General features: G+C 39.3%; 3 protein-coding genes and 1 long non-coding RNA gene across 23 annotated transcripts; 3 read left to right on the top strand and 1 right to left on the bottom strand.

Moving 5' to 3' along the window:
• The first annotated feature begins 706 nt into the window (after positions 1–706).
• Positions 707–31,497, top strand: add1 (adducin 1). 19 transcript variants are annotated; one of them, XR_002874313.1, is made up of 19 exons: positions 707–839; positions 9,932–10,140; positions 10,284–10,446; positions 10,651–10,802; positions 12,266–12,346; positions 12,454–12,603; positions 12,683–12,826; positions 12,904–13,002; positions 13,149–13,322; positions 14,578–14,919; positions 18,175–18,270; positions 18,393–18,485; positions 21,826–21,912; positions 23,436–23,592; positions 23,914–24,216; positions 25,266–25,349; positions 27,448–27,481; positions 29,467–29,520; positions 29,747–29,833. XR_002874313.1 is itself a non-coding variant. In XM_023960939.1 (19 exons), the coding sequence occupies exons 2-18, from the start codon at positions 9,946–9,948 to the stop codon at positions 29,516–29,518; spliced, it is 2,388 nt and encodes a 795-aa protein (XP_023816707.1). In that variant the 5' UTR covers positions 707–839; positions 9,932–9,945; the 3' UTR covers positions 29,519–29,520; positions 29,747–29,851. The 19 variants fall into 19 exon arrangements, 18 of the variants coding, with proteins under 18 accessions (XP_023816707.1, XP_023816710.1, XP_023816715.1 ...); XM_023960939.1 differs by lacking the exon at positions 27,448–27,481 and adding an exon at positions 27,909–27,924 and having other exon boundaries at positions 29,747–29,851; XM_023960942.1 differs by lacking the exon at positions 29,467–29,520 and adding an exon at positions 27,909–27,924 and having other exon boundaries at positions 29,747–29,846.
• A 431-nt stretch (positions 31,498–31,928) lies between these two features.
• On the top strand, positions 31,929–41,670 carry nop14 (NOP14 nucleolar protein). Its single transcript, XM_004074584.3, has 19 exons — positions 31,929–32,105; positions 34,581–34,763; positions 35,401–35,535; positions 35,647–35,788; positions 36,120–36,274; positions 36,347–36,484; positions 36,565–36,687; positions 36,764–36,895; positions 36,971–37,277; positions 37,421–37,551; positions 37,650–37,735; positions 37,804–37,939; positions 38,167–38,268; positions 38,869–39,022; positions 39,232–39,391; positions 40,752–40,899; positions 40,979–41,097; positions 41,177–41,332; positions 41,415–41,670. Exons 2-19 carry the CDS (start codon positions 34,581–34,583, stop codon positions 41,509–41,511), a joined length of 2,604 nt encoding a protein of 867 aa, XP_004074632.1. The 5' UTR covers positions 31,929–32,105; the 3' UTR covers positions 41,512–41,670.
• Positions 41,671–45,548: 3,878 nt separating this feature from the next.
• On the bottom strand, positions 45,549–58,115 carry snca (synuclein, alpha (non A4 component of amyloid precursor)). Of its 2 annotated transcripts, XM_004074583.4 has the most exons (6): positions 57,898–58,115; positions 57,420–57,576; positions 57,287–57,316; positions 55,981–56,123; positions 49,009–49,080; positions 45,549–48,468 (listed from the first exon to the last, which is right to left on the bottom strand). In XM_004074583.4, exons 2-6 carry the CDS (start codon positions 57,538–57,540, stop codon positions 48,451–48,453), a joined length of 384 nt encoding a protein of 127 aa, XP_004074631.1. In that variant the 5' UTR covers positions 57,541–57,576; positions 57,898–58,115; the 3' UTR covers positions 45,549–48,450. The 2 variants fall into 2 exon arrangements, with proteins under 2 accessions (XP_004074631.1, NP_001292336.1); NM_001305407.1 differs by lacking the exon at positions 57,898–58,115 and having other exon boundaries at positions 48,451–48,468; positions 57,420–57,540.
• On the top strand, positions 57,898–70,088 carry LOC110016053. The gene is made up of 3 exons (XR_002291315.1): positions 57,898–58,068; positions 62,779–62,822; positions 69,670–70,088. It is a non-coding gene; the product is annotated as an uncharacterized LOC110016053 (long non-coding RNA).
• The last annotated feature ends 49,004 nt before the right edge of the window (positions 70,089–119,092 follow it).

The following is a 119,092-nucleotide window of genomic DNA, read 5'->3' as shown; positions in this document are numbered from 1 at the left end:
CCATGGGAGACCCTTTCAGGGGCCTAAACCCCAGACAGCTTAGCTCCTGGGATCACTCGAGCTCTTAAACATAAAATAAACACATAATATTTCCAGCAATAAAACAATTTTTTTTAAATCAATTAAAAACAGCACAGCAGTATAATATCTCAAAGTTTGTTTAAAGCAGAATTATTGACTTAGTCACAATCATGAACAAGGCAGAAATAGACATTATAGTAAAACTGAAATATACAAAAGTTCATTTAAAGAATTAGGAATGGAAATATGGAATAAATATTACTTTAAGCAAATATTTATATTTTAAAAGGGTATAGGAATGTTAAGTGACCATTAAAAGGGTGTAACTGCAGGAGAACACTTAATCTATTTTACAACCACCAGTCTAGAACAATGCAATGACATATTTTGCAACAGAATTTGGCAAATAATATCAAGCGACGCTACTATGGGCAAACATGTATCAAAAATGTAAATTTATTGCATTAAATACATTGTAAATAGATTAGAGAGTATTGACGTGTAACTACAGTTTACTTATCAAGTGTTTTTGTATTTTTGTTTGGTATGAAAAAAAAATACTCCCCCAACTATGGCGATGGTTGGTTCATTGTCCAATCACCTGATCCGCAGATGTCACGTGTCATTTTTTTAGCCAATGGGGAGCCGCAGATTAGCCCTTGCCGCACCCAAGTGGGATGATGGTAAATGGGTGGGGGGGAAGGACAAGCGCAGAGAGATAAAGCTCTGAAATCAGCAGGGCAGCGGATAAAAACAGTTCAAACCACAGGCTACCCGTCGACTTGCTTTGCTTTCGTTCCACCACAGCTATAAAGAGGGTAAGCTTTTAGTAAACTTACATACATTGCAGCTGTGCAACACTATTAAAATGTAACGGAGTTCCTATATGTTTGTCCTGGTTTTTTTTGCGTGTTTTTGTCGTAGCTGTGTCGTTCAGTGGGAAACTGTTAGGCTAACACGGACTGACGGAGAGCGGGGGAGTATCATGAACGCAGACGCCTTCCCTTCCACTAAAACAATTGTTTGAGGGTTGTGTTTTAACGAAAAACAACGCGGCTTCAGAGCCTAAAGCCCCTTAAGACGAGCAGCGCCGCTGCACACTTTCACTGGCGTTAGCCTGCTACCTGAGCAGGCCTGTTGTGGTTTTACTTTCCCATCAACCCCCAGTCTCTGTAGTTGTTTAATGTGGACTCTAGGCGGTTCAACTCGGGTGTGTTTAGGGGGATTCTGGCGTTAGAGCACGAGCCGAATTATCCAGAAATTGCGAGCAAACATGGACTAAATGTGGTGCTCAAACACAAAGTCATGCAGTTGCTAAAATAACACCACCATGACTCAGTAAATTGTATTAATTTAATTTAAACACGTTCATCTAATGTGCTGTTTGGGACCACAAACACGTGTCTACTTTGAGTTTCTGATTGGACGTCACAATTAGTCCATTTTTTTGTTAAAAATATAATATACACATTGATTTTAGTTGCTGACTTTGACCTTTTTTTTTCTCATTAGGGTCACTAAATTACCTCCATCCAATTTGTTGTCCTGAACCCAATAAAAAAAATATTTTTGTTTAACAATGGAAATTCCCTAAAATGAGTAAATCTGAGTAATGATCAGTGCAGATGGAGCTCAGATCTGGCAATCTAAGCCCCTCTTGGCATCCTTGAATACACTGTATAATATGCTACAGCACGCAGGCACTGTTCATACACAAAGCTCTGTGTTTGTTTGCCGCCCACTCCTCGGTACTCCCACACCCTCAACTGCAGGACAGTTTATAATAATGTGTTCCTCTTTTCGATTTCCTCTTTACCCTCTCACGTTTTCTTTTCATCTTCTGGATGTTTCATCATTTTGAAAGTAGTAGGTTGATCCTTTGAGGAAGGTCAGAGATGGGGCAGAAGTCATGAGGGACTGGTTCAATACCAAATGAGTCCCTCCACAACACTTCTGTAGTTATGTTTGGTCAGAAACCTCGCAGATCTGTACATGATGGCACTGACTTAAGTCTGAGACTGCACATGGGGAAAATGTGTTTGTTTCGGCCAGGAATCCAAACACCATCTGATGTGACATGTGACAGGGAAATGAACCAGTCTGCACTGGCACAATAACATTCCAGCTGGCTGGAGAAAGAAGTTTAATACAAAATGCTCCTTTTCCCTTTTAAATCGGTTGATTTATTCAAATCTGAAACTGAAAACGGCTGAATTGTTGTATTAATTTGAGAAATAGAACAACACGCATAGACCTACAGCCAGGACTTTTACTAACATATTTAAAGTCTAGTGATTGTGTTCCTTTCAATATAATATTTCAGTTTTCTTCAGCTTTTACTTTAGTGGATCTTTTTGCTGTAGTTGTGACTGAACAACCAGAACTAACACAACAGAGTAGCTTAATGTAGTGTAAATATTTTGAATTATTTAGCAGGTTTCCATTGACGGGAGCGGTTTGTGCATTTTAACTTCTATATGGAAGCAAATGTGTCGTGTTTAAATGTATATGAAATATAATGAAAAGGTTGCTTACAATGTCTGCAAGGCGTTTTTATTTTTAACAGAAGAAATTAAACCTTTTTTCATGGTTTTTATGGAATTTCTTTTTCCTTATATATTTTGTAATGATAAAAAAGGTATAATTTGCTTATCATTTTTGTTAACTATAGTAAAAGGAGGATGCAGACTCATGAGAGGCTCTCACTGATGCTTCAGTCTCAGTAATGCCAGTCATCCAGCTCTTTTATATGAAGGCTGTGGTGTCACTCTGAATGATGATCTCTTCATTGGCAATCGGTTGAACAGCTTGATTTTTGAATGAATAGAATATGTTGAAATTTGGCTTTAATGAAAACATTTCCATATTATTAATCTTCTGTTTCTTGCTGTAGAATCCATTGCTTAATCCACATAGATTCTTGAAGTCATTTGGGGTTTACGACTAAAATGGAGTTTCCGGTTCTAAATAAGGTTTTAATTTACAATAAAACTTTGTCATTAACACGAGGTTATAAAGGAGAATAGTGTTTGTGTGGACAATTGTTGACTTGTTTGTTTTTTTAGGTCTTGCGCATTGCTTTAACTTGATATTCATCTTTTTTTTTTTTTTTATAATTGTTGGCAGTTAAGAAAATAAATGTGGATTTTGTTTTGAAAAATTTTGGCCATCTATTTATTTGGCAAAAAATTCATTTTAATAAAACAAATGATCTAGGAAATTATATATATTTTTGTTCCAAGTATTTTGGATCTGCAGGATGAGACATATTTACGTTTTTCTTTTCAAAAAACTTCACAGGAGTTTTTAAGAGTTTTTTTAGGATTTCCATTTTAATACATTTGAATGTTCATCCAGATTAGGGATGTACAATGCTGGATTTTTGACATTTCTGACATTCAGTATGTAACCTTTTTGCTTTCATTTATATAAAAAAATCCTAACTTGTCTTTGAGATTTACCAAAAGCCAATCAACTCTAAGCAAAATAAAAAGTTAAAATATTGAGTATTAGTCCCTCTGAAAGCTCTAAGTGGAGGTCTGTTTAGTTTAGAATAAGACAGATCATTGAGGACATTTAACCAAAAACCTTTTTTTTGGATCTCAACATTTAAATCTCTGGAAAGCTGGTTGAATCCAATCTGTGCAATTCCTGCATGGTGTTGTTAGCAATCAGCTATGCAGCAAAGAAATAGCTATTGTTGTGGAGAGGAGCTGGAGGAAGTGTCAGAGGACCCGGTCCTGGATGAGCAGAAGAAAATGGATGGATGGATGTTGAACATCCTTCATCCAGTTGTCTTAGTCAGTTTGTTAGACAGGAAGTGTCGGAGTTGTCTGGTAAATCTACACCACATTTGGGTGCTTTAAATTTGTGTTTTACATGAGCGCTCTGCATTCCCAGAGGTTTTAAAGGTGCATAATGATCCTATGAGTGCCCATTTGCCCTCTTTTATTATTTAAAAGACATAATGTGATGAATTGCCGTGTAGGTTTGGAGATGGTAGATCTTCTAAGCCCATCTTGGCATGTTTCCATGCTTCCCCAAATCTAACTGGCTTAAGGTTTTCACCAAAAATGGACTTGATAGCAGCGTCCGATGGATCTTGTACAATATAGTGAAAACTTACGATGTGCATTATTGGGGGATTAATATTGTGATGAGATATGACTTGCAATACATAAATAAAAAGCAGAACAAACAAAAAAACTTTTCCATTTCACTGCAACATTTTTATTTAAATAAAAGCTAAAATGACCCAAATTATACTCCAAATGACCCACGTCTACATAGGAGGCGAGTATCTAACATTGAAGGGCTCCATCTGACTGAATGCCATGGAGGGGTCCATTCAGTTGGTCAGATGCAAATGACCCACGTCTACATAGGAGGCGAGTATCTAACATTGAAGGGCTCCATCTGACTGAATGCCATGGAGGGGTCCATTCAGTTGGTCAGATGCTTTAAGCTGCCATGAGATTGTCTTAGCATGTGTGTAAACATGTATGAGAACCTTTTTATGGCCGTTTATGACGTATTTTGCTGTTGTCGCGATGATGAAACATTTTTAAATTAATGTGCAGGCCTGTGATTCCAGTTGGGGTTTGAAATCGGAGAAAATCTGTTAATCTTTAGCAACATCCTGTCCATAAAACTGCAGCTCTGCCTCTTTGGGTCATGGCAAAGGATTTATCTTTACGTTTGTTTCGTCTGTAATGCAACTGCAAAATGGATCAACACAAGGCTATGAGTAAATAGTTTGCATTATAAAACAACTTGCATCAATCAGGGGATTCGCAAGCTGAAGCTTCATTAAAGCGTCTTTTATTTTTTTGTGAAATACAGGAGTTTTTAAAAAATTCTTTTTAATGGTTTTAGCTGGAGGGAGGCTGCTTTGTGTCAATGACGGACTGGCAGTGTGATGTCAGCCTGCAGCTGTTCTTACATAACAGTTCGTGAAGGTTTTCATATGTTCCTATGGTAACGTATCTCGTTTCCATAGCAACTGCAGTCCACTAGCGTGAAGACCTGACGGGTCTGGTGAAATTTGTAACACGGAGAAGAGATATTAATGATGGTTTTTCAGAGAAGAGACGGTGTTAACTCTGCTGGCTCAGCTGTTTTAGGGTGTTTCTCTGCTGTGGAGTTCTTATTGATGTTTTCTCCTGCAGCTGGACGGAATCCGTAAACACTAGTGCAAATGACAACCTTTTAAAAGATGTGTTTGTTTAGCCAAAGAAGTGCAAAGGTGTGTTTTTGGGACGTTTTGCCATGCCATGTGACCATGGAAACGCCCTCTAGTCTGGTCAGGTTCAAACACCAGCTGTACATGAGTGCAGCTGCTGATGGTGCTGATTCAGCATTCTGATGGATGTCAGAATGAATACGCTCTCCTGTCCAAACAGAAAAGGTCAACAGGAAGGGCTCTTTCAAAAAAAAAAAATTTTTTTTGGGTCACTTGAGACTTTATTATTGTTGGACTCTGTTTCACCTTATCTCCACAAAAAGGGGAAAACACATTCAACTTCAAATGTGACTACTCATCAATTTTTGTGTGAAATAAACAGAATGTTAGGGGCAATCTGAAAGGATTACGACCCTCCTGTACACCAGAGTGCAACAGCAATGTCTGCAACAGCAGACATTGTAGAGTTGGCTAAATTTCTTGTCTGTTGGCGTAACTCATAACCAAATGTTTGATTGTTAGAGAAGATATTCTTCAAGTAGCTTTTGGGTTTCTAAATTTATTGTATATGCATTTATCGCTATTTTCCTTTTGGGGTAACTAGGATTCTAAGAAGATGCTGTGTGCTGTTTTTAGGGTTTTCCTGAGTTACATTTTAGTCCCTTTCTTTTCCCCCCTGACTTACCTTTGTATCCATTTTATTTTTGCCTTCAGATACAAAGCAGTAAATGTGACTTTCCTTTTGATCTCTCCCAAGGCTCCAGTGGATTCCGTGTGTTTATGACGTGCTTCTATTTTACAAATCCTTACACTGGCAGCATGCCTGCAGAAAAAGTGTGCAGGAACATTTTCTCTCTCTACAGACTCGCTGAGCGGTCTACAACCTTGATATTTTGCACAGACCACCGTACAAGTTTGCCCATTTTTCCCCCTTATCCACCCATAAGGGCAGTTGTGACCAAGGCCATAACAATTGAAAAGAGGAAGTTTGCTTGACAACAAAAAGAATGCGGAAATTTATATAAGTACTTCAGTAACCAGGTTACCGTCGTCTCTCTAGTTATCTGCTTTTTTTCATGCTATGTAAACCAAAACTATGATTTCTGTCATCAGATTAGGAGACTAATAATCTGTGTTAGGGCTGCACAACATGAGTAAAATTCACGATTTGCGATTTTTGTGATCAATATAACGATGATGATATAACTTGCGATACATCAACAGCAAAACAACCAAAAACATTATTTCCATTTCACTGCAACAGTTTAATTTAAATAAGAATCAACATAACTTCAATTTTTCTCCAAATGAACCTTGTCTATATAGGAGGCAAGCATCTAACATAAAAGAAGTCCATCCGATTGGTCAAATGCATAAAGGGATTTATTTGACTAAATACTTCAATACTTCAAGTTTATTTTAGCACATTTAAGGTATCAATTTATTGCAATTTTCACTGACTTTTGAGATGCGTGGATTGCTCAGCTTGAGATGGCGACAACGATAAATTTGCGATTTATTGTGTGTTTCCATGCTTTTATGTGCACAGCTGTAACCAGGCTCCCACACCTCCTCTTCCTCACAGGAACACCAGCAGACTTTAGTCCAGCTGCTTCTCTTCTTTGAAAGTCTTAATAATGCCCTTTGATGTGGAAATGTCCTCTAAGAGAAACCACATTAAGGGAGACATTTTTCCTCTCCAATCTGGTTTTTGGTTCTAAGATTTAGCATTTTACTTCAACATTGACAGTAACCGGATAACTTAACTGTGGGTCAACCTAGCTATTAATTATTATAATCTCCTTCTGAGATTCTCCAGTTTCTCCAGAGTGGAGCCTGGAGAATAATCTTCCCTATAACCCAAATTCTCTCATCTAGCTTCACCAAGTTTTTCTTTGCTGTGCCTCAAACTTCGTTTGATGAAGCCGTCCGTGGTGAACATCGGTGTCACATGAGGTTCTCTGGGTGTTTATTTCTGCGGTTTATCAGCCATCCGCTCCCTGGAAAAATCACTGGGGCAGTGTGGGTTGTTCCGGATCATCACATGGATGTGAACGTCAAATGTGGCCTGGAGAAGGCTGGTGTTTAAAGCAAAGCTGTCTGTCCGTGTCAGCTGCTGCCTGATGCTGATGAAGGCAGACTCTTTGTGTTAAAGGCTGTCTTTTTGGCTGCAAGTGCAATCACAAAAAACATTTATTTCTCCTTAATTTGTCGCTTGATGTTACTGAAGTGGAGCAACCCAAAGACCATTCAGATAAAGACAATATTTTCCATGTTGCTTAGTTGTTGTGGAGACTCTGAGCATGAATAAAAGCTGACGGGACCTGTGCGGGTCAGCTCGCTGGGGAACGGGATGCCCAGAGTTCAGGCTGCAGTTGTCATGGAGGCTTTGGCTGAACGTTTGTATCGATGTGAACTAATGGGCCGCATTCTTCCGCCAGTGCTCAACCTGCATTCCTGCATGTGCATTCATCAGCTGAGGTTCAGAGTCAGAGGCCGGCTTTGTTTCTGTGAAACAAAGATTTTTGATTTGATCAAACACTGAACCATTACATGGAGAAAGAGCTCTGTAGATATGAATATATATAAAAAGGATTTGGCTACTTTACATCATTTTATTATTATTGCATAAAGGATGTGTAAATGAAAAACTTTTGTTTTGGATTTTGCTCCATTCTTTTGCAAAGCTTCAACAGTCGAGCTGATTTGTGATCCCAGAAAATGAACTAAGGATTGATTAGCTGAGAGGTGCTGCCACATGACTGTCAGGAAGGAGAGCCTTAACTGCTTTTCTTGTTTAATCGGTGGGTATTTAAAAACCCAGTCCGATGAAGATTGTGTTTTGGGTGCTTTTAACACGCTCTTGTGGAATTTTTCTGATCATGGAAGACATATTTTGAGTATTTTTTTTATGTAAATGTCAGAAAAAGTATTGTACACTGGGACACCAGCTCCATTCTGATGCATGCACTTGTAGATGACTGCAGTTCCACGTACGTCTTAGATTTTTATTGTCCGAGCTGGTATCTGTCTTAATGCTGTACAGTTGGATAGCTCCCATTTAGTTTGCTGTTTCTGTTGTACTGGTAATTTTAATTTTGGGTGAGGGGCTGTAAGCTTGTGGGAGAGCACAGAAACAGATGGATGATGGGAAGTTTGGTCTAGCTTCCTCGCCAAAAGTCCCACCCACAACTTGGGGTAAACTTCTAATGAACTCCTGCTGCTCTGCAGGAACTATGTCCTAGAAAACAACGCAGTTTAAAAAAAAACATTTTTGTCTAAAAACATCATAGGCATAATTAAGATTGCTGCTTTTACAGCAGATCCAAAGATGTTCGGAGTAGGACTCCAATTATTTGAAAATAAAAGTGAAAACTCCATCATTTAATCTCTTGAGTCTTATGGAAATTTACAAACCGCTCACTTTAGCTGCGTTTACATGGATTAAAGTAGTCGGAAAGAACGCCTGATCGCAAGTAAAATGTGTCATGTAAACACGCCGTTCGGAATACTCTGCCCCGATCCGACTCGTTTGGATCAACATTTCTTTCCGATTGAGATAGGTGGGTTATGTCGATTGTTGTGCACATATGTAAACGGTTCATTCCGTACTGCTCTGGTTTAACGTCACGCATAGACGGTGTTTTATTCGAGAGAAGGCTTTGGAGCTCAAAACGGACCGACCGGCTCCTCTGCGGAGGCCCGGTGTGAAGTGCCGCCCCGCCCTCGCCCCGCTGGCTTTTCGCCTCTCCCCTCTCTTGCACCCCTCACGGGGGGGTGCGGGGCAGGAGTGCTTCATGCCCTGTGACGTCTGGACCCTGCACGGTCCGGGCTCGGGTGCCGTTGGACCAAGCGAACTGTGTCTCTGAGCCGAGCAGCCGGATTTATAACTTTGTGTTTCAGGGGAGGGAGGATGCTTTGTTATGTGTGCGTTTTGTTGTTTTGTTATGTGTGGGAGACTTCGGACTGCGATCCGTCTCGCCGCTCTGGGTAAGCGGCTGCCGGACTCAGGAGAACCGTGTTTCTGAGCAGAGCTCGGACCGTCAGCTCACACAGCGGCTTTGGGGCGGTGTGTGAGCTTTTCAAAGCAGAAATGCCGCTCATTCCTCAGAAACCGTTCAAACAATCACGTGGATTTATGTTTCCAGTCGTGTCCCGACAAAATAAAGGCTGATGTTATTCCCACATATTTACGTGCAGCCAAGATGCAGATTGCTGCATTTCCCGCATGCATTTTGTGTTCATCAAACAAGGCTAATGTTGTTAGCGCGTGTTAGCCTCTCCTAACCCTGGCTTCTTCGGGCTCCGTTCTTCCACAAAAAGAAAAGCACTGACCACACGAATTAAAAATAAAATGATGAGCGAACAGGCGCTTCATAATATTCATAACATTAATAAAGACACGTTTGGAAGATCATCTCATATATTACCGAGCTGCTGCATAAATGTATATGGCAACTCAGTTTGTTTACAGTGGGACTCATTTCCTCTTCCGATATTTTCAACACTACTGCGCATGCCCAAATGATTTCCGACCAAAAGTGTGACCATGTGAACGTTTGTTCTAATCGGAAAAAGTTTTTCTGGGGCCATGTGCACGGTTAGATTTTGATCCGACCATTTTTCCGATCAAGACATTTTGCACATGTACCGTGGCTATTGATTGTCTTCTGGCTTCATTTTTTTTGTCGTTTCCATGTGGATCAATAAAGGTTTGTTGTATTGTAGGAGGTCGGCCCAGGATGAACGGAGAGTCAGGTCCCGGGGTGGTGACGGCTCCCCCTCCCACCACAGCCCCGCACAAGGAGCGGTACTTTGACCGGGTGGATGAGAGCAGTCCGGAGTACCAGAGGGAGAGAAACATGGCGCCTGACCTGCGGCAGGACTTCAACATGATGGAGCAGAAGAAGAGAGTCTCCATGATCCTTCAGAGTCCGGTTTGTGGACTTCTTCTTTCGGAGCTGTTGCTGATCCAGTCTGTTAAAAATACGAATGTCTGGTGTGATCCTGATGAAACTGATTACCCACTGAATGCCCAGCTTTATGTCCCGCCCTTAAATGACCTTCGGCATCTTTGCAGGCCTTTTGTGAAGAGCTGGAGACGATGATCCAGGACCAGCTCAAGAAGGGGAAGACCCCAACAAGCTTGCTGGCTCTGCAGCAGATCGCAGACTTCATGACCACCAGCATGCCTTCCATGTACCCCGCTGCCCCACAAGGAGGCATGGCAGCGTTAAACATGAGTAAGCACATATAAGAATGACTGTGCAACTTTTGGACCCAAGATCCTCTGTGTTTGTGTTGCTGTGAGTCAATCCACTGTGAACTTCTGGATACAAAACCTTCTTTCTTTAAAAAAATAGATTTTTTTTCCCCTCCTCTGAATACTCCAGCCTCTGCCCTGTGATGACCTCCGCTAACCTTTATGACCCCGTGTGTCCCCTCAGGTTTGGGGATGGTGACCCCGGTCAACGACCTTCGTGGCTCAGACTCTATTTCTTGTGAAAAAGGCGAAAAGCTGCTGCGGTGCAAGCTGGCCGCCTTTTATCGGCTCGCCGACCTGTTTGGTTGGTCCGAGCTCATCTACAACCACCTCACCGTAAGATCGCAATTTCTGACTCTTTTGAACATTTCTGGCAGCTTTTACCTTTAATTAATTTAATTAAAAAAATAGTTTTAACTTAAGTGAAGCTGTTTAGATATTTTTAATTTAAAGTACTTATAGCTGATGGTCATCAAAACAAATTATGTTTCCAAATAAGAGGGCAAAAGAAGTTTTTTAGATATTTATAACTCACTTCATCGTCAGTGCAACAGTCAAGACTTCTGGGAGAGTATTTGAGTCCACAAATTTTCTAATAAAAAAAATAAGAGGCTATAACCCAAATTTGGGTTTCGTCAACATCTATAAACTGATAAAGAAATGCTTTTTAGGTTAAGTTTTTATACATTTTTTGGGGGAAAATTAGGTAGTTTAAAATATTAGGTAGGTTAAACCTCAAAACAATGTTTCATTTATCACAATGGCTAGAATGGGACCTGTTTTTTTCCTCAATTATTTCAAAGTAGCTGAAATTTTGTGTAAGCTTTTAGGATGCCGGCTGCCCTCAGTTCTGTCTGTGACTGCGATCACATCAGAACTGCACTGTTGCATTTCAAATGCACTGCTGCGGTGTGTTAGCCGAACGGGTTACCATGAACTTAACGTATGGTGTCAAATCCAGCGCCTAATGTATTGCGCATCAAAACCGTGGAATTAAAATCCCAAATCTACAAATCAAAACGCATAAATTGAGAACCAAAATCCATATTTTGCAACCAAAAGACATAACCCAAAGCACAATCATATTTCTCAGGTGTTGATTTTTCTCGCCATTCTGAAATTTTCTTTTTGAGTTGCGCTTTTATTTTTTGCGGTTGCGATTTTAAAACATGCACACGTAAAATCAGCGAGACGTCAATCAAGCGGAGGGAAGGCGGGACATCCCTGACATCCAGTAGCTCGTTTTACGGTTTTGATGCGCAACACATTAGGCGCTGATTTGACACCATACAAACTAAGCAGACAGGAAGAGGAACTGCAGGTCCCCTCAGGTAAACTCTTAGAGCTCATGGACATTCTTCAAAAAATAATCGGTGATATGTAATGTCCTTAAAGTAGGATTATAGATGTTTTAAGGCAGTAAAACCCTTTACTGCACACTTCCTACACGTTTCTTAGACAGACGCGAACATTTTCTGACTTTTCTCTTTTGCTTAAACTCTCAAAGTCCAGTATTATAAAATAAAACAAAGATCAGCTCCCAAATGATGATTTATATAACTAGCAAACTAACCAAGAGACACAGCTCAGAGGAGATTGATTGACTAAGTTTACAGCCAATTAGGATGCAGAAAACGATGAACTAGGAAAAAAAGTAAGCAAAATTGCTTTGAAAAAACTCAGTGAGACCGAATGGTAAACTGTAATATAGCGAGAGAACACACTGTAGATATATTCTTGGTCCACAGCCTTTTGTTAAAGGTCAGCTTAATTTTAAAATGCTGTGTGTGGCGTTTCAGGTCCGAGTGAACTCTGATCAGGAGCGCTTCCTCATTGCCCCCTTTGGGCTCCTGTACAGTGAAGTCACTGCTTCCAGCCTGGTAAGGTGTTTGCTTCGTTTTTTTAAAAAAAGTTTTTATGGATGTTGAAGCAAAAAAAAGGGTTATATTCTTTGTTTTTTTTTTTTTTTTTTTGCCTCGTCCTCCAGGTGAAGATCAACCTCCAAGGAGAGATAGTGGACCGGGGGAGCACCAACCTCGGGGTGAACCAGGCTGGCTTTACTCTTCACTCTGCCATTTACGCGGCCCGGCCTGATGTGAAGTGTATTGTTCACATACACACAGCAGCAGGCGCTGCGGTAAAGAAGCAAAAGAAACCGTTTCACCAAAGACAACTGCAGCCTTTTTTGTTGCGTAATCTTTCGTCTTTTGGTTTAGGTTTCGGCCATGAAGTGTGGACTCCTGCCCATCTCACCTGAAGCACTGTCCCTCGGTGAGGTGGCCTACCACGACTACCACGGCATACTGGTGGATGACGAAGAAACGACTCTCATCCAGAAGAACATTGGACCTAAGAGCAAGGTAGAAGCTCTGAATTATTGCATAAAAAGAATCTATACAAGTTGAGACTCCAGATAAGTGTTTTGGTGTTGTTTCAGGTGCTCATCCTGAGGAATCATGGTTTAGTGTCAGTTGGAGAAACGGTGGAAGAAGCTTTCCATTACATCCACAACCTGGTCACAGCCTGCGAGATCCAGGTAGAACCCTCTTTGTGCTTTAGATTACCTATCCCCTCTGAAATCTGTGGTTTGGAATGGAATCTAGCTCAATCTAACCCTTTTTAGTGTCAGACGTTTGAAATGGTTTCCTCCATCTTAACACCGACTCATCCAATTGGTTCCAGGTGCGAACACTGGCCAGCGCTGGAGGGCCAGACAATCTGGTGATGCTGGACCCTGCCAAGTATAAGTTGCGCCCAAATGTCCCTGAGCCGGCAAGCGATGGGTCCTCAACGCATCCCAAGTGGCTAATTGGGGAGCAAGAGTTTGAGGCCCTCATGAGAATGCTCGATAACTTGGTAAGCAAAAAGAAGGAAGGATTGTTTCTTCTTAAGATGGGTTCACACCGGGCTCTAAAACATGCTTTTTAGCATATGGTGTTCACCCTGGACTGTCCGTACCGGATCACACACACATGTGGAAGAGGCTTGGTGGAAAATGTCGAGCGGTGCAAATCTCGTGGCTTTTCTCTTTCACAGCTCTATTCCGACACATGAAAGACTTGGTGTATAATTCCGGCCTGGCACTATGTATATACATAGACTTTTCATCGAAATTGTCACTGAACATGGACTTGGACTCTCTACACTTCGGTTTCACTTTTCACTTTTTCGGTCGGTTAAATCGGTTTCTCTTTGAACACATTCACTCTGGGAGGTTTGATCTGCACCGGGGTTTGTCTGCTTACATTGTCGCATCTGAAAACCTCCTGTAACTTTGGTGCAGGTCAAACAAGTGAACCCTGGGGGGCCTCGTTCACCTGTAAACAGTGTTTCACCTGTTGGATACAGAGAAACCTTCTGCGGACCACAGAGCAGAGGGCAAAGAACGTCAGCGTTGTGCATCACGAGTAACAAAGTTAAAACATCTGACATTGCAAATCTGAATCTGAAGTATGAGTCATAAAAAGTTGGAGATTCTTTAATTGTGGGGAAAGAAACACATTATAAACAGTTGAGTATTTTTGTAGATCTGTGAACAGTTTAAAAGCCTTCTTATTCCCTTAACATTTAAAATGTTTCTTATAAAACAAGAACCAAGTTAGTTCTTCAGTTCATGTGTTTCCTTGATTGTCACATTGAATGGATTTGCACATTATGGGTCATGCTCTCCAGAGATTTAATGGATTTATTTAGTAGAACATGAAAAGAGGAACTGATGGGACATTTCACACATTACTACATAGAGCTATATTTGGTCAAAGGTGGGCTCCAAATGCATGGAAGTGGATGCAGGCTTTGGCAGAACACCGAGGCATTAGCTCCAGTGTTTACGTTCTTTGAATGATCTTAACATTTCTACCATTTATGCTATTATCATAATTCCAACGGATGAGAAAAGCAGCTTTGCGCTGATATGCAACACTTTACGGCAGCTTCTTTTCTACGCTTCAGAATGTATTGAATTTTGGGTAATTGCGTAAACTGTTGTAATGTTACAGTAGCTGGAAGAACGTGTGTCATTTCCTGTCACTGGTGACATACCCAGTATAAAAAGGTTGAAGCTCTTTCCACAAGAAACCCACATTCATTCAGCCATCCTCTGTTGTTTCAGGGCTACAGGACGGGCTATCCTTACCGCTGCCCAGCTCTGAGGGACAAAGGTAAAAAGTACAGTGACGGGGAGCTGGCCCACGGGGGCTACTCATACGGTGAGGACAGTGACTCAGGTGCACGCTCCCCACTGAAACACAGCTTCCAGCGCGGCCAGCGCGACAAGACTCGCTGGCTCAATGCCGGCGGCCGCCCAGATGAGCCCTACGAGGATGGGCCCGACGGCTGCAGCCCCAAGTCGAAGCCTAAGGTGTGGACGAACATAACACATGATCACGTCAAACCCTTGCTGCAGTCTCTCTCGTCCGGTGTCTGCGTGCCAAGCTGTATAACCAACTGCTTGGTCTGTGCCTACCTTATTGTTCATAGTATAGATTTTACTTGTTGATGTGAGCAGGTGGTCTGCACTCAGAGGGTCAGGAGACGGTTAGAACCACAAATCTGTCCATCACTGCCTGAAACGACAACCAACAAGGTCCAACTTTTCATTTTGGTCAAATAGTTCCCATCTGGCTGATTGGTCGGCCTGCACTCTTGGTCTCCTGAGACTCGGTAGTGCCGGGCCAGCTGCTCTGAGCATGCTCACTGCATGTGGAGTGGTGAAATGCTTTGTTGGTGTTAATGTTTTTCCCAGAGGAGCGAGCGGCAGGGGTGTGGCAAGAGTCCTCTAATAGGCAGGTGAATGTGGCAAGAACAGGTGACACCACTGTTGCTGACCACACTGCCCCTCCCCCACGCACACAATGCTTTTAACATGTTTCTGTGCTTCCAGACGGAGGTCATTTTATTTGAGCTTTTACCAGGAGTTCCCTCACAATGCTTTGTAGATTTGTCTGCATTGACTTTAAAGGAGAGAGAAATGAGAGCTTTAATATAGAAAACAAAATGTTATTGAAGTCTCACTCCAAAGGGCTCCCAGTGGCCTTTTAATTAAGATTATGCTGTTTTCAGCCAAAATTCAGAAACCTGTGTCGTTTTCTTTGCGCAAAGCAACCCCGCCCCAACTTCCTGTCATCTATACCTGAGAGCTCTCTGTTTACAAGCTCCCCCGCTAGCTTACAGCCATTACCGGTGCAACAAAAATCACGAGTAATATCGGGAGCTATCCAGCCGTACAGTTTTTGAGTCAAATGACAGTTTAGACGAGGAAAACACAAAGACGCACATGGATTTGTTTGTCTGCGAGTGGATTCATCAGAAAGGAGCGCAGCAGGGAGCTTGTGACCCGCCCAGTTGGTTTACGCCAACAGATGCGCCCTTTTTCCAACTACATTTTTTCATCTGCTCCTGATTCACAATTTAAATAAAGAAATACTCAGGAATGAAATTTTGCTCTGAATTTTCCTAATATACGTCCGTCGCCATGAGAGAAATGCAACAAGAACATGTTAAAAACACGGTCTTCATCAGAGTGGGACTTTAAAGATGGAAGCTAAATGTAAATGCTAAGATGTTGTTAATTTTTTTAATTTTATTTTGAAAAGCAGTCAGAATTGTATGTGTGGTCTTGTTTAACAAAGAAAAGCAAAAAAAAAGCAGGAAAAACAAAACGTGGATATTTTTTAATGAACTATCTCCTGTTGGGAAAGTAGGAAATGTTGTGTTGTGAGACTCTCTCTCAGTGAGTATATTGTGTTCACACCTTCATCTCATCCTCGACTAAACCACTTTCCATGCAGTTTTCCTTCCCTCATCCGGCCTTTGGTTTAGCAGCTAATGACCCGAGCTGGGAGCCAACACATGAGCAAAGCCATGAGCTTCTTCACTGTGATGCTAACTTTCAAAAAAACAATAGAAATGAATGCATGAAGTATTCTCGTCACCTGCTGCTTCTTTCACTTTGGAGCATTATACGGATGCAGAGTTTGATTTATTCTCTCTCCATCATGCTGAGCATTACCAGGTTTAAAAGTTTAGAGTTATAAGGAGAAAAAATCTTTTATTTTATTATTATTTTTTTTTGCGTTTGTTCTATTCTGGGTGAGTGTTGTCGGGGTGTTTTCTCTCTTATCTCTGTTGTTGTTGTATCAGCCTGGAAAATGACTTTGGTGATGCCAGCTCACCCCTCACTGCCACCCTCCGCTTCGTAAGCCAGCCTCATCGCTCCTGTCGGCCATTTGTCACTCCTCCCCTCCACACATCCCCCCTTACCCCCCTTTGAATTTAATTTAAATTTAATTTCTCCTCTGAAACTGTTCCAGGTTGCGATATTTTCAATGTTTTTAGTTCAAATCTGAATCATAATTATTAATTAAGTCCAAAACTTGTACATGTATTATAACTATTATAACATTTTGTATAACAGACTAGTGTCAAAAATAATCAGTTCAATATTTGTGGGTCTTTTTTGTTTTGCTGCTGATTGACACAATTTATTTTAACCCTGGAGAACCCACAAAATCTAATTTGTCTGTTATTTTTATAACACACAAATTAATATAATTTTTTTGTCAGACTTTTTGTACTTTTTCACTCCACTTTTATATTTTTATTTCATTTGGTTCATTTTAGTTCTTCTTTATTTCTTTGGCTGTTATTAATTCCTGCTACCCAAAATAAACAAACAAATTAAAAAAAATGTCAAATTAACTTTAAAATCCCTGAAGATTGGGTTTTCCAGGGTTTGTCAGGGTTAAAAAAAGAAAAAGTAACCTGAAAACTGGGTGCATCACAAACTAAGACAGAAAGTAAGATAAGCCTTGTGGTTTTTAAAAATCTGGTTCACAGATCTGTTTCTTTAAAACATTTATTTAGCTTTAAATTAAATGAGAAATGTACAGCAATAGGAGAAGTGAATATAAGAAATCTCATTAAAAAAGTAAATATATGGAGGGTAAAAAACTGAAAGAAATCAATCTGTTTTACTTTTTTTTAATACAAAACATTTTATGACAAAAAAATGAAGTTTTAATTGAATATGTTTATATAGAAATATATTTGGGACAAGTTTCACATTTTGTGTTTTAATATTTTAAGGCTTGTTATTCTTTATTATTTTAAGATTTGAATATAAATAGAAGGGAAACTGTCTTTTTTTGTCGGTTTTTATGCAAAATTTAACCAAGTTTGTTAGTGGAAATATCTTCATTTATTTCCAAAATAGGTAAAAAAAAAAAGTAATAGAAATTTATTTAAAAAAAATTAATCTACTTTTACATTTTGTGTAATTTTCTTTAGAAAATATCTTACTAGTTTAAGACCCCCAAAGTGGGTCTGGAAAGTTTTAACAAGTGATTTTAATGTTGTGGTTGTATTCCTGCAGTGAAGTCACAGTCATACCAAAACCTCCAAAACCTTTAGTAGTTTTTTATATTTATATATAAATATATATATGACTTTCAGCTGGATAATGAGATCATACGCCACTTTATAAAATCACATATTTCTTTACATTTTTCCTGAATGTGTCTCTTCATGGTTTTGTTCATTTTCACATCAGTCATTTTCATTTCTGCATGACTGTTGTCAAGCCTGCTCTGTTTTTTTTTTTTTATTGTTTTTTGTGCTTGTTTTTGTCATACTGACTCTTCAGTTAATTTTTAGTTTCTTTTCCTTCTGTTTGTAAATTTGTATCTAAATGTGGAACTTGGTGTTACAGTGGTCAAAGGAAGATGGACTCCGCCAGGCTGCCGTAGCAAATCAGTTCATCCCTATGAACACCAACCCAAAGGAAGTCCTGGAAATGAGGAATAAGGTACGGCTGCTTCTCATTGGCTGTTTGAGCCGTGGATGAACTCCGTCACTGCTCAGACAGATTCATGGTTTCTGTCATCAGGATGTTTATAACCCTTTCATGGAATGCTGTGCTGTTTCTAGATCCGGGAGCAGAACCTGCAGGACATAAAGACGGCTGGTCCCCAGAGTCAGGTTCTGTGTGCTAGCAGTGTGGGGGAGCGGACCTTCAACCAGGTCAGTCTGTGGGCTGGATGCATTCCCCACTGAGGCAGCTTCCCTGACCTGGACTTGACGGCGTGAATCACAAACATTGTCTCCAAATCTAGATTAATCTCAGTTTTTGTTCAGTCCAGGTCAGGAGTTGGCCCCAAAACGCCGCATGAACTTTTAAAAAAAAAAACATTTTACATTCGGCTGTTATTCACAGCAACATCAATGAAGTCTGTGTCCATAGCAACCAAACAGAATCCCTTATTCTGTTTACCTGCAGTGCATGTGCTTCTTTATTCCTTTCACATCATGTCAGAGTAAAACAAAATCTGAAAAGCTGCCTCTAATTTCATTTTAGTTCAATTTTAGTTGCAACTAACTTAGTCTTTATGTGCCTGATAAGGCGTAGCGCCCCCTGGTGTGGATGGCTTGCTTTTGCAGTGCATGCTGATGGCGGCAAACCAGGATGAGCTAAAAGGGAATGAAAACCTAAATTGTAAATACATAAATAAAAAACATTGTGACATAGAAAAATATTTTTAAGTTTGAAAACCGTTTTAAACTAAAAATTGCATGTTGTATATTTGAAAGAAACATTGAATTTTTTTTAATTGTAAATCTGAAAAATATATTTTTAAGTTCAGACACTGAAACTGAATTAAAAAAAAACCTGACAAACCTAAAACTGTTACCAAACAAAAAGAAACATTTATTTTTAACAGCTGCTGTTTTTGTATTGGTGCACTATACTGGGTTTGGCCAGCCTTTACTGGGATGTCTGAATCTACAATTCTAAAATGCAGCGCCCTAGAAATTTCTCACAAGGCTTTGCAGAAAACTAGTCAGCATCGGATCTCAGTGTTTTGCGTTTGAATAAGTCTGTTTATATATATATATATTATAAATCATCAGAACACAGTGGATAAAATGATAAAAATGTTCATAATTACTAGGTTTTGCTGTGAAAAAATATTTGTCATATTTCCTATATTAAAAAAATAATTGAAAAAAAGGACTGATCGTGTATGGAAATGTATTAAAATCCAGGTCACTAGTCTTTTGGGAGTTGGGGAGTCGTGTGAGAATTTGGACGTAGCCTTTGGCTGTTCTGGAGCGGAAGTGACATCACCATCATCACTGTCGCCTGATGTCAATCATGTCCTGAAAGCCAATAGGCTAAATATAAACGATAAATGTAGGACTCGAAATGAAGAGGAACGAAAAAAACAGAAGCTGAAAACAGTAGCTGCTTCCAAAAAAAGTTTGTTTTAAATGCAGATTTTCAGTATTTCTGTAAATTGAAAATGTACATTTTCAATATTTCTTACAAGTTTACAATTTTTACTTTTAAGATTAAAACTTTTTTATTTATTTTACATTCTGGTTTTTCATCAATTTTAGGCTGATCCTGATTGAACCCCATCCATGCTTTTCAACAGTTTCTGTGTGCATGCACCTGTGTGTTTGGGAGTGAGAGCACAGAGGAGGAAAGTCTACACCAGGGGTGTCAAACTCATTTTCACGAGGGCCACATCAGCATAGTGGCTGTCCTCGAAGGGTCAGATATAATGTATACATGTAACTAAATGCATTGAAAAATAAATGTAACTACCCCTTAATGTTAAATTACTCAATATTTATTTATTATAACTTTTTAAAGTGTCAATTACAGTTGCATAGAAAACACAGCTTGTTACTCTTAACATAAATCCTTTTAAATTTTCTCAGCTTATTAAAACCCTCATTACTCCATAAGTGAAGGATCAAACTGTTCAAGTGAATGAAGAAAAATAACATAGAACTGAGTTGCAAAGAACATGTATTACAAGTGTAACATTTTACAAAAAAAGGCTGCACCCAGCCTTGCATCCAACTGATGGTTTGATGACAACAATTTGTCTGCATACACACATAAGACCTGCAAACATTGAATAATTACAACAGTAACTACACATAAATAATATCTTATCAACAAAAAAAAGTATTTTAAGAAATGAAAAAATTTTATGCTCTCGTGGGCCACATAAAATGACATGGCGGGGCCACATTTGGCCCGCCTTGAGTTTGACACGTGGTCTACACGTTTAGATATTCCATCCAATGACTGATATTGCTAGAGACGCTGCGCTAGCCTGTTACCATTGTCCAGTATAGGTAAAGTGTGGCGCCATATTGCAAAGGTCTGTAAACAATAAGACATGGCTTAGCAGCGACATTAAAATCACAACAAAATGCTTAATTTTGGTTCAATTTTAAAAAGAAAAAAAAACCAGGACCCAGGTCATGGTATTAATGTTTTTGTACAAGATGCAACATATGAACGACATCCCTTTTCTATAACGAAATACGTGATTATTTAGGAAACGCAATGTATACCTGATGAATGGTTGTGATTTTATTAAAATCTACACACAGACTAAGATTTACACCAACTGTTAGACTCCTCGGTCTGTTTCTAAACAGATCGTTGGGTGGCCATTGCATTTATTTATGGGCCGGTCTGCGCCCGGGGCGACGAGACGCTGTCTGAGCAGGCTGAGAACAGTGCAACCCAGTGGACAGTCCAGGACAGCCCCGCGGACAAAAAAGAGGGGCGCAGTGAGCACTACGGTGAGGTCTGGGCGGCGTTAGCTATAAAGCACGCCAGGGCTTGACCAGCTGGAGCCGGTCGCAATGGACCGCTGTGGGGGATATGAGCCAGTGGTCTTCACTAGCCACTACCAAGGAAATTCTGTCAGTTTCTTGTCCTCCGCTTAGCAATAAGGTTCAATTAAAGGGGTCATTCTCCAAAAAAAACAAAAAATTGGTGGTCCAACCAGAAAATGTGGAAATAGTGCAAACTCTAAAGCTACTATTGACTTTGAAAAAAACCACAAGATCAGCCTAAACGTTCACTATTGAGAGTAAACTCACCCAGGTCTTCCTAAAACGTATTCTAAAAGTTCTCCTTTAGTAGCCGACAGTAATAATTCACTTGTGGGAAGTCGCATCCTTGTTTCTCCAGCTCCGTTTGTGCAATAGTAGTAGTTAGCCGGCATCTCGACCTTTCCAAAATGGCGCCCAACTTTGCATAGGCAGCAAGCTAGCGTAGCACCTCTAGCCTATATAACTCATTGATTCCAACTATGGGATTTGTTTTAAAGTCACTAACACTTAAAAAAAGACAATAATTTACACCACAGCCGACAGCTTCATATTTAGATTGTTTTTGTGCAGATTAAAAAAAGTTCCCTCCGTTTGACTTTCCCCCTTTGTGTGGTATGAGCGTTTGTTGGTGAATGGGAGTCGGCATTCACGGTTGCCTGGCGCTAACTTGACTGCTCGGTTGTGCCCCCTCCCGCCTTCACTGGGTTTACTATTGCAGGATGCCCCTCTGTCTGACTGTACAGACACTATTGATGGCCTCCATGAGTCCGGGGGGTCCTATAATCCTGCTAAATCATTTAGAAAGGTACTTCCTGCTGTAGTCACAAATACTTTGCATCTGTAGTAGTGGGGAAAAAAGACTTAACCACCTGTAGAAAAAAAAAAAGACCGAAATACAAATGTTCAAACTTAGAAATGGATAAATCAAAGCACATTTGACTTTTTTATCTTCTGTTTCATCCTTTTGTTCTTTACTTGCTTTATTTTGAAAGGCTTTTTTTTTTGCTACAATTCAAGCCCCCCAAAAAACAGACATAAAAAAGTAGAAATAAGTCAACCTTAGCACGTGGAAGTGCAGAAAAAGAAAATGTGTCACTTCATTTTGAAACGACAAAGGATTTTTTATCTTAAACGCACCTTTTGGTTCATTTTAGTGCTACTCTTTGTGTGCGACGTCCACTCCTTGTTCTATTATACAATCTTTCCATTTCATTAACCTGCTGTATCCCTTTCGGGGTCATGGGGTCACTGGAGCCTGACCTGGCTACTGTTGGGTTGAAGGCAGTTACACTCTGGACAGGTCTGTTGCAGGACCACACAATCACACCTAGGGACACTTCAGAGTAACCAATCAACCTGTGAAGCATGTTTATGGACTGTGGGAGGAAGCCGGAGAAAACCCACGCTTGGACGGGGAGAACATCCGAAAGGTCCCAGTCGGGATTCAAACCAAGGCCGTCTCACTGTGTGGAGAGAGTGCTAACCACTTTCTCCACAGTGCAGTGCCTCTATTATATAACACATAGCTACATCAAGATGCTAATCTTCAAAGTTTTGAGCGGCATCTTAAATAAATCCTCACCTTAAGCCTCCAGTCTGGTTTGTTTTTCCAGAATCCACAGCCCTGCTGCTGGATGATAACGCTCTAAAGAAACATGGGCTGTTGTTTTCTAGTTTTCTTTTCTGATTACATGATTACTAAACTATTTGGTTCTTGTCGTGTTTGGAAATAAAATCCCTCTTTAGGTTTGTTAAATCTCAGCTTTATTTAAATGTTGTTCTCAGACTTTCTTATTCTGCTATTTTTATCCCAGATGAGTTGAAATTCCAGTTCTGTTTGGATCAAGGCAGACATATAATTATTTCACGGGTCGTCATACTTTTCTTGATATCTATTTTAGATTCTATGCTTTCAGTTAGGGCTGCACTATATGAGGAAAACCCGCGATTTTTGTGATCAATATTACGATGATGATATAACTTTAACCAGTTATTAGTGTTTCTTAAGTAATGATGCCAATATTTAGAACCTCAAATAACTTCATGAAAGAGTACAAAAATGGTTAAATGTTCATTTATTTACAGAATAATCCCTGAGGATAAAGAAATTATTTCTCATCATTTTTATTACATTCTTTGTCGTTTTACCACCTTTTCTTGTATCTCTGTAAGATCAGGAGCATCTTTTATCTGTGCTGTAATGTCACTGTCCTTGGATTTTTCACGTTTTCTAATAAAAACCCAAAGTTTTTCCCTGCTGCTGCAGCTACGCTCGCTCCAGTTTAACAGAAGCTCCTCATGCCTCCTCTTCCTCTGTGTGTCGTGCAGGGCGAGCTGGTGACTGCATCCAAGGCCATCATCGAGAAGGAGTACCAACCCAAGGTGATCATCAGCAAACAGGGTCCAAACCCCTTCACCAAACTCACCGACCAGGAGCTGGAGGAGTACCGCCGGGAGGTGGAGCAGAAACATAAAGGAGGTGAAGGTAAATGGATACAAATCGGCTGCACCAAATACTCATTAATGTTAAGATTCTTCAAGGTTTCTGAGTAAATGCAGCAAATGGGGGGGAAACACAACTTTATTTAGTGTTAATTAAGTTTGCTCAGGAATTGTTTTAAATACAACTTTTTTTAAATTGGCAATATCCCCCTAAAATCTAACGGGGATCATCTTCTGTGTCATTTTAAATGCCTTAATTGATGTTTCCAGCTCTAAAATTGGATGTGTCACCTCTTGGCTCCACGCAGACTGGTCAAATTGTCATGTTATCTCTCCACATACAAACACTGGCTCGGCCTCGCAGCGCGGCGCCAGCAGGATTGTAGGGAGGGCTCAGCCTGTCCAGAGCCGCAGCTTTCAACCCAGTCCCCCAGCTTAGAAAAAGCTCGGCCTCCAGCCCCCACGCCGGCCTCCCAGCAGAGCTCCCCCTCTGAGGGTGTCTCTGGAGGGCCCCCTTTAGCAGACTCTGCAGGGACAGTAGCGGATGATGTTTTCTCCACCGCTGACGAAGCTCCGCCGGCTCCAGAGTCCCCGCATAAGGAGTTCTACAGTGCGGTGGTGCGGGCCCTCAGCATGGACTCGTCGGTGGTAAAAGCGGGGGAGGCAGGTCAGATGAACCGGAGTCTCGCCTAAGCTGTGGCCTTCCCTGGTTCCCTGCTCCGCCCCGGCCCGGCCCGGCCCGTCGTACCTCCCGCTGCTGCACCGGGGGTTTGGGAACCCCTCCCTGCTGTCTTTTCCTTTCAGGTCTGGAGCCTGCTGCCATGATTTAAACGTGTGCAAGCACGCTCCTCACCTGCTCAGCCCGGGAGGCTTTTGCTTGATTGTTTTTCCCCTCGTCTCCGATGTTAACTTAAAGACCCACTCCGATCATCTTTTGATAAATTGTTCCCAGAGGTCTTTTGATTACGATTATGCTGTTTTTAGGCTAAATCAAAATACCTGTGTTGTTTTCTAGGACATAGTTTCTGCAGAGCGGAGGGGTTCATTAGAAATTCGCCTCTGAGTTGTGGGTGGGACCGTTGGCACAGATGAACCCCGCCCCCTTTCCCCTCCCTGTTGCTTAGGGCTGTATGTCTCGGACGACATGTCACAATCTTTTTCAGTGACCTTTTTTCCTTTTATCTGCTCCAGATTCTCAAAGTAAGAGTGAAAAGGCAATTTTGAGTTTAACCATCTTGATACATGTCCTCCATCTTAAGTAAAATGCTAAACACATTTTCCATCGAAGTGGGTCTTTAAGGCATCAGAGCTTTGGCAGACTCTGGAAGCTTACTGATCATCACTGTTGTGATTGGAGAGCTGAGGAGAGCCACCGGCTCTTTAAAGCTTCACACTTGAGTTAAATAAAGCTTTTTCTTAGCGAAGTGAAGCTGCGTCAGACATCCGATCAGACCATCACTCATGTGGGAAAACGGATCGTGGCCTTCCTTCACTAAACCTGTGCGGGTTTATGTTTCTGTTGGTGTCTTCTCCCCCCTTCTTACCTCCACTTCAGCCAGCTGTTTGGGAGTTTTTAACAGATTTGAACCAGTTTGCCGCCTTTTCCTGATCAAAGCTTTTCCTGGTTTGGGTTTTGATTTTCTTCCCCTTTTTGTTATAGTAAAAAATGTTTTATCAACGTTTCTATTTTGATAGAATTTGTTGATTTTCTTTCAGATCCAGAACAAGTAGAATGCGAGGAGGAGAAGGGCTCGAAGCCCACATCCACCCCGCCCAGCACCCCCATCAGAGCGGAGGAAGGTAAGTCGGCCTGACGCCTGGCTCTCAGCTGCCTGGTTGAGCATGACTTTGTGGTTTCAGGGTGACTCTGATTCTCTACTTCTATCCGCTCGTCTTTTGTGGTCTTTAAAACTACTGCAACTGTTGTGCTGTGTTTCTGTAATAACAGGCCAAAAGGATTTTTTAATTTCCTGTTTTTACCCCTAAACCTGTTGAAATTCACATTTAGAAATCAAAATCCTATTAAAAGGCACAAATGGTGCTTGTTTTTTCCTTTACTTTTAATGTTGTCTAATGTCAATATGTCTGTAGAACGGCACTGATTTTTTTCTTTCCCCCCTTTTTAACTCCAAAGAGTTGATATTGTTTTAAATAAATTCCTGTCGATCCTCTAAGAATTTACAGTTATAGTAAAAGGTTATGTAGTTTTGGACACAAAAGTTGTATATTTGTATAAACCCCTTTTGTACTTGAGGCTAAACTTTATATTTATTCAAAAGAAGAATTTCATTGTTAGGCTCCGCCCCCGCTGAGGCAAAGTCTCTTCTAACTGCTCAACCTTTTTAGGGTTTTTTCCACGTTGCAACTACCTTTTTAGTTTTCTTACATTTAGAAGAAAAGATTCCGACTGTCTGTGTACAGTAACACAGGTGTGCAGGTGGAGATTTGTAACCATCAATTAATGTTTACATTTTTGACAAAGCAATTGAACTCTAGAGTTGTCATTTGTCTTCAGTCTAAAGGTATTTGTTGACTAAAATTAAAAAATTACGAAAAAATTATACTTGAACTGTTAAAAACGTGTATCAAACATCGGCCTTCGTTTTTTCAGCAGACTTCTGGCCAAATGAAACCTACCGATTTCGCCCTAGAACACTTTCGCTATAAAAAACGACACCATCACTTTTGCCGGGTTAGTTTTAGCCGATATAGAATAAACCGAACAAAGATTACATTTTTAATAAAAAATAAATCGAAACATGACATGATAAATTTAAGTAGTTTTCTTTTATTTTCAACTGGTATGTATAACAAAATGAAAAAGAAAAACATAGGAAGTTCCTAAAAACTTTAAAAAATTACTGAAAGATTAGAAATTTAAGAACAAAAAATTCCTAAAAGAAATAATAAAATGATAATAGAAACTTGGTCCTTGGTCCACCCATTCCTGGAACATGTGAGACTTCCCTGGTGAAGGCACAGACTCCTTGACACACGAAAAATTGAAATTCGTGTAAATAGTTTTGCACGGGTGAAAACCACCCGGCAATAGTGCTCTAGGATTAAAAAGAAACTTTGAAGAAAATCCATCACAAACTTTTATTTTTTTTATCTGTCCTCTATAAAGTAGCATGAAGAAAGCAAAAGTTTCACTGTGGTACATGAAAAATAAACTGCATCCACTGCTTTCTTGTTTAAAAATCCATTAATATCTATTAAGAACAAAAACACATGCCATATTATGTAGATTCAGAAAGTGTAGTTTTACTCTTTATTATAAATAAAATAATTTTACAAATAAAATTGTGTTGGTTAGTGGTAATATTTTCCATCCTATCCTGTGTAGTGTTATACTGCCCCATGCAGGTTTAACACAAAAACTATAATAAAACATTACATTTCATAATGATAAAAAAATGTTTTTATAGCAAGGATAGATCACAAAGCAGACATTTCCTTTTTATTTTTGTCCCTCTTGGTCTTTATTACAATTGGATTACACCGATATGGGTGGGGTAAAAATGGGTGTTCCTTTTCTTTCTGTATATATTGTTTGTTTTCTTTAAAAGCTACCTTGGAAGTATAAAGGGGATTGGAGGTTTCAGGTGTAATCTAAAAGCAAAAAAAGTATTTTATAACCTGTATCTTTGTTCAATGTGTCCTCTCCACTCTCGCTTACATCCTCCATAGTTTTTCTTTTTATTTTGGGTTGAAGATGGGAAATGTATCAAGGATGGTTCACAACCATTCTGTTATTTTCAATCTTCTAACTTTTTCCCACCATTTTGAATTTTTTTTTGTTTGTTTGTTTTAACTCAGTGCCTGTGGTTTGACCTGCATAGACATTTGTTTCTACTTGTGCTTTTTTTTTCTTCTTTGTGGCTGCGATTTCAATCAGGAGATGGAAATGCAAAAGAGTACCTGTTACCATAGTAAGTATGCACTGCTCCACCTCCTCGCCATCCTTTTTGATTACCCATCAGCCTCCACGCTCGTGTCTGCATGGCTTCAGTAGCAGAGCTGTCGTGTGACCTGAACTAACTCCTTCCTCTGTTTGAGTCTTCACTTCAAACTCGGGCGCAGTGGGGGTTATTTCAGAACAGACTCTTCAAAATAAAAGTCCCTGTTTCTGCACAAATCCTTCACCGTCAGATTCCATTCACTTCCATTGAAATAAAACCAGAAGAAGTCCTGAAGTAGACCTCACTGCTCACTCTTTGGTTAACCTCTCCTTTCTGTATTCTTTCTTTGTAAAAAGCTCCACACCCTTTTTTCTGACTGTTTATATAACTGTTTGTACCTTTTTTTTGTGTCTGGGTGACGACGGTTTGAGAAAATGTGGAAATGTTTGTCTTGCAGACGGGTCCTTTAGCAGGTACATCAATCATTTGTTGGCCTGTGGCTTTCTAACCAAACTGGCTGCTGTTGGTTGAGCTTGAAGGCGTGGGTGAAGCCTGGCTGGCTGTGTGCTCCTCGGTCTCCTTTAACTTCAGTGTCTGGAGTTGGGCTTCACTGCTGTTGTGGCGTGAAACCAGGAGGCTGCAGTGTGTTTTCTCCGGGTTTGTTGCTGCTCCTCTGTGGACTGTGGCAGCTTGCAGCTCTGTTTGGATGTTTTTTCTGTCTTGGATTGAAGCCTGCTGTCTGGATGTGTGACAACTTCAGGGAGTCATTTTAAAAAAAATATATTTTTGCAGATTGTTCCAATAGTGTTCTAGTCGTTGTGTTGTCGCAAAATTTTTCCTTTAAAAAACCAAAACTTTAACATTTGAACTTGTTGCAGAAAAACTAATTTATGATTAAATGTATCAAACTAACATTAAACTAGGGATGTCCCAATCCGATCGCGTAGTTTCAGACTATCAAAATTCGATGCTGTCTCCTGATCAGAGATTAGATGTCTATTTTATTCTTATTATAAAGATCAGCACTTTATATTTCAAGCTTGTTTTTTTGTCAGGATATCATGAGCAAATCACAACACTTTATTACCGTAAAATGCAGCAGGAGGCGTACAAATCAGTTTGGTAAAGTTAGCATAATATTGGAAGATTTGGACCTCTGGACCCAATAAGGTCTTTTGGAAAATGTTTAAAACTGACATCAAGTGTCTCTATTTGTTTGTCTTAACTCTAATAATGACCTTTTAAAGGCAAAAGGTTTGTTGATTTTATTTTTAGCGAGAGTCAAACCGAGAAACGGCAGTAAGACGGCTGCTAAGGGACCGTCTCTGCAAGGTTCAAGTTCTAGAAAAACTGATCTAAAAAAAGAATCCCATAATGTCTCAAAATCAACCCACACTTATAAATGTTACATTAATGATTAACATCATCTTATTTGTGCTACTACAACGATGTGAAATGAAAGTCATCATTAATTGTTACATTTATTATGGAAATGTGGATCGTGATTAATCAAAAACTTTCAATATTTCTAAGGATCCTAAAGCTACAGTCCCCAAACTTTGTCACATTGATATTTAGCATCTATTTTTACTAGTTCATTTAGTTAATGTCTTATTTCTGGCTTATAGTTAAACTATTTAAAGCTGATTGTTCAAGCTACTCTAGAGAAGTGCTCTGTTTGAACATTGAATGACGAAAGAGGTTAATATATTATTATCATTATTGTTTTTAATGTGTCACAGAAGTCAGGACTTGATATCTATCTGCCGGTACTTAAAATCAAATGACTTGGATTCAGTTTGAGGCCAATGTGATGGGGACATCTCTAAAGAAAAAGTACCCGCTGGGTTTTTGCTTCCAGAATCCAGAGTAAAACTCTGTTTAAGCTGCTGGACGAGTGTGAGCTCAGAACTTACTGCTTTATGAGAGCTGCTCCAGTTGACACTTTTTGGGGGGGGGGGGGGTGTTTGGTTTTTTATGCTGTGTCTTTTTCATTGTACTGTTTTTGCACACAGGGTTCAAATGAGCAAAGGAACTGCTCTGGTTAAGCTTTTCCTGTATAAATGAAGGTAAAAGCAGCATGGAGTCCAGAGAATGACGCCGTGTTTTCAGAAGACTAGATTTGATGTGCATCTTCGGTTTCAGACTAAACTGTCAGATTTTAAGCTTTGAAACGGTTTTTAAAAAATAAAGTTGTGCAGTGACCGCTTTTACTGAGCAAAGAGTTGCAGTTTCAAGTTTTCTCAGTCCGTTTGTCCTCCCGGGTCTAAAACCTGTCTCTCCCCCCCCCATCAGAATCCCTGCCAGAACAAACCTTTAAGGATGAGGAGAGTGATGCAGCCACCCTGAGACAGACCCTGCCAGACCTCACGCCAGACGACCCCTCCGACGCCCCAGCGCTTCCCGCCGAAGACCCTGCCGCCGCACCTGCCGCGACCGCCGCAGACGCAGCCGAGGGGGAGGGGCCCGCTGAGGCCGAGGACCAGGAGGGGGAGGAGTCTCCCAGCAAATCCCCCTCCAAAAAGAAGAAAAAGTTCCGCACTCCCTCCTTCTTAAAGAAAAACAAGAAAAAGACAGAACCCTAGATCGGAATAAGCTGAATCAGACCCAGAAAGCTCACATTTTTTTTCTCCTCTTTTATAATCGCACCCTTTAACCTCCAGTCATGCTTTGTGTTGTTTTGATATCATTTGCTGCCAGCTTATTAACTGTTTTCCTTGTTAGTTTGTGCCAATTTTGAATTTTGAATACAATGTGAAAATGAGTGCATAAAGGTTTTTAATGCATAGATGCTTTTAATTGTTAAGGATGCAGGTTATTTTCTCTTTTTTTTTTTGTCCACTCCTCCTGGCCTTTGATGCATGTTCCATGCTGGCTCGCACTCTTTTCTTTAGGAATTTAATCATTGTAACCACTAGAATGTATTGGGATTGTATCAAATATGTAAAGTGTCTTCTTAAAAAATGAAAAAGAAATTTAAAAAAAAGCAAATGTTATAGTAAATTCTGATAACTATGAAGTGCTACTCGTATCTGCAGAAGTGGGTGCTTGTCTACATGCATGTGAGCTGAGCAGGACGGCCACATTTGGGCTTTTATTTTGAAAAGGCTCACTATACATTGACCTATTAAAATCCACTTCCTTGTCCATATAACAATTAAGGAATCCTTTGGTCTTTGTGGGATGTCTGGTCAATTATCACAGTTTTTCTTTCCCTTTTAAATTCATAAAAATATAATTTGTATTTGTGCAGTTTCTGTCGGATTCTTATGATAATTGGACAACAGCGCACCAGTTGAGGTTTATGCTGTTGGTCCTAATTATAAAAGGAATGTTGACTGTTTTTTTGTATTTTATTTTCTTTTTTTCATGTGGAAAATCATAAAACAATAGCAACACTACTTATTGTATGATGGACTTTTCACCTGTTTTTTAATTAACATCTCAGAGTGAGGAATCACTGTCACCTCCCCTCTCCTTTAATTTCTTACTTGGTTTAAGAAACACTATTTGTAAGAACAGCATTGCAATCAAACGTGGCTCCCTTTTTAACTTCAGTCATCTTTTTTTTTTAACTCCATGGGATTCAGAGCAGTTCATCTTAGGTTTGCAGGGCATTAATACCAGACCATCTGCTGTGCTGTACTTCAGTTAGGATAAGCCTTCTTTTCTAAATGGTAGTCTTTCTAAAGGCTGTGATGAACAAAATTAATTTGGAAGTGTTAAAAAAGAAGCATTGCATGAAAGTAAAGAATTCCTAAATGACTGCAGTAAACAGCTTAGTGTCTTAATTAAATGGCAACACCAAGTCGTTTTTTTATTATTTTATTTTCTGCTGACTACTTCTTTATTTTTTCTTTATTTTATTCTTTATTTTACTTTTTATGTTTTTGTTTTGAAGTTCAAATGTTACAGAATTCATCTATGTTCACTTCAAATGTCTCAGTATTCCTTTTCCGGACTTAATACTCGATATATTTTTTTGTTTGGTTTTGTCATTGTTCTGCCATAATTACAACCATGAATAAACACAACCTTGAAAAGTACGATTGTGTTGATTCTTGTGTAACTGGGACGTCTGGTGTTGCATAATAAGTTTTTTTGTTTTATCAGTTCATTGATCACCTCTAATTTGCAATATGGATTTTGTGGGATTATTAGCATGGGGGTTTAGATCTTTATCAGAAAATGTAGTGTGATATTCAAAGACACTTTTTCTTTTATTTTTGTAGAAAGTCTGGGTTTAAATAAATAGTGACATTCAATCATTGATTAGTGTTTTTCAAGCAATTTACATCAGAAATAACAGTAATACAAAAAATAGTTAATACTGAAAATAAATAAAAGTTTACTGTTTATCTTGACATTGTAATTACCTCTAATCATACATTTCACAAGCATTTATTAAACGTAGTCGTTGTATTCATTTTATAATCTGTTCTTGGGTTGAACGCTAGGGGCGCTGTTCAGGGTCCCAACCGGAAGTAGGTCTGTCTTGAACTTTGGTGCTTCCGGAGAAAGATGGAAACCCCGGCGAACAAACGTGGATATTAAAAAACACCAACATTTTTATTAAAGTCAAGATGTTTAAATATTAGCTTGCATCTATTTTTTTAGTTAAAGTTGACCATTTGTCTTCACTGCAAACTAAACGGTAAGTTATTTATTTACGAAGTTACAGGCGGTTAGCAGCTCTTATAGCTAGCTTGTTGTTAGAAGCTTGATTTGTTCCCTCTCCTCTTCTTAGACCTTATAATTTTTGTTTTACAAGTCAACAATTTCATTTTTACGTTTTTTTAGTAAATATCCGATTATTTACATTATTACAGCCTCCTTCGTTTTCGTTGCACAAAATGGTAAAAAAAAGAAAAATCCACTTCAGAAAATCTGCAGACATGAGTGAAATTCGTGGGTAAAATCCAGTCCAGGGGCCTCATTTATAAACGTTGCGTACGCACAAAAGAAGGCATACGCCAGTCTTTACGCAATAATTGAGATTTATAAAAAGCAAACTTGACGGGAAAATGTGCGGTCCTTCACGCAAGGTCTGACCCAGGCGTACGCACAAAAACGGATGAAATGAGAAACGGCGACACCGTCGGCAGATGGAAGAAACACGTGAAAGTGAAAATGAGAATACTGCCTCTCATAAATAACATGAAGACTTCACAAAGCTAGTCTTACAATTAACAGCCTACACGAACACCTTTTTGATCGATCAGCAGTGAAACAAACAAAAAAATTAAACGGAAAATACAACAGAAATTCAAATGAACACTTATTTGCAAAAAGAAAACCCGGTACATCTGGCGTGTCGGCGTTCCCCCTGCGCCTCAGTCACCACACTCCACTTAAAAAGGATTCCCCAATTATTGCCGCCAGTGTCCCCCCACCCGTGGCAGACACACTCTGGGGATGCAGCGCTAGACGTTTTTTTGCCTCGACTTTGATGTCCGACCATTTCTTTTTTATTTCGGCCACGGTCCAAGTAGGGTTGGGCGATGTCCCCTAATTTGGCCGTTGACGATGTTTGCTGTCAACCATCGGGATGGACGATGACATCCTGGGGGGGGTGGGGGGGGGGTATTTTTACATTTTTCGTTCTTATATAACTGCTATTCGTTATTTTGCTTTTTTCATTTTATTTCCCAACTAATGGTTAATCCGCGATGATCCAGTATAAACTGAGGGGAGTGACTTTAACAGAAAAAGTAACAAACAAGATAGAAAAGAAGTGTAGTCGCTCCCGCACTTAATTAGTGAAGTGGACCGGCGGAGCGCGGACTTAAAGCTTTGTGTTTGATGGGAAGGGGGGGGGGGGGGTACATGAGCGGTATGTGTGGGAGATTTAAGACTGCGATCCGTCCCGCAGCTCTAGGGGTACAAGCAACCGAACTCAGAACCGGGTCTAAACGTGTGTCTGAGCACAGCTCGGATCGTCAGCACACACAGCGATTTGAGCATCAAAGCAGAAATGTCGCTCAGTCCTTAGAAAACATTCAAACAACCACGTGGATTTGTGTTTCCAGTCGTGTCCCGACTAAATAAAGGCTGATGTTATTCTTACACGTTTACGTGCAGCGCCACCCAAAGCTAATGTTGTTAGCCCGTGTTAGCATACTGCTAATCCTGGCTCCGTTCAGAAAAAGCACTGACCACACGGATTAAAATTCAAATGATGAGCGAACAGGTGTTTCATAATAACCGTAACATTATTAAAAGCACGTTTAGAAGATCGTCTCGTATTTTACCGAGCTGACATGTCAATATATATAGCCGCTCGGTGCTGTTATCGTTTTGTATTGAATTGTTGCATTCAATAAAGTTTGGAAAAAAAGCCGCTCGGCGGAAGTTGTATCCCCTTCCTGTTTTCAAACTGCGCATGTGCGAATACTGCGCATGTGCGAATGATTTATTCCGACCGAAATTGTGACCTTAGTGAACGTTTTTATATTCTGAAAACATTTTTCTGGGCCCATCTACACGGTTGGATTCTAATACGACCATTGATCCCATCAAGATATTTTGTACATGTAACCGCGGCTTATGGTGTCGACGCGCAACGTGGCGGGGGCGTGGCATCACGATGGTGGTCTCTCCATCGGGATGTCAGTCACCCATCACGATGGACGATGATATCGTCCATAGGCACAACCCTAGGTCCAAGGTTGTGAGGCTACAGCATTAACGGCGTCTGCCACCGTTTGCCACTCACGTGCCTTTTTGGCATTAGTTATGCCAACACTGTGCCCTCCAAAGAACACTTTTCTCCTCTTTTACACCTCGGCAACGATAAATTCTACTTCACATTGAGTGAAGTAACGTTTTTTCATTTCCTCTCTGTGTTTGCCATGGTTTAGCAATCAATGAATATTCATTAGTGGGCGTTTCACGGACTATGTATGGGCAACTATGGGCGTGTCACGAAGCAGCAAAAGCTGCGCTGCATTTATAATTGGTTGTGATTTATTAAGGGAAAGATGCATAGGATGTGCGTGCGCACGGTTTTATAAATCCGAATATTTCTGTGCGTACGCACGTCCTATGTTTCATCCGTACGCCAATTCTGACGCAAATTCTACGCAAAGTTTTATAAATGAGGCCCCAGATCATCCACTTTTTGTCGCAGATGGGGAAGGCGCCGAAGAAGAGGAGCCTTGCTGATAAAGTCCGCAAAACCAAGACCAATGCAGCCATCAAAAACAACCCGTTTGAGGTGAAAATCAACCGCAAGAAGTTTGAAGTTCTGGGAAGAAAAACCAAACACGACGTTGGTCTGCCAGGAGTCTCTCGATCCAAGGCCATCAACAAGGTAACAGATGACAGAACCTCCAGAGATTTATCTCTGAACTGATGGGTTTTGAAATCAAAAGTTCGTTCATCTTTGGGTAGAATAAAAAAATCAGTTTAATTTTCAAATTTTGATTCTGTTTGTTTTCAGATGATCAGACTGAACAATCATCTCTTCTTGCATAAATAAATATCAGAGAATGTAAATTTTCCCTGAAAATACATTTTTAAAAAAGTTATAAAAAATGTAGTTCTTAAATTTAAAAAATGTATTTATTTCAAAGAAATCAATTGGAATAATTGATCTTTTCAAACTTATTTAAATCTTTTAAAACAGGTTAGCAAACCATTTGTCTTTCCTCATAATTAAAACAAAAAATGCCTAAACATTAAAGAATGGAGTTTTATTTAAGCTGCTTTTAAAAAAACTCCTAAAAATCCTAAAAGCTTCGTATTCAACGTTAAATGAGATATAAGGAAAACTAAAGTCACCGAATCTGACAGCCGACTCTTTGAGAAACCATCTTCTGTGCTGTCTATCAGGGAGAGCTCAACAGTCCAGTTTTCATTCTAGCTGCCTGAAAGGTTTTTATCTGTCTGAAGGTATAGCAAGCATAAACTTCAAGCAGATCTTGAGTTTAGTTTGTTTTGTTTTGCAGAGAAAGGAGACCCTGTTAAAGGAGTACAAGCAGAAGAACAAGGCCAGCAAATTTGTAGACAGACGACTTGGAGAGTATGACGCCAAGATCGCCCCAGAAGACAAAATCCTCCAGAGGTTTGCCCTGGAAAGACAGGTCAGTCGCATGATCACCATAAATCTTTTGCTTTTACTGTGGAATTGGATTATGTGGTAAAAGAAAAACAACTAATTTTTGTTTAAGTTTTATTTTTCTCTTTCATTTCAGCGCATCCATGAAAAAAAGGACATGTACAACCTGAATGAGGAAGAGGAGCTGACTCACTATGGGCAGTCACTGGCTGAAATGGAGAAATTCAATGACATGGTGAACAGTGACGATGAGTCAGAGGAGAAAGGCCTTTTATCAGGTGAGTTTGAAGCAGATGCTCATAAATGATGCTCTCCTGGCCCAAAGCCTTTATCTTTTTCACATTAGAGCTGTCTTTTTTCTCCATTTTTCTCCAGGATTTGTAATAGAATATTGCAATTGAAGTGGGTTTCTTATGAGCTCCTTTACGCTTTCAAAAAAACATGTTTTTCTCCGTAGAAAACTATCACACCTGAAGTTTACGAGGACTGTTGTCAAATTTTCCGTTTTCTTTCTCCTCGCTTGTGTTTTTGCCTGCAGCATGAAAGCTCTGTTTCACATTTGTGATTTTATATATATATATATATATTTTTTTTTTTCTTTTTAATTAGCTGAGCTGACTGCCTCCCACTTTGGAGGGGGAGGCGGAGGAGGCCTCCTCAGGAAAAAAACCTCAGGCGAGCAGCAGCAGGAGGACGGAAACCAGCGGGCCAAGTCCAGACAGGAGCTCATCGAAGAGCTCATCCACAAGTCCAAGCAGGAGAAGGTGTTTTGCTGTTTTCCTTTTTCAAAGTGCTGAGGCTCCGGAGCTTTCTCCCTGACTGGTGTTTGTCCTCAGAGGGAGCGGCAGGTGCAGAAGGAGGAGGCGCAGGAGCTGACGGAGAAGCTGGATCAGGAGTGGAAGAGCATCCAGGCTCTGATGGTGAAGAAAACGGCCAAAGCCGAACACACCGACAAACCAGAGGAGAAACCCAAAGTACGCAAACGCCGCCCTGTCGCTAAGCTCTTACCTGCGTACGACGACGCTCGCCATTCATCTCTGCTTCCTGGTTGCAGCTCGATGAATACGACATGATGGTGCGGGAGCTCGGCTTCGAGATGAAGGCCCAGCCGTCGGAGAAGATGAAGACTCCAGAGGAGCTGGCCAAGGAGGAGAAGGAGAAGTTGCAGAAGCTAGAAGTGACGGAGCTTTTGATCTTTACTTTTTCCACGGAAATCTGTTCCTTGTATTTCATTTGCTCTGATCTCTTCCCAGGCCGACCGTCTGAGGAGGATGATTGGAGAGGAAGAGGAGACCAAAGCGCAGAGTCAAACCTGCATGTCTGCCGATGACCTGAACGACGGCTTCATCCTGGATAAACACGACAGGAAAACTCTGGCTTATCAGGTCTGCGTTTGAAACCTCTTCTGTCTGATTCCAACCGCTGCGCTCGTCTGATTCCACTGTTTGATTCCCACCAAGGACGGAAAATGGAACATTGAGGAGGAGGAGCGGGAGGCAGTGGAAGACGAGGAAGGAGAAACAGGAGAGAGTGGAGAGGAGCAGGAGTCTGATAAAGAGGAGGGTGAAGAAGAAGAAGAGGAGGAGGAGGAGGAGGCCAGCAGTGAAGAAGAAGAAGATGGGCAGTCAGATTTGGAGTCGGAGCAGGAAAGTGAGGCTGAGGAGAAAAACCTGAGGGATGAAGGGAAACCGAAGAAGACTCTTAGCAAAGAAGAGATGAAGGCTCATCAGCAGGCGGCCAAAGCGGAGCTGCCGTACACGTTTGCCGGTAAATTCACTGCTTACTTTGACGTTAAAGCAAAACGCCTCTGCATGGAATCTTTTCCTCTCCCCCTTTAATTTTCTGTCTGATGCGTTTCTTCCATTGGCTGGGTTTTTATTTTATAATTTCATCAATTTTTTTTTAATTAGCCCCTGAGAGTTACGAGGATTTGAAAGATTTGTTGTGCGGTCACACCCCGGAAAACCAGCGCCTCATAGTGGCCAGAACCCAGAAGTGCAACCACCCAAGTTTGGCTGTAGGCAATAAGCTCAAACTTCAGGTATGATTCAAATTCAACTATCAATTTAAGAATAAAGTTTTTATTTGTTTTTGTATGATGTTGCAGAAAGTGTTAAGCGTTCCCGCCTTTGTCCCCAGAAACTCTTTGGATTTCTGTTGGAGTACATCGGAGAACTGGCCCTCAGAACCTCTCCAGAACTCACCGCTGTCGATAAACTCCTCCCGTGAGTTTTAAGAAACGGCCTCACAAACATCCGGCCGGATGATTTCCTCATGTTTTTTGTGTTTGTAGGGAGTTGTACGCTCTGTGCCAGATGTTTCCTGAAGCAGCCGCTGCGGCCGTGCAGCTCGTCCTCGCCGACGCGGCTCACAGCATGGAAGAGCAGATTGAAGTCAGAGGCCACGCCCCTTTCCCCACCTTAGACTCGGTGCGCCTTTTTGTGTGCTTACTGAGGAACTTAGAGGAAAAGTTTTTGTTTTAATGATATTTGTGGTGTTCTTGTTTTATTTCTAGTCATTATTTTTAGATTCATAATTAAAGATGTTGGTGTTTGTCTCCTCAAATCCATCATTTCAGCTGATGTTTACTCCTTTTTGAAATGTTTGTGACAGATTCATTAACTAACATTTATTTACACAAATTTTGTCTTTGAAGCTCATTTACTTGAAGCTGACGGCGCTGCTGTTCCCCACCTCAGACTTCAGACATCCCGTCACAACGCCGGCGCTGCTGTACATCAGCCTGGCGCTCACAAAGGTAAAATCCAAACATCTGTGCAGCTGCTTACTGTCTACCTTTTTTTGAAGTTCTTTACATTTCTTTGATAAACTTTCTCTGAAACCTCCAGTGTCGGGAAGTGGATAATAGTAATAATAATCGAATTTCTCTTGAAAAACATCAAAAAGTTTGAGAGAAAAAGACAACATTTAGTTGTGAAATAAAGATAGTAGAAGGTTAAAAAAAAAACCTCTGTTCCTGTGTGAAAAGGTTCATGGGTAAATCAAAAAAGCTTTTTCCACAAACTGAATCTAAAAAATGAACAAATTCTTCCATCAAAAGAAATTCAATTATGCAAGGTCCATTATTAAAAATTTAGAAAAGCATGAACTACTGCATACCAGAGGTCAAGGGTCAGCAAACCTTAATGCTAAGTGAGCAGTTTCTTAATGACCAAAACCCAGCATCAAACCGTTTTTTGTGACCATTCATTCATTCATTCATTCATAAAATATTGCTTTGACATATTTACAGTAATTGAATTATAGCGTTGTTAGCTGCCTTGTTAATCATATCTAATAGATTGTAATGATTTTTTCGTTGGAGAATTTCTCCAGAACGTGAGCTGTGCTCCTTCAGTGTCCCGTCAGGTCCCTTCAGGACGCCACGGCGGGATTACTCCTGTGTTGCCTGGCGGTCGAGTACGTCTCCTTCTCCAAGCGCTTCCTGCCCGAGCTCATCAACTTCCTGACTGGATCGCTGCACCTGGCCGTGCGGGACAAAACCTCTCTGGGTTCGTTGAAGGCGTTTCCGTCTGGAACAGCCGTAACTCGTTGACCGTTTACGCCAATTCTAATGAATTCTGAAGCAGAGAAAAGCAGCTTTTCGCTGCTTTTCGCTGCTTTTCTCTACTTCAGAATTCATGGTAATACAAATTTGGTAACACAAATTTGCTAGCGCTCCCGTGTTAAACGCTGCATCGTTGGATAAACTTGGTTGCAGGTTACACCGTGGTGCCGCCCTTCAGGCCAGCGGGGAAGTGCAGCGACCTGCTGGTGCTGTCGGACCCGGAGTCGTGCCGCAGCTGGAGAAAGAAACCTCTGCCGCTGTCTGCTACCAGATGTTTGGAGCTCAAGAGCGACCTGGACAGAGATCATCACAGGTTTGGCATTCTTCTTCTGCTGCTTGGGGCTGTCTAGAGATGGATTTTACCCCCAGATGTGGTCAATTTACAAAAAATATTGATCTATTTAGTGTTTTTACTCACTATTGTGGGTTTGTCTTTTAAATAACTGAGGCTTTGGGGCTTTTCAGTTTCAACAAAGATGCAAAAATTGTTCATGAAAGTGTTAAGAGTGTTAAGTGTCAGTGGAAATGTTGTAGCAGATGTGCCGATATCAAACCAGAGAAGCATGGAGACCTGATGAGGAGGAGGAGGAGGAGGAGGAGGAGTCTTCCTCACAGCAGGCAGACCATCATACTGTTTATACCTGTGTGGTCTGAGGCGCCGGCAGGGATTCACACAGCAGCCGGTGTGTGGGCTCAGAGAGAAGCATGCATGGACTCTACAGTTTATCCAAAAATTTACTGCAACTCGACTTCAAATCTGTTCCTGTAGAAAAAAACAATATGTTATTTATTAAAGAAATAAGATTCTTAGCTGTAAATAAATGAAACATTAGTTTGTTTGATGTTATATTTAAAAATAATTAATATTTTTTAAACCATTGTGTGAGACTGTCCAAAAGGTCACTTTTATTTGGACTCTAAAGTAAAATAAAAAAAACAGAAGTTCCACTTAAATATGGAAATCTGTTTTTCATGGTCTCCCTGTTTCACTTTTTTTTGTTTTTTTGGTGTGTCCTGATTGGCTGTGGACCTTGTCAATCAATCTCCTCTGTGCCTTGTCGTCTGTACAGAAAACCTCAGTTTGCCAAACAGATCTTTGGTTTCATTTTTATAAAACTGAACTTATTTTTCTCAAAAGGCTTGAATTTTAACAGTTTAAAGTTCCACATAGTTTCTCCCCCCTTACCCTCTTTGTTGCTGGGCGCTCTTTTTTTCGCCCCCTCTCTCTAGCTTACAGCCCCTCACAACCTCAACCTGACATTAGCGGTGCAACAAAAATGTTAAGAAATATCAGAGCCATCCAGCCGTACAGTTCAGATCCAGATGTCAGCTCAGGCGAGGAAAACAAAGACGTACATGGATCCATTTGTCTGCAAGCGGATGCATCGGAATGGAGCGGAGTGTATTTTCTATGTCACAAATAAGCTCTTTTTTTCAAACTGCATTTTTTTTCATTTGCTCCTGATTACGATTGAAATGAAGAAATACTCAGAGATGCAATTTTAGGTCCTCCATCATCAGAAAAATATTAAAGCTTGAAAGTGTTAATGTAGAGGGGAGTCTTACAGCACTAAAGCATCTGGAATGATTGTAAAGATGAAGATGACTGCTTTGACTGCTATTGTGAGTTACTTTTAGAGCGCATCGGGAGATAAATAATGGGAACTCTGCAGGTTGACGTGTTTGTCAGTGTGTCTGGATTTGGTGAAGAGGTGCTGCCTGCTCTACAACGACCTCCCGTCCTTCAGCCATGTCTTCCAGCCCGTTGGCTCTCTTCTCTCCAAGCATCTCTCCATCCAGACGCTCCCAGAAGCTTTGCAAGTGAGCGTCAGGCTGTGGTTGAAAGCTTCCCTCCACGGTCGTCTTCTATCAGCTAGTTAGGAGTGTTTGTTTGCTGCAGGAGCTCCACCGTGAGATCATGGATGCCATCAGCAGCGCTCCGACCACTCACCGCCATCTGGTTTTCAACAAGAAGAAGCCCATTCCTCTGAAGCTGCTGACACCCAAGATTGTGGAAGTGTAAGTTTTTAAAGAAGGGACTTTAGATTAGAGTGTTCAAAAGGCTGACGGTGTCTTTACTTTCTGGGTGTTTGATCAGCTTGGACTACGGAAAGAAGCGTGGTTGCACCAGGGAGGAGCGGGAGAAGGAGCGGCTGAAGCACAAGTATAAGAAGGAGTTCAAGGGCGCTCTAAGGGAGATCAGAAAAGACTCGCGCTTCCTGGCCAGAGAGAAGCTGAATGAGGTCATGAACAGGTATAGCAGAAACCAATCATCAAAACCTCTGCTGCCTTCCAGAAAAAAAAACATCAATCCTTTGTGTCTTTCTGTGTTTCAGAGATGCAGAGAGGAAGAGGAAGGTGAAGGAACTGTTTGGCAGTTTGGCCACTCAGGAGGGAGAGTGGAAGGCGCTGAAGAAGAGGAAGAGGAAGTGAAATTCCAAATCTTTTACGTGTTTATTTTTGGACTCCTAAAATTAACATTTGTGCTCATTTCAGGTAGTTTTGATGGTTTTGTACAGATGTGTTTGAAGGCTTCATAACTACATCAACATATCAGATGATATGAATAAAATGTGCATGAATTTGAACTAAGGTCATGATTTTTCTTTGGTTTCTATGAGATTTATGTCAGGTTCATGTTTAGTTTGAAGCCCAAAGGAATCATAGGAATTTGTCTTTTGTAGACATTTAGTAAAAACACTGCAAAAAAGAGTTTTTTAAAAAATCAATTACATTACAATTACCATATTTTTGGATTATAAACTATGATTTTGTTGCATAGTTTGTCCTGGGGGTGCGACTTTGTATTTTTTTTTTTCTTTTAATAAATGGGCTGATTGGTTCATAAAAGTTTAACTATCGACCACCAGAGGGCGCTGTGGGGCGCGTGTATCAGTATCTGCTTCTGACAGCAGCGCAGAAGAAGAAGCAATAGTCCAATTCTTCCAAAGTAACTGAAGAATTCAAGGGTTTTGGTGGTTTTGAAGTGATTTGAAGAGTTTAGTTGACTTGTTAGCATATTCTTTACAGTAATCTTAATATTTTTTCTTGTTAATGTTAATATACTAGATTCCTCCTATGTTTAATGAAGCTAAATATGGTTATGGTGGTAAAGCATTTATTTAATCCATTGTAATCTATTCCGTTACAATTTGCCTTTCAAGATGAAATATTAGTTCTTGTTCCCGTATTTTAAATACATTTCTCCTAAAAGTGCAACTTATACTCCAGTGTGACTTATAAATGATTTCTTTTTTCTTCTTTATTATGCAATTTGTGGTTGCTACGATTTTTTTAAATCCAGACCGATTTATAGTCTAAAAAAATACGATACGTGCAGCAAAACAAAACTATATGTAGAAGTTTTCAGACTTCTGAAAGGATAGTTTTTTGTGCTAATATACCCAAAAACAAAAGTTTTTCCATTAATATAAAAAAAAATCCATGTACACGCATACAAGGAATCCATAATCTCTGACATCATCCGTATTCTTCAACAACATGTTGGAAAATGTCTGTGTTGGTGGGACAAAGTAAAAGGGAGAAATATTGATAAAAAATAGAGGTACATTGTTGAGTTGGGTGGAGTAAAAATCAGTCGATATTTACCTCAGGTTGAATTTTTTTAAAGTAGAGAATTCTATGTATTACATCAGAGATTATTGATCCAGATAATATAAATGTTTTTGAATGATTTCTAGAAAGTGTTACTTTTTTTTTGCTTTATTCCGATTCCGTTCAAAAGTTTGATTAGTTCATCAGTTTTTTTTTTTTACTGCACATTCTGTATTCCTCATGTTTTGACACCAATTCCGTTTCCTTTAATGAATGTAGAGGTGAGTTAAAATACACACCACAGTGCTGAGGGACTGAATGAGCTTTATATAAGCACAGTGAGGCCAAAATTAGGCTTCTGAGGACAGACCTTCATTAAACAGCTCAGCCCAGCGGCTGCTTTCATAAAAAAGATCGTAATCAGATCTGCTGCTTCAGGCTCAACTTCAGTGCATTTTTGATCCACCTCTACATAAATGTTTCTCCACACCAGAAACAGCAGAAGTCGTAAACATTCTGAAGTCCACCAACAGCACACGCTCGTGTCCTCTGTCTGCAAGAATCACAAATAGATGACACAAGGCCGCTTTCACGCCCGCCCACACAAACACATTCACACACACACTGCTGCTGTCAGGGGGAATGACTCACTGTTTTTATCCCACTTTCTCAGCGGATCGTGATGAGTGTGAAGATGCTTTGACTTCCAGCTCAGCTGTTTACATTGTTTTCAGTTGCAGTCATTTTGCTTAACTAATGGTCATTTAGATAAATAATTACAAAAAGAAATTGATAAAAACACAAATAACACATATAATATTGAGTTAATTTTTAAAATAAAGCTTATGGTTAGTTATTGACCACCTTAACGTCCTAACAGGATAAAGAATAAATATTACGAGTGATAAAAATCTAATGGAGAACATGTAAAAAAGATTATGTAATAGAGAAAGAAACACTACAATCTTTGTTCATTATATCTGCAGAACATAAAAGGAGACAAAATGTCCTTATTTAACACCTCCAACACATTTTCTGCTATGAATCAGTGGGTGGCATGTCACGTTTTAGTGAGATTATTGAAAGAACGTATAACACAGACAAAAAAGAAAAATACAAATGAAATAAATTTACTTAAATTCATCATACCATCCGTGGAATTTAATACAAGACACTATTTTCATTTTTTGTATTTGTCCCAGTATTTGTGTTTTAGCATTAATTTGAAGCTCCTTTTATTACTCACACTTAATGAATGTTTTTTTTTTTTTTACATTTTATGCTCATTATGTTAAGATTTTGTTCAAAAATGCAAATGCTTACTTTAAAAAAAATCTGGGGTGGGGTTAAGTGCCTTGCTCAAGGACACAGTGGTATGTGGGGAAGCTAACCTCTTGCCATCATGTCAAACATTTTAAGGAAAAAATATATATATTTGAGTTGATTAATTTAGGGCAACCATGTAAAAAAATAAGAATAAAGTCAACCTTCACATTTAAAACAAAACAGAAATTCTTCAACTAACTATTTTATTTATGGCAATTTTTGTGTATTTTTCAGGCAAAAAACAGCATTTTTTTTGTAGTTTTTAATGTAAAAATTATATTGTTTACAAATAAACTTTCAAATCTTTTTACAGCCAAGCAAAATTTGCTTCTAGAAAGAGAAATTTAAAAAATGAATCAAATTGTGTTCAGTCAAAATCAATTTCATAGCTTGGAGTATAAATCAATAAGCATCTTAACATCTCTTAAATTTTGGCTTTTCTTTTTGTTTTGTTTTTTCCTTTTTTCGGGTTTGGTGTGTATGTTTTTATTTACTGGTTCCCCCTAGGTGATACTAATCCCATGTTGGTGCCACTTGGCAGCTCATGACGGTAATATGCTTTGTGGGGACATGTGTCAAACTTGGTGCTCTTTGCTGCACTGATGCAGATTTATAGTGACGAACACAACTGACCGGACAAAACTTTTTCTTTTTTGGTTTAGGTCCATATATGGCATCTATGTTGTCTAAAGTGTTGACTTTTCTTTTGCTGTTTCTTTGCGCTAAAAGAGATGAAAACCTGCGATCCCAACATTTCTATTAAAAAATTTTTTACCCATAAAAGCAAAGCTAAGGAAGTTTATTAAAGCATTTAACAACCTTCAAATTCCATTAGCGTCTGGCTAATAGGTATTTGTGAATTGCAGTGGTCCCTAAGCTACATTGCAGTTCACCTTTCCCTGGTATCAGGATTTTCTTTTACAGTGCGTTGTGTTCTGTATCCTGATTGGCTGTAGACCTTGTCAATCAATCTCCTCTGTCCCACATATCCTTTACAGAATGCATTAGTTTATCAAATCTACATAAATCTTCGATCGCTAACTGATCTTTGGTTTCATTCTATAATACTGGACTTATTTTTCTACATCATGGATTTGCTCTAGTTTTTTTAGAGATGGCAACAAGATGCTACTATCATTTACACACAAATAACCAAAACATTTTTAAATAAAACGTTGAGATGATCAAACACTTGGTTCCTCGTTAGCCTCTATAAAATTAAATTTAAACTTTTAACATTTGGATTTTCTATAGTCACTAGTTTTCTTTAGTGAGCCTCAAGTGGCCATCCAAGGTAGTGCAACCAAATTAAACAGATCTTTCTCCTGTGAACTTAAGATTGTATCTGTTTTTGAAATATTTTTTTTAATTTGATAATATGTGTTTATTTAGCTTAAAAAACAAAATAATCAATACTCGCCATGTATTCTTTAGTAAATAAGTTTAGTCTTTTTTGTGGCAGATTCAAGTTTCTATACTAGACCACAGAAATCTATAGAAATGTGAGTAAAATGCCCAAATTTACAAAAATAAAAATAGAAAATAGTGGAAAAAACACATGAACAGGAAAAATAAGAATTTTACGCGACTCACACTTGTATAATTTATTCAACATTTAAGTCCAAATAAATTCATGAATAAAATATTACATGCTAGAAAATACAATAGGAATTCACAGATAGCTTAGCACATCATAGTCCATCGCATAAAAGAAGAGACATTGTGCAGAAAGAACAGAGAACATCAGTGTCCAAAAAAATTAAAAACCATGTAACTCTTTACTTATATAGAGACACTTAGGTGTTTGTAGATTGTGGTGTTTTTTCATGATTAGGTTACTGTTATAGCCACGTAGCTGACAAAAGACACAAACACACGCACACACACACACACACACACACATGTTGTTTCATCATCTTTGAGGGGAAATTCCCTGAAACCTTCTTTCACTTAAGACCAAACACTGTTTCTCTTTGTAAATCTTTTAATTCGAGTGTTTTCTGCAATACTAAACATGTTCTTTTGTGTGCTTCTTTATACTTGTTGCAAAGCATTTATTATGTTTTTACTCCGCTCATAGAGACACACTTTCCAAATGGAAATCATCCACGACATGAATGAAGTAGGTGTTGAGTTTAGGTTTTGTCTGCATATGTTTTCGACAATTTAACCAAAAATCCAAAAGTCCTTCTGCTAAGTTCATACCAGGCTCTGAAACGCGTCTTCCAGCGACCACTTTCACAAAATCGTCTATGCCAACGCACATTTTTTCATGTTTCGCGCTTCCGCTACTTAGATTTTGAAGTACGGTCACGGGCTCTACATACAAATCGGGCATTCAATGAATTTGCGCTAGTAGTTGAACTAGTTAAACTTTTGACTGCTAAATTGCGCAAACGCTGAACTTTGACCAATCAGGGACTCAGATTTGGACATGATGTGTGGGTGGCGTCCTATTCCAAACACCAAAGTACCAACTGTTGTAAACATGATCACGAAGGAGAAATGAATTATTGTGGTTTGTGACGGAATTATACGACGGCAAGTCGTTTATGTATCGGAATAGAAAGGAAAAGTCTAGAGCAAGATTTGGGATATATGGGCACCCCTGAGGTTTCTTCGTTTTTTCCGGAATCCGTTTTCTTTTAGGAGTTTTTCCTTACAGCGTCTAAGGGCAGGGATGTCCAGTTTGGCTTAGTCAGTTTATTAGTTCAATTTAGTATTTTCCTATTGAATTCTATGTATTCATGATCCTTTTGATTTTATGTTTAACTTTTTCAATGACCTATACGAAAGCCCATTGAGACGACTGTTGTTGTGAATTTGGGCTAAACAAATAAAATTGAATTAAATTGAATTGAATTGAATGCACTGCTTTGACATTTCACACCAAGCCTCTTCCAACTGTGCTAGCATCGGGTAACGACACCGTATGTTAAAATTGCATTTAAGAATGTCTCGTTAAGCGTATTCATGTCATAATATTCAGTTGCATACAAAACAGAAGGCAAGTTCTTAAAGATGGTACAGTTTGGTTCTAGGTTCTGGAAGGCTAACTTAATCCCCTTTTTCTCTATATAATAAAAAACTGACATAGCATTCGTCAATATTTAAACTATATTACTTTGTCAACTCTATCAAAAATGTTAAAGTAGCAATAGGACTTTTTGGTGTAGCTAGAACCCCATGTAAACACTGCCAGCATAAACATTGGAATGGTCCCGGTACATCCACAGTTTATTGTAATTTCTTGACTCAAACTTTACCTGTGAAGTTTATCATCTCTTCTGCTTAGCATACGGAATGAATTTAGATTCAAAATCCACCTGGAACCACAAAGTCAGGAAGAATTTAACTGACGATCAAACGTTTGACACTAGCTTCATCGCAGCTGAAGCAGAGATAAATGCTTCGTCACATGTTCAGCTTCCCTTGTGCATATGCAAACAAAATGTTGGCACGGCTGTAACCCTGTACATCACTTCCTTTAAATTTGAACTGCTGGTGTGCTGTTTCAAATCCTTTCATAGCCAAGAGACACGAGGCACAGAAGGCAAGATGGAGGAAAGAGCTGATACTGGGTGTGTGTGTGTGTGTGAATTCCCTGAAGTAACGCAACTTTGTGTTTTGTTTTATTTATTTTTTTTGCCACTGTTCCTGCCACTTCCTGACAGTGCAGCTTGGTCTGCTTTGCAACACAGACGGGTACATTTTGGGCGCTCTTCTGCTCGCTCCAGGGCTGCTTCTGATCGATTTTTAACAACTTTTTTTCATAAACTATGAATTACTCCTGAATCAAACCCAACTAAAACCTGAAAATGCATTTTTTAAAATCTTTTTGTGTATGATTATAGCACATTTTTGCATCACGCCCCCTGCTGTTTGGCATAAGAAAATGCTTTTCTTTCCAGAGAATAGCTATCAGTTGTTCCATTTTATTGAAAAAATTAAAAATTACCAGGATTTTGTCAGAACTTCCTATATTAGATAATTTGTATAACTTCCAATGAAACTGCCAAATAAGTGACTTTGGTTGTTATAAAACTTTTATATCTTCAATATATAATCTTTTTCTGTTAATCTAAACAGGAATCAAAGATGCAGTCATTTACCTGGATTATATTGATAAATGGAGCATTTGAGGGAATTTTAACTGAAATCAATCATTAAAACAAATTAAAATAACATATTTGATTCAGAACTGCTAAGCTAAATCCCACTTCCCCATCGGATTTTCTCACTTTTAGGGACAAAGGACTCACATACAGAGACAAACGGACACACACACCTCCACCCACCCACACACAGAAGCACCGTCTCCCAGTCTCTACAACAGCTAGAACCAACAGACAAACAGAACGATACCAGCAGCAACACAGAGACTTCACGCACAGACTCCATGACAGACCCAAAGCGAGGCACGACGGGACTTGGCAGTGCGACATGGAATGTTTCGGTCTTCGGTTTTTGATTGAGACGCTCTGGAGCCAATCAGTCATCGCTGTCTTCCTGAGAAGGAGAGGAACAGGGGGAGGCGTGCTGAGAATGTAACACCGGCCATCACTCCACCCGTTACAATCATTTATTAATGGGCTTTGGCTGCAAACAGCGTACTCACTATTCACCTCTAACACACTTCTTAGACCTTCATTTCTTTTTCTTACTTCTGCAATTATTGAACAGATTCACAAAACAATTCTGCCTAGGAGACATTATTAAAATAAAAATTTCTCCTTCACTTTCATATTTTGGCAGTTTAGAAAAGCAAAAAAAAGGTTTTTAATCCCTTATTTTATCATCTTTAGTGCTTACAAATGCACATTGTAAAATACAAAACAGGTGTTTTTATTTAAAATTAAAACAAAATAAGGTTGGTTTAGGTAAAGTCACATTTTATCGTTTTAGTTCGGTGTGACGAGAGAAACTGCATCCACTGTATAGAGGTGAGCTTGACCTTCAGCGGGTGGATGACAGACAATGGAGTTTGACAGCAGGAGGGGTGTTTGTTTGTGTGTGTGTGTGTGCGTCCATGTATGTGTGTGCGTTTACCTCTGTAGCCTCAGCAGGATCAGTATCAACAGGTGACTCTAGTGCATTCTGTACCGCTGAGGCGTCGTCACTCTGAAAAACAAAGATAAAATCCGTCTTTTGTTGTATTTTATAATCCACCATATTTCTTATCTGCAGGGAAAAAGAGATGTTATTGTATTTTTTTATTTACCCTCAAATTCAGGCTGTTTCTGTGTTTGTAGAAGTCTTTGGAAGAAGGGATTCTTCATATAAACACAGCTAAATACATCATTTTTTGAAATTCCTCTGGATTTTGGTTTGCATTTAGTGAAATTGTTTGTTCTTCACATGAATAAAATGACTGTTGGAATATCTGCTGAGGGAAAAGATCAAGGTCTTATGATGGATCAATAAATCATAATTCCCTCCCATTAATCAGATGTTTTGATTCAGCTCTTACTTAATGACATTTTTGTTATCTACGTATCTTTAAAATGGCTACCAAGAACAGTAGCGGTTCATCATTCTAATAGGGTTTAATGAGTTCTTTGAAAATTGTAAAATATTTATGGTTTTCATGACATGAATGTTGTTTTTATTTCCTATTTTCCTACCTTTAATCTTCAGTCATTTTAACCCTGAAAGGGATTGAAACACTCGTAAAGAAGAAACAAACGTTGATTTAAATGTTGATTTTTTTTTTTTTTTGTGTTGGAGTCGGTCAAAAACACAACTTCTTCCTCCAGAAATCACATTTATAGTTACAAGAAGTCTTTGTGCAGTTAAAATAAAGTAAGCAAACGTTACAATCTTTTTTTTTGCATACATTAAAAAAATGTTGTTAAGAGTGCAGAGACTATTGAGTGTTAAAAACTGAGAGAATCAACAATCCGACTTTTACAGGACTGGAACTTAAAATAAGCAGCTTTGTTTGTGTTTTTCTTTACAGAAAGCATTTCTACAGCGAGTTGATAAAAGGTCTCCATTTATCTTAGAACTTAATAAGGTCAAACTGGACTTCTTGTAGAATTCAGAAAGTTTAGTTCCTTCTTCAGTCTAAATTAAAGTTGGTAGTAAGAGCAGATGTGGAGTCTCAGGTGGCTCCATTTCATTAATTTATCATTGGATCCCCAGGGTGACTTGCCCGTCCACAGCGTTCTAAATAAGACCTAGATTTTGTCTTGAATTCACCATTTCTGTTCACAAAGAGCTTCTCAGATTAAGCACGAATTCATTCATTCATTACCGTCTTTCTCACACAAGCTGTCTTCTTTGTCACATTTTGACCTCGAATGAGCGTATTTTGTCCTTGAAATGACTATAATCTGCTGGCTCGAGTCCTGAGGTGTCGCTTCTCATGTGTTGGTTTCAGTGCCTGGACTGTCCTCTTGTGCTTTGGAATGTGGTCCTTAACGTGGCCTGGTTTTTCTTCAGTGTGCGAGTAGGGTTTAAAATAAACATGTATGTGGACGAAGAAGTCCAGTTGACACAATTAAGATTTACTCTCTCAATGAACTGCAGGTTGTCTTTTCCAGACATTATAAACCCCTAAAACTGCTGACATTTGAAAAATCGGAAATACAGTACATGCAAAATATCTCTGACAGCAAACACTAATATTTTTTATGCTGATTTCTATGCATATTTGATCCTATTTGACCAAAAATCTGTTTAATTTCCCATTAGATCATTTCAAGAATCCCTGGTTTCATAGCAGTCCTTCTGATCAGCTGTCAGAGAGCAGCAGCTGCTCAAAAGAGGGAAGACACGAAGCGCTAATGAAAAGCACGAGTGACGTCTCAGCTGTCTCGCCTTGATCACACTGTGGCATTGAACCGACCTTCTTCCTTTGGAGGATGGGAGGTGTTCGCAGACAAACTGTGGAACTTTAAGCCTGTTCTTTCTGAAAATAACCCTTCAAAGCGTCATCACCTCACCGGGCGGAAAAGTCTGTGCCCCATTGAAAAATCATTTTCTTCTATCTTCTATTTTTCCAAATATTTAAGCAAAACACAGCCCAAAAAGGAGATGACAGCAGTGCCTCGCATCGTTTTAGAGACAATTCTTGGCACAAACAGTTTCTTTTTTATTACCAGCCTCTGCAATAATTTGAGCAATAAGACCTGTAATCTAATTTTTATTCTTTCAACTCCCTCACCTCCAATTCCGCCTGATTTCTCTATCTGACAGTTGTTTTCCCGTACTTCTCCCTTTCCGACCTTGCCGCCGTTTCCGGCAGCGGATGAAACGGTGAAAATGAGAAGATTAATCAAGGTGAAGCATCTCGCCGGGCCGTCTGTTTGCTCCACGGCGTTTGGGGACAGTCACTCAAGGACTTTCTCAATATTTCAATATTTTTAAATCAACATTTGTGAGGAGGCTGGCACGGAGCTGCCTGAAAACGAGGTTTACTCATTAGTTCAGGTGTTTTAAATGATTGTTTTTGTCTCCAAGCATGCATCAGTGTGTGCTCATGCTCTCATATGGTTGAATGATTTACCATCACCGTGACACGATAGCCAGATTTCCACATCTATAGACCAACAAATGAAAATCTTATGGATTTCGTTGGCACTGCTTTACTAATTTAATTTCATTAATGAATCATTGTGTCATTGAAATGGGTGCACGTGAATAAATGCACTCTACACAAAAGCTTTCCTGCATTCCTTTGTGCTAATTTGGTGAAGGGTCGACTCGGCACTACAAACATTTTTACTGTGCTGCAGTTTAAAATGAGCTGGTTGGCTCCGTTGCTTACGAGAATTCGGAGGCTAATTACAGACGAGTTTAGGTCCCCCTAAGAATTAGCTGTTCATCAATTCAGAAACCTTAATTAATCCAGGTACATAAACAGTGGATGCTCAATGATGAGGGGGAAAAAAATAATTGAGATGTTTTCCTCTGTAAGATTTTACTGGTTCCGTTGCTGTTTTGCAGTCTCGCAGATTTTATTTTGTGCAATTGTGCATGCTTCTTTATCAGTGCATTGAGTTCTGCATGCTGATTGGCTGTAAACTACTGTCAATCAGTCCCTTCCATGCCACGCCTCCTGTACAGAAAGCGTCCAGCTTTCCAAATCTTCGATCGTTAACAGATCTTTGGTTTTATTCTGTAAAAATGAACTAATTTTTCAACAAAGATTTGAACTTTGACACCAGAGCTGCGGCTCCAGTGACGACATTCTTTGGACTACCGTAACTCTTCAACCGTTTATGCAATTAATGGAGTTCCAGCAAATATTGTTGCGGAGAAAAACAGCTTTGTGCTGATATGCAACATTTTACAATAATGAAGAGCTGCGGCTTTGCAAAGCCGATATGAAGAGCGCCACTTTTCTCCGCATCAGAATCAGCTGATGTACCTTGATCGCTAAACCAGGGGCGTCAAAATCCAGGTCTCAAGGGCCGGCCTGCTGCTTGTTTTCCAGAAATCCTCCCTTATCTGATGCTGATTACCTGGAACAGGTGTGTTTGCCCAATAGGTAGCTTCACTGACAGGTTGGTTGGAAAACATGTTGGACATCGGCCCTCAAGAACTGGATTCTGACACCCCTGGCGTAAAGGGATAAAGATTTATGGTATGTCAAGGAGCGTGTGTAATGTAGGAGTCGCCAACGACATCTCCGATGTTTAAAGATTAAACAAGAGGGAAAAGTGTGAAAATGTTCCTTTTTGACTGGAAAAAGCGTCTAAAGTGTGTAGTAAGGGCTTTTACAGCCTTAAAACATCTACAATAATTGTTAAATTAAAATTAAACATGAGTACTCGGCGGATTTCACCTCTCGCTGTGTGTTTTTAGAACGACACTCCAGCAATAAAGGGAACACCCTATTTCAGTTGCTGTTACTGTAAAATATTTTCAGTTTTCCTCGAACATCATAGTGTTTTTTGTGAAGTCGAAAAAAGTAAATGTGACCAATTTTAATACATTTGAGGTGGAATCTACAACTTTGCCACTAGATGTCAGTGCATTCTAAAAAAAATAAAACAATGAGATTATAATTAATAGTATATAACTAAAATAAGTACACTTATGTGTTGTGTGTGCTCTGGCCCCGATTACTCCAAACCCACGAGAAAGAAAAGCAAAAAGAAAAGCTCTTTTGGGCGGACAAACAGGTTGTCATTTTTCATGTTTCACTCAGCCCTAAATTGTTCTTCCATAAATTGTGTTCTACAGTAGACTGCCTTTGCCTCCCCCTTGTCCTTTGACAAACGAAGGCCAGACTGACTGATGAAGAACACTAGAAAGCTAACACCACGTAACAGCTTTCATTTTACTGAAGGAACACAAAGTGATTCCAGAAGTGATGACAAATGGTTCAAGGTTGGAAGGTTATTTTGACATGGTACAGTTAGCTCGGAGCTTCTTCATTAAAGGATGTGCAGAGCTGAAGTATATCACAATCTGTGGCTTTATAATTTCAACAAATCTCACTGTGGTGCTTTATGGACAAATTCTAATGCAAGTTAATAAAAAAAAGGTAAGACGTATGGAACTGTGTGCATGCAAACATTGCTTGATGCGTAAAGGGAAAAAAGACTCTTGATGCTTTTACCTCCATTGCTGATTTAAAGAAAAACATGAAAATGTATAAAACAAAATGTTAAATTGCAGTAATATAAAAACAAATTTCATACAGCTGTTTTCTATATCACTACTCTTCCACTTTTAAACTTAATTTGAGGTGTTTGCATTGAAATGCAGTCTTTGTTTATGTCAGATTATTGTTCTCCATTCTCATAAATCGTTGGGTTCTGTTTGCGCTTCTTCAGACCCTCAAGCCATGCTCTACTTCTCTTATATAAATGGGATTCATTCAATAGCCTTTTCTTTGGAGCTGTTATTTCTTCACTCATAACTCCAACAAAGACCAACCAAGTGACGTGTTTCCTAAACCATGTTGGATGTACGGTGACGATCCCCCCTCCCACAGGGCGTCTAGGGGTCCACCAAACGTCTGTGTAAAGGGTTACTGTAGGCGGAGTTTATGCTGACGTTATCAGGCGTCACAGTGCCACTCCTGGAGGGAAGTGAGAGGCGCCAAACACATTCATACAGTAGTTATGCTAGTAGAAGCCTGTGTGAATGTCTTGAGAATTCTTGAGATTCCGAATTCTTCCCCTACCCCTACGGCTTCTTCCTACCTCTACATTTAGACCTCCAAACGGAGAGTTATGGAAAAATTGTGTCTTCGAATTTGGACGTCTCTCCCACTCGATGACATCATCAATAGTCGGTGAGCTAAGGTAGCACGGAGCTGCTAGTGCTTGGAAATATATAACAGCATCGGTTTTACAAGGTCATGCTAAAACAACACGTTATTACTTACATCTAAATGTAAATTCCTGTACTTCAGAGCACACCCACGTGAAGAAAAGCGCTTCTCCTGTGCCGTGGAATGCCCTCCACCGCAAGGGTTAGCTCTTGAAAAAACAATTTCGGACAACACTACCCCTACAAATGGTCCTTCAATTGGAGGGGTAGGAATAAGCTGTAGGGGTAGGGGAAGAATTTGGCTTTTTTTTGTCTTAGTCCACACCATTGACTGTAAATGAGAACTGGATCGAGCGAGAGTCATGTCATGGCTAACTTCCGGGTACAACAAAATGTAGTCAATTCAGCTGCCATATTTTGCGCCATGTTGGAGCCAGAGGACTTAGTCAGTAAGTGGTTGATTGGAGTCAGTGTGAATCAATGTTTCCGTGGCAACCACTTTCACCAATCAGGAAGGAGCTTGTTAGAAGTCCACACCCCTACCATTGACAACAGGCTGGGGAGAATCTCTCAATCAAACGTTTCGAACCCCTTACTTACTTTCTACGGAGGCATCTGATTGGTCAGTTTAGAACTAGAATAAACTGTGCTATGTAAAGAATTACATAGCACACTTTACATAAACAAAATTAGAACATGAAAAAAAAGTAAAAAAAAAGGAAAGAACAACTCACTCAATCTTAACAATAAAAACATTGAAAACAACAAACTGACCCTGCCAACTGACGATTTACAGTGGTCTTTACAGTCCACTGTAATTATTAAGCTCTTTTACTAGTTGTTATTATCCCTACTGTACCCCCCCCCCCCCCCCCCCCCCCCCCCCCCGAAATACTGACTCTGGAGTATGAATAATTTACATAAAACATGAGGCCATTCATGAACTAAAGCCTCTGCAGTAAATTAATGAAGGCTGGTTAAATCATGTTAACATGATGTTAAGGATTGAAATGGTTAAATCTCTTCAATAATGACCACAAAGCCGAAAATGAAAGAGTTTAAACTTTATAATGTAATATAACAAAATACCAGATAGTCAGTTGATAAATGATTGGCCTTATGGTGAACATTAGGGGGGAAATTTGAAAGTATTTGTTGTTTTTTTGTCTTTTTGAACACTTGCTTTGACTGTAAATTGACAGGAGTTCTAAACCCTTTCAGAGCTGAATCCTTTGGTTCTCTCACATCACTGCAGCTTAATTTACACACTTGACTTCTTCAGATCAGCAAACAGCTAAAACGTCTGATTAAAGAAGCAGCATCCAGACTCGCAACCTATCAAACCACGAAGGACGTTTGATTAGCAACAGATGACAGCGAGTCACGCGCCTTCGTCCGGTGGCAGCCGTGATGGCGGACCTGCCTTTCCTTGCACGGCTTCTGCGCTTCGGCTCAGCTTTTGTTTAAGAAAAGTGATGCAGTGATTTGTCATGACAAGCTCCTCTGATGTGGTTTTAATCTGATTTAGGGGTCTGGTCAATACAGATTACCTCGCTCTAAGAAAAAAGGTCAAACTAAATAATCGAATTGAAAGCCAAAATGGGGAACAGGAGGCCATCTCGGCATGTCTGGTTGGAACATGAGGAACACATTTTAGCTGGTACTGGTCCAGTCAGCCAGATAAATGATACATAAACTCTTTTAAAGCAGTTTCCTAGACCGGACCAGAGACCAGACCAGAAACCGGACCTTCACTGGAAGAATTTATTCCATCAAAAGTCTCTTTCTTACTTGTTTTGCCGGATCCCTCTTGACCAATCCAGTGGCGGCAGCAATGTTACCGGCACCCTCCACAGTTTTCTGGGCCACGGCGGTTACCCCGGTGACCATAGCTCCGCCTACATGAGAGACTCCAGACACAGTTTTACCTGCAACTGTAGGGACGAACGCAGGACGGAGAACAGAAAAGAATTGAGAACAATTAAAGAGGCTTCATCTCTGCGGAGCCTCAACTCCTGTGAGGATAGCAGACACTAACACGCCACAGATCCCGCCATGCCGGATACCAAACCCTCCAGGCCAATTTAGAAATGTGGTGATCCTCTTTAAGGACTAATTTCCAGGATGTTCCTTCTTACATAGCTTTTTGCTGCTGATGTGTCCTGAAGCAACAAAATTTGTTTATCCGTTTTTTGTTGCTGTTTTTTGCCCATAGGGTTATAAAACCGGACATTAAAATATCTGGAGGAACTTCCAACTTTCTTCCACCAACTGTTTTTGTAATTAGTGTGTTGTTAATTTTTAAATTGCAGAAACTTTTACTGTCTGATCCGAGTTTTAGATTGAAGCATCGAGGTTACATTTACATATTTTTCCCCTTTTAAGTTGGTGCAAGCAACTCCGCCCCTCTTCCTGTCACCCATAACTGAGCTATCTGTTTACACGCTCTCCTGCTAGCTTACAGCCCCTCACACCCCCAACCTAACATTACCGGTGCAATAAAAATGGCGAGCAAATAAGCTGTCTGCTCCTGATTCACATAATAAAGAAATACTCTGAAATGCAATTCAGAGTTTCTGAGATTAAATATTTGGTCTCCATGGTCAGAAAATGCCACAAGAACATGTTAAAAACACCAAAAAACATAATTTTCTTTAGAGTGGGTCTTTCAGACTAGCCTGCTAGACACGCAACCTCTTTATTCATCATTATTTGTTGAGCGGATCACACTGGCATTAAAGCAGAGGGAGCTGATCAGGCAAACTCTTAAGAAGGGGGCCTCACTCGAGCTGATTATCAGATCATCAACCTCAGTCCGCTGACAGGACATTACCACACATTTGATCTGCTAATCGCCCAGCAATCCAATTTTCATAAGCACTTTGTTTACGTGCAGGTGGCATATAGGAAACCATACAGTCATCTCCCTGGATGATTACTATAGCATCCAGCTCCCTGCGGCTTCTCTGCAGCTTGACTTGGTTCTTTACCTGCAGAGTCGTTTATATATATTTTTAAAAAGCTGTTGAGAAATTATTTTTTTACTCTTTGGGATGTCAAAATAAACACAAAAATGAGAATGGGAATGTGCTGTTACCTGTGGAAACACCATCTTTTGTTTTAGTGCCTGAAAAAAATACAAGAAAGCTCAGTTAGGATTCAGATTTCGAGGTGGGGGGGGGGGGGGGGGGGCAGCACTGACAGTTCTGGAGCAGTCATTGAGAACCCACCGACATACATGACCCCATCCTTTGTCATCTCGGCCGCTCCAGTCACTCCCTGCTTGGTTTTCTCCGCCGCTGCCACGACTCCGTCCTTGGCTTTGGAGAAACCCTTCATTAACGCGTCCATGGCGGCGTGGATGGCTCGGGATCGGCGCACGCGCGGCTGCAAGGGGCGCAAAACGATGGTTTGGGGCAGATGGGGTAAATGATTAGCATCGGTATTACCACACCATGCCACCACCCCTCTCCCCCTCCCTTTCCCAGGTTTCAACCAAGAAATGTTGGTGGGAATATTCCCTGGAGCAGCTCCGCTCTCCTCTAAATCCCACCTGTAGGAATGGCTACAACTAGGATGATGGGGGAAAAAATTATGAATGCCTTTAAGCTTAAAAATAATTCATACGGGGAGGGGAAAACCTAGAATTTAATTATAATGCGTGTTTTTTTTACAGAGCAAAACTGTTATGTTTCAGAATTCACGCACCTGTTTGATCCAACTTCCTCCTCAGACGAGAACGCACAGAACCTTCCAGCGACCAAATCCCCGGCTGAAGCCCGCGGATCGTCTCCAAACTTCGGCTGCTCTGAAGGCGATGAGCGTAGTGTCCTCCACACGGACCGACGGAGCCGGAGAGGACGTACTGACGCTCCGCAGGTTTGACAGACGCCTCCCACGCCACTGACGGAGATGATGGAGAAGGAGCGCGCGCGCGCGGATTACGTAGCCGCTGAGCGTGCTCCCGGAGTCCTCCTTAAAAGCAAGCCACCAATTAAGGCTGATGGCTCTGTAATTACTGCGGGAAACTTACAAAAGCTAGGATGCTTTCTTTTCTTTTACATTTAAGGTAACTAGAAGTCTTAGTATAGTAAAAAAAACAACCTTGTAGGTTTCCATGGTTACAAACGGGAGTGTATCAGTGACACTTATTTATCACTTCTGTCCTAAAGGAGCCACTAAAAAGAAAATTGGTGTTTTTAACATGTTCTGTGGCTTTTTTCTGATGGTGGAGACATAAAGAAAATAAACTTAAAATAGCATTTCTGAGTTTTTCTTTATTCAAATTTTTGTGAATCAGGAGCAGACAGCTTATTTGTGACATAAAAAATATGCTGGGCGGCAACAAGCTCCCTGCTCTACAATGTGGATGGGAAGGGGGGCGGGGTTTCTCTCACCTAAAGTCCCGCCCACAATTTAGAGATGAATTCCTAATGAATTTCTGCTGCACTGCAGAAACTATGTTGTAGAAAATGACAAAGATTCTTTGATTTGGAAGACCGCTTGGAACACTTTTAACTTATAACTCGAAAGATAATCAGAGTTAGACTTTAAAAACAACATAAAAGGTCCCTGAGGTCATGAGATCAGGATCTGCTGGTTGTTAAGAGAACCCGGTTAAAGACTAAAGCAGCACTGGCTCCATCAATCAATCAATTGCTGTTTTCCTAATTCTTACCTGGACTGATCCATTCTGTCACTTATTACCTGTCACTTAGCAGGCCTTATTTTCACAAAGCTGAATCCTGTGAGTGACAGCAATTCCTCTACAGATGACTATGAATGTGAAAGTTGCTGCTAAGAGTGAATTATTTTTGCTTTTCAACTTGACAATTTCCTTTTAGATGTTTACATTTAAAGGATTTAACATTTCTATTTAAAAATAATATCTTTTAATCCTTCTTTAAGTCACATCTTAACTACGAAAAAACCCTCATAAAATGAATTAACCCATCGGAAAGATCAGCATATCGCTTTATAGCGCCGAATCTTGACTGCAGCAGTGGTGCGTCGAGACGCCGACTATTTGTTACGTAACAAATAGTTAGCTTTTTGTGAGAAAAGCGATCCAAAATTGAAAAAACAAAACAAAAATTAAGGACTAAAAACTGGTTACTATTTATTTCTTTTGGAAGTGACCATGGTATAAGCAAGTTAATGGCCTTCGAAGTGTGCATTATCACTTTTTAACCCACTTCGCGGAGCAACCGTCTGACGCGAAGGCTTCCACGGCGTGCGTTATAAAGTGATAATGCATACGTTGTCGGCCATTAACCCTTACATAATTGTGTTGTATTTCTCACATTCTTTTCCTGAAATTTTAGTTCAACCTCAAGTACCAAAAGCTGGAGTTACAAATATGGCCACTAGATAATCGGAGGGAGTCATTTCTCCATGACTACTGCCTATAAATTTACACAAAAAACAAACTTGCAGTCTGTTTATTAAAAAAAAAAAAAAAAAAAAAAAAAAACGGAATTGGTAAACGTGTCATTTTCACTGTTTATTCACCCATTAGTGTCACTCAAAATGTTATTGAACCCCTTTGGCCCCCTTTCTGGAGATTTCTCCAGTTTGGTCTAGTTTAAAAACAAGAAGAGATTTCGTGTGAACTCCATCTAAAACATTTATTAGTAGAGCCAATGTATTCGTCTCAGAGCCGTGTTTTTGCAACCCGCTGCTCATTTACCAGCGAGTGTTAATAAGTAGCCGACTTCACTGATGTAGACCTAAAACGCAGGTTTCATTTTAACCTATTATTAATCATTTGTGTGTTATCAAAACCTGATACACAAATATTTTAGGCAAAGTTACAGATAAACATTAGGACAGCTGTACTCGTGTCCTTCATGGTTTTCTTGTAACTGTAATAAAATAAATGTCTATACCTTTTATGGTAACTTGTCAATGTTTACTTCCTTTTTTGGAAAACGTTTTTAAAAATGCTAGTTTCATGAGACATTAGCGAAGATAGGTGATGCTTGGGTGGATACAAGGAAAAAAAAAACCTTAAGTCACCTCATTGGCTATTTTTTTTAGTAACGGGTTTGCTCAACAGGTAAACTCAAGAACCAGCCAGTCGTTGTTTTGCAAGGTTATGACAAAACACAAAAGTTTAAAGCAAAAAAAGTATATAATTGTCCCAACACAATAAAAAAAAAAGCCAAAAAAACAGGGATCCATACGACCCAAAAGAGGCAGGCACACAGTAATCAATCAGCCACAAAATATGGAAAAAATGTACAGTTGTAAACAATTACAAAAAAAATGGGAAAAAATTGAATAAATTATGACCTTAAAGTTTTATAATACCTTATTCCTAATTACTGCACCACTTTATTCATTTATTTTTTTAAGGTCTACTTCATGGCATACCTAAACTGCTCTACGTAACTCAAACCATAGCATGAGATTAGAAACAGGTTTATTTCCTGCTTTTCATTCTCCTCTTTCTGCTAAATATTAATACTGTAAACTTTGACTCTAACATATTTAATCCTGGATTTGAACACATTTCTTTGAGTTTTTGATTGTTGCACCATTTAGTGCAGAAGTTGTATGTCGTTTTTAGATCGTAAGTGAAACCTAAAACAGAGTCTTCCTGGTTGTGTTTTTACGGTATTTTTGTCCAAATTGGCTGTGGGTCAGAGTGTGAGCATTCATTGTGTGGCCACAAACTGATCACAGCCCTGTCATGGTTTGTGAATGCTGAACTTGCCCCCTCTGTGTTTAGGGGGGAGGGAGGGTGGTGGTGGGGAAGCAGGCTCCGAACCATCTGTGGCTCTGAACAGAATAAAGGAAGGATGGATTTGAAGTACGTTGCCATGGAAACGTTAAAAGCCTGAAATCCTACGTCAGATTGGATTTAATCTTTTCTTTTCTGTCCCTTAGCAGGCCAAACTTAAAGATTCTGCAGGACAAATGTTGGGTTGTTTATGTTCAACAGAAAGCGGAGACGTTCTGTTTATGGTGTTGCCATGAAGGCAGCTAGGCCTTGTATTTGAACACTCACGACTGTCATGACTCCTCTGTGTGTATTAATCACAATATCATCATACAGTTATGAACATATGTTATTTCAGCATGAATCTTTACTTTCCTCACGGACAGCCATACTTGTTTTTTAAAACAAAATCCTCACAGCTTCACATTTATAACCAGGATTTATAGGCTTCATATGTTTGTATTGATTCAACCACAAAGTACATTATCTCTGCAGAAAGAGGGAAAAAACCCACACTCTTTGTGTATTTAACGACATTTTTAAATTGATAATCATAAATAACAGGAATTTAGCCGTTTATTACACAACAGTCCCATGGAAATGTTTGAGCTGGGTTCATAGAACATCCCAGTTCTGCTGTGGTGTCAGTCAGATGCTGCAGAGCAGAGCCATTACACCTCCGTGTCATCTATCAGCGACTATGAGGGACAAGCAGACTCATTACTGAGCGTGCTGCTGAGCTGCTGTGGCAGCAAGAGCTCTGGTAAATGAAGCTGACTGACTCCTTCATGAGAGCCATGTGACAATAACTTTTGACTCATGGTTCATCTGATATGTATCTTTCCTTAAAGGACTTTTGATTAACCTTTAATGTAATGTAAACCTTTAATGTTCATGCGAGTGCCTCCGTGAAGCAAAGATGTGATTAAAAAAAAAGGTGTTGCAGTTCCTCAAAAGGAGGAGGCTGGTTGTAAAAGGGAACAATGTTATCATGTGAAAAAGTCAGATTTTACACCAAAAACTAACTTATTTTCAATCTAGTTTCAATATTTATTTCAATCTATGTTGCTTTATTTCTCATTTCCCATTCTGTGTAAGTGTGGATTTTTTTGCATTAGGTTGTTTCAGTTTGATCAGATCTCAAATTGAACCAACACATAATCTCTGCTGTCACATTATCCCCTGGATTCAGCACTGCTAAAATGAAGCCTGAATTGGTGGAAGGACAAACTGACCAGAATTTGCTTCCCAACTCAACAATTTTCCAAAAACGTCATTTGGCCCTGAAAAAGTAACATTTATTGATTCCACACACCTGCCACTCAAGAAAGAAAAAACACTCCTTCAAGAAAATTTGAGTTTTACTAAAATGAAAACTGATTCTGTGATACATTCCTACACTCCACAGGTGTCATAAGTAGGAAATCTATATTATAGATTAACATACTTTAAAGGATCTTTGAAACAAGACTATAAATGTGTTTGTTTTTGGCGTAAAATTAAGTCCCACTCCGATCATCTTCTGATCTTTTCTAAGAGCGTTCCCAGTGGTCTTTAACTTATGGTTCTGTAATTTTTAGCCAAAATCCAAAAACATGTGTTGTTTTGTTGGACTTAGTTTCTGCAGAGCTTCTGTTGTGCAAAGTAAGCCCACCCCATTTCATCATCCATCTGGTTACGTAGTCTGTCACTACCTGATCTGTAACGGGTTGTAACATATTCCCCCGCGAGCTTACAGCCCCTAATTACCCCAGAGTGGAGCAGAAAGTTGTTTCTAGAGTCAATCTTTGGCATTTTTTGTGGGTCAGGCTGGTGTAAACAGAACATCCACCTGTCAATGGTTAATAACAGAATTACTTTTCCAGATATGGCGCCATCTGCTGGACGACAAACAAGCAGGCAAAGCCAGGTGAGGACATTCATGGATCTGTTTTTTATTTTAAATTTTCTTGTGGCACCAAACCCGAGAGCTTTTGACACAATGATGTTTTTTAACCTTTGTGCTATCCTATGGGGTCAAGATGACCATTGACGTGTTCTCCTTACCATGACAAAGGTGGGTAAATGTGAAGAGGATTTCATGTAATCCATGGACACCAGTGAAGATCACAAATCATCACAAATCTAGTGGGTCTAGATGACCCAACTCCCAATGTCAAAGTGCCTATGATAGCACAAGGGTTAATCTGAAATCCATATTTTAAATCTCATTATTTGGAATTCTAAAGGAATAATCTGCAGAGGATCTATGATGTGATCAAATTCTGCAGTGACTGTAAACTAAAATAATGTATTTCATATTATTAAGAAAAGTGCACATTTTTAGCAATCAGATATTTTTATTTTGAAATGTTAAAATAAAAATTACTAAGGTAATTATGTTTCAAGACTCACAAGGTTTTTCTCCTCAGTGTATCTATTGGAGCTGATGCTCTGATCTCCCTTTACATTCAGTTTATAAACGTACATTTTTTTCAAAAAAAAAAAGGTATTTTCATTGATATTTGTGACATCGTGGCGAACTAAATGATCAAAATACGACATAAAAGTGGCTTTATTAAGTTCTGTCACATAAATATAAAAAAAGGGATTTAAACTTAAAATAGCAACATTAAAGCACTAAAAATATATTAAATATTTACTTTTTTCTTAGCGGCCATTGTATAAGTGGGACAATGCCCTTTTAGGTGTGCAGATAATAATAGAATTTGCTTATTTCCTACATTGATTTCTGATAATGGACAGTTGATCAGGCATTGTTCCTTACATAATAGATAACGGTTATAGTTTAAAAATAAGAATAATATAATTTAGAAAAGTGGTTGTTGGTCTGTAATTGATTCGTAACTATCAAGCAATATGACACATCTAACAATGACAAATATTTTTAAAAAATTAAAAACTTCATAGATGTTTTAAAACATATTAACAATGAATAAGGTCGTTTTAGCTAGGAGGCAAATATCAACAACAAAAAATTAATGCAACAATTATTTATGGTGGAAAACCACAGATGAATTCATTTCCTGTTACACAGTGCCCCCTACTGCAGCGCATGCGCTAAAGCAGTTTGAACCCACTGACCTGCACAAGAAAAGATGAGAAGCCAGCTCACCTCATTCTGCCTCAAAGTTTTTTTGAGTACTGCAAGAATTCTGTTCCCACATGGATGAATTAGAATTAGTTATAATAGATCTGCACCAAACTTTTCTTGTGTAGGTTTCTTAAAATTCAGAAAAAAATGTTGTATTCCTTTAGGGATTTATTTAAGAGTAATTGACCACACCAAAAGTAATTAAGTTCCATTGAAGGTAATACAATTCTATTAAAATTTATCAAATACTGTGATAGTAATTAAATTGCTGTCAAAGTAATCACATTACATGAAAACTAATTAGATTACATTGTTAGTTTTCCATTTTTCTGTGACATACCTTAACTCCAAGGGTCTGGGGGGGGGGGGGTACTATTGAAGCTGTTGTGTACAGATGACTGTAAAAATCATGTTTACATTTAAAGACGACATTTCTTTTTGAGAAGGTGCTCCTTGTCACACGTCTTACTGTCACGCTGGGGGATGTGGCGGTTTGCTACATTAAGATAGATTTAGAACATTTGAGGATTTCTGATGGCACCCTTGACCGTCTGTCCATGTAAGATTCCTCTTAAACAGACATCTTATCAGGTACTTTTCCAATGATCAGAATTTGAACCGTTCGTCTTTAAAATATTTTTCCTTTTGATGACACATCGGCCACGTCAAACCTCCCTCTCCCTGCGTTTTCTGGACCTTGCCTGTTTGCTGAATCATCAGACACTTGGCAGACTGTGGAGGAGTGCCGACTTTAGCTGAGTCACTCACTGCTCAGGCATTGATTGATGTGAAAGTGGGTGCAGCTGAAAAAGGTCAAGGGGTGACAGGTATTGCTCTTCTTTATATTGATGAACATGAAGATCGGTCATTTGAAAGAATCATGAAGGATTCCTTGCTATAGAACTAATTTACCCACAATTCCATTGAAGATGTCACAAATCTTTTGTTGAACTTTATTTTTTGCTCTTATCAGAGCCCAAAAAATGTTCTCCTTTTCTGCCTGAGCTATGTTCAAGAAAAACTTTAACTATAACTCACATTTTGTACATAACACAAGCTCTAAACCCATTTTTGAAAGGTTTTAACGCAGTTTTTCCACCCAAATGTCTTCAATACACAAACAAGGTTAGGCTGGTTAACCTTTGCAACAGTGATTTGTTAGATTCCACGAACTGATCTGGAGGAATCCAAGTGATGATGACTAAGGGAGTTAATGATGGGCTGAACAGATGAAAGTAATTTTGTGCAACCTCTCTTTAAAAGCTGCCAGTTTTGGTCTGCACACCCTGCAGCCCAACGACAGTTTCATTCAAGCTTCACAAAATCTCACAAACCTGTTCTCTGTTGTCACACACTGCAGCGCCTGAGACGTTTGGTTGCTGCAACACCTTCAAATTAATCCAATGATTATTTCTGCTCTAATCAACTCTCTAGGAATTTGGTGGAAGAAAAACTCTTAAAACAAGAAGGTCATGTTGAATTGAAAATCTCCAAATTGAGTTTTGTACATGACTCTTTCCAAAAGATATACCAATAGATGTTTACTTTTTTTAAAATATACTGTAAGTGAGTATAAGTACGCTACCGCCCATGTGCATGTAGGATACGAAGTATACGGAATACTTCTTCAGACTAAAGTGGAACATTAAAAATTGTATTTATAGTAGATTCAAATTAAACTATAATTATGCTGCCTCATTTTTAGCATGAACTATTTGTAGTACACTTAAATAAACTACTTTTTGCTTTAAGCCTCAGTCTTTTGTTCCACAATATGATATGTTAAAATATATTTTTATTCACTTAAAACATAAAATATGAGTCCATGCTTTTATTTTAGGACAATCTTGTCTCTTGCTGCATTTTCAAGTGAAATATTTTCCTGTAAATAATTTCAAAGTGTTGTTTTAAGTGCAATAAAAGACCTAATTTTCCACAATTATAACTTTGACACTATTTTCTTTCCCCCCTGTGTTCTCAGGAAAAAAAAATCAGTTGTTTCAATTGTTTGGGATTCCCCAAGTCTTTGCGTTGATTCATTCATCTTTCTAAACATGTTTTGTACGTTTCTGAGCCTATCCCGACATCCTGGACAGGTCGCCAGTCTGTCGCAGGGCCACAAATCACACACCAGTGCACGCTCACGTTCACACCTAGGGACAATTTAGAGTAGCCATTTAACCTATGAAGCATGTTTCTGGACGCAGGGAGGAAGCTGGAGAAAACCAACGCATGCACGGGGAGAAAAATTTTATAAATCTAAAAACTGTACGGGTCATGGCTGTAATTAGTTTTTCATTTTGGGAAAGACGAGTAGAACATTTTACTGCTCATACTTTTCATGATCACAATTGGTATTGTTCACAAACACTAGATGTCGCCACTTGCTCCCAAAATATCCTACAGGGCTGCATTCCTGGCAGGAGTTCCCTTCGATTGAACTGATCTTCACGTTTGCAGTTATGGCCAAGTCATTTCTCTAACACTGGTAATCTTAACACTTATGGCATTTAAAAGATCATCGAATGAGCCACAAAAACATGTATAAGACCTTAGTTGTTGTCGTCAAACGTTTTGTTTTTTAACTAATGTTTTATTCTTTTAATTGTATTTAATTGTTTTGTTTCTGTTAGGCGACCTTTGGTGTCTAGAAAGGCGCCATATAAATACAATTCATTATTATTATTATCAAGTGGAAATATAATGAAGTATGGATCTGAATTTGTTGTTGTGCTTCTGCAGCAACAGATTGTTGTCCTCCATCTCCCCGGGACTGTTCGCAGTCTGAGCAGGAGGCACGTTTGCAGTTTGCTGCAGAAGCACAACAACAAATGGCAGCTTGGGGATCCTGACCTGCACTTTGGGGACCATAGAAAGCAAAAAGCCTTTTTGAAATATTTGAGTTGTGATGCAGCTAAATAATTCCACACTTCAATTTTTGTGTAGCATGAAAAAACAACTACATTTGAACATAACATTGCCCAAACAATTTAAAGCTGTTGATTTCTTCCCCTTAAAATCTTAAAAACACAAAAAATTCTTCCCTGATGACTCAGATTATCACTTCAAATCTTTAAAACAAAAGTATGTCATGAAACCGCATTAAGTAAATATATAAAAACATCCTAAATCCATCTTATGATCTTATCAGATCTGTGCCACATCTACCAAAATCTAGAAGGGAAACTCTAGGAATGTGCAGAAACTCTGGGTGACTCATCGGAAAACCCACCTGTGAAAACAGGGAGTGCTCAGAGTCAGATTGTGTGATAACTTCAACATAACATGTTTGAGTTTTCTCTGTCACTATGGACAAGCAGTCTGTCATCAGATGAGCCAAACACTACAGGCTGCAACAGTACATTCAAATACAAGCCAGTATTTTTTCTGTTTGCGTGGGAAAAGCTCTTTTTTTTTTTTTTGCTCCAAACAATCTGCAGATTGTAAGTGTAGGTACAATAACGCCTTTTTGAATTTTGCTCACAATTTTACTTTGCATTATTGGGTTTTGGAGATTTAGCTGGATGCTCTAAAAGAGGAAGTTTTCATCCTCATCTAAAGAAACGGCATGAAGTAAAGGTCCTCATCCGATTTTCCTAATAAATTATATCTGTCCTCAAAAGGGAAAAAAGAGATAAAGAGATGTTTCCCCACGAAGGGTGAAAAATAGTATTTTCATTTGGGCCGAGGAAGACTAAAACAAAGATAAAAGTAGAAGGAATTTGTGCAAAAACACTTGAATAACACCCTCAAAGTCCAAAAACCGTACAAATTTCCCTGATTTTGATGAATCACAAAAAGATCAAAAGCCTTAAATTCTTTCCACACTTACAGTACAATAAAAACTATTTCCTATGACAAAGTGAGAATTTGAGCTGTGGGGAAACGGAAATTGAATTTTCACCTTTGTGTGTACATCTTTGATGTAACCCATAAACCCACAAGAAAATAAATAAATAAATCCATCCTTAAAATGACAGATTCCTAAACTGCTCACTACGAGGTGCATGTTTACAAAAATAGATCAATAATTCTCTATTTCCCTTGGCGACACTGTTTTCCAAAACCTCCACTACTCTACAGTAACCCTTGTGCTATCTTACATGACCCCACCCTTACTTTGACGTGTTCTCCCTACCATGACAAAGGTGGATAAAGGTGGAAAGATTTCATGTAATCCATGGACACCAGTGAGGTTCACAAATCATTGAAGAAAAAAGGTTCAGCGCACTGTCTAGTGGGTCTAGATGACCCAACTTCCAATGTTAAAGTGCCTAGGATAGCACAAGGGGTATTCTGCCATAACTTCATGAATTCATCAGAATAATTTCCAAACTAGCAGTTTGATTTTATGGTAATTATGTTACAAAAAAACAAAGCTGTTTACTAAACTTGGTAGTGTTTTTTTTTTACCAGACAGGAATTTGCTGAAAAAACAGGTTAAATTGTTGGGAACTATCAGTCATTTTTGTTCTCTTTACCTCTCCCATAGAAACAGCTGCTTTTCCTTATTTTGTGAAAAGCACTCATTTAAAGGGACATCGTGAAAATGGAACGTACCATTGTCGTGTGTGATGTATTCGTACACACATTTATGATGGATGGGGGATGCTGTGATAAGGCGCCTTAAGTTATTAGTGAGGTGTGTACTGACCGTGCACAAATGCTGCATGAACAGGGTGTCCACGTGATACATAAGTGTCCGTAGGACTCTTGTAGGACGTCCACACAAACTACACTCTGATTGAACGAATGAAGCTTTATTTATGCAGCACTTTATAACTCCTTGAGGGAATCAAAGTGCTATACCACAAAAAGAAAGTTTAACAAGAGACAAATTAAAGGGAAAAAAGGGAAGAACAGCATAAAATAAAAGAGGGCACAATGAAATACATAAAAACAGATAGGAATGAAAAACAATGAATAAAAGAAAACAAAATGCCACTGACTACTGAGTAATGACAAGCCATTCTGAAAAGGCTCTGATTGTCTGATTTCCTAATGTCTGTCATTCGGTCTGCACGTCAGGAGGGCACTCTTTCGTTCTTCACCCATGCGGAGTGCATAGGTATTTGCTACGACCTGATACTTGCAGCAAGCCCGTAGCAAAATGTGCGCGAACATTTGAATTCTACAGGCACACCAACCTTGATATTCACGAGGGCCACCTGTTTTGCCCATTTTTCACCCACAGAGAGCTGGCACCCGTAAGTGTAGTTGTGACTAAGACGTAAGATGACGCTTCATCTGTACAAATCTCCCACCTCTCCTGAGTGTTTCTATGGTCGCTGGGGGCGGGGCATCCCCCAGAAGCAGTCAGAAAGAGATTGGGGAAGAGTGAACCAATGAGAGCAGCTTACCTTCTAAATGACTGTTTTAAACAGACTCAAGGCTGAATGCTGGAGTCAAAAGCTTTAAACAAATGAAAATAGATAAAGCAGCTTTGACAAAAAGAAAAAAATGTTGTATTGCCTCAAAACTATCAGGTGAAAGTTCGCTTCTACTCAACAGCTGTTCTGTGCTTTCAAACTCTTAAGAAATCTGCACAAACTAACAATACACGTGCGTGTATCAACTGTCTGCATGGCTGATAGCGGCTCTTGAGCAGAATTTACTTGCACTGCGAGACTTTTAAAAATGTTTTTCTTTCTCTGTCTACAAGGATAAGTTCAAAGGGACCTGGTGGAGTTTGAGAGGGAAGGGGACAGTTTGATGGATGTTTCATCGTACAGTATATACAGCTGGAGAGCCGCAGCTGGTTTCTGTTTGAGACGGATCAAGAGGACAACCGTAGGAACCGAAGCAGCAGAGGATGTCGTCCTCAAAACATTTCAATTAAGTTCTAGGAAACAAAAGAGCGGACCAACAGCCATCCATCTCCAGGTTAACACCCCATTTAACAATGTTGCTGAGAGGCCAAAGACACTTGTTTACAGTTGCATTTGGAGTTTGACTGAAATCTTTTTACACCCCGAGGCATGTTGGGATTGCAGTGGAGTACATATTTTCCTGTGTTTTGTGAGATAAAGCCATATATCTGTGGTTTCCAATACAACTTAGCGTGCTGCTGCACAACACCAACAGTATGTCTCACTTGTTTTCTTAACTTTGAACTTATATGTCAAAACCTGAATAAGAGTATAGTTAATGTTCAGTTTTTTTTTGCCACAAATCCCTGTAGGTCGTCACAGAACATCTGCCATGGCTCCAGACCGCATGCATTAACCTCAAAACATGAGGTGCTACAGCCACCTATTACATGATATCATTTGAAGTGCACATGCTAGTGTGTGTGTGCATTTGTGTGTTGTCGTTGGAGGCAATCCAGGATTGCAGATGGCCCTGGTTAGTGTTCGAACGGCTGCAAGCCTCCCGCATCCCCAGTGACCATGACAAACCCTCTGCACACACTTTCTGATAAATGTGAGACGAGCTCCACGAGGGTTACATCCAATCTGTAAATCATCACTTCACAGTGACCTGAGGTGACCCTCCGGAGAACGCCGATGATTGATGGTGCAACATGTCAGGCTGCATGGTTTAGGCAGGGGAGGTCCTCGTCATCACTCTGAGCCGTGACGTCTTTCAGGTGTGTCCCTCGCAGTGGTTCCGCCTTCTGTGGAGTAAATGAATCAGAACAGGCAGGACGTAGGTGCACCCGCTTTCACCTGAGCCACTGGCACTATAGCAACAACAACACAGCAGGAAAAGCTTTCCCACTTCCTGGGAGATCCTCTGGTATGCAGGCTCAATGTTTGTCGACTCAGGAATGTTGCTGGGGCGACCGGAGGCCGTGCAGAGGGAAGCCCCTTATCTGCTGACTGTAAAACGGACACGGTTTGTTGCGGTTCAAAGGCCGCCGGGGTAGAGATGGAAAAAAAAAGATACACACACCTTGAAGGTTGGTCTATATACAGTAGGTGTTGCCATGGCGATACTGTTTGGGTGGAGCTCCACATGGCATGAATGGCTGAAGGGGCTGGGACAGTGAAAAGAGTACAAGGGCGTTGCTTGGCTCACAGTCAAAACTTGTAGACTTGCACTTTCAAGCAGGAACTCCAAAGTAGTGGATTCATGAATGAACTACAAACCGTGGGCTTGTTTGTGTTTGTTAAAGGCAGGGAGGGCCGGATTTGAAAGTTTTACTCCGGGGTGTGCTTGCGAAAGTCTTCTGCTGTTTTGTAAGCGTCGATTAATGCTTTGTGAATCTCACAATGACTTTAGGTCTGGTTTTTAAACTGGCTCCTGGTGGGTGATGCACGTTCAAAGGCCACTTAAGTTTTTAGCTTTTACCCAGCTGCACGTCAGCACAAGATTATCCTGACTGCTTAAAACGGTCATAAAGATGCTCTGTAGGCGGCTGTGCATTATGAAATAAAGTGGGTCATTTATTAAAAAGATTCCTATAGTCTGAAATGCATAGGCTGAAGGGGGGATTTCTATGAATGTCTAATAGATCTGTCTCGTCTAATTATGAGGAAAAAATGTCTCTTTAATATTATTTTTTTTAAATCTATTTACAAAAATCAATTTTTCTAACCAGCTAAATCAGTGCTTCTCAAATCCCCCCCCTGCGATGCCAGTAGTGGTTTTAGGCACAGGTAATATGGGCCATTGCCCGGGGGCGCAAATTTAGCGGGGGGCAGTGGTGCTTGGAAAATAATCTGCGCCAATGTTGGTTTCCTATTATCTGTTATATGACAGAGTTTGTAACAGCCTGAAACTGTGAACTACACACGAGAAGGAAAGGGGAGGGGTAGTGGACTCAGGCTGTAAAGTGGGCACACGGAGAGCTGCAAGCGCTGGCGTGATTGTGCAACACCAAGATCCCCGCTGCCTTTAGATTCCTAAGCTCATTCTAATAATGTCATTCTTTATTACCTATTGTAGACATTTTGATGACCTGTCTTTATTTTCCATCAATGTATTCTTTGTCAGCCTGTGGTTTAGTTGGTGTCAGTATTTGACAGAAAGACAGCAGGTAATGCAGGAAAACAGCTGCCCTTTATGAGATCATGGATAAACAATCCATCATTTAGAAAAAATAATCAGCACATTGTTTTTACCTATTTCTTCAGACTAAAAACTTTAAATATATTGATGCTGCTGTGTTAATGTTTCAGATCCATTTACATTTAATAATTTTTATTGATTGAATTATGTTTCTCAGTATCAAATGGTTCAGTTGGTCAAAATGTTTCTAGTTTAAATAAGGAATGACAGATTTTTCTTATTTCAGGCACTTTAAGCTTCTTTTCTGTTTTAGACTATATCAGGGTTTCTGTGGCAAAATAAAGTTAATATGTGTTGAAAGTGGATTTATTTTTGCTTTTTTCTTTTGTTAATGTTAACCAACCAAACCAAATGGGTTGGGAACATGGATGGATGGATGGTGCAGAAGTGTGTCAACAGTCACAATGTACAAATAGTTAATGCACAGGGCTAAAGGTGCTGACACAATTGAACAGCACGGCCTAAAACTAAAATACATGCACATGTGTGTATTTTAGCAACTCAAAGTGCTTCTGTCTTCATGCGCTCCACTTTGCTCACACATCCAAATGTTGAGGTTTTGCTTTCCCTTCTTGTAACAGTGGAACCGTCTTGATAATCTACTGGGAATTGTGTAAAATATTCCTGCTCACATTCCCGCACATTCTCTCTCATCTGTCATTCATGACAGGAATTTCTTAACCATCCGTGCCACGTTTAGCTGATATTTTCAGATGGATTTCATAAAGTTTTGGCTGTAGCAAAATAAAAATAAAAAATTAACTCCCTTAATTGTCTCAGATTTTCTCAGAAAAGACATATGAAGTCCCGATTGCACTGGTAATATTAAAAGGAATCTGTTCTTTATATTCAACTTGGGGGAAAAAAGAACAAACTATATTTTGCTATGTAACTCCATCTTCTCTTTTCTTTTGCACCAAATCCTCATATGGCCTCCATTAATAACTGCAGAAAACTTCATCCTTCACCAGATTGACGATTTAAAGCAGCATTCGCCATCTGATTTCTATAAACTGGACTGATTCGAATGGAGTCCCTTCAGCCCTCCTTAGATAAAGATGGTGAATAAAAAGAGGTAAACCACTTACTAACAAGTCTGTCGTGTCTTTTTTTTTTAGATATCCCACAATAGCTTGGTTAGTTTGGTGCGTAAACCCTAAAACCCTGCAGGAAACCGACTCAAACCACACGAGCAGTGGATTAGCACAACTGCAGGGGTGAGACATTTCGCACCAGATGAATGAGTCACGCTTGCACACAGAGATTTTTACAGTTTCATTCAAACGGAAACTTTGATTTGCAAACAGCAAAATGGATCTTTCCCTATTCATTTGTTGCTCTTTTTATTTTTCCGACATTAGGGTTTTTTTCTTAGCCGCTCTCCTGAGGGGATACACAAACATTTACTGGAAGCATTGATCAATATTACACCATGTCTTCCCACGGAGTCCTCAGGAAGGTACCCTGTTGGACAGCCAAAAACATCAAGTGACCTTTCCTTTGATAAATAACATTTAAGAGGATGCCATGGCACAGAATCAATTTGGATAATGTCAATGGATGCATTGAAATATTGATAGGGATGAGCTGCCTCCTGTGAGCTGAGGCTCGTTAAAAAACTTAATCCTATGAGCATCCAGCCAGCAGAAAAAGATCAGATGGGGCTGTTTATGCCGAGGTTGACCTGCTGAATTAAAGATCAACAAAAGTCTAATGTAGCCTAAAATTTGCATCAACGATTCACAGGTTGGATATGAGAAAATAATCGTTGTTGTCTGTGTTTTCTGTCAATCTATTTCAAATATTTAACACAGTGGCGGAGTTAGAAAATTTTATTTGGGGGCACAGGAAGAAGACTTTGGAAGGGTGACAAATGGGAACAGCAGTATGAAGGCAAGAGAAAGGGATAAAAATAGTTTTAATATTGTTATTATTATTTTAAAGATAGCAGTTCTTTTAGTGCCATTACCAAAGTAGCAGCAAAAACAAATAGTGTAAAAATTCTTGACAGATAAATCTTCACTTTTAAAATGGAATTCAAGCACAATAAGAGATCAATTTGAATTCTCACAGCGAGATCAAAAATAATCAAATCAAACTTTATAAAAAAGCGCTTCTCGTTGCGCAGCTAAGCGCTTTAACATTAAAAACAAACTGTGAAAATCAACGCTGTGTCTCCTGATGACATCCATCAAGAGGCAACATATATAAATTAAAAAGTATTGGACCTAAAATCGTCCCTTGGGGAACCCCACAACTTATTTCATGGATTCTTGAAGAGCATGTATCCATGCTTACATAAAAGTGTTGATCTGTAAGGTAAGAGTAAAACCACTTAAGAAAATTTCCAGAGAGGCCCACTAGACTACTAAGTCTGTCTAATAGAATCTGGTGAACTACTGTATCAAAAGCGGCACTAAGATCCAGCAGCACCAAAACAGAAAGTTTCTGTGAGTCGTAGTTTATTCTAAGATCATTAACGATCTTTTAAAGAGCCGTCTCTGTACTATGGTTTGTCCTAAAACCAGACTGATATTTTTCTAAAATTTTTGGGGAATTTCAAAACTCATGTAGTTGAGTAGTGACTCTTTTCTCTATAATTTTACTTAAAAATGGTAAGTTGGATACGGGTCTGTCGTTATCCAGAGTTTTCGGGTCTAAATGACTCTTCTTCAGAAGGGGCCTCACCACTGCCGTCTTACAGGCAGAGGGGAAGACACCCGTCTAAAGAGAGCAGTTTACTATATGTATGCGCTGACTCAAAGAATCCATAAAATATTTTGAAAAGTGAAGTGGGAATGGGATCTAATAGGCAGGTGGTAATGTTTACTTGGGATACAACTTAACCAAGCATCTCCGCATCAATCAGGACAAAACTCCCCAGTGTTTCTTCTGGTAAAAACAATACTGGTGATCTGTTAAACCCAGTGTATGGCATAGATGAAATGTTTGATCTTTTTGCATTGATTTTATCCATGAAGCGGTCTGCAAAGTCCTCACATGCAGCATTAGATGATGCCATGGAAGACTTGTTAAGGTCTTTGTTTATTAAAATATCAATTGTTTTAAAAAGAACTTTTGGGTTGTTTTTATTTTTGAAATGATTTTTGAAAAATTTGAAGTTCTGGCCCGTTTAACTGAGTTATTGTAGATTTTGAGTTTTTTTTTTTTTAACTGTCTTGATCAATTATAAATTTCGTCTTCCTGTATCTTCTCTCTGCCCTATGGCAGTAAATAATATTTTTGGCTAAAGCCAAGGTGCGGACAGCCAAAAAGTTATGTAACCCTGGTATTATCCTAGGCACTTTAACATTGGGAGTTGGGTCATCTAGACCCACTAGACACTCAGCTGAACCTTTTTTCTTCAATGATTTGTGATCTTCACTGGTGTCCATGGGTTACATGAAATCTTTCCACCTTTATCCACCTTTATCATGGTAGGGAGAACACATCAATGCAAGGTTGGGGTCATCTAAGATAGCACAAGGGTTAAAAATATTGTTTTTGTTTATTTTGAAATGCCTAAAGAAACTTGTATTGATGATTTTATTCATCTTTGTCAAAAATATACTAATAGTGAACCAAATAGTGGAGGCAGCTGCCCCCCCCTTGCCCCCTGTAGCTCTGCCCCTGATCTTTTTTTTTTTTTGTCCAGTTAAACAGATTTTCAGCTCATTATAAGGTATAAAAGACGGAATAAAAAGAGCAATAAATTAAAAATTCTCTTTTGTGAATTGATTTGAAGCAGAAAGTCAACACAGACTTCCTGAACATTGTTTTGGGTGATTATTTAGCTCAAGTTGGTGAATGCGCCGCACAACGTTTGCATCGTTAGATATTCATTATGTTCCAATTTTTTACGAGGCAGATTGTCTTCAAACTGGTCCAGCTGGTTCCCTCAAAGCAGCGGTGAACAATGTGACCTGGGAAATGGCAGGATCCACGCCCTCGTGCACCACCGTTGTCTCTGTGAAACCCTCGCCGAAAAGAAAGACGTGAACTATTTGGCGTCCACAAGCGCGCAGCAACACTTTCCATGATGACAGAGACGGAATCCTGCGGTGCAGCTGACGGTGATTATTCTACAAGTGCGTTTTATTAAAAAAAGAGTAGAGGTGGTTCTGAGACAGCTTTGATCAGTGGATGAATGAGTTTGTGACACACTGACTTGAACTCCAGCTTCACACACCTTGACCCAACTCTGCCCCCTTTCAGTGACGCAACTCTCCTTCAGTTCGGGTAGAGTTACGGCTCTGATCTAACACCACTCTGGGCTCGGGTCACAGATGGCTGACAATTACAGCTCCCATTGTGCTTCACGCACCCTCTCACACAGTATCGCCCCCACTGGCCTTTTTCATCCTAGCTTCCCAGCCGCCCTCTGCCCCCCGAATCAAAGCAGAATAAGATTTAGAGAGGAGGTAAACATTCTGGTTTTATGATTGGGCCCCTTCTTACAGCGTGGACTGCATAATTGAAAAGTGACTATTTTCGGATCCTAGTGGGAACACACTCCCATGTGTGTGCAGCCACTGGGAACCGTGCTCTCGCCTTTCTCTTGTGCTCCCTGATCGCTCCGCAAGTGCTCGCTCTTCGGCCCTTTCCTCCTCTGGGATGAGAAAATAGTGTGGAAGGCACCAAACATCAATCATATGTCTTTTTCTGTCTTCTGAGCTGCCATCTCTCATTTCTTTTCATTTCTTCTCACAATGGCGGGCAGAGAGGAAGCTGCACCGTCACAACCCGGCTCTGTGTTTTCCTGCAGGTTTTTACACAGACCATCTGTTCTTCACACCGCTCTGCAATCCCCGACCACCAACATCCCACAAACCCAAATTAACGCTGTTTCACTGCGAGTAAAAAGTTTAAACAAACAGAAATATCAGCAGTCAGCGTCTCCTGGCCATGAGAGAGTCTTTGTTTAGCTGGAATTATAAACTCTTATTTTGGAGCTTGCTTGCATGTGTCAAACGGTGCATGTGCGTCATGATGATGAATGTTTGGACTCAAGGCTTTGAACCAAATTTCTCTGTAAAGACATTAAAAAAGCCATAGTGGATGGTTAGAAATGTTAACAAAACACAATAAGATTACATTCTTTCAATAAAAAAAAATCTAGCAGATGTTTATAATTCCAAATTTCCCCTTTATATATTTAACTACAAGTCAGCTTTTTGACTATTTGTTCCAATTGTTCCCAACTGAAAAAATGCATCGTTAACCCTTTTATTCCTGCCTTTATTTTCCATTAAATGAAAAAAAAACTTCATTGTTTTTTTTAAGTGATGCTACATTGGATTTAATGGTATGTTGCAATTTAGCAACATACAGCATGAAATGGTTTAACTTAGCAACTTTGACATCTTTTTCCAGCGTTCTTGCAGGATTCGTCATGTGAAATCAAGTTGCATTGAAAGCTTCTGAGCTAAATGGTGCTAATCTCACGCTTGTCGTGCTCGCATTGCCCACACTGCCACCTACTGGAGACGTTGGTTTGTGTTGGGTCAACTCTACGAGCCAGTTTTTTCACTTTGTAGTGAGCCCCATCGTTGCCACCAAATTCTGAAAATGCATAATATTTCACCGTGAAAGATAATGGAACTTTAATTAAGACCATTCCAGAGAAGAGGCTTTGACAAATACACCAATCAATCAATCAATCAATAAAAAAAGCACCTTTATTTTTGTGCAAGATTTTAATCTTGACTATAAAGTATTAATCCTTCAAAGCTCTGTTGTTTACATTCTTTCCACTACTAAAACTCTCCAACCGTTAATTCATGTAACTCCAGCAGATTTTGTTGCAGATAAAATTCCAGCCGGGCACAAACCAAAATTATTCATTTCTCCTTCACGTGCGTTCAGTGTGATTTCTGCAACTGACTTAAAAACGTGCAAAGTGACACATAACCGCAAGAGTTTTAAACACGTAAGCCCAAAACATGCTTTTGTTGAAAGTGGTCACTCGAACGTAGCATTATAGGGTTAAGGAGCTTTGTCTTCATGAAAACAAGTTTTGGTGTCAAATGTTTATGTGAGTTTCTTTCAAATACAAACATTTGACACAGAAGAAAATGAGGCCTGTATGAAAAGCCACCTAGTGGTCACCTAGTAAACTGACTTAGCTCCAGTTAGTTTCTGCCTGTCGTCACAATAAGCTCTGTTAGGCTAAAGTCCAATGGTTCTTTGGGTCTTTACATAGTTTTGGTTGGTGACATTACATGTACAGCTTAATTTAAACAAAAGTAAGTGAAGATTTTCTGGTAGCAATAAAGGAAAGAAAATAGACAAATAATAGACATTTTAAGTGATATTTATGATAAAAGTAATTTTTCGTTGGTAAAGCAGTACTACTGGTACTACTGGTTCTATTTAACAATTAAGATACAATTTGGGCAGACAGAAACAAAAAGAAAAACGTGTTTTCTCTTTAAAATTAACCATCAAATAAAATAGATTCTATAGGATTTGTGGTAAAAGGATATTTAGACACACACAGAACGACAGCCTCATAAAGCTATTTCAATGACAGGAAAGCATGAACCCTCAACTCCAACAAATAAAATTCATCACCACATAAAAGGCAGAGTCTGTTCTCATGTCTTCCACCATCATAGTTCAAAATGCTGTCAGTGTTTCTATATGGAGAGTTCCTCTTTAGGCAGAGTCTTTTATCTGTGTTTTAATGAAAACCTTTGTCTTTGCTGTTAATGACTGGGGGGAAAATTTAGAACTATAAATACTCCATCCTATAATGTTTTTTTTTTACATTTGTTCACCAGCTCAGATTCTTGTCAGTTTTCCTATCTTAACACTAAAAAAAAAAAGAAAGAGAAAATGTGTTTGAATTGGAAAATAAACCTTCTTCTAATCAGGAAGGATGCTGCTATGGTTACCACTCACTCATCATGTAATTAAGACTAAATTCAGATCAAATTCAGAGTTTGTGTCCTTGGATAGTTTGGTTCGTTTCGCAGCTGTCAAAGTTTAGTCGAACTTTCAGGAACTTTCATGGTCAGAAGATATTTTTGTTTAGAGTTTTTCTTTTTCTTTTGGCCTTTTTGTTTTTGGGACTTAAATGCGAGTCTTAAACTTTGCTGTGAGTCTTACATGACTTCTAACTTTCTTTATGGATGTTCTGCAACAAAACTGATGGAAAACAAAACTGTAGGGTGAGATGTGGTGTAAGAAAGCCAACTGTGTTCAAAAATAATCTTTTATTCATTTTCCTCATAACTTGGACATTATTTTGTAACACATTGTTATCGATGTGGTACGTTCCATAAATAAACCGCGATAGGTGACAAAGTAGGATTACTGATGTTTAAAGGCTGTGAAACTCCTCACTACACGCTTGGTGCACTTTTCTCACACAGATGGGAACATTTTCATACTTTTCCCTTTTGTTTAAACTGTCAAAGTTCAAACGTTTAAAGAAAAATGAATCCAGTACAGACTGAAGACAAAAATGTGCTCACAGTTGAAGATGTATGTAAATGTCGCGGCGTTGTCAGTCAGGAGACTGACTGAGGAGGTCTACAAGGAGACAGAACACGACGCACTGTTAGAAAATACAAAAAATCCGCTAAACAGCGAGACGTCGAAAGGCGAACTGCCATGTAGCGAGGGACCACTGTAGTATAAACATGGACGTTGCTATGGATAATAAAAAAAGGAATTATTTTCAGTCACTGAGTATTCTTGACTACGGTTGAGCCAGAAACCGATTTTTATTAAACCTTGTTATTTTAGTCACCTGAAAACCTTTTTAAAGAAACTAGTTTGAAGGGTTTTCAAAGACCTGTTAAGGGCATAAATCATCACTCCAGTTTTTTTAATGCCTTAACCACAGCATAAGTTGACCTTGTTACCAGATTGTTCATCATGACTGCATTGCCTTCAGACCCATTTTTCTGAAAAACACACTCATAGCACTGACTTTCAGATAAGAAATTAGAAGCTAACTTCAGTGGAAGTGTTAGTGAACCTTTTTACTGCAGCAAAGAAAGAAAGCAAACCAATAAAAACAACAAAAGCCTGGTGTGTTATGTTTTCTTAGACAAAAACTGGCTGAGCGAGAATCTTGATGAATCTTGATGAATGTGATAAATGCTAAACATGCTAATCCCCATGAGAGTCTGAGGAATTATTCAAAGGGAATTACCCATTTCTCTTTATTTCTTTCATTCTGGTTAGATCTTGTTTTGGGGATTACTGCTGCCAAATCTGCAGTTGTAACGGCTGCTTGTGTTTACTTAAAAAGAGACCTTTTCCAACCACCCTATAAAAATTGTAGTTAGAAAGCAGAATAAACCAATGACATGTAATCGTTTTTCTTACCCAAATCTTCAGGATAAGTCACCGCTATTTCAATCCAATAAAGATAAGAATGGTACAACCCATTAAAAAGAAAAATTTAAATATGTAATTTTTTTTTTTAATATTTCTATATAGTTTGGATTTTGAAGTCCCACTTTGGGTCATTTTAAATCTATTTTGAAAGTGTTCTCAGTTGATTATGCAGTTTTTAGCCATGACAAAAAAAAAACAGGACATAGTTTCTGCAGAGCAGCAGGAGTCAATGCTTTTCATCTGCTCCTGATTCACAGTGATATGAATAAAGAAATGCTCAGAAATGCAATTTTGAGCTTAATTTTCTTTAAATACGTCCTCCACCATCAGAAAACTGCCACAAAAACATGTTAAAAACACCAAAAACATGATTTTCGTCGATGTGGGTCTTCAAAAGAACACTGAACAGCAGCTAGAATGTGCCAGTGAGAGCTTTGCAGAGAGGCTATGCAGAAAAATTCAGCGGTTGTGTTTGCAGTCAAAGTTAGCCACAATCATTACATTTGACTCCAGAAAAAGATCAAAGAGGGCTGAGGGGAAGCCGCACGCTGCACATGCGAGGAAAAGCTGCTCACCAGAGCTCTGTGAAAATAGATGTTATTACATTTCAACCATTCTAGAGGTCCAGGTCAGATTTCCTTCAGTGGATCTCTCATAGCAATTTCCATGCAGCAAGGGATGCAGTCTGAAAAATGCTGGGCCGCAGTTGTGGCATGCTGCACATGACAAACAAAGTTAAAGAATGACTTGTTTTATGGGGATCTGCTGTGGCAGCAACCAGCATCGCCACACTGTCTCTGCCCTGCAAAACAAAGTGGGAGTGAGTTATAGCAAAGGATCTGGTCTCAGCCATTGTTATAAACAGAAAAGAGGAAAAAAAAGTCAAATAAATGTTAATGTAGCTACAACTCACCTTAACAGTTTCCTCTGAGCTGAGTCAATAATTTTTCCTCCTCATATTTTATATCTGTAATTTTAAAAGAAAATGAGAATTTTACTGCTGCTGTGTGCTTTTAACTTCGTTCTTTTATTTAAAGGTCCAACGCTTTACGACAGTAACAAGCTTTTTGTGGGAAATCTTTAAAAAGTCCCGTTCTTTTTTCTTTTTGCCAAGTTGAAAGAAAATTGTCGGACTTGAACTCCCGCTATCAGGTTCAGGTGTGATGCTGATGAAAATGCAAGTTCACATTTATTTACATCTATTCTTGTTAGGTTTCTTTTCTTTCAATTTTTCTCAGCTGGGAGATATTCTTGCACATTGAATCTGCACACGCTGGTTTTTGTTAGGCAAATTCGAAAAGCCGTCAGATAAGGATTTAAGAGCTGAAACACCTCATTACTTCTGACTTCGGACAAAATTTTTCATTTTTAATCTCTTTTGCTTGATATTTCTGCAGCTTTAAGGACACAAATGTGTGCAGAAACTGCAGCAGGGAAAGTCTTTACTCCCATCTCTTCATTATAGTTAACTTCAATTAACAGCCACTTCAATAACAATAAAGCAGCAGTGTAGGCAAGCTCATGAAACGGAGCTGTTCCAGTGTGCAAACCTGACCCAAACTTCACTCGCACCCACCATCACTCTTTCCCCTCACATCAGCAAACAACAGATCTGCAAAACGCCGTTTTATTATTCATAAAACAAGATAATATAAACTGTCACTGCAGACAATGTTGGGGATTTTTTTTTAAACTGCACATTATGTACTCATAAAATCCCCACTTTTTATTCAATACAGCATGTCTAGACTATATTTTTATTATTTTTACTGCCAGTAGCTAATTAGGATTTTATTGTGCAAGTCAATTTGGGTTTTGGTCTGCCTTTGTTTTTCTAAGTTTTTGTCATTCCATGTGTCTCTGGGGGGAATGCCAGTCGACCAGTTTGTCAGCCACCCACTCGGGTTCACATCTGATGAAGGAACCACATGGAACCAGGAACCCGTCTGCATGTCTCCCCCGACCGAGACACCGAAAAGATCTGCGTAGGCATGCGAGACGGCTCTCTGAAAACACATAGGCTGGTTATCAAACATTAAAAAAAGAGAGAATCATATTTAAAGCATCTTTGTGTATGATTGTCAGGATTCATCAGACACGTTGCAGGGTTTTTGTTAAAGACATTTCAGCTCACAAAAAAGTAGGACAGCAGTCTTTACACATGTGGTGCCTTCAAGTACCAACAAAGATTTGCATTAAAAAAAGCTCCATTAATTGGGAAAAACTCCCATACTTGATATTCTACATTTCCTTTTTATCGTTAAAAGTTAGAGCTCTTAAATTAAGTATCATCTTATTAAGCTGTGTTAAAAAAAAATCGATAAGCAAGAATAAATTTGTCACATGTTTAGTTTCAATGGTAAAAAAAAAGATATATTTTTGTGATGTACAGGATTTCGATGAAATCATTAATGAGTAACTTGTGGCTAACCCTCTATACAATGTATCTCTTAGCATTTACTGTGCTTGATAAAATTTTGACTTTGCAAACATGGAAAAAAAAGGGAAATGTTTAGATAATGTGCCAGTAGAATATGACTTAGTATACTTAAATTCTTCCGTGTTTCCCTTTCTATTTAATCTGAAAATCCCATGTAAACATGCATAAATGCATGTTTCGGACTTTAAAATGCTCACTTTCACGCTTATCTATGCAAGTTTCTACAACATTTTTCGGCCTCTACATACAAAACGAGCTGCCTTTGAACGCGTGTTGAAAGTAAAACCATGTGGAACTTTTACCAATCAAGGACTCAGATTTTGTAGTGACGCATGAATGACATCCGTTTTAATTCACCGAAGTACCAACCGTTTAAAAGATTACGGAGGAGAAATGAATAATTATTGCCTGGCTGGAATTCCATAACACCAAGTCTTTCATGTATTGGAATAGAGCGGTGAAAGAAAAAGCCTGGAGCGGGATTTCGCACCAAATGAGAACACCAAATGAGAACACCATGGGCTAGAAGCGTCACATGCCCGGTGTGATTGTGGCTTAACAGACAAATCCTTAAACACTGGTGATGTCATCCGGACGCCGTACACGGCTGAGGCAGTAATTTTGCTTTGTTTGTGCATTTGGAGTGTTTTCTTTTGTTGTCTGCTGCAGTGGGAAGTTCTGTCTTTCTTTTTTTTTTTTTCCTCCCATCTTTGATTGCAGGTTGGTGCCCAAATCATCCGGAGCACCTGATTGAATGAGGATGTCCAGCTCCGAGTTTAAATACTGCCACATCATCTGTTGGAACCCCCCCCCCAACAGAGCTTAATTTGTTTGACTGCTAAAGGCTTTCGTCCTTGTGTATTTGTTGTTTTTGTCTAGTAACACACGGTCTTTGACATACTGTTGCTCTTTGATGTTTACATGGTTAATGTGAATCAGTTGATTGTGACGCAGAGAAAAGTGGTTTTTCATATCGACTTTGCACATAGCTGCAGCAGAATCAGCTGATTTACTTTGATAATGTAACACTTCACCACTGTAAAAGCTTGCATATCAACGTATTGATATCTGTCACATAAGAAACTTTAAAAGTGCAAATAAACACATCAGTTAATTCATTGTTTGTTGGTTTTTTGTGTATAAATATACTTGCAGGGTTCACAAAGGGGGAATAGCTTCCCCTTAACTAAAGTGACAAATGCATGAAACCTCCTTCATAATACAGTTTTGACATCAGCTCTATTCTTTATCCCAAATTAATTGCAGCTAACTGTTTATATATATATATATAACTAACTATATATAAACAGTAACTGTATATATATATATATATATATATATATGTAAATTAATATAGGACAGAAGCGATGCCGGTAAAGCTACCTAATAATAGAAGTGGTTTTTGGTGTCAGTTTCCTCTCTCTTTGAACTCCCTCCTTGCTCTTTTAATCTTTTTTTTTTTTAAACTTCACATTTACTACGTGTCTACTCCTCATTATGTCAGTGCTTCCACTCTGCAGCTGTTGGTAGAAGGTGTCTAACAGATGAAAACCTCTTAAAAGGGATTCTAGCTTGCACACGCTGCCTTGGTTTTTTGAATGTCACGGTCTCATTTAGGCAATTTGTGTCCCGATGATAGAGAGGTAAACAACAGATGTTATATATATGATGCCCGCGGGGGGATAACCTAAGACGGGATTACTTAAAATAGCAAAGAGTGTATTGAATGACACAACAAGAAACTTAAAGTATTATTTGACGAGCATCGCTAACCCTTTAGCGCACAGTCAGGCTGCTGATCAGTTCTTTCATCTGGACATTTTTCTCTTCTGGTTTTATATGCATTATTAAAGTTTTCTGTTGTTTTTAACTTTTAGTCCATCATAGCCTCTAACAAATAAAAAAATAATAAATTAAAAAACTCATATTTAATATCTGAAATTGACTTTTTTCCAGACAGACAAAATCATCCAACTCATTCTTCCCAAAATATTGATCATTTTCTTACAGTGACATTTTCTGCAGGAAAACTTTATGCCCAGGCAAGATTGAAGAAATAGTACCAACAGCCCCTCCATGTTTGGAACATTCTGGATCAATTCAGGACAAGTATCCCAGTTACAGACACATATTGACTTTAAATAGCGTCCAAAAATACATTTGTAGTGAAGCAGAAAATCCTTTATTATCACATGAAAAACAACAAAAGATTACTTGTTTTTGTTTTTTTTTTTATTCTGAAGGCAATATTTCATTTTGAGAGAACTAATTTGAGCCTTGATATTAAATACGTGATTGTGACTGTTTGATTTTCAGATATTTAGTTTCACTTTTGGAGATTGGAAAATGAAAAAAGAATTTCACAAAAATGGACAGCGGGAAACATTCTTAAACATAGATGTAAGGAATGATGCCCAAGGAGGTTTCCATCATCATCTCTGCTTTGATTTGGACGGTTGCTTTCACAGTCCATTCATATCTGATAATGGACACTTGGTTTGGCATTACTGTGCTCATACCATGGCCCCTATTGAAAAGGGAAAAAAACCCAAAATATTAGCCCTTTAATCTGGCTATTTATAACATTTAAATCATTTTTCACAAAAAGCAGAGTATTTGACACTTGGTGCAACGTGTTGTCATAGTGACGGATACACAGCCTGCATCAACCTCGCTATGCAGCAGCAGAGGAATTTCTAAACATCACGATAAGCTAAATAAAGCATCATTTTAGAAGGAAATATCACATCTTACAGCTTCTTTTGGCCCAGATGATGAAGCAAAAGTTTGTTTCAAGGAAAAAAAAGTCTAAATTGTTCAATTCCTCTGGTGTCACATCTCTTCCTTCTTTTATCGTTATCTCACTCTTTCTTCTGCTGCATCCTTTGAGTACAAAATGATCAAATTCACCAAACAGGTTAAAGGAAACTTTAAAATAAGCTAATTAAAGCATCATTTCAGAAGGAAAGATCCCCTTTTACAGCATTAAAGCCATCATGTCTTTTTTACTATCTTGCTGTTGAGAGAAACTGTGGAATAAGGTTATAGAACATTCAAGCTGTGACTGGAGCTTCTTTTTTTAGGTGTCCATTACCACTGTGTTGTTATACTTGTTTCAGAGATCCTGGTTTCAAATCCCAATTCATGTTATATCCCTGTCTAGAGGCTAGTAAAAGATGTGACAATTAAATACTCCAACAACTCAAAAACTGTCTTAAAGACCCAGGCTGAAAGTAAGATGGGATTATTTTACAGAAAAAAAAACTATTTACACAAAAATAACCAAAAGACAACCTGTATGGATGAAGGACAAAATAAAGATCTGTTGCCAGCAGCTGGGTGGAGGGGGTTTCCAACAGATTAGGCTCAGTTTTTAAATGTTGCCCAAGAGGTCCTCATCCAATCAGCTGCTTTGGGCAATTAGGCACTAATCTGCAAAGATACCAAAAGAAAAGAAAGTAAGAAAACCTCCCACTCCAGAATAATAATAGATGAAAACAGAGATAGAAAGACAATCCAAAAGTACCTGAGCCATGACAATGCATAACTACTTTTTACTGCACACCCTGCAGCCAATCAGAATTGAGTATTCAACCAGACCATGTTATAATATGAACAGTAAAAGTTTTATTAATGTTTTATGTCTCCAACTGAAAGGCATTTTCTCCTGTTGAATGGACAGCCTGAAGGTGGTGTGGTGGACAGAGAACTGGGAGTGAAGCACGCTTGGCTGTCATGCACCGGAGGAGGAGGAGGAGGAGGAGGAATTGGTCGAAATAAAGAGAAAAAAAATTATATCTCTACATTCTTTGCAAATGTAAACACAAACCTCTTGCCAGCTGATAGCCCAATACTCTCCTCCCTCCTAATATAATTTAGAAAAGCATGGCTTGATTTTAATTATTTATGAATTTTGGTATGCTGGAGGACAGACATGGACTTTGACACAGCGTTTACATGGATATAGAACATATGGAGGCAGAGAAAACTCTGTAACCAGATGCTGGAGTTAAGTGGAAACAGGGTTTGGTCAGTACTCCTCTTTCTGTGCACTTTTTGCTGGAATGAACCTCGACAGCTGAGCGGGGGCTTGCTGAGCAAACGTTTTATCCTCCCAAAAAAAGCTGAACCCGAGCAGACATTTTCACGAGCAGAGAAATGATCTCTGCTCTTCTTTTGTGGCACTGTCTCTTGTCTTATTCCCCATGCACACATGGCATGCCCCTGCAAGAAATAATGTGTTGCGCCCACATGGTTTGACTCATATCCCTGCTGTTAGCTGCTGATGTTAAACAGGTGCTACCTGACCTTCATTCCAACGCCGTGCTGCCTCCATTCGGCCCGCTTTACTTCCCTTTGCCCTATTCTTTTCACAATAAATTACAGTAATAATGAGGCTCTTACTTTGCCAATATTCTAATCAGAAGCCAATTATGTCTTGAATAAACTCGTTGTCCTCCAGACTACCATGTGGTGCCGTCAGTCATTACTCCGTTTCTCTAAACCGGTCTTCTTTCCACTGTGGTTACCGGCATCGTTTCGCACCTATCAAAGCGTGCGTAGTGTTGATCAAAACGTTGCTTTTCTACCCTTAAGTGGCTTTTTTAAGAGGAGCGTGTGCCCAATTTCCCTAATGACCCATGCTCCGTTGATTGTTTGTCTTTCTCTCCGGTGGGGAAACGATTGATTGGGCAAATGTTATTCCTGGCAACGCACCTGATTGAAATGAAAAGATGTCAGATTGCCCGTGTCTTTGAGGTTTCTTCATTCCGTACCAATCAACGTGCAGCTACCCCTTATCTACCCTACCCAGATATGACCCAACGCGGCTGTGCAATAACAAAAGGCTGCTCGTTTGGCGAGGTTTTTGCAGGAAAGCAGATCTGGCGCTTCTATGCTGGTGCTATGGGAAGTTTTTAATTATGCCAAAAATTTATGCTCTGAGAAAGTTCCAGGCATGGGGTGAACATTCTTGCACAACTTTCCCCATCTCGTGTGAAAAAAAAAAGGTCCAGCCTTTTTTTGTAAAGTAAATGTAGCTCAACGATCACAGGTTTTTGGGTGTCTTTCCTTTAAAGACACACTCCAATGAAAATTGTGTTTTTGGTGTCTTTAGAATGTTTTTGTGGCATTTTTCTTATGACAAAGCACATATATTTAAAAAAAAAATTTGCCTGAATTTGCATTTCGGAATATTTATTTCTCAAAATTGTTGTAAATCAGGAGCAAACAAAAACAATTCTGTTGGAAAAAGTCTGTAAATACTCCATTCTGTTGAATCCAATTGCAGACAAATAGAGCCATGTGCGTAACATCGCACTCATAAATACAAAAATTCTACTACACCCCTTTGACTGTTGCAACGTCTTTTTTTCCTCGTCCAAGCTAGTGTCTGGCTCATAAATGTATGTCTGGATGGCTCCAATATTTATTGCTTTTTCTGTTGCTCTGGTAATGTAAGGTTGGGGTTGTGAGGGGCTGTTAGCTGGCTGGAGAGGGTGTAAACAGATGGAAGTTTGGAAATGGGGCGGGCTTACTTCACACCAACAGTTCTATTGAACTCCTGCTGCTCTCCAGAGACTATGTCCTAGAAAGTGAAACAGGTTTTTTGATTTTGCTTCTATCGGCATAATCATAAATAAGATGACTGTTAGAATAGATCAAAAGGTAATTGGAGAAGGACTTTAAATTCATAAATGATTCTGCATATTATATTAGGCCAGACTGACGTTGGTGAGCCATTAGTCCTGCCTCGGGCACTATAATGATATATCTTTCTCCCTGCTGAATGCAGAGATGCACAAAGAGGGAAGAGGAAGGCGGTAACCTGAGCTTCGGGCTGGTGTGACTTGCTAGCGTGTATTCTGTGAGAGGCCAGGATTGCATCCTGTGTTTCCCGTAGCACAGAGAAAAGAGTAAACTCTCCTTGGTGGTGTTGAATATCCCAGGATTCACTCTGCGCTCTGGTTACAAGTGGCTCCCAGAGGAATCGCTCATTTTTAAAAGCAAATGTAAAGAAACATGGTGTCGTAAAAAATCCAGCATTGTTCAACACGGTCTGTATATGGGGAGAGTTTGGCCCTTACCATCGAGGAGACTGAGCAAAAACTAAAACAAAGAGGCAGGTGTGAGAAGAAGTTGCTCAGAATAATTTGACCAAGCTCTGATATTCCCAAGGTAACAATCAGTAGCTTGGATTTCCAACCGTCTCCTTTACCCATGTGGGCCAACATTGCATCTGAAAGGTAAGTGGGGGATACATAATTCAAGGATCAGGATGTGCTATATGTATTATATGTATGGTGATAAAAGATTTTTATTTTAAAATAGTCAAAATATTGCACATTTAGTACTGGCATGCTTCAAAAAAGTCCTGGGTTGGGTAATCTGCTAGCGTAACGCAATAAATCTAAATTTCTTCTAATCGACATCTCCTTTAAAGTGTAGCTACTCCTTGTCAAATTCCCATCGACCGTCTCTCTTTTGACATGTGTCAAATTCGCTGCTGGACATGTCCAAAAATGTGTTCACAAACCTGCTGCTCTGGCTGGGTGTGGGAGGAGCTACTGTTTTTTAACTTCATCCCTAATGGAAGCATTGACTGTTGATCTTTTATCTCGTTTACAATGCGTGGATGACACAGATGATGTTGAGAGATTAGATTGATTCTACACTGCCCAAAAATATAAACGCAACACTTTTGTTATTGCTCCCATTTTTTATGGTATGAACTCAAAGATGTGAAACATTTTCCATATACACAAAATAACCAGTTCTCTGAAATATTGTTCACAAATCTGTCTAAATCTGTGATAGTGAGCACTTCTCCTTTGCCAAGACAATCCATCCCACTTCACAGGTGTGCCATTTCAAGATGCTGATTAGACAGCATGATTATTGCACTGGCCACAAGAAAAGGCCACCCAGTCTAAGGCACACCTGTGCAATAATCATGCTGTCTAATCAGCATCTTGATAGGGCACACCTGCGAGGTGGGATGGATTGTCTTGGCAAAGGAGAAGTGCTCACTATCACAGATTTAGACAGATTTGTGAACAATATTTCAGAGAAATGGTTATTTTGTGTATGTGGAAAATGTTTCACATCTTTGAGTTCATATCATAAAAAATTGGAGCAATAACAACAGTATTGCGTTTATATTTTTGGGCAGTGTACAAAAGCATTGTCAACCATGTGTCCATGCCTGGGTTCATGAGGTCATTCGGAGACTCTCCCAGCACCGTGAGCTTTACCATCTACTGCAGGATCTGCGTCGGAATGACGTCCGCTTTTAGCAGTACGTCCGTCTCTCTGTGAGATTATGTTTGGAGGTAATTTTTGTCAATATATTGTTCAATGGTGTTTCAAGGAGTTTAGTGTGTTGTGCTGTCAGAATAAGTTTCAGCATAACTCCTGTTGGATCCTTTTAAATTGAAAAACAAAATACACTTACTTATAAATGACAAACTAAAGTTATTTTAAAAAATACATTTTTCAATCTTTTTTTCTTTTCAAATTAAAAAAAGCAACCTTATGTCGCGGTAAAAAGTAGACTCAGTCTCTTCAGATTCAGTCTCTTCTTTCTCAACATTTAATCCAGACAAAGCACAGAGCAGATAAAGCGCTAACATGCAAAGGCATGTGCACTGGTAATCTCACAGTCATTATTTAGCTTATATTTCACTTAATATAGCTCCTTTCAGTGGCACTTTAAAGTAGCAGCTTGTGGTTTGAGGAGACGTATGTTCACAAGGCTTTGAAGAGGAGAGATTTTCCCTCTGATGTGTTTTTTTTAGCTGTTTGGTTCAGCTCGTACCCCCTCTGGCCTATAATTAGCCTCCAAGAAATCTAGAACATCCTCACAACAGAACGTGGGTTGCTTGTTTTTGCTGTGAGAACACTTTTTGCTCAGACGTTTTATCTGTTTGAAGAAGTGGTTGAAATAGAAAACACTCTAAATACATGGATTTTAACCCCCCCAAAAAGTTTGATCGAACTTTTTTCTTTTGTTCATCTTAGTCCATGCTGGGAGAGAAGACAAATGTGCTTACTTTGTCTGAATTCCTCTTGAAATGTTTTGCTGCCAAATCAAGAGCCTGCTTTGTTCCAAAGACTTTTTGTAAGACTAACATGCTAATGTAGTTGCTGCAATAGTGTCTTTATTTGTGCCTGAGTTCATATTTATTATGCATGTAGTTATAAATCATTTCATATGTACCAAAAAACTAAAACTTAAACAGGACCCTGACACCACCTGAGTGGAGGAAAAACACCCAAATGAGCGTCAGAGTGAGGCAATCGCTAGTCAGAGAGTTTGGAACCAAAAACTCACAAACATCTGTTGCTTGGTGATGCAATATCATCAGGATTGCAGCTCAAGGAAGCAACTTTATGGTTTTCTGAAATGAAGAAAGCTATTACATTTGGGCTGCAGATGAATTTCAGGTATGGACAGGCTGCACGCAAACTTGAAAGGGGTATGATACCGTACAAAAATGTACACATGAATCATCTACAAGACAGAGCCGTGTTCACTTTACACACCCTTGTAATGAGTGCCGCCCTTTCTGTGTTCCTATTGATATAAAAGATGCTGCTACGCATTCACACGCAGGAAACAAGTTCAATGCCGTTGTCACATGGCGCGGTGCCCAGTTATTCCAGATCTGCGCTCCCGCTGCAGAGCCAAAAACGAAGCCACGCCACGCCTGGATCTGCTCTGAGTCAGCAGAGCAGGGAGGGCGCCCTGCAGAGTTACTTCATGTTTGTGTGAACGCGGCAGATCAGACATGGTGAAGGGGCTGGAGACTTAATTTCATACACAAGAAAGGCAACAGGCTGAGCTATATTTAACCAATCTTAATGATATAGTCAGGGAGACGGAGGGAAACAGAGTTAAGAGCTAAGTAGATAATCATAGAAAAGTATTGCTTTCAATCTTATTGTAATGCAGAACAATGAAAAGGCGTTAACATGCGTCTGTATGATAAAAAATGAAACAAATCTGGTTTGACTGGGGAGCATTTCAAAGAAATAATCTGTCTGAGATCAATTACACATAAAAAATGATCAGTGAAAGTGGTTTGGAATTTTAAAACTGGAAATGAGCTACTTATATTAAATTGGATATTTGAAAATAAAATCAAGTTTCCATAAATATTTATAATCTAATTTACTATTAACTCAATTCACCCTTACTAGTCCCTCTGGAATGAAGTATCACTGATTGCTAGCAATTATTCAACCTAATCGATTAATCCTTACAGTTTTAAAACCAAAAAAGAAAAGGATTTGGAGAATGGATGATCTGAAATGTTTACACGTGATTATGTGGCAACCCGGTCTGTGTGTGCTGGATTATGTCAATCCCATCAAATTGCATCAGCAGCCTTCTCAAGCTGCCTTGCCCAACAGAAAAAAACGTTGGTTCTTGTCAGAAAAAAGGTGAAGTAGATCTATGTTGTGAAAAATTCTCCTGCTTCTTGGCAAAAATGGCTTTTCTCTTCAAACCATGTTTTAAAAGTTTACAGTAAAAAGAATTTCATTAGACCTCTACAAAAAAGGGCATATGTGGCTTTGAGATACCATTGATAAATCCCACTGCTGCCGCCAGTGTGACTCTGCTTTTCATTTACACCATATTATCAAAACAGTTATTGGAGCAAAAAGGTTGTAGAAAGGAGAAACCGGTTCAAGATACATCTGAAAGATCCACTCCAACCAATGAAAATTGGGTTGTTGGTGCTTTTAACGTTTTCTTGAGGCATTTTTCTCATGATGGAGGACATGTGTGAAAGGATTTAAGTTTAAAAAGGTATTTCTGTGCATTTCTTCATTCAAGTTGTTATGAATGAGGAGCAGATAAAAACCGGTTTGAAAAAGGTCTAAGTTATGACGCAGCAACTAAAATGGGAGGGCCAAAGTCTCCCTCCTCTGCTCCATTCCGATAAATCCTCTTGCAGATAAATAGATCCATGTATGTCTTTTTTTTTTTTTTTTTTCCTAGTTCGAGCTGCCATCTGGCTCAAAAGTGTACAACTGGATAGTTCCAATATTGTTAGGTAATCTTGAGTTGGAGTTGTAAGGGGTTTTAGCTAGCGGGAGAAAGTGTCAACAAAGGGATGTTGGGATATCAGCGGAGGGATAACTCTGTGCCATGATGAACTGATGAACTTCTGATGAACTACTGCCGCTCTGCAGAAACATGTCTTACAAAAAAACAACACATTGATTTTGGCAGAAAATGGCATAAATCACAATTAAAAGAACACTGTGAACGCTTTTACAATGAAAGTAGAGTTGTAGTGGGACTTTAACCCTTGTGTTATCCTAGGCACTTTAACATTGGGAGTTGGGTCATCTAGACCCACTAGACAGTGCGCTGAACCTTTTTTCTTCAATGATTTGTGATCTTCACTGGTGTCCATGGATTACATGAAATCTTTCCACCTTTATCCATCTTTGTCATGGTAGGGAGAACACGTCAAAGTAAGGGTGGGGTCATCTAAGATAGCACAAGGGTTATGCGGGTGAGTCTCGGAGTTCCCTTAAGGTTTGTTGAAAATGGAACATAATATGTCTTGTGTGCGATAAGTGTATCGTGAAATATTTGTAAGGCTAATGCAAGTTGATCACACCTGTGACATGTGAGTTACATTATCAAAGGGCGCTCTTTTCCCACACGTTAGTAAAGCATTAGTCACAACTGCCCTAATGGGCTGTATGCAGGCAAAATAACATTCAATTCAATTCAATTTTATTTGTATAGCCCAAAATCACAACAACAGTCGTCTCGATGGGCTTCGAAGTAAAACATGAACTCAAAAGGATCACAAATACAAAGAGTTCAATAGGAAAATACTAAAATGAACTAACAAACTGACTAAGCTATACTGGCATCCCTGCCCTTAGACCCCTGTCACGTTAACACCAAATACAATTCAAGCTTAAACTATGCATCTGGGTTCATAAGACTATTCTGAGATTCTACAGTGAGGTTCGCTGTGGAGTCTCTTATTAGTTTTATCTTTGCCAAAGTTCGGATTTTTTAACTCTTGATGCGCCACACGACGCACAAACAGCGCCACAGGACCTCTTACTGCGTACTGTACTTTGACTTTACATTAAAACTAGACAGCCCTAAAACACGGATCATGTTTGGTGTGAACGCAGCTTATCAGCACATACGTACTCCACAAGATTTGGGGGCGGGGTTTAAAAAACAAAATCCGTACAACACACCTACGTCTCACCTATCCTTATTTGTTGTTAATGTGTTCGCCACAATCAGTTGCCTGGGGTATTCTAGGCTTATCAGGCCTAGAATAAAATATGCATGAACTCCATGGCTCTATGGGCTCAACAAACGGTCTGCGATCTTGATATTTCATGCGGGCCGCGCCCATTTTTCAACTGCAACTGCAACAAAACTTTCTTTTCTCCCTTTCCCCACTACTGTCAGTATCTGTACTCACAGGCAGCAGTACAACATCCACTGCCAGACTACAGAAACTGGGGCAAAAAGTCGGGTTAGGGTCTAGGCTTTTTCCATAAACCATCAACAGTGACATCTTCTGACTGGAACCTGGAACAAATTAAAAGACAGCATGTTGAAGAATTGGAAGCATCGGCTGAAATGTTGCATTGTAACTTAATACAGGAATACTTGTGTGTAAACGAGTACATTGAAATAACCTGATTCAGTGATAATGCCTTCGTGTTATCAATCCTTAAAGTGACTCTATGAGCTTTTGAATAATTTGGTGTGTGTACGTTTCTGCCGCCTGCTTCTTGACAGAATGATTTATTCATTTATACTTTTGTATATGAAGAAAATGCTTTTCCTGTGGCGTAAGTTTCTGCACCTCACGTAAACTTTTCTTCCAGCCTTCGGCTTGGAAACACTGACATTTCTATAATTTTATGACAGCATTTACTGCACCCTCTGAGACGGGCGTTCTATGTCACCGGTGTTTCAGGGGTGCAATGTCACTCAGCTGGTTTTAAACATCTGTGCTGCTCCTGACAGCCATTATGATGTTGATGTAGTCCACCAGATATTTAAAACAGTGCTTGGAGATGTGACATTTTAGATCCTTCATATTCTGGAACTGCTCGTGGAAGAGACTCGTTATTCCCAAAGGAATCTGCGTGATGAAACACATTCATGTTTTGTGACAGATTTCATATGGTGGAGTTGGAAAGTTAATCAATGCAGTTTTTAGGTAAAACATTTAAACAAAAATATGTTACAAGTAGCATAGAGTTTTTTTTTGACAAAAACTGAAAGGATACCATGGGAAGGAACTAAACAAAGCCAAACATAGATGTGCTACAGCGTAGTTTCCTGAAACATTTACAGCTGACTCTTTGATTAGCATCAAATAAAAGCGAAGGGACAAAATCATTTTTAATTTTTGTAAAATTTGTTTTTTTATATTTTAATGGGATACTGTTTAAAAAATAAATATATATTAATTAAAACTATATATGTTAGTTGGAGTTAAAAAATCTGAACTCTGACGATGTTGTCACCTCAACCAATCAGGGACTCAACTTTAGTCATGTGACGTTTTCAGTGACAGTGGCTAGAAAACACATCGCACATAGTGAATCGATCCATATTTACCCTAAAACACATTCCATTCAATTTCTTAACCCGCTGTATTCCTTTTGGGAAAACAGGGATTCTGTACCCCATCCTGGCTACTGCAGAACGAAGGCAGGTACACCCATGACAGTCTGTCACAGGAGCCATGGAGATGGAGCGATAAGGCTGAAAACAGTAGCTGGTAGCTCCTCCCACACCTGGCCGCGGTCTCAAGCTAAGGAAGGTAAAACCAGAAGTGAACGCAGCTTTAACCCTTTTGCTATCATAGGCACTTTAACATTGGGAGTTGGGTCATCTAGACCCACTAGACACTCAGCTGAACCTTTTTTCTTCAAGGATTTGTGATCTTCAATGGTGTCCATGGATTACATGAAATCTTTCCACCTTTATCCACCTTTGTCATGGTAGGGAGAACACGTCAATGGAAGGGTGGGGTCATCTAAGATAGCACAAGGGTTAAAAGTTCAGTGGTCCATCATACTATACATACTGTATATATTACAATATATTGACTGATTCATTAAATACTTTTGAAATAATGCAATGAATAACATTTAAAGTTTGAAAAAGTTTGAATTTGAGTATCTGTTATATTTGAAACAAATATTAAAGCATTTTGTAGTTTTTTGTATTATCTCTGGTTTAAAAATGAGTTTACTTGCCACAGTCATACAAGAGTCTTATGTTTATGCCTATATATAAAAAAAGGTAGATGCAGTGTTTTAAAATGTCCATTTTTCCAATTCTAATCAAAGAATGTTCTTTTAAAAAAAAAGAAATTACACTTTTTAAAAGACATATTATAATTTATAATAATTCTAACTACATAAGACAGGAATAACTTACTTACTTTTATTAACAAATGCTGATTACACACTAAGAATTCATGAATTGGTTTCCTCAAAATAAATTGAACCGAGGTAGTTTTTACTCTAACAAGCAGATCTAAAACTATGTCAGTGACTGACAACAACATAAAAGACATATAAACTAGTCAGAAAGTAGAATGGATACGAATGATGAACACAATATATGGATTCAACATTTGTTTGCTTTTTTTATAAGCATGAATACCAAAAATTAACAAAAAAGAATCAAGCGCAAACATATTTTACAGGTTGCTGCTTTGAATGAGGTTAATTTCTACATGTTACAAATTTTCAACATAAATAAATATTTAAGATTATATTACTACAAAAAAACCCTGAAATCCTGTTTTTCTAAATTTCAAACACATTTTAAAGGCTTAAAAGTGATCTGATAATATGTGAAAGATTGAAGATCATCACGTCGCCGACCTGTTTTGTCCCTGAACAACATTTTTCTGGTTTTGTATCATGCTGCTGCAGTAATATATCCATCTGGCTGAGGTCAGCTCTGTTTGTTTGAGAGATAGAGATATGGAGAACTGGAGGAAGGAGAGAAACAGATGCTCTCTCAGGAGGAGGGTTGAGCTGCCCACCTCCTCTCCTCTGCTTCTTCCTCACGTTTCCTTCAGAGAGCATATGGACGATAAAGAAAGACCACAGGAAAAGCTGGAGACGGTAAACAAAGAGGAGAATGGGAAGACAGGGGGAGAGATACTCAAAGATAAAGAAATGTCAGAGAGACGTTTTACATAAACATGCTTTTTTTCTCCTGAAATTAGAGTTGGAATCGAGCTATGAGTTATGGAAAATAGCAAGCATAGCTTCACCCATGAGGCAGCGGGCGGCTCGCCTGCTGAGGCAGGGTGCGGTGAAGATATCCTTGACTTAGTTTGGACCCTTCTTTGGCCCAAATCTTACAGATACGAAGCTACAGGACGTCTGTAAACCTCTTGCTTTGTTTGGTAAACTCATCAATGCTTCCTTTTGGAATCCACAAGATTCAATCTGTAGATTGGATAATTACATACAGACAGATGACTGGGATTGAACTGTTTCAAGCCAAATAAATGACAAATTCAGACCTTTTGACTCCAAATGATTTTTTCTTTCAAAAGTTTGGAAAAAAAATTGGAAATAATAAAATTTCCTGATATTAATTTGATAGAATATTCCCAAATGAGCCAAATGTTTATTACCATGTGCATTTTACTTTACTGAAAAACCATAAGAAAGACTAAGAATGTTCCTGGTAAACATATTGAGCGTCACAACTGACATTGCATCCAATTTCAGAAAGATAAAGTGATATGAAACTATAAAACTATAAGGTTGGCGTACTTGCATGCCACATTATAACCTTTTGGTTAAATACTGTATACAGTTCTTGAGCCATTTGTGTGATTGAAAAAAGGATGCTGAGGTTGGAACTACAAGGAAAGAACTAGAGAGTGTTATATGTGTATGTATATATATATACACACACACATATATATATATATATATATATATATATATATATATATATATATATATATATATATATATATATATGTATGTATATATATATATATATATATATATAAAGTATACAATTATTCTGAATTAAAATGGTAAATTTAGAAGAAAATACAAGATTACAACAGGATAAAAAGCTCTCTGTCAGTTGTTTGTAGTTTTCACGTCAACATCTTTTTGAGTGACTGATCGTGGGCCAGTCGAGAAAATGATTGACGTGTTGGGGACCTCTTGTGTCCGTTTCCACCTTAGTATGAATCAAAACATTATGCAAAACAAACATTATCTTTACCTAGCTTTTTATGATAATCCGTTAGTGCTGTTCATCATTATACTGCATTTCAGCTCTGGTTTGTCACTAAAATTACAGAATGTAAATGTAGGTTGACTGAAGGTGTAGTTTAAAAGCATCCCCCAGCACTGCCACTTTTGCTTGATTTTTACAATTTTTTAAGAGCTCCGTGATATGACTGTTAAATCCTAAAGTCTTGTGATCCAAAGTGTGGCAGATCAACTAATACCAGCTTTTGTAGAAAACTCCACCACTTTCCTCAGTTTCATCCCTTCATCCCATGTCTTCTCTGATTCAGATGTTGGAGTTGCTCACTAAACCCCAGTGGTTGCCTCATGTGGTTCTTATGATCTCAGTTCTCTGGCCAAATGACAGATCAAGCCCTTATTTTTTTCCCCAACTGCAACAGAAATCAAGAATCTGGAGTGAGTGCCTCAGGTCACTGAAAGTATTGTTTGCCTGATGAGGCTTTTTAACCTTTGACCTTGGCAGGAATGCTAAAAAACGCAACATACATCGACTCCAGAAGAAATACGGCTCCTCTGAGCAGCCTCAAGGTGACGCATGGATCCAAGAATGTGCTGATTTCAGATGTGGTGAATGGCAGCCATGATGATCGGCGGATTGTTGCAGTGTTGTTATTGAAAACACGTTCCCCTCTGCGGGAGAGACTCGATCTGTGTCGATGAAATTTGGTGAACCGCAGCAAATGTAAAAATGAATAATTAGCAGATCTGAGGGTCGAATTTAAAAGCTGGAGTTGCATCAGATCACCACTCGGATCAGGCGACCAATCACACGATGGGATGACTGATTCCTGTGATTACTGGCTGCTCAGCTCCAGCTCTTCAGATAAATCAGCCCCAAAGTGATTGTTTTAATACATTAAGTAACAACAAGCCCCGCTGGGACTTTACATTGGCCTACAGTTGTGTTTTGTATTTAAGCGGGATTAAAAGCAGGAGTTTGTCGAATTCCTGTGGCTGGAAACCTCCGAGAGAACGATTGTTTGCCAGCGTTAATTAATTTTGCAGGAGACACAACGTCTAATACGGAACAACCAGTTCTGGAATTTCTAAAGCATATTACAAATTAGGAATGCTTCCTTGAGCGGTTATAAATAATCCCTTTCTTCCAAATTTATTGGACAACTACTTTTCTAAAAGCCACAATGAATCTGCGTTATATCCTCTCTGTTGCGGAGTTTCAAAGGCCTCCTGAGGGAAATGTTCTGACAAGCCGCCATCAATCTTTTAGTGCCGAAGAAGAAAAAAATGGAGGTAGTTATCACTGACATCAGTAAAGTCAGCATAATTTCAGTTATGGACACTATATGCATGGGAAATGTGTTGTTTTTATAAAAAAGAAAGTAAACATATTTTTGAAATATGCTCGATTTGTATTTTTACTTGTAAAACTAACAGTTTAACCTATTAGAAAAAATATTTAAATGGAATCCTTCATGCATGTGTATTTTTGAGTTTGTGCAGTCTGTAATTCCTTTGAATGAGGCAGACTAATCTAATGCCCTGACATTACTGTGAGCCTCTGCAATCACTACCTGAAATATGTGTTTACCAAAACGTCCAACTGCTTTTCTTCTGCGGCCCCAAATGGATCTAATTGTCTTTGATTTAGCACCATTCTGGGTTTCTTCAAGAGAAAAGGGCCAAACACAAATTCTCAGAAAAAACTGGCAGAGAAAGCATCGCCTGTGTTTTTGTTTCAGCTGTATTTACTGGCAAACAGGCCTGACACTGTGATGTGTCTTTTAAAGTAAACATACTGTGTTTTCCTTCAGCTAAACCAGGCAAAAGCTCCTATATTCATTTTCGAAAAGTGCTATTCAGACGCCTTCGGCTCACATCAAGCTTATTTTTTTAAATCTTTAAGTTTCAGGTCAAAATCGAGTTTTTTTTTGTACAAAAATTCTTATTACATCAAATATATAAAAAGATTTCAGAGGGGCTTCATCGTGTGAAGGTCCTGGTTCGAATCCCCGCCTGGTCCGTTCTGTGTGGAGTTTACATGGTTCTCCAGCTTCCCCCCTCAGTCCAGAAAGATGATTCATAGAATGAATTGGTTACTCTAATTGGTTTCTAGGTGTGAATGTGAGTTTGTGTAAGATTGTGTGGCCCTGCAGTGGACTGGCGACCTTTCCAGGGTGTACCACGCCTTCACCCAACAGTTGCTGGGATAGGCTCCAGCAACCCTGTGACCCTGAAAGGGACTCTGGAGATCTCTGAGTTGAACAACAAAACAAATGTGTTCTATTTTGAATTTTTGGTGGTAATTGTGTCCACAGAATTCTTTTAAACATTAGCTTGTTAAAATAAATTTTCCATTCTTTTTGTTTGTTTGCACACATTTACACTTTACGCTTCTTAAAGTCGCTTTTCACTCAGAAGAAGAGAGCAAGTATTTACGCGCTTGTCAGAATCAAACAAAGAAAACATGAATATTTCCAGCACCATAGCTCTAGCTCCAGTTCCAGCGATGAAGAAATTATTGTTCTGTTGAATGATGAAAGACGGCGGAAAAGACGTCTATTTTGGGTACATCCCATAGTTACCGTTTTTTTCCGGGATATTTTAGAGTGTCCGTCAGTGAGTGTATCTTCTTCGTCTTATTTCTTTGCGGCAGTGTAGACGCTACTTGGCGTATATCTTCTTCGCCGTTACGTATGTGTGCTCAGCAAGACAGTTTTGTGTTTGAGCGCCCCCAAGTTGTGTTTTACTGTAACTTCAGAAGCTCCAGACACGTGTGCAAAAGCGGAATTCTCATTGGTCGTATAGTTTTTGACACGGCGCGTCAAACCCAAAAAACGAACCCGAGGCGTTTTTAAAAAAATGAAGCTTTGACGCGTGGCGTTTTTCGCATCGGTGTCCACACTCACATTGGTGCCCTTTGTTTAGTCACGAGGCGTTAAACGTCGGCGAATATCGCGCGCGTAATTTGTCCCGGTGTGTACGGGCCTATACATTGAAGTGTTCTCCCTACCATGACAAAGGTGGATAAAGGTGAAGATGATTTCATGTAATCCATGGACACCAGTGAAGATCACAAATCATTGAAGAATAAAGGTTCAGAGCACTGTCTAGTGGGTCTAGATGACCCAACTCCCAATGTTAAAGTGCCTAGGATAGCACAATGGTTACATGCAAATGTTGATAAGAGTTAGTCATTCAGGAAAGGTAATTGGAAAAAAGTACATTTCTGGGACAAATAATATGACTTAGAGGATCTAGAAATGTTCTTGTAAACATGAACAGAATAATACATTGTAGAATTAAAAAAAAACCTTTAGACAACAGAATTTACATTTGAACCCTGTAACACCAGAGCGTTAGCTCCAGTGTCGACATTCTTTGTTTAACCGTAACTTTTCGACTGTTTATGCGATTAATTCCAACAGATTCTGAAGCAAAGAAAAGCAGCTTTGCACCGACATGCAGCACTTTACAGTCAAGAAGAATTTAAGGATTTAACGTATACCAGATGATTTTGACATGGATAAAAAAATAAAGAAGCAAAAAAAGCAATCAGCACAAAGCTGAATTTCTTCACGTCAGAATCCCTAAGAATGACATAAAACGCGTAAAAATTCTTTTACAACTTTAAAAATTGAAAACCCCTTAATGCCTGAATTTATTTCCAGCTATGAAAATAGATCTAGGCATTACACAGCAACAATGTTTTTGCTTTTAAGTAAATGCTACACTTAGGTAATTTTGGAGCCAAAGTGGTTTATCTTTTTATTTTACACTGACAGAACAAAGCTTCAAACCAAAACCACAAAAAACATTTTTTTTAACTTGTCCTGTTCAACAGCTGAGCAGAGAGATGAGAGCTGAAGGCCTCTTGTGTTGGACACATTTTACTTTTACAACATGGGGTTATGAATCTTCTGACACAGATGATATTTGAATAAACCTCTTTTGTAATTTAGACTAAACTTTATTTATATTAATTATATTTGTAACAGTTTTTTGTTGGACTGGATGTAAAAGAAGAGAGAGGGAAGAGAAGAGAGGGATGTTGGGGGGGGGGGGGTAGGAGGGTGATGGTAGAAAGGGGGGGGGGGTTAAAATCATAAAGCATCATAAGGCAAAAAAAACAATTTTTTTTTTAAATAAAATCTTCTACATGCAGTTATGGCGGCAAATCCAAAACATACTTGTAGATCTTTTGCCTATATGCTTGATATTTATGGGTAAATTGTATCATTGCAACAGACTTACAGACTTTTACAAAGCTAAGTTTTACTTTTCTTTTACACCGTTTAACCAACAGGAACTGGTTTCATTTTTAAACAGCATGTCCTTTTTCATGAGAAAAAAAAAAACTTGAGCTGTTAACACGGAGGAAGGGGGACTCTAGCTGCTGGATCGATGTGCACATGATCCACTAGAGTGGAATGAACACAGCTCTGAAATTCCACTCATTGCATGTTGTTGGCATAAATCATGAGAAGATTTCTTCATGGCCGCAAAAATTTTAGCATCTGGGATAAGAGCAGGGTTTTGGTTAGACAAATGAAACGGTTTGGTTTAGATTATGTTCAGGCCTAAGAGGCTGGATGTCTGATTAAAAGTGAGGTTAAGATTTTGAAAGCATTTGGATGAAGCCCCCCCCCCATCGACACTGGAGAGCTTCTAAGTTTGAGCTGGGAACTAAGCACAGGTCACCCGAGGCCACGCTCACTCATTCTCACTTTCCGTCCTCAAATGTGTAAAAAGGAAAAACCAGGGAAGTTTCAGGTCACATGACTGGAAGTGGGCTGCACAGCTTTGTAGTAAGTTTCTTGATGATGGGAACCCTGCCTTTGCCTAACAAGAGCTGGGATAGGCTCCAGCAACCCTGCAACCCTCCCCCCTCCCCCCAAATGGGATTCAGTGAGTTTAGAAATTGGACGGATAACTGGAAATCTTCATTTGTAGCTGCTCATGCATGCGAAAATGTGACAAAAATACTCTCATAGATTCTAGAACACATCTCGTGAACCTTGCTCCAGGCTTTTTCTTTCACAGCTCTGTTCCGATATATGAAAGACTTGGTGTCCTAGAATTCCAGCCAGACACAAACTGCAATTATTAATTTCTTCTCCATGGTCAATTTTCAAACAATTTGTACATCTGTGAATAAAAAAGGACGCCATCCACATGTAACTACCAAATCTGAGTTCCTGATTGGTCGACGTTTGCACAGGTTTACCTTTCAACAGAACCACTTACAACAGAATCCTCTGGCTTTCAGCGTAGCTTGAACACAAAGCCTGAAAACAGGCATAAAAACTAACGTGGTGAATGCTTGAGGTTTGAGTGCTGAAGTGGTCACTTGAATGTGCCATTGCCAAGGGCTTTGTTAATGTAGCTTTAGCGTAAAAGCCTTTTCTGTGCACCTTTATCAAATTGCACACTCCTACAGTTTTTATGGAGAAATCCAGCATCATCTACCTTCTACTCTTTTCTTTGAATTTTTCTAGTATAATTGTTATATTATTTGCCTAAGCTTTTTATTTATCATAAAACTGGATTTATACAAATAGTATTAAATCACTAAAGTTTCCTTTTCTTCTCTTCAGTTATGATTATACTAATAATTAACTTTTACAAGTAACTAGCTTCTTCCATCTCTGTTCTAGGGATGTCAGACACTTAGAGGTAAAAATACAAATCAATGATCCAATTCGCTTTTACTTTTAAGAAAATGTAAATCTTGTCATTTTTTTCAAAATGAAAACATCAGCTGACAATTATTTCCCGTTATTCTTATAGATTTATTGATTTTTTTATGTGAAAGTTTATAATAAAACTCTGTCAGCCTTTCTTGTGTGTGAACACTTTTAGCCCGACAGAAATAAATCAGCCTGAAGTAATTACCTTCAGCTTAGCTAGTTTCATAAACTCAGCAGAATTAAATTTAATTTTAGACTGTGGTATTTTATCAGCTTATTGAATGTAGTGTTTGTTTTTGATGCATGAAGGAACATTTTAGATATGCTTCAAGCAATTATAATGACATAGAGCGGGGGGGGGGGCTGGACAAAGAGGGCTCTTTTACAGTCCTAAGTGGCATGAAGACTAATAGGATCAGTTTTATTAGTGTTGTCTTTGACTGCAAGTGGTTTAGATTTTGGGGAGGTCAAGGGGTCATCATACATCTTAATCAGCCTGTAATAAGTATCACCATGAACTCTCACCTCTGTCATCCCTAAGTCTACTTCTCCAGACGTGAGGACTGGAGCTCGGAGGTTGAAAAACAGGTTTCTTCAATATCTTAGAAGTCTTTGTTTTGCCTAGATAACCATTTCAACTTCAAAGTTTTTCACTTTGTTTTAAATATTTTCTCATAATTTTGCTCGTGTCGGCCAAATGAAAACTGTGGATGAAAAATGTGGTTCTGTCGCAGACAAGCCTAACGTTTATAATGTAGAAGTTTGGGAGACGGTCCTTAAGAGGACGGAGCAAACACCAGAGCCTCCCAGGAGAAAAGCTCTGCAGACCCCCCAGATGTCTGTGTGCTCAGCAAATGTGATTAGGACTCAATTAGGAGAGGAACATTTTGACACATGTCTCATATTTGGAGCGAGAAGAATCCGATATCTGAAGAAGAGGAAGAGTGAGATTGAATGGGTGACATTTGATACGATTGGTGATGTTAAGTCCACACGGTGCGTTTAAGTTTATACGTTTTAGGAGTCCAAAAAAAAAAAAATCCTACCACCGCAGCTGGAATAAAACAGGCCTCTTTCAGTTTAACAGATTTTCACAAGCGCTCGTATAAAAAAACAGAATAAGTGCAAGACCAGGCTTTAATTTTCAGCACATTCTGGTGAGAAAGTAAACTTACGAAGCTGCAATGACCTTACATTTCTACATAAATTCAGAATTATATCCAGCTCTCCTACGTCACTGCATAGCTTAGTGAAACCGCTGAAGCAGAGCCGAGCGTCTTGTTTTGGTAAACACTCCTCTAGAAACCACTCCGATCACAATGTGGCTCTGCGACGGCTGCCAGAATTAATAAGTGGTTAATGACATTGTTTGGCAAGTCGCCCCGCTCTATTGATCAAATGTGGATTCTTCCAGTGCCTCTAATGTAAAACATTCCCTGTAGAGGATTTCCCCTCGCCCGACTGAGCCGAAACCTGCACAGTATGTGCAGTATTTTGTCTCTAGCAGCCACAGGACGGCTGAACAGAACGTGGAAATCTGAAATCACCAGACCCTATCGGATCAACATATTTGGGTGCACTGCACCCCGGTGTGGTTTAAAGGCCACCAGCCAAGAACCTGCTGAGAAGTCTGCAGAAGTCGTTTGGGGGTCTGAACTTCCCACCACCAGTTATCCCCTTGAGCTGAAAAATATATAGTTAAGTGAGCTGCTCAGATTTGCAGAACTGTTGCATCAGACCAAATTTGGAGTAATTTTGTTTTTCCAGGGAATACACATCTGCAGTTTCATTAGCACTGGCTCTCATTTAAAGCTGAAGGTTCAAACTCCACGTTTTGAGATCCTCCAACCTCTGAATTGGGACTTGATAAGGCAGCTGGACCTTGTTATGTTCAAGCGTAGTGCAGGTTCAAAGCCCCTGGCCCTGACCATACAACAATATTGAAAGAGTGGAGGGGAGGAAGGTTTCACCTCAGGTCAGAGTGTTTTTAGTTTTAAGCAACGTATTTTCTTCAATATACTTAAAAGCACAAAAGTACGCTGTGCGACAGACTGGCGACCTGTCCAGGGTGTCCCCTGCCGTTGCCCGCAAGGCGCCGGGATATCCTACGGCAGCCCTGTGACCCCGAAAGGGATAATGGATTAGAAGATTCAATGAAAAGTGTGGTTGTGTTTACTCATGTCAAAGCAATTTTGAGAGATATCCGGTGCGCTTGGTAAAATGTCAGACAGTTTTCTTTACGTGTTGCATACAAAATTGGGGCTTACAGGTATTATGAAGATGCTAATGCAGCCAACGCTTCTAACGTGGCTATTGTGTAGCGTTTCACAAACAAATTCTATAAGTTTGCATGGCCAAGGCGTGTGTTAATTTCTGATAATGCACACTTCGTCGGCCATTAACCCTGACCTGACTAACTGACTCATCTCTGAGTCTTTTGTCTTGCTTAATGCGCCTTATAATTTTGTGCCTTATATATGTCATAGGTTAAAAAATAGACCATTCATTGACTTATAATGATATAAAAAAAATACTCCAAGTGTTCCCTCATTAGCTAAATAAAAATAATAAATAGCTAAATAAAAATAGTTAGTGAATGAATAAAGAAACGACAGAGTCTCTCGTCGTTGCCTAGAAATTTCTGTGTGAAACCAGTGTGCATCAACGCTTACTAGACTGGCATAAATAGACCACAATGCATTAATTTATCATTCAAAAAAGTGTATGAAAGTTATTTTTTTTCTAAATAATCCAATTGTTTATCACACAGTGGATTCATGAATAGTCTTCTTATAATGTTCATACTTAATGGGTTCTTACTTCAGCAAACGGGTGCCGTCACATTTGGCATAAAAAAACAACCCCAAACAAAACAAAAGTGCACTAAAATCCAGGGCACTGGATAGTCCCGCACTATATTGTCTTTTAGGGGTTAGGGAGGGGATTCTGTCACAGCTTTAGAGTCCTGAAGGACTGTTAGGTCCTTTATCTGTATTTTTGCTACCTTTTTAATTTGACTGGATAATCCCGTGTTGTATCTGAGCAATTCAAATGAAACTGAAGAAAAGAAAGACATTTTTGAAGAAAAAACAATTGTATATGCCATGAGTGCTACCACTTCTTTATGTGTTTATCATGTCTTCATTTTATAGAAGAGTTTGGAAAAATGTGCAAGAATAAGCCAATTTAAAGCAAAGATTTATGCAACTTGTAATAAAACTATACAATAAATTATTTTATTTAAGCTTTATTGCTCTGTTTATGCTTGTTTATAGAATTTTCTTTCTAGTTGTGGCAACAACAATATGGATTTTTATCTATAAAATGCAGCACATAGGGATAGGATTTCCAGATATACATGTTTTTATTAAATAAAATGCGACGTAAGCATGTAAAATGTTTCTATTGTTGACACATTGAACACAAAAGCTAAAGGCATCACCATAAATTCAACCTTTTACATGGAATGCTTGCTATTGTGTTGTTCTTCGTGGTATTAAAACAAACAATTTTTCTTCTAGAAATGATTTAAGTTGGTGACAAACTTCCACATTTATTCTTGATAAGATGCAGTAAGATGCCCCCCCCCCCCCCATTTCTGAATGTGGATGGGCAAAACTAAAAGAGAAGTAAAAACTAAATAAGCATTCTTTTTGTTCACACTGTGTTCCTGACAAAAGAGTATTTCTTTGGTAAATTTAGGCTGCACTTGGAAACATCTGGAAATAATTTCTTTTTTCAGAATTGCAGCACAATTTTAGCAATAACACTTGACAGCCAGCAGAAAAGATGGAGTCGCCTTTCCCCCCCGAAGCTGCAGAGGACAACCTTAACGTACAAAGTCTTTCTTAATTGTTGGTTAATCTTAGCTCCGATGCAAAGGATTTTGAGACTCTCGGGTTTGTGCGTCTCTGTTGGTGCTCGTGTGCGTCTGTCCCTGGGATGGGCTCCAGGTGTGTTGTAAGTGTGTGGTTTCTTCCAGCAGAGACAATACTCTGGCGCCAGAGTGCTGTGGTTCCTCATAATAACTTTTCATGAACAGTTGGTTTGAACAGACTGGAGCCAATTCCACTTTTATAAATTTCCGGACATTAAATGATGCCAATTGAGAACAATTAATGCAGGTTTGAGTTCTGGTATTAAACTTACAGCAGGTTTTCATCTGTCCAAACACAAGGGAGTGTAGGATTAGCTAAAAAGCAAAAATATTTTTGGCAATACCTTTCCCCAAAACACAAGTCACATATAAGTCACAAACTTGTGGTTTTGTTCTTGTCAGAAAAGGCAGTTGGAAGTTTTGGCGACGTTGTCAAATCGTTAAAATGAAATATATCAATGTGGATTTGATCAGCTTTTTTACAGCATATGTGTTGTCAGAACTGGCTCTTGGTTTGAACAAATGTGGCAAATTTCCACCAATGCCAAAGGCCGGCGCAGGGATTCATGTAGAGCAACATCACTGCAAATTCAATCAGTGCATCATGAAAAGTCATTGGGATATACATTTAGCTGTATTCAATAATTTTTCTGGTTTTATTGCTGATTTTTTTTGGTCACTTTGATTCGAATGTTTTCTGTGAACTCTTCTGCTACATTCAAACCGGGCTCAGAAACACACATTCAGGTGACCACTTTCAAAGTTGTACATGCGTGTTTTAGGCTCCGCATTTAAAGCACAGTTCACGTGTCGCTACACAAGTTTTCTCATCCATTTTCAGGTTTTACGTACAAAACGTGCTGCAATTGAGCAAGGCATAAAAGTTAAACCAGTTGAACTTTGACCATTTCCACTACCAATGTGGTAGTGGAAATGGTAAAATTTTTGAACAGCTCAAATTCCTGTAAAGACCCAAAACCTTTAACGGACATCTGTGCACATCGATGAATGCAAGAAACACTTGTAAATTACGCATGTCACGCATGTATCACAGAAAGGATCGAAAAAAATGGGCAAAATGTTGGCCGTGGCTGTGTGACACGACCTGTAGTAAGATGGAGGCTAAAAGAACATAATTGACATTTAATGGTGTTGTTTGTTTTTCACTCTAAACTGTGAAATGTTAGAGCTGCACTGAAAATAAGTCTTTGGTTCCACACAAATATATCTCTGTGTTTGCTTATGTTTTGCAAAACTTAAACCCTTTTCTTTTGAGTTCCTCCTCTGTTTTCCGATAATGTTTCACTTGTTCTCATAGTTGCATAGTTCACACCATCCCAGCCTCAGCCCCCTTTTCCTTGTTTGTTCTCACAGAGCAAAATAACAGCATCACTCTTAAGTAAGTTATTGTGTTAAAGTTTCTATCTGCCCTTTAATTTATTGTCTTGAGTTAGAAGAAAAAAAAAGCTTGTTTTAGTCTGAGCTTTGGAAAACAAAGGCCCACTGTGTTGCCAAATTTTTCCAAGAATCCCTCATCTATATTAAAATTAAAGATTTATAAATGTGACCTCTTGGTTTTACTGTTATTTAGAATTTATTGCACAGGTTTTAATACAGGTTGTAGGAAATAAAAAGTGAACGATGAGAGCGAAGCGGTGAGGAAAATCTCAAAAGCAAGAACGGTTTTCTGACAGCTGCATGATTTGCTGACACAACTGACATATTTTAAGAACATTAAGCACAAAATGTCATTTTTCTTTATTTAAATTTTTGTGGATCGGGAGCAGATGAAACAATGACGTTTGAAAAAAGTTTATTTGTGACCTAAAAAATATGCCGGGCGGGCCACAAACTCCTAGCTCTGAGATCTTAGCTACAGGGGGGGGGGTTGCTCTGCGCTGACGCTCCTCCTCAACAATTCAGAAGTAAATTTCTAATGAATTAATGCCATTTTATGTCCTACAAATTTTTTTTATTTGGGCTATAAATGGCATAATTATAATTGAAAGACCACAGGAAAGGCTTTTAAAAAAGATCAAAAGATGCGTTTCGAAAGAGAAATCTAATATACAGCAAAAACTTAGCAAAATTCATGCAAAATAAATGTATATGGACACTAAAACACATTTTTAACATTCTGAATAAATCACATAAAAACTCAGTGCAAACCAATTTAGCCGATTCCTCAACGTTTCACCAAACAAATGTTTATTTTCTATTTGTTCGTAAACTTTATGAAGAAGAAAAAAATCTCTTTCTGCACATAGTCTGCATGAAGTGCTTATGTTCCATAATGAACATGTGAAATTGCACCACTGGGCCACATGTTCAGTATTTATGTTAAAGGTGAACATGTCAGTCCCAGACGTGCAGTCCTGCAGCTGCATGTAAAAAACAAAAAAAACAAAAAAAAAATACAACAAACTTAAATCCCTGAAGTTTTCTGGCTCCTTTTCTTTTCTCGCAGTATTTCAACTTGCACCCCTCACAACTTTTTCTCTACATTTCTGGTTTGCATAATCCAGTTTTGACCTCATGTTACTCCCGGCCCGTCGTGGAATCACCTGGACTCACTCCTTTAATCTGTTTTTAACTTCTTTTATCTGATGAAAGGCTGTCACTGTCAAATGTGTGGTTTTATCTGAAACAGAGGCAAACTTGATGTGAAACCCTCCGCTGAGTCTTTCACAAACCAAGCAGGTAACTGAGCCCCGCTTGGCTCCCCAAAGCCCCGCCCCCCGCTGCATGCGCTAGGAGAGCTGTTACAGTCCAGCTGTGTCCCATCCGGGGCTCGTCCACCGCTGCCAAAGGATGATTACGCTGATGATGAAGTTGTGTTCGACAGCATGCCAGCGTTGGTCCCTCAATGACATCACGGGCTGATGTCAGGCTGAAGGGTGTGGTGATTAGATAGCCAGCTGAGAGGGGTTGGAGCATTTGCGCTGGCGTTTGTGTGTGATCGTTAGGGCAGGGTGAAAGTATGCAGCGTCCTCCAGGGCTTTTCTGCAGTCCCAGTTTTGGATGGACGCTCGTTATTACGTCTGCGTTGGATGAGACCCAGGAGGGGAGGAAAAACCAGGAATGAATGAAGGCAAAAGGGAAGGGGGGTGGGGGGTGGACTAAAGAGCAGATTTGTTAAACCGGGTTAATCAGCGTGTTTGCCATAACAAAGATGGGAGTGTCCCCGACATCCTTAGACTAACTTTCAAAACAAGAGCTCTTCTAACTAACAATAAAGTTTCCAAACAGGAGCAAATCAGCAGGAGTGAGGACAAGTTCCTGATAATCTGAAAGCGTTTTCACTTCATGGAAGCAGGTTCTTCTGCTTACAAACTCTGCCCTCATAAATGGTTAAAATATCTGAAGTATGCTCTTTTGGTTTGAAATAAAGACATGAACAAAGCTGATCTTGTCCTACTCCGATAAGTACAGTCTTAAACCTACTGTACAATATTTTCACAGGCATGATCACGTGATCTGTGACTGAGGTTAAGTCATTGAAGTACTGTGTTTTTCCAAATGTTAATGTAAGGTCTTCTATTATACGGTTCTGCCGCTCTGGATAGGACTGCAAATCCCAGACAAAAGTCTGTGTGATCTGGAACCAAGAGGAGCCTGTTGTTCCTTCAGGAACTTTTTTGGTGTTGCAACTCCAACTATAAATGAAGCACACCTATTTCAGGATGGCCTCACGACCTTCAGTTTTTAGCTCATGTCAACTAAAACGTACATTTGTCTGTGACCTTTTGGGAGGCGGAGTAAAAATAGAAGAATGGCCCGTCTGTCGGCCAAAAGGGGGAGAGACTTCCTTTTTGAGGCCCTTTTTAAAAAGGAAATCACTAAACCGGGTCACTTCTCCAGCCTTTAAGGCGCTTGTTTCACGAGCAAAAAAGCCTCCATTCACACCAAAGTCAAACGGCTAAAGTTTATTTGCTAAGGCAACTTTGCTGAGGGTGAATACTTTATTATATATGTGTGTGTTGCAACGGCTGTTTGATTTAAATCTGATTTGTTCAAAAGTGAAAAAGTGTTCAGTTCTTCCTTATAACTGCAACATAAAAAAAAGTCACAAATGTGTCAAAAGTTCAATTCTTTAAAGGGATTCGGACTATTTTGCATGTTTGATAGTTGATTGTTTGCTAAAAATGGCTTATGTCCGCAGACTGTAAAAACAATGGACGAATCGAGGCGTGACGTCACCCAAAAATGCTTTACCTCCAAAAAGACCTTATCGCAATTGCCACAGATGCAATGACTGAGAGCGACTTGGACCAATCACTGTCGACTGGATTCAACATGGCGGCGTCCATATCAGGAAGCAATGGTACTTCCTATTTGGGAACACGAGAAGAGAGGTGTTGAGTTGTCCACTGTTTTTACAGTCAATGCTTTTGTCTCAAATTTCTTATGAAATTGTTCACAAAAGTTGCAAAAAGTTTTAGTTTGGATGTTTTTTTTATGGAACCTCTGTTATGGTTTTAAGGAATGCACAGCTTCCCTGGTCGTCATGATTATGATCACTTTTCCTGTTGTTGTGTTTGAACATAACGGCAACTTTTCTTTTTCCCTCATAAAGTTTTAAAATGAAAGTGATATATGCTCCAGCATATTTACTGCAGGTTAAACCTTGAACTGAAAAGCTATAACTTTAAAGGCATGGCATCAAGTCAATGTTAAAATGTTCCTGCTATGCTATGTAGTCACCCAAAAAATTAAACCATTAAAAGATGTATAAAAATAGGTGCCATAGCATTTTCATTGATAATGATGAGAAACCTTCACTCAAAAATCCCCCCAAAAAGGACGCATGATTAAATTTCTCCCTGATTTAGAGAGGTTGCAATTGCACCATCTACAATTCCATCCATTTTCCAAAGCCGCTTACCGGGTCATGAGGATGCTGGAGCCTATCCCAGCTACCTCTGGAGACAGGCACACAAGCAGTCCATCACGGGGCATGACTGCGACAGCTCCCCCTAAATTCAACAATCCATTTTCTTGACCCGCTAAATCCCTTTCAGAGTCATGGGGTTGCCGGAGCCTGACCTAGCTTCTGTTGGGTGAAGGCGTGGTGCACCCTGGACAGGTTGCCAGTCTGTTGCAGGTCATGCAATCACACCCACGCACACACTTTCCAACAATTTAGAATACCTAATTAACCTATGAAGCATGTTTTTGGACTGTGGGAGGAAGTCAGGGTGCATGGAGAAAATCCACATGTGTGGAAGGAGAACATGTAAACTCCACGCCAGGATTCGAACCAGTGAGGCGAACCACTGCGCCACCACGCAGTTTCCAAATTCAACCAATTCTCTCACATTTTCTAGAAAACATACAGAACTTCCCATTAACCCCTCTGACCAATCATCTGCCTCTTGGCCCCTCAGGGGATTCTGGGTATTATGCAGGTGTGTGTGTGTGTGAATTTACCACGCAGGTTATAAAGAAATCCACTGCTCAGGTTCTCTAGGTGAAAATAGTAGCTCTTTTAATGTTCTCAGATAAGGAAGACATCTTTTAAGCCACACTGAGTCAACTTAATAGAACCAATGACTTGTTGATGAAAATATGTAAAAAAACTCTATAAATACACAATTGATGCATTAATTCTATAATAAAATTGATTTTTATAACAGGCAGAGATACAAGTGTTTGGTCCAAGTCATGTTCCTGATTAAAACGGCTGTTTTCTAACATTGTTTGATGACAAATTTAATTGAATAAAACTTTGGCGTGCCAACTTGTTATTCTGCAGTTAAAACTTAACTTTTATTCATGAATATCATGTCGGTTATTCTTGTGTGAATTTTAATTATCATACCGCTTTTTAAGTTTTAGAGTGTTTCTTGCGCAAAAAATATGCTCTATTTTACAATAATATACATTTTGATAGAGAATTTCATCAATTGTTGGCAATTTTTGTGGGGTCACATAAATAAAATGGGGGAAAAATCCCAAGGAAGTTCTTTAAAGTTTATTTATCCTCCTAAAGCATTTAATCAAAATATTGTTGAAATATATTTCAACTTTTTGGGAATAAAATGTCACAACTTGAGGCTTTTTGTGTTGCAACAATCGTCAAAAAATGCCCCTTCACATCCTGGTGATGACACATTTCAATGATCACGTATTTCTCTTTCTCCTGTTGGACACTAGAGGAGTAAGTTCCTCTTAAGAATTCCTGCTGGTGTTTACCTCCAGTCAGAGAGGTAAAGATGACTTGGTGAACTTTGTATGGCTTCTCTGTGGCAGCAAATTGCACGACAAACCTCCCACGCAGTCCACAGGTGATAAGCGCATATTATCAGCAGCAGGGACTGCTCATAATTTGATGTGATAACAGTCAAACGAGCAGTTAAACGGTCCTGACAGCCCGGGAAATAAAACACGAGCTGGAATTTGTGAAATATGTCAAAATGGAAGGAACACCTGGTAGGAGAGCGTTCCTTTTGTCCAACTAGAAGAAAGAACAATGAATCTTTATCAGATAACAGGGTAAGGATGATTCATGCGCTGGTGAAAGTAGGCCAGACCAAGTGTGACAGTCTCAGGTGATTACCAAAGAACAGGTGTGAAAGTTATACTTTCACATGTTCAACTGCACACAGTTAAGTGAAAAGTTAAGTTGTGACAAAAACATCTACTGTTTCTTTAGCTTTAATTAGAAATATTTAAGTTTTATTCTTTCATTTCTCAGAAAAACCCCACATGAATGATGACTAAACCCCTGCAGTTGCACTTTTCGGTTGCTTTAAAACAAAGTTGTGTGACAAAATATAAAAATTTACCTTAAACTTGACACCAATTTTTCTTCAAGGTGAATATTTTCCATAAACATGTTGCAAGAGAGTTTTTAGCAGACCTCTAAGCTTCCGGGGAGTCTAAAATGATGGGAAAAAAACTGTTAACGAAAGAGAGGCTGAAGGCCAACTCACCTGGATTTTTGTCAGATGACTAAATGTCCTTAAACGGTTTCTGTTTGAATAAAAGAAACACTTTACAGCAGATGACAGCTGCAATGTGTTCAGGCTTGTTAAAAAAAGCATTTAAAAATCCTAACAGCCTAGAAACGGACCACAAGCAAACATGACATGATAAACATTTCTTTACATGATAGGAAGAATGTGTTTTTTAATGGTTTCATGTTTTTGTCTGATGCAATTCAATGCATAACAACATTTGCCGTATGATCATGCAACCTACCTTTAAAAAAAAAATCAGCTTTTGAAACTCACAAATGGAATATTTTGAGCTTAATTTTATCATTTTTATTTTCTAAGTTCTCTTGAGTTTGACTTCCTGTTTTTAGTTTCATGTAGATTAAGAACCTTCTGTGTCATGATAGAGGAATTTTTTGTGTTATTTCTAAATTTTAAATTCTCTGCCTGAAACTTTTTTTTTCTTAAATCCAAAAAATTAAAAATCAAGTTCAAGACCTGAACTTTCGCATTTTGATCCACCTTTCCAATTCCATGTCCCACCGCTGACCGCTGCAGGCCATAATAAAATAAGTGATTGGGCGGGACAAGGTAAAGTAAGTCAATCAAAAGTCAAAACTCCATCTCTTAGGCCCGCCCTTTAACTCTTGTCATTAATAAATAATAAATCAATTAGGCTGTGAGAACCTTTTTGTCAGCAGGCTGAGCTAAAGCGCAGACAGTGAGCATGTAAGCCGTGGAACGAAGCGACTTCACCTGCTGCGTTTTCTGACAAGCAGTCCGGAGGGGACAGCTGTCAAGACTTTTACTCTGAAAGTGCAAACAGGTAGTGAGGTCTGCAAAAGTTGACTGCCAGCCAGCAGGGTGTAGGTCCACTTCCTGTGCCAGCTTGATGTCAAAGCTCTGGCACAGGATGTGGACTTCTGGTGGGTGGGTTGGTGGGGGGGGGGGGGGGGGGGGGGGGCTGTGTTTTGTCTCGTGATGAAGTGCTTTGTCATGGCAGGAAAATGAGGGAGGGGTGATATATTGCAGTGTCAGAGGTCTTACAGGTGGTTTCAGTATGTAAGGAAGGTGTGTGTGTGTGTATGTGCGCGTCCCTCCAGCTGACTTCCTGTTTCAGTAATAGATATTCTACTGCCCCTCAGCCCAGACGTGAACTTCAAGTTCACCTGCAGAAGAGCAAAGGAAAGGAGGAGACGGGAACAAGAGCTCGGATAAATTGAGGAACGCCAAAAATGTCCAAGCGCCCAGAGGCCAGTGGAGATGATCCCTCAGCCAGCCTGGAGAGGCGGCGGCAGCAGCAGCAGCAGCAGCAGCAGAGTTTGATAACTTCAACTGAACATTGTTAGCTGACAGAATGGTAAAAGATTAGACATGGCTTGGCTTTGTCTGCGCTGCAACCCCACCTTTGAGGCATTCATAACGCGGATCACAATTAAGAGGGAGAAAGAATGAAATGAAGCAATGGCGGCACTCTTATCCTGCGCTCCCCCCTCCCGTCTCCCTTCCTTCCTGAGATCTGAGCTCTGGCCCGTCTCTCCGCCCGTCCTCCCAAGAGGGAAAGAGGGGATCTATCTGTTCTCTGAGTTTCCTCTACGGCCTTGTTACATAATAGCTGCATGCAATGGCGATGCAGTGAGGTGCTCCTGAGCATCCACACTCAACCTGCAGCCTTTCTCTTCCAAGTCTGAGGTCAGAGGCTTGACATTAGGCCCTCAAAAGCGGGGGGGGGGGGGGGTCTGTGCGCCTCTTTGACAGTAATTCCCGTCTTTGACTGAATCGCTCCACGTTTATTCGTCCCTCAATATAGCTGCCGATTAGGAACAACGTTCACACTATGACACCTTCCCACAGCTCGCTCTTTATCAGCGCTCCGATTGGAGCTGGCAATCTCAGATGACATAAAACCGTGTCTTTGTGCTTATCAATCCCAGCATCTCTCAACTCAAACAGGAAATGTCTTTTTAATGACCATGCTGCCCTTGTACCGTAACGCAATGCTCGCCAATTAGTTGCCAATACGTGTGTGTGTTTTAGAAATGGACCTTGGCTCTCAACGGTTATTATTTTTTGTTTGGACAGAGAAGTTGGGAAAAAGGTTCTTTTTAGGAGCTCTTCAGGTGCACTTTCGCCGCCGCATTCAGCATCTCTATCTGATGAAAGGCTACGAGGCGAAACAAGTTCTCCGCGGCCGGTGTGAAGATTTTCTTTTGGAAAAATATTAACTTTTTGCGCCTGCAGATGGCCCCCACATCGACAGGAGACTGAGCGGCGCACTGAAACGCTGATAAGCATCAAATTGCTCCTGTAAGCAAATAAAAACTGTCAGTGTTTCGCACATTCTGTGGCTCAGGCCACAGTTCCCCAAATACCAGGGTATTTTGAAAAGTGGTTGAATAACCTGCATTATGAGCAGTCAATATGAGGGAAAAAAAGCTATTTGAGGAGTCAGTGAAGGAGCGACAAGTGGTCACACGCCTGAACATGACAGACTTAAAGCTTAAGCCGGTAGAGGGGGATGCAAAGATTTATTTAAGTTTAATTAGTTCATTTTCTTAAAACTCTTTGGAAAGTTGTGGGAGATCCGAAGGATCTTAACTTAAGTTAAAGGCAGTTTTTTGTAAAGTAGCAGAATTTCTACAAGTGTGTTGGCCTACTTTGTTTGCCCATGGGTGTTCATTTTTTTTATTTTCAAACATTTCCACAGCAGATCATAAATTCCGAATTATTCCAGAGTTTCTTCCTTTGTTTCATGAGTAAAGCACCACAATGATGCTTGGAAAACATCACAATAATTTGAAATATTTGAACCAAGATGTTACTGGCAAGAAACTAAGGACGTACAAAATCCTGCACAGTTACCTGTAATGAAAGTAACTTTTTTTTTTCACACCTAATTCTCAGGTAATCGGTTGACCTTTAACTTTAGAGAACCACAGAACAATGTTTTTTCTGTGCTCTTAAAATAAAATTTGTCAATTTGTTTTTGTTTGTACATTTGGGGTAGCAGCAATTACAAATTATAAATATACAGCAAATGACAAAATATTCAAAAAATATATACATATTTCTAACAAAGAGACTAAGAACAAGAGCGGCCAAATTTGACTCTGTGGGGTTGTCATAACAGCATTAATTATAACAATAACCAACCTGACGCTGTTTACTTACAATTCATTCCTAATGGCGTGACACAACACCCCAATTCTACTATTTCTACTGTCTCCACATCAATCTGCTAACCCGCAGCAGCAAAAGCACAGAAAAACCATCTAAGTTTCAAAATAAAAGTTTTTTAATAACATTGTAAATAAATTATTTTGACGACACGCTTTTTTTCTGACACTGAGGCGTACTTACAATCCTTTATTAATCTTTAAGAGTCAACAATGTCCATCATAATTCGATACCCATATTTGTGTGAATTCTGGTTGTGGTTACTAACCTGGAACAAATTTTTTGTGGCACACAGCACTCCAAAACAACACAATTTAGTACTACTTTGGTAAAGTAAGAAGCATCCCCGCTTGACGGATTGTTGGAGCATCATGGCTAGTGTAGTCAAGGACCTGGTGGAGTGGTACGTAGTGTTCTTCGACATAATGAACTGAAAAATTTCATGTGAACAATGTTGACGGGTATTGTCAATAAAGTTGGAGTTTTTTGTCATGTTGCACTCAATGCACATGCTGATTATTGCAGATTAAAGAGCCACAAATGAAAAACCTTCCTTTATCCCCCTACCAATCGCCTGCCTCTTGGCACTTGCATTCTGGGTAGGGTAGTCAACCCACAGTCTCTAACTGCTTTGTTTCCCTTAATGTGCCTACAATCCAGCGCACTTTCTATATGAAGAAAGTTGTGTGTTAAACTGACTTGTAAAGCCCCTAAGATGTTTCCGTGTGAGAATTCGGCTTCAGGAACTTCCTCACATAGTCACTCTGAGATTCAGCTCCCACAAGTGAAGAACAGAACCAACAGAGATATTTTCAACTTCAGACCAGACATAAGGTGTATTCGGGGCATTCAGGTGTGTGGTAACAAACTGACAGAGGAAAGACACCAACACTAATCTGAGAAAGAAATCACAGCTTTCCATCAAACTGAAAGACTTTTAAAGCCATTTTCAAACAATTATCAGTCAGATTTTCTCCTGTAAGATTTTCTGACAGATGGAATGCATTCAGTGAAGTTAATTTTCTTCACCTCAGGGTTAGTTCTTACAGGATCTGAGAAAAGGCAAAAGATATTTGGGGAGCTACATCCCAGACTCCACAGGCCACAGCATGTGGGTTGTTTTATGCTGTCGACAGCTCAATTAGCTGTCAGAAAGTTACAGGAGTTATTTAGAAGATTTAAAAAGAAAATTAAACACATGGTTTCTCTTGAAACATGAGCAAAAATGGTTAGGATATTTGAGCAAAAGGAAGATTTTTGGAACAGTGTCTTTTGGAAAAACCAATCAGCAAAACATGTCAACAGAAATACCTCTTGCTTCTTTA

The sequence above is a fragment of the Oryzias latipes genome, chromosome 12 (assembly GCF_002234675.1).
Source record: "Oryzias latipes chromosome 12, ASM223467v1".
NCBI classification, from domain to species: Eukaryota; Metazoa; Chordata; class Actinopteri; order Beloniformes; family Adrianichthyidae; genus Oryzias; species Oryzias latipes.
The sequence above is the reverse complement of the archived record's forward strand: the minus strand, read 5'-3'. Positions and strand labels throughout refer to the sequence as shown.

Excerpts from the sequence above, each read along its gene's own strand:
- add1 (XM_023960935.1), top strand. The coding sequence starts at position 9,946 with ATGAACGGAGAGTCAGGTCCCGGGGTGGTGACGGCTCCCCCTCCCACC. Across the intron at positions 12,827-12,903 it reads ACATTGGACCTAAGAGCAAG|GTGCTCATCCTGAGGAATCA; the intron begins GTAGAAGCTCTG and ends GTGTTGTTTCAG. Across the intron at positions 18,486-21,825 it reads GGGAGCGGACCTTCAACCAG|GATGCCCCTCTGTCTGACTG; the intron begins GTCAGTCTGTGG and ends TTACTATTGCAG.
- nop14 (XM_004074584.3), top strand. The coding sequence starts at position 34,581 with ATGGGGAAGGCGCCGAAGAAGAGGAGCCTTGCTGATAAAGTCCGCAAA. Across the intron at positions 35,789-36,119 it reads GGAGAAAGGCCTTTTATCAG|CTGAGCTGACTGCCTCCCAC; the intron begins GTGAGTTTGAAG and ends CTTTTTAATTAG. Across the intron at positions 37,940-38,166 it reads CTTTCCCCACCTTAGACTCG|CTCATTTACTTGAAGCTGAC; the intron begins GTGCGCCTTTTT and ends TTGTCTTTGAAG.
- snca (XM_004074583.4), bottom strand. The coding sequence starts at position 57,540 with ATGGACGCGTTAATGAAGGGTTTCTCCAAAGCCAAGGACGGAGTCGTG. Across the intron at positions 56,124-57,286 it reads AAAAGATGGTGTTTCCACAG|TTGCAGGTAAAACTGTGTCT; the intron begins GTAACAGCACAT and ends TCGTCCCTACAG. Across the intron at positions 49,081-55,980 it reads AGAGGGATCCGGCAAAACAA|AGTGACGACGCCTCAGCGGT; the intron begins GTAAGAAAGAGA and ends TTTGTTTTTCAG.